We start from the raw sequence: 136,491 nt of genomic DNA, 5'->3' as shown, positions 1-136,491 counted from the left end.
TACCTCTGAGCTATACTCGCAGCCCTATTTTTTTTTAATTTATTTTGAAACAGGGTCTCACGAAGTTGTGGATGGCCTCACTAAGTAGCTGAGGCTGGCCTCGAACTTGCAATCCTTCTGTCTCAACCTCTCAAGTACTGAGATCATAGGCACACCCCACCATGCCTGGCTGTTTTTTTTTTTTAATAAAATATATTTGAAATTGTTTTGCCTTATTTTTAAAAAACTCATTCACATACTAGCTTTCTGGTCTCTGAATTATTTTTTCTGGGAAAGGAGAATAAATGACTGTTATTACTATTATTGGTTATTTTTATCTTTTCGTGGTACTGGGGATTGAACCCAGGAATATTCTACTCCTGAGCTTATCCCCAGTCCTTCCTATTTTCTCATTTTGAGAGTGTCTTGCCGAGTTGCCCAGGCTGGCCCTGCACTTGCGACCCTCCTGCCTCAGCCCCCTGACTCCCTGGGGCACAGGTGTGGCCGCCGCCTCGATTGCCTATAGTTTTTTGTTTTTGTTTTTGGTGGTACTGGAGTTCCTGGAAACCCTTCTACCTCCAGATTACACTCCCAGACCTATTTTATACTTTTTTATTTGGAAACAGAGTCTCTTAAGCCAGCACAACTGGCTTCGAACCTGCGCCATCCTCCTGTCTCCGCCTCCCAAGCATGGGGATTACAAGTGTGCACCACCACGCCTGGCTTGGCCTGTAGTTTTAAGGCAGCACAAGCTGCAAAAGCACTTCGGGCACAGACATGAAACACAACTTGAATGGCTGTTGGCAAGGACTGTCAGAAACTCAGTTCTGGAAGCCAGTGTCTTCACTTTAAATAAGTACAGCCATTATATTTCTGTTTTATTTACACAGAGACCTGGTACTGGGCATAACTAACCCCACCCTAATTTGTCATATTGCTGTCTGTGCTCAGCCTCCCTCCCATCCCAATGTCCTAGGACCACCCCCCATAATCAACTAGAAAAGGACAAAATGAACTCTCTCCCCCCAGGACTGCACCGTTCCCTGCTAGTCATTCTGTTCTTGGTGCAGAAGACAATGAGGTCCTTTCCTAGATGCAAAATAATCTACCAAAATTATGGTAGAACTGTGTCTTGGGAGTCTAGTGAGGTGGTAGAGATTTCAACTCCCCTATAAACAATTTCCACTGCTGGGATCAGTCTAATTTTCAATTCCTTTACCTTTTGCTGAAAGAGAAAGAAAGATTAAAGAAGGCAGCCAGGAAAGCTTATTATCACCGGCATGAATCTGCAACACCAGGCTGGGAAGAGTTAGCTGTATCAGCAGTGGGTGGCTGAGCGGCCAGCCCTCTGGTGGGCTGGGTCTGCACCCGCTTCCTCTCACTGAGCACTTCTCTGCATGTGCTGTGTTTATGTGTCCCACTTACAGCCTGCGTTAGGCGGCCGTGGTGGTTAGAACCAGGGCAGGGTTGTGAGGGCCAGCCAGGGTGTGGGCACTGTTTCCAGGTGGCCAGAGGCTGGACAGATGCACCCACAGCCTGTCCTGGTGATTGCTCTGAAGGAGAGACCTGCCTGAAAGGGCAACCAACATGGAGGCCTGCTCAGCTCCGGTGAGGCTGCCCTGGGAGCGTGGCGCTGGTTGGTGCAAACGTCTGCTTCTTTCTTCTTGGTGCCCGCTGGGCTTGCTGTGCCCTCCACAGTGCCTGCCTTCCTATAGGATAGGCTCCAGCCTCTAGCCGACCTCCGTACCAGGCATAGTCTGGCGGAGCACTAGAATGGTGGCCATTCTGCAGCCGATGTGCAACCGGACAGGAAAGACAGGTGAGTCTGCACCTGGCCTCCTACAGCAAAGCCCTGGGCACCGAGAGCGGTGGGCGAAGCGTGACAGCCACGGGGGCCGCGCCGATGTGACTGATGTCGGAGGTCGGCCAGAGCAGCACACCTGGAAGTCACGGAGGTGGAACCAACACCTCACCTGTCTGACCCGGGCACTCACGTTCCCACTCTCCTATGGAGAATCTACACTTTCCTAATCCTGCTTGGATCTCTGTCTTGACATCCACGTGGCAAAAACAGAGACAGTTGGGTGGGCGGGTTAACTGAGCAATGCGCTCCTTATCGATTTCCTCTGGAATCGAGTACCCGGGCTCTGGGTTTACTTTGGCCAGATACTTTTTACTGATAATATCCGTGGCCTTTTTCCAACTCATGCTTTTCTGGTTTGCAAACCTCTGGAGTCCCTCACGGTATCTGTTCTCGGGTGTTTTTCTTTCCCTCAGCTGTGCAAATACTTCGGCTCTGAGGATGCTGCGTGTAAACACGTGGAGGCACGCCGCTTGCTGTGTAGACCTGCCCCCGACCCAGCCCGTGCACTGCAGCCGCGAGCACACACCACTCCAGCAGGAGCCTCCGTCCAGGGTGCCTAGAGCCCAGCCAGGAGCTTCCTGCTCCCACCTGCCTTCCTCTGCGAGCTTATCTCTTTTACTTAAGCTTTTCCTTCTAAAATCTGGAATGAAGCCATAGGCAGGCAGCTAGTAGGGGAGAGAAGCAGAGCCGCTGGCCAGCCTGCCAGGGCAGGGCTAAGCGATGGGCCTGGGAGCTTTGGGGGAAATGAAGGTCACGCGCAGGGACACTGGGAGATGAGCTGCCAAGCACACTCACAGACAGCTCTACCTGCCGGCACAACCCCTAAAAGGACTCGGCCACCTCCCTCTGCTGGGTCCAGCCAGCCTGTACTTTTCGTCTGCAGACTCAAACACTGAAGACTGTTTTTGACAGTTTCTCACCTGTAAGAAAATCTACTCCGTCTTTTGCATATAAATTTAGCATAACCTCATTAAATAAAAGTTCATTTAAAAAACACAAGTTTTTTGTTTTTGTTTTTTTGCAGTACTATAGATGGAACCCAGGTATTCTACCTCCGAGCTACACCCCCAGCCCTATTTTTATTCTTTATTTTGAAACAGGGTTTCACTGAGTTGCAAAGGGCCTCACTAAGTAGTTGAAGATATCCTCAAACCTGTCTGTGATCCTCCTGTCTCAGCCTCCCAAATACTGGGATTATAAGCATTCGCCACCACGCCCAGCTTTTTTGTTTTGTTTTGTTTTTAATAGAAGGTATAGTCACGAGATTCAGTGACAGGCTGGACTCAGGGCCACGGGTTGCCTGGGGGTGTCTGCAGCCAGGCTAGCAGAGAGGCAAGCTCAGTAGCAGCTGCGGTGACCATGGCATCGCTCGGTGACAGCCACTGCTCCCCGTGTGCGCTGAGTGTACAGAGTGTGAACATGGTCTGTGTACCATCAGCCCTAGCGTTAGCATCAATGTGGGAAGAGATGGTATGGCAGTATGTGAAGTCACCTATCTTACAATGGCTTAAATCCCACCAAGACACAGAGAGGTGAGGCCCTGAATCGAAGGTCACTAGAGAAAAGCAGAAGGTGGGGTGCAAGCTGGGTCAGGGCGCTTACGCATTGTTCAGGAGAAGGACTGCTAGGAAAGAAAGCACTGGGGGAAACCGTGAAGGGCAGGTGTGTTGGATAAGCACTTACACGCCTGGACTGACCCACCATGGGGAAGGGCCTGGCATCCTTAACAAATCCGAGAACATCCATAACTCCATTCCAATCCGTGTTCACACTGGGCTGGAGAGGTGGCTCCTGGAGGAGTGCTTGGCTAGTGTGTGGGAGGCCCTGGGTTCCATCCCCAGCCCCACAGAAAAGCATCTCTGATTCCCTGCCCAACTTCCACAGACCTAGTGGCTGCCACGGAGTCTACGAGAATCTGAAACAACCCACTTTTTCTTGAGAAAGTATGTCACAGTCTAAAACATTCTGTACCCGGCAAATGTTTTGAATGAATGAGTGAGCTAGGGAGATACAGAAATCAGAAAAGTAACAAGAGAGCTGGGTTCAACGGCAAAGGGGACAGAGGACAGACACAGGAGACAGGTCAGTGGATTTGGCAGGAAGCAGGTCGTCGGCAGGATGCTGAAGCTTTGTAATGTGGTGGAGACAGGGTCCGCAGGGGTGGGCCACAGCGTGTGGACGGGAGGAGTGGGCAGGAAGGGAGCCATGCAGATGGTCCCTAGCCTTGAAGATCAACTCAGGACGTTTCAGGCTGAGGCTGGTGGGAAGGCGGAGCTCACCTGATAGGAACAACACGTCAGAGTTTGGGTTTGGATCTGGGGGCTAGGGATCTGCAGAAGGATGCCCTCCTGAGCTGCGGGCAGGGACACAGAGGCCCCGCAGGGCGTGCTGCAGGGCTGCGGGCTCCACAGCTGAGGACTGTTAACGGTGTTTCCACCTGTGACACATTTGACCTCTTGTCTGGACAGAGTTCGAGGGGCCTCTGGATCTGAATGGACAGCAGTGAACCGAAGGAAGGGGAGCTCAGGCCCCAGAGAGGGAAGCAAGCAGCTCACATGGGTGACTACTGTGTGCTTGGAAACTTGAACATGTCTAGAGACAGAACAGAGACAAGTACTGGGGTGTAACTGGAGATCTGGAGTAGCCCTGGCTCTGCAGGCAGCCGCACCCTCCTATTCTGCTCCCTGTGTCCGTCCCCGTCACTCTACCCCGTACACAGAGCCGCCAGGGGGAGGAGACCTGGAGGCCCACGCAGGTCAGGGCTCGGCACGCAGAAGGGCACCATGCTCAGCCCCTCCAGCAGGCGCAGCGCACCTGTCCACCTCAGTTCCCAGCACCTGAGGCTGCAACCGGATGATGTGGCCGGGGGCCTTTGTGCCTGCGCTTAGCATCCACCTCTGGAGGCTGAAACGCCGCTCAGAGCGCTTCATCACAACTAAAACACTCCAGCACAAAGCCCACCTTAGTGTCCCCCTTTTTGAAGTGTTTCTCCCTTGGTTCCAGGGAGCCGTGTGCTTTCTCTGCTGCCCCTCCTCAGTTTGCTCATACAACACGTACCTTCGGTACGCTCAGTATTACTCTAGGTGCCGAGTGGAAGGCGAGTGTTTAAAATCCCCACCCTTGTAGCGCTCGTGTTCAGACCAGTGCTGGACAAGATAAGCAAACAAAACATTCTGTAGGTCAGATAAAGATAAACCCAGAGATTCGTCTTTTAAAAATAAATCCAAAGGAGAAAGCCGAGGAGGCGGCAAGAGAGTCCGGGACTGTGATTTCACTCAGACAGCCCAGGTAGCCTCCCGGGGCAGGTGGAACATCCTGGCAGGAGGCGCATGTGCAGGGGACCTGAGAAGGAGATGCCAGTGTGACTAGAGAGAGGAGAGGCTCGGGAGGCGCTGGGCAGGGTGTTGCCAGCAGACACCATTTTGGTTTTACTCGAATGCAGATATGAAGCTGTAAAAGGGTTTTTCCAGAGAAACGAGGTGCAGCTTAGTTCAGGTGGGACCACCCCGGCTGCCCGGAGGGGAATGGACCATGGGGGAGGGGGGCAGAAGCCGGGAGACCTGTTCAAAGGCAGAGGAGGCCACAGGAGAACCTGCAGATAGCAGGCAGTGGGAGCCGCTCAGACTCTGGAGGGCAGAGCCAAGGGGATCCCGAGGGCTGGACAGGGCGAGGGGGAAGAGGCTCCAAGTCTGGGGATCTGAGTGGTGGGGCGGGGAAGTTGCCGTCCTCTGAGACTCGAAAAACCCGAGAGGACTGGATTTTCCAGGGAAGGCCAAATGCTCAAATTTGGGCGTGTTGATTTTGAGACATCTTGGAGACATCCAAACAGAGACGGGAAGTGGCCAGCAGGACACATCTCTTGAATTTCGAGGAAGAAGTCTAGGGTGGGAGTCAAAGTGTGAAGTTTTCAACACTTACACGAGTGTCTATTTAAAGCCTTTGGGCTGGGTGAGATCATCCTTGCTGGCCACTGAATGGCAGCCGGGCTTCGAAGGCTGCAGGCCTGGGTCTCCAATCTCTCTCCTGCCTGTGTTCGGGCACCTTGCCTCTTCTTAGTTCTGGCCACATCTGGTCAGCGAATCCTGGACATCTGTTCTCACTCACTAGTTCCCTGGCCTCATACTTCTGTTCTATTCCTGCTAGCCTCTTTGGCTCATTGTACAATTTTTTAAATATTCATCTAGCAATTTTAAATGAACCAAGAGAATGTGTCAATGGATTTCCCTTTTTTCTTTTTAGTTTTCTTTCCTTTTTTTTTTTTTTTTTTTTGTGGTACTGGGGATAGAACCCAGGGGCATTCTACCTCCAAGCTATACCCCCAGACCTATTTTTTATTCTTTTTTTTTTTTTTTTTTGGTGGTACTGGGGTTCCTGGAAGCCCTTCTACCTCCGGGCTACACTCCCAGACCTATTTTTACATTTTCATTTTGGAAACAGGGTCTCCTAAGCCAGCGCGCGCGGCTGGCTTCGAACCTGCGCGATCCTCCTGTCTCCGCCTCCCAAGCGCGGGGATTACAAGCATGCGCCACCACGCCCGGCTATTCTTTATTTTTGAAACAAGGTCTCGCTGAGTTGCAAAGGGCCTCCCTAAGGAGCTGAGGCTGTCCGTGAACCGCGATCCTCCTGTCTCAGCCTCCCGAATGCTGGGATGACAAGCGTGTGCCACCACGCCCAGCTCCCTTTTATTTTTTCTGAGTTGCCTTCCGACGCCATCGCATCCAGTACGACGCTTGTGGGAGGGACCAGGTTTTTGTGAAGCCATCACTGATGCTGGATGGCTCCTGAACTGCAGATCCTTAGTGAACCGCAGATCCTTTGTCAGAACCGGCCTGTTCTGAGTGGTGGTGAGGACCCGTGCCAGGTCTTCTGCTCAGCGGCCTTGCTGACTCTGTGGTGTTCAGCCAGCCTTGAGGCTGGCTGCTCATCCTCTGAGATGAGTGGGGCAGGATGCAGGTGCTTTAGATTTTCCATTTCCTCCTTCCCAGGTGCCTGAGAGCTTGAGCCCCGACGGCCACTTGTATTCTCTGGCAGACTCATGTCTTCACCCAGTGCCAAGGTACAAACAGCACCTCCCATGTGTGCCATGTTATACAGCGGAAGCAGGCTAAAAACGATGTAGGAGACCTTTTAACAGTCCTCTGTCTCTAAAGTCTTGATTCTGACAATACCCTATTAAAAATACATTTCTTCTCTGGGAGCTTATTCATTGAATGAGCGTATTGTATCCAAGAGGGAAGGGGGTGGGTTTTGCAGAGAACTGCTTTGAACTGAAACCTTCAAAAGAAGTTGTGTATATTTGTGGGGAAGATCTCAGAATTTGGTCCAAAGGGACTTGCTTGGAAGTTGTAACTGGTTCTGATGACTTGAACCAGCCAAAGCCCTTACGGCTCCCTGGGCGCGCGTGATTCCATGGCCAGCTCCGTGGGCCCGTTCTCATGAGTGAAGCCGCAGAGAGGTGCCTTAGGGTCAGTGTAAGGCACCTTACTTCCTCTCCTTTCTTTTGTTTATATCTTATCGTGTGTTTTTGTCTCGCCTTATATCTTGAACCCTTCTGTTTCCTTGCCATTTTGAAAAGCTTGAAGAAACAAAACCCAATTTCACGTCCCAAGGACCTAGATCCATGAAACCCATCAACATCTATGACTGATGTCACCACTACCTGAATAGTTTACATGTGACCTGCTTTGGTGTTTCTAGAATGCTCCCAAGCTGTGTTGTGAGGAAAAAATGCTTAGCACTCAGCAGCCTAGAATGCAGCCGTTCTCCACAAAGGTGCTGACTGGGCGGCTAGGGAGTGTGCTTTTGTGCGTGTGCGTGTGTGTGTGTGTGTGTGTTACAGGGGATGGGATCCAGGGCCATTCAACCTTGAGCAACACCCTGAGCCCTATTTTTTTATTCTTCATTTTGAAACAGGCTCTCACTAAGTTGCAGAGGGCCCCACTAAGTAGCTGAGGCTGTCCGCGAACCCAGATCCTCCTGTCTCACCCTTCCAAATACTGGGATTACAAGTGTGCACCACCATGTCCAGCTAGTGAGCTTTTTAAAAATAAAAACAAACAACCACCAAAAAACAAAAGTACAGATTCCTGTCTCCCGTCAGTCCTGGGCCTGGGTCTCTGTGAGTGGGGGTCCAGGAATCTGCAGTTTTACAATCCTTCTGGAAACTCAGGGGGGAGGGCTTGGGGAAGATTCGAGGAAGAGCTTTAAACTGTATTATTTTTTAAAACATATCCTTGAGGGGTGCGCCAAATGTTTGCCTGATGGAGAAGACTGAGCAGGATGTCTAGTCGGAAAAGTGTCCTGCACAGGGACTCCGTGGGCTGTGTTTACCATGACGAGGTTGGCGCCGGATCCAAGCTCCAGGTAGCAACTGCAGAGCCGGCTCCAAGAAGCCAAGGAGGCTAAATTAGGAGAAGTCCCGGATGCTGAGGAGCTGTGTCTTACTCACAGGCCACGAGAGCCTCTGGAGGTGGCATGACGGGATCGTGGAGACACGCGTGGAGGTGAAGCAGGTGGGGCTGGGGGTAGAGTGGGGTGTCTACTCACTGCATGGCATTTGCTGACCGCTCTGTGTGTGGTGACCCTGCGCCAGCCGCCAGGACCCTGGCGAGGGGATGGGGATGGACAAAGGATGACCCAGAGCGGGCGCTGCTTAACAGGGATGCTGGGGGCCACGGAGCGTGTGGAGACCTGACCTCCAGCACCTCTCCCAGAGGTCGGGACACTTCGTGAGGGAGGCGGCGTCTCAGCAGACACTCCCAGGGAAGGCTGTCCAGGCAAAGGAGGCAGCGGCTGAAGATTAGACTCGGTGTTCAAGAGTCTTGTGTTTTTTGCAAATGTGTTTCAAATTTATCTTAGATCCATTATTTTTAAAAATGTAATCAGGAAGAAAACCAGCAAGCATCTGTGCCACAAGGCCATTCCGGCAGCTGCTCGGAAGTTGCTGTGTTGTGGGACTGGAGGCTGGCCAGAGAAGCAGCGAACACATACTCAAAGTGTTCAGGAGACGGCCCCGGGGCTCGGAGATCTGGCTGGACAGGGCTGTGCGTACCTCTCCCCCGGGCACGTGTGTGTCACGAGGCACACTCATATTTGGTGGGTACATGTTCAAAGGGGCAGAAAGAATCCATGATGTCTGTCTGATTTCTCTTTCTCTCTCCAGTGGAGAGATAGAGGTATTATTAACCATATTAGTAAATATATGACATAGATTGGTGGAAATTATGCAGAGTTTGAGGTACATGGATACTGGAGTTTTTGCTTTTGTTTGTGGTACCAGGGATTGAACCCAGGGGCATTCTGCCTCTGAGCTACACCCCCAGCTCTTTTTATTCTTTTTTATTTTTTGAAACAGGGTTTTACTGGGTTGCTAAGAGTTTGCTGAATTGCTGAGGCTGTCCTTGAACCTGCGATCCTCTTGTCTCAGCCTTCCAAGTACTAGGATTAAAGGTGTGCCCCATCATGCCCAGTGGATAACAGACTTTAACTTCAAAGTCAGTGGGCTTAACCATGATTTTAAAAAATAAGTTTGTAAAACAGTATATCGCAATAATTAGGTCTATAGACTTATGTTAAAATGCAAATATATTTTAATGTAATATATATCCTAATAGATGCTTAACTCGATACCTTTAGTCAGGGATGCACAAAAGAGTTATGCTTTTTAAGAGCACTTTACATATATCATTAGGTATTCATGGTCACCTTACAAGTGGGAAATGTTCTTGTCCACATTTTTGCATGAGGAAATGGGGTTCACCAAGGTAGAACTGCTCACTTGGGCTGCCCAGAGAGCTGGTGGAGAATCCAGGTCTGCCCACACTTTCCCACTGGGCCCCAACCTTTATAAACAGGGACCCAAAATACTTTGAAAAGGTAGGGCAGGTGAGCCAGCATGGCCAATGGCACCTGCACTCCCTGTACTCAGGAAGCAGAGACAGGAGGATCGAAGGTTGAGGCCAGAGAGCAGTAACTTAGCAAGACCCTGTTTCAAAATAAAAATTATAAAGGGATGATGGTAGCTGGGCCTAGTGGAGCACACTTGTAATCCCAGTACTTGGCAGACTGAGACAGGAGGATCACAGGTTCGAGGACAGCCTCAGCAAGTAGTGAGACTCTCATCAACCAAGTGAGACCGTATATCCAAATAAGAAATAATATCGGGCTGGGGGTGTAGATTGAAGGTAGAATGCCTCTGGTTCAATCCCCAGCACCACCACCAACAACAAAAGGGGTGGGGTCTATCTTGATGGTAGGTATTGAATCTTGCTTCAATCTCCAGCACCAAACACACAAAAAAAAAAAGGAAGAAAAGAAAAAAGAAAAGAAAAGGTAGGACAGGCAGGGCTACACTGGCTTCTCCCTGGTGAGGTTTTACTGGACCATAGACAAGGGCAGACGGAGGTGAGGAATATTCGATACCAAGCCTGAGTTTCAGTGAAGGATTACTAGATTGTTTTATTATATTTTATTGCGGAAACAGAGATCAAGGCTTACCAGCTTAGTTTCAGAAACTCTTCATCTGCCTGTTGCTCTTTTTCTTTAAATAAAGTTCTTTTTTAATAAGTTTAAATGTGTTTCTGAGAAGAAGATAAAATTGCATTTGATATCATTTAACAGTATTTGACAATCAATCAGAGTCACTCCAGGTCAAGTGACTTTCTCCAGGGGACCGAGAGCAAGCAGGAGAGCCTGGCATTGGAGCCCACAGTCTGACTCTCCCCACCTTTCCCTTAAGGTAGTGCTGCAGACGGAGCCCAGGGCCTCTATGTGTTCAGCAAGCGCACCACCACTGATCTGCTCTCCCGGCCCTTTTTATTTTTATTTTGACACAAGGCTGGCCTAATACCCTCTGGGCCGCTGGGAGTAGAGGTTGTATAGCACGGTCCCTGGCTTCTAGCTCTTACTCCAACTGCAGCCTATTCTGTTCTTATCAAATATTTTCCCTCTAAAAGGATTGAGTTGAAATGTTGTACTCCAAGTTTTCTCATAAAAATAAAATCAGTACCACACTATTGTATATGTATAGCTAATGACCCTTTTTCTAACTGGTAATGGCAGCGACCACTAATATACTTAAACTATTGACTAGCGTTCAAGGCAAGTTCCTAATCCAACTGCGGGAGTGACAGGCCCATGCAGGAGCCATGAAGGTCAGCGAGTCATCACTTCCATCTGTACATGCCATTGTCTCTGTTGCCACCAATGCAGGCTTAAAAAAAAAAAAAAAAAAAAAAAAAGACAAAGACATGAACAGCCAAACCGCAGAGTGCAGCCAACAGACCCCGGCCTGAGTTCAGGTCACAATTCCTCCCGGTTTATGGTGCATAAGTGTGTGTTATTTGTGTTTCTTTGCCAAGTCTCCTGATCTCTTGAGTCACGGTGTGGGGAGTGTGAGGGCAGGAGGCACACCAGGGCGTGTTTGCTACCAGCACCCTTTGTTATTTTTACTGTATGTGCATACGGTGCCCTGGGATTGCAACACCTAGTTATTTATACTCTGGGGCTAAAGAAGGTTCAGATTGGTCCCTTGATGTTTTTTGTTTGTTTGTTTGTTTGTTTGTTTTATTCTAGTTTTGCCTGTAGCATTTCAGCCTTGCTAAAATGCTTGGGTTTCAAGATCTGATTTGTCAGCCAGGCGTGGTGGCGCACGCTTGTAATTCCTGCGCTTGGGAGGCTGAGGCAGGAGGATTGCACAGGTTAGAAGCCAGCCTCAGCTAGTTAGTGAAGCTCTCAGCAACTTAGTGAGACCCTGTTTCCAAATCAAGTATAAAAATAAGTCTGGGAGTACAGCCCAGAGGTAGAAAGCCCCTGGGTTCCACCCCAGTGCCACACACATACACAAAAGATATTATTTGTCAGAACAGAAATTTACATTTTTGATGTCTGATATAGAAATAATGTCTTCATTTATTGGACTCCATTATTTTCTATATATTTGGTTTGTTGGAGTCTAACATCTATATACTTACCCCATATGTTATGTTAGAATAACTGAAAATTTTAAGTTCTGTTCTTCAGATATGGTATATAACACATAGAGTGCAAGCTACCAGATTTGGTGTAGAATTTAATTTTATCCCCAAAGAGAGGCAAAACTCTGCTATGAACCTACTGGAAACTTGGTGGACTGCTGTGAAGAGAACAAGAAATCACTTCTTTCCAAAGGAGAATTTACTAAATCCTCTGAGTATCTGAAAAGCAAATGGGTAAAATTATTCTGCAGTGCTTACTGTGTTACAGAGGTCAGGCCTGCCTGGGGCCCTCATTCTCCCTAATCACTAATCAGAAATCAACCGAACGTAGGTCAGTTTTAATTAAGTAAGAAGACAGGATACAAGTTCATGAACATGCAACTTGATACAAAATTAAAGAAAAAAAATAAAAGCATCGCACAGATATTCTCAGCAAGACCCAGCCATCGTGAGCCGGAGGCGATGCCTGTCCCTGACGGCGGTCACGGTGAGCCTTTGCTTTTTGGATCTGTCCTTTTGTTCTTCCCTGCTCACTTGTCACTGGCAACTGCTGGTAAGTGAGAGATGAAATCGTCCTGTCTCCAGGATTCCTTGGCCCCGGCCATTGCTGGGGTGGGAGGAGGCTCAGGACCCAGCACGTGGAACATCAGTGGCGACTCAAGATTCCAGCAGCAAGCCATTCGCCCACTCAGGAGGAGAGCCAGCATCTGCTGGTTGAGTGAGAAGCACCCCTCGTGCCTCTGTCTGCCTCCTCTGATTCCTGCTCCTTCCGAGCCAGGGGCTCTCCGAGGCTGAACTGTGTGCCACTACTGAGCTCTGGAGAGGCAGCCCTCGATTAGGATTTGCTACAAAGGTTGGCGCACAAACCTGAGTTTTCTTTTGAGATGTTAAATCTAAAACTGAAGCTTCCCGGTCAATGCTGATTTCTTTGGACAAACTCTGCCCTAATTGTTCATTGTTCCTGAAGGGTAAGGCTTCGGACCAGATCTCAGGCTGTCTTGAGCCAGCTGTGAGTATGTGGCCCCTGGCCCTCTAGTTGCGGGACAGCCTACACGGGGAGGTGTCCACCCGGGAAGACGCAGTATTTCAGGAGACGCGCCGCGCACACTCACTCTGCCCCGGTCTCTGTTCCCGTGGCTCTGGCCGGCTTCTGCCTCCTGCACACCAGAACCCAACGTGCTTGACGCCTCTGGTTTCCTTCCGCCGCTCCCATGGGAGCTCGCCTTTGCCCTGGTCTCTAAGTTGTTTAAGCCAACTTAGAGTCGTCCTAGCATTCCACACGGAAGGGGCTGCAACCACCAGATCCCACCAACTGCGCCCCACAAGCTCTCTCCAGCCCAGCAACCCCCCATGTCCTCTCCACTCCCTGCACTGACGGTCTGGCCATTCTGAGTCCCGACGTGCTGGAGCCCTCCCCTCCTGTGCCAGCGCCTGCCTCTCCTGGCCCTCTGTGCCCTGGCTCTGTGGGGCCCAGCGCCGCTCCCGTCTTCCTCTAACCCTCCACAGGAGTTCTGAGTTCGGCTTCTGGCGTTCCGCTCACGTTTCTTCCACCTGGAATGATTCCTGGCCCGCCTCACCTTCCTGAAAGTCTGCCCCACTGCGGCCTCATCAGAAAGGCCTCTCCAAGGCCCTCCACAGCGGTGCCTTCTCCAAGGCCCGCTTTACCTCCTCCAGTGTGTTTATCCTTGCCTAAAATGACAGAACCTTAAGGATCTCCTTCCACTTAGAGCGGGGGCTGCCAAACCATGACCTTGGGCCACCGCAGCCTGCTGTCTATCTTATAAAATTTTATTGGAACACAGTCATGAGTTAGTCAACCTGGCATCTGTTGCTTTGTTTTGTTATTTTTTCCTGTGGTACTGGGGATTGAACCCACGGATATTCTACCTTCAAGCTCTAGCCCAGCCCTTTTTATTTTTTAATTTGAAATGGAGTCTTGCTTGGTTGCCGAGAGTCTTGCTAAGGTGCAAGCCTTCTATCTGCCCATCTTAGACTCTCAAGTCCTGGGATTCTGGGGTTACAGGTGTGCACTACCACACCCAGCTTGCCATCTGTTTAAATAAAGTTTTATTGGAAGACAGTCATGGCCATTGTTTGTCTTTGTGTGGAAATGTTTGCATTGCAATGGCAGTGGTAAGCACTCCTGATAGAGACTAGACGGCTCACAGAGGCTGAAATGTTTACTACCTGGCCTTTCATAGGAGACGTTGGCCAGCCTCTAGCCCAGGACATAAACCCACAAGGAAAGTGCCTTGTTTATGTCCCACTGTGTCCTCGGCGCTTAGAGAGCAGCTGGCACGGGGCAGAGCTTAATAACCGTAGGAAATTACAAAGAACCGGAGCACGGCCCGAGCCACGTCCTGTTCTAACCCTTGCTGACTTTGGTCTTCCTTTGCTCTCACTTCTCCCTCCACTTCACATGAATACTCTCCTCTGGTTTGTTTCTTCCATTAATCTTGCCCTTCATGCTCATCAAAGTTTCAGCGGTAGGAAAAGTCTTTAAAAACAAGCGAGCCGATTGTCGGATGAGGAAGTTTGATGGGGACGGTTTTCCTTGGCAAGAGTATTTAAAACGTGCCCGTGTATTTTTCGCTGACACCTATTTAGTTGTGTTTGTTTTTGGAGCAAACACTGCCAAAAGAAATGATATTTCTCTTAGTAGTTATTCTTCGCAACTAATTACCAGGCATGCTACTCGATACTCCTAATGTTCACTATTAATGGCATCGTTTTTCAGATCCTATAGAGCATGGCGTTCTGTATTTTGTTGACCAAGCACTCTTTGCTATTAATTTGTAGTGATCCTGCCCATCTCCGCTCTGCCCGTGACACTTCGTCCCAATATGAAGTGAGCGGAGCACACACAGAGTTCTGAGTTCACAACTCACCCGTGCAGGAGATACTTTCACGCTAACTTTGATCTCTTGCAGATGGGAAACAAAACCTGTACTAGATAAGCAAACTTTCTATGCCCGCAGTTAAAACAAAAGAAAACAAACAGAAATCTCTGCTGGATCTGATTAGTTTTAGGTGATTAAAAGTTCTGTGAACCCAGGGGGTCAGGAATGTACTGGCAACAAGAATCATGGGCGATCTGTTGGACTCGGATTGTGTTTTTGAAGTGGGAAGTTAAAGCTCAACTGTGTCCAAAAACAATCTCAGGAGTGGGTCATTATTGCTTTCTTAGAGGGAAATTCGTGGATGCGCAATATCCTATAAAAGTAAAACTATGTGGCTATGAATATAAAATCATTTCTGTGCTGGGAGTCACATCAGGGATGCCCCGACACCAAGCGCCATTAGCTCGAGCGTGGCCTGTTTCACTTGAACTCCTGGGACTCACTCCTCAGAGTGCCCAGCTGACACCCCGCCGGCCTCTGTAGGTTGGGGTCCTGTGATGAGTGACAGCATAGGCATAGAAGACGTCCCGATGAAGATATGTACTCCTCAACATCTAAGTAAGATTTTAAATTCATTTCAAAATGCGAAACAGCTAGACCATAGGAGGTATATCTCCAACCATAATGGCAGCCCCAAACAGCTCTGAGGTATTCTAAGTTTCTAATAACTGAGCTGCTAATGACAAGCAAGGTACCAGAAGCTGAAAGACTGACTAACCCTACATTATATAATAAAAAGACTTTTAACTTTGGTTTTTGGTTTTGTGAGTTCCAATGTATGTTTTAGCCTATTTTTCATAAATCAATACCAGTAAGTAGTCAAAATTAACTTTACCAAATTTGCCAAATGTATTAAACCTTTCATCCTTTTTTGGTGAAATGGAGCCTGCGTATTATATCCAACAGACAACATGGTTGAAAGAAATTGTTTCCAGGGAACCAGGAGAGCCTGCCCTGGAAAGATCTGTACTGTGACACTGATGGCCCTCGCTGAGGGCCAGCTTCCCCTGAGCGGCAGGGAGTCCTGGGCGAGTCCTGGGTGGGGTACCTCCCTTCAGGTATTCACATCCTCTGTTGCTGGCTCCTGGGTCCTGTGTTATGGAAACAAGTTCACAAGCTGGAAGCCAGGTATCTGTTTGACTTCCTTGTTTTGTTTTGTTATTGTTGTTTGTGTTTGGTTTTTTTTCCCACATTTCCTTTAAAAGAAGGATAGAATTAAATTTATTTAGAGAGCCAGCCGTGGAGTCAGTGAGAAAACATTCCAACCTCTGTAAACAACCAGCTTTCCCAAGGTCAAGTCCAACCAGCAGAATCCCCACCCGGGCAAGGCAAATCCCAGACCCCTACAAGGCCCCAAATTAGGATTCTTGGTGAACTTTATCTTTTTAAGTTTCTCTTTGTTCTGCCACAATGTTTTATTGCCCAAGGCAAAAGAGTGGAGGAAGAAGGAGAGAGTGTGTGCTCAATCTGCTGGAACACCTCTGGCGGGCACGGGAGTGACCAGGCCTGGAGACCAGGGTCAGCCTGAGGGGGCTGCCCGCCCTGCGCCTGTTATTAAGGCAACTTCAAATGCCAACTGGAAAGAGAACCCTGTCCCTGCGCTGGACTCCTGAGCAGCCGAGCGAAGGAGAAGGCAGGTGCCAGGAGACCGCCGTGGACGGCGCTTCCTGCTGGACCCCTTCCAGCACCAATTTGTGTATCTTTTATGGGATGGAAAACAGAGCCAAGGGTTCACCGCTGTGCCCAGCTCAACAAGAGGCGCGCCCTCTGTAAAGTCAGGACACCAGGACTACACTGGGTGGAAGGTGAGCCAGAAATAACCCTGCCTGCCAAGCACACTGCCCCTCCCTGGGTATTTAAAGGAGAACTACCTTTTTCCACCCTGCTAATAAGCAGGGCTTTAAGAAGCTGCCTGGAGCCTGACTTCTGAACCACCTGGAGAGGATGCACTTGGCATGAACAGAGTCACGTTCCTGGTCCCCAGGTCCCAGGGATTGTAACTAAGAAGCTGAGGCCTCCTGCCCCTGTGGCCTCCTGAGCTTGATAGAGGAGGCTATTCCCTCGGGCTGCCCCTGCCCAGCCCTCACGCCCCATAATCAAGGCAGCCCCAAGCCTCCCCACATGGGAGGGAGGGGGGGCAGGTGTGGACCAGCAGGCAGGCCTGGCTTGCCCTAGGTGGGCTGGGATTCAGATCCTTCCAGGTCCCACGGGCAGGCTGCGGGGAGACCACCACTCCCACCATCCCACAATTCAAACACTTTAGGACTTTTTAAATGTCATGTAGTTGATACATATACTAAAATCAGGACAAGGGCTTTGCTGGACTTTGTGGCCTTTTCACTCTGGACAAGGCTGGGGCTGTACCCTCCCCTCCCCAGCTGGCTCCACCACATCTGGCCTCTACTGAAGACCAGCCTTGGGAGGGCGCCTGCCCCTCCAGTGTCCCCCTCCTTTAGCCCCTGAGGGTCTGTTCATGACCATTCCCTCTCCTCTTCTGAACAAAGCAGCTTAAGATACTTCTGCCTCCAGCCGAGAATTGAGTGCCAGCCAGGATCTTTACCCTCTGTTGGCCCTCATCCTTGGCCTCTTTCTTTCTTCTTTCTTTCTTTCTTTCTTTCTTTCTTTCTTTCTTTCTTTCTTTCTTTCTCTCTCTCTCTCTCTCTTTCTTTCATTTCTTTCTTTCTTTCTTCTTTTTCTCTTCTTTCTTTTTCTTTTTCTTTTTTTGTACTGTGGACATTGAACGCAGGGGCATGGCACTCCTGAGCCACACCCCCAGCCCTTTCTGTTTTGACACAGGGTCTTGCTGAGTTGTGGAGGCTGGCCTCAGTCCTCCTGTCTCAGCCTCCATACTACCAGGATTATGTGTTCTTGGCTTGCCTTTCCTACCCTGGGAGGCTGTCAGGATGGAGATGACGATAGAGCATTCTGTTTGGGACACAGGGAGAGAGGGCAGCCAGCAGGGACCCTGTCTGAAGGACGCTGGCTTGGCCTCTCTCGACACCATCCTTGGGAGTGGGAACTGGACTCAGTATAATAGCTTTCACTCATCCCGCCCCTTCTGTTTGCTCTTGGGATGAGCCATCTAAGTGTGCTTTGTCTCAGTGGAGTTTCTTGCTGTGCTCATTGTTGCTGACCCCCACACACACCAGTGGTTCTGTCTCCAGATGGATTAATGCCTCAGACAAGACCTCGGAGAGCCAGTACAGACCTTCTGCCTGTGGACACCCCAGGGACGAGTCATGGGACAACACTCCCCTTTGTTTATTAACTTTTAAACCTGTTTTCCCCTCTGTCCTTGAGCTTGGGCAGAAAGCTCGGTATGCAAGACATGTCGACCAACAGGAACAGCCACCGAGGCGCACTTGGAATGCACCCCGGGGACAGCCAGGAACCCGCCTGGGTACCGCAGACTGACTCGCCTCAGTTCTGAGGGCAGACCCTGGGAAGGGCGGCTCTGGCGCACTGGAAATGCCCCTCGAGGAAGGAGCCTGGGAAAACACCTGCAGCTCAGCGGTCCATGCGGGCACTCACCTTCTAGTGGAGGGCTGCTCGGAGGCTGTGCAGAACCCGCCTCTAGCTCAGAGATGTGGATAGGCCTCTGGGGAGAGCTCCCCTTCCCCCGTGCTTTCCATGGTAACGCAGGGAAACCTCACGTGGATCTCAACCATCATGGTGGGGTGACCCTGCTTCTCAAAGCCTCTTTAGACCCGCAAGTGAAAAATACACAGGACAGGGCGCTGTAGAGGAGGAAAGCCCCTCCCCAGGGTGGTGGGGAGCAGGAGAGTGTGAGAAGTGACAGGAAAGTCAAGAGAGAGAAAGGCACAATGTCTGACCCCACTGCAGCTGGGGAGGGAGCATCGGAGCAAGACTACTGGAGTAGCCTCCCGCCTCTGCTGCCTCCATCATCTCCTCCTCCTCCTCCTCCTCCTCCTCCTCCTCCTCCTCCTCCTCCTCCTCCTCCTCCTCTTCCTTCTCCTCCTGGCCCTGGGGACTGAACACAAGAGCATTCTACCTCCAAGCTACATCCCCAGACCTATTTTTTGTTGTTGTTGTTCTAAAACAGGGTGTCTCTAGATTTCTGAGTCTCGCTAAGTGGTTGAGGCTGGCCTTGCCTTGAACCTGCAATCCTCCTGTCTCGGCCTCCTAAACACTGGGATTACAGGTGTGCACCATCACACCTGGCTTATAAATGCCCTTCTTAAAATTATTTGCTTTGTGTAAGGGGGGGACATAGAAATATTCTAGAAATATAACCTGTCCCACTCCTGGAAACTCCTGCTTTGATCAGCTGGAGGGGCTGCAGTTCTCATGCTGGGCCGACCACTTGGACCTCAAGCAGCATTGCTGTGTGGAGTCGGGAGGAGCACCATGGGACCTCAGGCATCTGCTGCGGCCCTCACAGTGAGGGGCGGGGCTCCCCTGGCCACTGGCTACCTGTTGGCACTGGTGGAATGATGCCCTCTGCCTCTTAGCATGCCTCGAAATAACACTTTACTAACACTGGGAGTTCTCAAAGACAGGGCTTTGTAGGTAGCATCAGGATGCTCTTGGCTGGGCCGAATAAGTATAATCAAAATTGCCATCCTACCAAAGACGATCTACAGATTTACGCATCTTGGAATGGTCTCAGTTCTACCCACATTTCAGGTGACTGTTTTACCTCTGAGCTATAGCCATACTACCATCTTTGAAGTCATTTACATCTTTAGAATATTTCTTTTTTTTTTTTTTTTGGTGGTACTGGGGTTCCTGGAAGCCCTTCTACCTGCGGGCTACACTCCCAGACCTATTTTTTACATTTTCATTTTTTTGGAAACAGGGTCTCCTAAACCAGCGCGCGCGGCTGGCTTCGAACCTGCGCGATCCTCCTGTCTCTGCCTCCCAAGCGCGGGGATTACAAGCGTGCGCCACCACGCCCGGCTAGAATATTTCTTATTCCTAAAGTATCTTCACATCCTGGTCCTTTAAAACATAGGTTTTATCAGAATATCCCAAATAGCCATTTTACTTAGAATTAGCAAAAAAAAAAAGTGCTTAAAGCATCAGCCAGGGAACTCATATTCTAGCTGGTAGCTTTACCATCACATGGCAGGAGACAAAGTTCTTTTTTTAAACTTTTACTTAAAATGTAGGGCTTGCAGTGTAAGTGGCTGGGTTCCAAAGCTGCCCAAAGAGGACAGAGGGCAGAAGGACTGGAATGCAAGGCAGGGTCCGAGGGAGCCCAGTGGCTCTGGAGGCTCACCCAGGATGTGGGCGCAGAGCGCTGAGCTGGCTCTGGGGACTGACCGCCAGTGTCCCCAGGAAGGAGCCCATCAAGACCTACTGGATCCCAGGCATCCTAACTTATGAGTCACGTTGGTTGTATTCTTAGGTTAGTTGTTTGTTTGTTTGTTTGTTGCGGTACTGGGGATAGAACCCAGGGGCATTCTAACTCCGAGCTACACCCCCAGCCCTATTTTTTATTTTTTATTTTGAAACAGGGTCTCACGGAGTTGCAAAGAGCTTCACTAAATAGCTGAGGCTGTCCGCGAACCGCGATCCTCTAGTCTGCCTCCCAAATGCTGGGATGACAAGCGCGCGCCACCACGCCTGGCTCTAGATTGCAAGCGTGCCCACCACGCCCAGTTCACAACCATTTTTATAAGGAAAAAGGAAAAGGCTCCTCGTCTGCATTTTCAAGTTGTTTATTGCTAATATAACTTTGATTTGAAGTATATAATCTAATTGAGAGTAGAACACAGTCTTTAAATAGAAAAGTGTGAACAGTGAAGTTAGTCCTACTTTGAGCAGAAAACGAGCGTGGAAATATACTCTTTCTTAAAAATCATCTCTCAATTCCTCTCTATTACAGCTACACCTACTTGATGCAATTTTTTTCCAAAGTTTTAAATTGTTAATACATACATACCAGTAATCTCCAATAAGTTGACCCTTTCCACTGTGTGCTGATAGTGTGGAAAAATGAGACATATTCTGCAATAAATGGACAAGAATCTGTGACCTAGAGAACTCAAAACACAAACCAGGATTTAAATCATCTTAAACAGGCCCTTTCCACACATGTAGTGATGTGATGTTGGACTAAAGATGGAGGGAAAGTGACAACCAGTGTCTTTATGGCTGGCACAGTGAGACACAACAAAACACAAATTCTTTCTGCCTGTGTGATCGCTGCCAATTGAAAAATGCCTTGTAACAAATATGTCGTGAATCTCCAGGGCAGCATCTCTCCTCTCCAGGGGCCGCTATTTGGAAGAGAGGGCCAGCTGGTTTTACACTGGCGAGGACGATAGAGCCCTCCTCACGCTTGTCCCAGGAGGAGCCAGGTCTGGGGGTGGCAGGCCTCCTGCCTCAGCCCTGGGTCGTGTGACTTTATCTTTTGACAGAGATACAGTGTCAACTTTATCGATAAAGTGTGACTTTATCGCTGTTACACAACTGGGGAGAAGTGCCCCGGCACGCGTGGTGATGCGCGACGAGGCACACGTACTTCTCTGAGTTATTATCTATGAAGTGTGACTTCTCAAAACACTGACTTCTGATGGAGACAGATGCTCATGCTTGTGAGAGGAACGGGCACCATGTATTGTCTTTTCCCGTTTGTCTAGAACCAGTTCAGATAGCGCAATACAAATGATAATTTTGATGTAGCACGGCAAAGAAGGAAATGTCTGTTTTATAATAACATTTAATTTTAAAATATCTGTTTCTATGAGTCTTGTGAGTCTTAGTAAATAATCAAGTGGGTATCAACTAATAGAAATAACACCTAGAACTTGTAAAACAAAACAAAACAAAAGAACAGAAGAGGGCCAGCCACAGAAAGTACTGTTTCTCTATTAAACCCCTCTTCTCTTATAGCATTCAAATCCAGAATGATCCAACCACTACAACAAATTCTGAGCCAGGTGAAGATTGTGTGTGGTATTCCTGAGAATTTGCTGACAAAATAACCCTTATACTAGATATTTTTTTTTCTTAAGATTCCATAAAACTGCCAGGCTTGGTGACACACACCTGTGATCCCAGTACTTGGGAGGCTGAGACAGGAGGATCGCAGGTTTGTGACCAGCATCAGCAATTTAGCAAAGCTCTCAGCAGCTTAGTGAGACTGTGTTTTCAAATAAAAATTAAAATAAGGTTGGGGGTGTAGCTTGGGGCAGAATGCTCCTGGGGCCAATCACCATTACTATACAAAAAATTCCATAAGACTCCTAGGAGCCAATGATTAGACCTTTTCCTTTGGGAGAATTAATGCGGTATCATCTTAAGATAACAATAAAATTATTAATCTTTGCTTTTCTGCATTAATGAACAAGTGAGTGTCTGGCTAGCTCTAATGTGATTTCTTTGACTTATTTTTTAGCTTCCAAGATAAGAAAAGCACTCTGGCTTAAAAAAATATGTGTATTTTTAAAGTTTTATTCTGTAAGTGGTAGCATCATAATGGTGATGAGGCCATCGTTGGGATAAGGTTAAGAGTTTTTAAATGCAGAGCACAGCTAAATTCTCACATTGAGGAATATAAGAAAGTTCTGAATACTCAACACTTCTTAAAATGTGATCATATTCTAGATGCGTGCTCACGGTGCCCACCTCCTTGAACCTCCTTCAGTTTCGTGCTGTGTGGACCTGGTGGCGAGGAGCAGGTGTTGATCTCCCGCATCATGGGAGGGGGCAGAGGCTTCTGCGGCCTCAGGGGCGACCCCTGCAGAGGCCCACGGCTGCTCCTCCACCCCTGCACCTATTCCCTCCCACCTGGGCGTGACCCACAGTCACGTACCGACAGGTGTGCCACCCACCACTTCCTCAAACCATAGCTCCCTTCACATCAGCCCTCACTCCACATAACACCTGACGCAAAGCCTGCTGCCACAGGTTCCCTGGGGCTCTTCAGTGACACGTGTGGTGACGCTAATTAGCTGAGCCCCGCCTCACCCAGGCCTGGCGTGTATACCATGAGCCACGCAGTGAACAGGACACATTGGTGTCCTGCAGGAGCGGAGCCCCGCAGGGATCCGAGCAAGTACATAATCCAGCTTTCTCGGCCCCTCTCAGCCTCTGGCTGTACATCCATCCTCTTCCCACATATTACACCATTACTTCAAAAGTCCATCTGAGTAATAATCTTACTTTAAATGTATATAACATAATATACATGACACTGAAGATTGACTGAGGATGCTCTACCACTAAGCTATACCCCTAGGCCTTTTATTTATTTATGTATTTATTTATTTATTTATTTTTATTTTTTGGTGGTACTGGGGGTGGAACCCAGAGGCTTTCTACCTCCAGACTATACTCCCAGACCTATTTTATATTTTATTTGGAAACAGGGTCTCACTAAGTTCCTAAAAGCCTCACTACGTAGCTGAGGCTGGCTTCGAACCTATGTGATCCTCCTGTCTCAGCCTCCCAAGCGCGGGGATTACAAGCGTGCGCCACCATGCCTGGAAAGGCCCTTTATTTTTTATGATAGATTCTCACAAAATTGCTAAGGCTGGCCTCAGACTTTCAGTCCTCTGTCTCAGCCTCCCAAGGATTGGGATTGCAAGCATGTGCCACCATGCCAAGCTGATTCTTACACATTTATTTCTAAGAACTTTTATATTTCAAATCTTTAAAAAAAAATCGGAGTTTTATTTACTCTACAAAGTTCCAGAGAAATACTAAGGAAATTCTTAGGATACCAAGGAAATCTGTTTTCAAATGCATAATCATTACTCATTGGCACATTCTCATTAAAAATTTCCCCAACGTGCTATTCTTTGCTATTGCGGCTAATAATAACTCTCTACCACATTCCATCAACTCCTCCCTGGACTAAAAGACACATAGAAGAACATGGTTTTAGCCAGGCGTGGTGGCGCACGCTTGTAATCCCTGTTTTGGGGAGGCAGAGACAGGAGGATCGCACAGGTTCGAAGCCAGCCTCGCTGGCTTAAGAAACCCTGCTTCCAAATAAAAAATACAAAAATAGGTCTGGGAGTGTAACCTGGAGGTAGAAGGGTTCCATCCCCAGTACCACCAAAAAAGAAAAAAACAAAAAAAGAAAAGAAAAAAGAAAAAGGTTTTACTTTGAGTGAGCAGTTGGGTTGGGTAGACCCTCTTCTGGAGGGGTGAAGACCTTGAGTTACTCGCAAGCCCAGAACACGGGTGCACACTGAGCTTTCCTCCCAAGGGGCTCTGTGTGTGCAGGGACAAGGAAGCGATTGGCACATCTGTGTGCAAACCAGAACATACACCCACACACTCAGAAACGGCCCGTGAGGACCAGCCAAGACCAGGAGAGGACCTAAATCTATTAGAAAAGTAGAAGCCCTACACACCAGCTTTCTTTAAACCATCAGTTGTTAGATGACCTGCTCGGCTACCTTTATATTTGCGGTCTCCATTGCCTTGGGCGTGGGTTATAATTACAACCAGCCACTGGAAGGGAATAGTCAGACCTGGTCTCCATGGACATTATTTCAGAATCGTTTTGGGAAGTCTGCCTGGAATACGCACATGGCGGCTGTGGGCTATACAGGGAGCTGGTGGACGCGCTATGGTTGGCTGGAGATGCAACATTATAATACTCTTGCCTTTCAGATGAGTCTATGCCAGCCACTTGGGCTCGAGGTACATAGGACAGTCTCTCATCCCAAGCCTGTGGGGGCCCCGGGAGCACCTTCCTCCTTGCTGCTGAGACCACGTTGGCCACAATGGCTTCCTGGATGTTTCTGGGTCTGAAGGCGTCATCCATGAGACCGAGAGGAGACTTTGCTGCCGCCTCCCAAGGAGTGGGCTTCTTGCTTGCTCTCTCCGGCCCATCGCTCGGTTTGCTGGAGTAACTATAAGCCGGCTGGTAGACCCAAGGAGATGCTGTAGAAATGAGGGCTGGGAATGATCTTCCAGGAAGAGAAAGGGAGCGTCCACTCTCCTGAAAAGAACAAAAACGTTACTGTATCAAGACAGTTTGTTCCTGGTTGTACTGGTTGTTCTTCAAAGCTCTGAGGCCACTTATCAGGCACTGCAAATGTTTAGTCCGAGCTGGGGCGGGCGGTCTCTGCCTTTGCTCTCAACTCCGATGAGCGAGCCGTGGCTCCTGTTCCTCACCAGCCTCCTGCACCCTCCTCTCTGATCCCAGAGCCCCAAGCATGATGGCCCCATGCAGGCTGCCGTCAGGGAACCACCCTTGCTCTGCTCTGCACAGCGTCAGCTCTGCATCCACAGCCCACCCTCATTCCAGGCCTGTTTTTCTGGTACAAAATAAACAAAATATACCGGTAACCCCAGAAACAGCTGTAAACATCTTGCTTTTCCCAAGGGACTTTTAGTCTGTTATCTCATCGCTGAGTGCAGAAGAAACAAACACGCTATTAGCTGCTGCTGGTATTGGCACAGGAGGGCCTTCCCCTCACAATCTGCTGGGTGCGGCGGTCCCTGGGCTGCCCTGCCCTGCCCTGGCCCTTCGCTCCCTTCTGTGTGCAGAGCATTCCTCACCCCGAGAGTTTGTGTCTTTGCAGTGCCCCTGTGCATACTAAATGACCGGCCTGGCTGACACTGGGCAGCGATTTGTCAGAAGGGCTCAGATCTCTCCTCTCCCCCTCTGCCTGTCGAGGGACCGATCCCTGACTCTCCATTCCGCATCCCCACTCTCTAGCACCGGGGACCCCTTAGACAACCCCCTGAAAGCAGCAAGGGCCCACCTTGGGAAATGAGTCAGCTCTGAAAGTCCCAAAGCATTGTGTGTCGTGAACAAAGGCTGTGCTGATCATGTGTTTGGGTTCCAAAACCAGTTTCCACAGCTTTCCTCTCTTAATTAAGTTCTTAACATTAAAGGGAATAGCAGCACTTGGGCAAAATGTCTCCAACTGAGATGTGCTTCAGTATCTCCATTAGGCACGCAAAGGTGTGGTTCAATCTTGCTTGTGTGAAGAATAAAGGGTCCACATCTTGGGACCCTGTAATCGCTAAACATTTCCTGCAATGGTTGGATCCTAGAAAGAAACTTGCTTTCATGGACCTTATTTTAATCCAGGACTTCTCATAACCACTGTATAGTCAGGAAGAGGGGGGGGGACTTTTAGTCACCTTTAAGGCCTTGGTTTATACTCCACATTATTTATATGTTGGATTCATAAATTATTTAACATAAATGTTACAGAGTGCCGAACACTCCAGACACTCTTCTACGAGCTGAAGGTAAAGGTGGTGACTCTCCTGCCCTCGGAAGTGCACAATCCAGACCCCTCTGAGCTCCCAGGGGCAGGCCAGCCAGGCACAGACGGCCAGTCTGGAGAAGAGACCTTTTACCTACCTTAACTTCCCCAAATACAGCATTTTTTAAACTGGGAAAAATACTAAAATTTTGCTGTGATAAACAGAAATTTAGCTGTCTTCCATCATATGCCTGTGTCTCAGGTCTTGAGTCCCCGCAGTGGTTTTCAGACTGCAGCGGTGTCTGCCATGATCTTTGGTGACAGGTGGTGCCGCCACAGGAGCCTTTTTAGCCTTTAAAACAACAGGTGGTTGAAGTGATGCCAACAGATAAAGGGATCGTTCAGAAACAGATGAAGACCCTACAGAAACACGGGGCAGGCCCTGAATATCCACACAGGTGGGTGACATCACTGGCTAGTAGCTGGAAAGACAGTGGTCATCGTTCCCAGGAGCAGTGAGCATACGGAACTGCGCACACCGCAATGGCAACGTGCGGGCCACCAGAGGGGAAAGAGAAAGTTATTTCTTTACTACATAGTTTGAAAATAGTCAGAAGCAACTCAGGAACTAGAAATTTCAAAACCCTGTTGAGTGATAGCTTAGTAACAAAGTAATCTTTTCAGCTAAGGAACAAATACTAACCCGTTGAATGTGTACAAAGAGAAGTAACCCTTTGGCGAATGATACCAAGAGTCAGCCAGGTAACAGGAAGGGAGGGGAAAAGGGTACACAGGGAGGGACACTGGCCAAGCGGTGTCTGCTGGTGTGCTCAGATTCCTGCATCTTTACCTTCAATGTATAATCGCAATGCACCGGCAAAAGTATAAAAAAATTAAAAAGAGTAAGTCAAGGCTTTCTGAAGAGAATTAAAAAGAGTATTGATGTTTAAAACAGAAACCTCATGTGGCCTCTACCAGTAGTAGTGGTTGTGAGAAAAAAAGAAAAATAATTTTGATGAGCAAGGTGGCCGCTGCCGCATTTCTCCTCCTCTTTCCTCCCAGCACAGTCATGCTCCCCCTCCTACTGCCAAACACAGGAGCATACGCCTTCAGGTACGGACAATAGGCCAACATTATAAATGACCTTAGACCGGGCTGTGCCCTACGCAAACCGCCCTTCAGGTACACGGTTGTCTCTGTTGTGCCCAAAATATTTCAGGCCTCCAGTCTCTGCTTGTACCCAAACCCCTAATTTCTACATAGGGCCTCAAGCAATTATCCTGTCTCGTTCTCTGGTGCTATTTCCTCCGGTCCGTCTCCATCCCAAGGTCCCTGCTGTTCTCTGCCAGGCTGCTGACTGAAGCCCCGTGATAAGTCCTGAGCCAGAAATGGCCCAAGGGTCTGAGAACAGGCTCGGGGCTGCTTCCGTTCTGGAGGGCGGCCCCCATGGTAGAGCCCTGGCATCCCACCACCGCTCACCAGGGGCCACGGCACCAGCAAAAGGATCCTGGTGTTTTCTATGAAAGCATTCAGCCATAACCAATATGTTGTGCTGGCTTTACCCATAAACATGCCATCCAATTGCTTCTTTCTTTTTGCATCTTATGACCCTTTACGTTCTATTACTGACAGAAACTTTTCTACTACAACTGAATTTCAGCTTAGTGGATCCTGTGATCCGGTACTTGCTTCTCTGTGGTTACCTAAGTCACCCAAACTAGTCTTACTTTGAAATGAAGGCTCGATCCTTTTATAATGAGCTCAGCCTCTGCTTAGAGTGAAATTCCTCATCCTTCCCCAGCTGGGATCCAGCCACCTGCCTCCAGAGGCACTGAGGTGGGCTCCTCCCCTCTTTTCCCACCTCCTCACTGCCCACCTTGCTAACTCTGGGGTTGGAGGGCAAGGATGGAGAAGCAGAAAGAACGAGAGTGGGCATCACGTGGGCCTCTGCTCTCGGCCCAGACAGGGCTGGAGGGCACTTTCGCTGTGTGCTGGAAGGTTCCTGTCACTGGGGCGTCCCCCTGAGGTCCGTCACTGGGGCCAACTCGTCTCTATTCTAGGGCAGTGTGTGGCCCTGCTGGCACCCTGGCTGGCGGTCTGCCCACAACTTGCAGCTGAGAAGGTCCCTTTGCCTGCTCAGCCCACTCTTGCTCCTGGCCTGGCCTGACCAGGGCTCACGCAACATTTACCTGTGGGTATTTGGCAGCAAACTCCCTGCTTCTTTCTTTGCCAGAACAGCTAGCTGGTCAGCCTGTCTCTCCCCTCCAGCTTCGCCAGGAGGGCATCCGGTCCTCTCCCATTCGGCCGCAAGCCAGTGCTGCAGACCCAGGAAGCCCTTGCAAGTCCGTCTCCCACGGGAGAAGGGACAAGCTACTTCACTGCAGATGCACACCTCAGCAGCACACCAGGATTCCTCCACAGGAAACCCTCTCTCCCCGACACGCCTGGCCAGGCCCAGGGGTTCAAGAATGGCAGAAGTTTTTCTTTGAAAGTCTTTGTAAAGATTAAAATACGTGGACTCTCACTTCAGTGCCCAGTGTCTCCTCCCTGGGGTTTCTGGAGTGAAACTTCAATGCCCTGTTATAGAAACATGTTTTCAGAAGAATAGGAAACTCTATTTTTCTTTTTTAAATGAAATGTGTGGAGGGGGGAATAGAATGCAAATTTTGCCCATGAATTAATTGCAAGATATTTTTCAAATAACTTACAATAGTGTGAATTGTGAATCCTGCCTCTCCCGGGTCCCAGACAGAAGTCTTAAACCCCAGACTGGAGTCCTTGGCTGCCACAGGTCCCAGAGTGGAAACCGCATGCCTCAGGTTCCCTGAGCAAGTTTTAGGCACCATCATGGAAGCTTTAGCCCTGCCTGGGCTGCAGAGAGAAAGTCTTAAGCCCCCATATCCTAAACCTCTAAAGTTAAAAAATTCTCTCGCCTGGAATCCTGCTCACACCATGAGCCACAAAGGAAGGGTTCTGGCTGATAAGTATCTCAACCCTGTGACTCCTGTCCCCTATAAACAAGGTTAACACTCATCACAAACATGTGCTTTGTCATAAGTGGGTATCAGGTGGTCCGAGAAAGGCAAACCAGAACAAATGCCTCTCTCTTGCCTTTTCAGTCACGAGTAGAGTTTCTGAACAGCCAAGGTCCCCCAAGTAGCTCGCGGATAGCAGAAAGCAGGCAGGAAGCGCGCGGCTATCTCTGTTTTCGCATTTGCCCTGGTCTTGGTCTTAGGAGTCTGCGCTGACCCTTTCCTATCACACCTGATATGTCAGAGACTGAAATACACCCTCCTCACCACCCACCCCCCGCGCCTCCTGGGCCCAGCCACCAAAAACTCCTGCCTGGGTTGGTGCTCCAGGCTCCCCAGCTCCACCCTGGCTTCCTGTAGTCCACTCTCGGTGTACCAGACCACGTTATCCTGCTCAAACCCAGGTCGATGGTGCCACTCAAGTCTCTGACTAAAACCTTCCAATGGCTTCTTGTTCCAAAAGAGGGAAAGCCAGACTCCTTCCACCGACCCCTCAACATCAGCGGGGCCCACCCTCGCTGCCGTCTCGGCCGTCTGCTGCCATTGTCGGCTCTTCCTTGAGCACGCCAGGCAGCGCGCCAGCCCGGCTCCAGGGTGACTTCTGCGTCTTTTCCTTCGAGCATAAAAGGGTCACGCTGGCTCCCTCTTTCCAAACCCCCTGTCTCCCTCCCTGTTTTGTTTATTCCCTGAAGCGTACACACACCTAATGTAGAAAATGTTCTTTCAGTCACTTTACTGACCTCTTCCCACATGAATCAAGATTTGTCAACGGGTAAAGGTCTTTATTTTATGGAGATATCCCTACAATGGTGTCTGGCACCAGCTTAGTAGATGCTTAGCAAGTGTTTTTGAATGAGCATTTCTTTACGTGCGACCATACTTGGGAGGCCCACTATCTTACTGAAATTTCTGGTCAGCCTGCAAGATGTAGCCCTTATTATATATAAGCTGCACACGGCAAATGACTCAGAAAAGCCCCTGCCACCCATGTATGCACCCCGGTATGTGCTCTGAGTCATGCTTAGCATGACACATAGGAATAGGCAATTTTTTACAAATAGATTGATTTTAGTGTGTAAATAAGGGATTTGCATGCAAGCAGATGGAAATTTAAGTGTGTGTGTGTGTGTGTGTGTGTGTGTGTGTGTGCATGTGTGTTACTGTGGATGGAACCCAGGAGCATTCTACCTCTTAGCTACACCAGCCCTAGTTTTTATTCTTTATTTTGAAACAGGGTCTCACTGAGTTGCAGAGGGCCTCACTAAGTAGCTGAGGCTGTCCTCAAACTGCCACCCTCCTATCTCAGCCTCCCAAATGTTGGGATTACAAGTGTGTGCCACCATGCCTGGCTCTAAAATTTTTAGAAGAGTTATAAATGGAATCCTAAGGAGATCCTAAAATACATTTGTAAGATTAGAAAAAAAAATGACACACACCTGTAATCCCAGTACCTGGAAGAACACAGGTTCACGGCCAGCCTCAGATACTTAGTGAGGCCCTCTGCAACTGAGTGAGACCCTCTTTCAAAAAAAAATAGGTCTGGAGGTATAGGTCGAAGGTAGAATGCCCCTGAGTTCAATTTACATTCCTGCAAAGGAAAAAGGAAAAAGAAAGAAAAAGAAAGAAAAAGAAATGAGACCTAAGGAGAACGAGATGACGGAGGTTGGCACTAGTTCAGCCGTAAGCAGAGGGAGCTGAGCTGGGTGTGGCTGCACCGCTGGCCGCTCACTGCGCAGGGCTGGGGAGAGGCAGCGCCGCCACCCAGCCTTTAGGTCCTCAGTCATCACTGATTTTGACAGTAGAAGCAGCTCAACATTGGAAGAAATTCATGTATAAAGATATAGGACTCCATACCGGGTGTGGTGGGCACGCGTGTCATCCCAGCACTTGGGAGCCTGAGGCAGGAGGATCACCATTCACAGGCAGCCTCAGCTACTTAGTGAGGCCCTTCACAACTTAGTGAGATCCTGTTCCAAAATAAAGAATAAAAAATAGGGCTGAGGGTGTAGCTTGTAGGTAGAATGCCCCTGAGTTCAACCCCCAGTTACACACACACACACCCCATATATATATAATCCCTGAGGCTTCTAAATACAGGCCAATGGTCTCCTTGAGGAAATTTAGATACAATCGACTCCGCGCATACGGTGACGTTTGGGGCAGCTCTTGTCCCAGACTCTTCCTGGTACTCTCTAGGACCTGGGTTAATGTCGGCCATCATAGCACACCTATCTAGAAATAGCAGATGAGAGCCGTTTCTTTCAGCAGAAGTGTGCAAAATTATCCTGCTTGCCAAGAATAGGGCAAAGAATCAGGAATAATGAGTGCTTTTGAAGAGAAAAGTAGACAAGTAACCACATGTTTTAAAATACTTCCATGACTGCCACGAACATGCTCGCATGTCCAAGTAAGACGTGTGTCTGTGTTCCGCCTCCTCTGGGCCGTCGCTGCTCAGAGGTGAGGCTAACTTTTAAAGTGAGCGTTCTGCTTTGAACAGCACTTGGAAGGCTTTCCCTTGCATTTGAACGAACACCCTGTGAGGAGGGCGGTTGTGTGTGGTGCAGCCAGCGTGCTATGCCAGAGGAATGCGAGTGAGGATGTCAGTGGGCCCGGCGCTGCCTCCTGACCACGGACTCTCCCGAGCTGTGAAATGGGGGCAATGTCGGCTACTTGGGGATGGGGTAGAGGAGAGGCTGGGTTTATAATTGAAGGCCACACAGCATGACAAGTGGCAACTATTTCTGTGACCCTGAGAGGAGACTGTGTAACTCTAAAGGTGTCTGAGATCTGGCAGGACCTTTTGTTCAAGAGGCAACTGCGTAGGCGGAGTGCCCACCAGGATAAAAATAGGCCAGAGCTCGCCTTTGAAGTGGCCTCCGCCCGAGCCTCAGACAGCACTGGCCTCGCCTTCCTCAGGACACGCGGGCTGGGCCAGCAAGCATCGGCCAAGGCCACCACCTGCCAGGGCTGAGGGCCCACACAGACTTCTTGATTCAATGCGCGCACGCGCACACACACACACACACACACACACACCATACACACACACACACACCATACACACACACACACATCTATGTATTTTTCACATATCTGTATTTCCCTATATATGTCTGTATTTTTTTCTTCACCTTTTGTTATAAAAGGATACAGATAACCACACTCCACTTAACGCCACGCAGACCAGCGTTAGGGAGCAGTCCGTGTGCAGACCTCCTGTCTAGACTGCCCTCTGTGGCCCCTTCGTTTGAGAAGCACCCTGTGGCGATCCCTGGCCCTGGCCACAGCTCTGCGCATCTAGGTCTGACCTGCCTCATTTGACCTCCCCACGCAGCCCCTGTCCTCACCACAGACAAGGGAGCTCAGGCACAGAAACCCACGATTCCCTGAGGCCACATGCCTCCTGCTGCCTGTGTTTGAATAGGGAAACTGGAAAATTAAAGCCACATCTAACAAAATTTAACTTAGACAATGTGTTTAAAGGAGCGAAACCTGTTATGTGGAATAAATAACTGTAGCAGCAATTTTCACTCTCTCTCCTTCCTTTATTCTCAAATTATAGCCTTGGAGATAATTCTATTAATATAGATTGTGTTTTATTTAAATAGCTGGGATTGCCATTTTAATTTTTATAGTTTTGGGGAGAAAGCCTTACTTAAGGCTTTTACAAACATCTACTTTAATTGATTTGAACATAAAAATAAACCTATTAACCACATTTCAAAAGTTTTATGAAAAAAATTTTCTCTCTCTTCAAAAGACTTAAACACTAAAAGTCACTACTATAGATTCCTCTGGTAGACAAAAAAAGACCTATCAAAAGTTGAGAATTCTTCAGTTTCTATGATAAAAAGTTAATTTTTAAAATAAACAAAGGAGCCAGGCATGGAGGCACAGGCTTATAATCTCAGTACTTGGGAGGCTGAGACAGGATGATCACATGATCACATGTTCCTGGACAGCCTCAGCAATTTGTGAGGCCCTCCACAACTTAGTGAGACCCTGTTTTAAAATAAAGAATAAAATAAGTCTGAGGGTATAGCCCGGAGGTAGAATGCCCCTAAGTTCCATCCTCAGTATCATAAAAAAAAAAAGGAATAAAATAAGAAATTCAGGCAGCCATCTTCTGTATCCTTCACTCACAGAGAGAAAAGCTACCCGGATGCGCTCTTACCTTGGAGAGGAGATGAGGGCCAGAGGAGGTCGGCTCATCCATGACACAGGAGCGCCAAGGTCCGCAGGCACGTGCCTTGGCCAAGGAAAACGGCTTTGGCTTCAGCACAGGAAGCTCTCACTAGTTAGGATTTTAAAAACAAGCATGCATGTTCCTATTACCCTACACCTCACTATGATGTATAATTACAGTGTACCAATAAAAGTATATTAAATAAAAAAAACAAGCACTCTCAGGAACCACACACACCATCTGATGGGGTGTGTGTGTGTTACTGGGGATGGAGCCCAGGGGCATTCTACCTCTGAGCTACACCTTCTGCCCTATTTTTTTTATTCTTAATTTGAAACAGGGTCTCACTGAGTTGCAGAGGGCCTCACTGAGTAGCTGAGGCTGGCCATGGACCGCGATGCTCCTGCCTCAGCCTCCCGATGCTGGGATGACAAGCGGGCGCACCATGCCCGGCTCAGCTGACATCACCACGTGACAACGTTCTCAAGTTGCTCTCGAGGGTGTTTCTCAGTAACCCCACGCCCTCAGCACACTGAGAGCCCAGACACAGAGAAGCCGGAGAAGCCACCATGACGCACAGCCCGGCGCTGCTTCTCACAGACGCAGGGACAGCTCACTTGGCCCGCTGCGTTCCCAAGCTGAGTAAATGGATCCTTTGATTCATATGCTGGGCCCTGGGGAAATTGCTCAACCCACTGATCTCTGAGAACTTTAAGATTTATTGCCAAATCATGCGTACCTGTCCTTCTTCCAAAACGTGGTCCTAGCGTGACCACGTTAAAATTAGGAATAATAAATCCACGATCAGGTTAAAATTAGGAGTGGCCCTGAATTAGTAGTAGTGGCCATAAAATTGAGAGTTACCAAGTTAAATTTGGGAATACTAAATCCTACTTCTCACCCGAGTAGGCATTGACAACCTGTTCCCTTAAGCACAGAGCAGAAGAAAAAAAAAAAATCGTGCTTAATCCACTCACCACGCTTCTTTAGTGTAAGTGGCAAGTTTATGTGATGCTACACCTCTTGTTTGGGGGAATCAGCACAGTAATTTCTTGTAGAGCATTCACTGTAGATGCCACAAAGTACATGGGATTTTTCAAGTGACCACTCTGTTGGAATAGACAAAAGACACCCCTCCCCAAAGAATGAGTCAAAGCACACTTTTCAAAGACAAAGAAAAAACCTGGAAAAATACCAGAAGAGTCCCAGGTCCATTTCTTCAAAATAAGAAGCATTGACTTCACTTGGATACACTAAATCTGAATGTATTTGCAGTCTGTCCTTAATGGTTCAAGAAGGTGTCTCGTGAGCTATGAGCATGCTTGTCTACCTGTCTAACTCTTAAAGTGAAAAGCAGCGTGGTAGCGCACATGTGTAGTCCCAGGACTTGGGGGAGGCTGAGACAAGAGGATTGCAGGCTCAAGACCAGCCTCAGCGATTTAGCGAGACTCGCAATAACCTAACAAGACCCTGCTTAAGGGAAGAAAAAAGGCTAGGGTGTAGCTCAGAGGTAGGATGCTCCTGGATTGAATCCCCAGGACCTCACTCCCCCACACACAGAATTACAGAACATCAATTTTTCCCTTGGCACTATTACTACAGTTGTTGTTTATTGGTGTAGCTTTTTTTTTTTAACAGACTCACAATACCACAATGCATAATTGTGTAGACATACCCAGTTTGTCTACGTGGACCATGCAAAAGGATCATATTTTATGTTATTTCTGCCCTCTCTTGTTCTCTAAGTTTGCCTTCACTTTGATATGACCTTGGGTATTTATTGACTATTTCAAGTACCAAACAATTGTTTTCATTTTACTGATATTGCAGCTACATCAGTGAACTTGCCTTGTGGATTAGCTACAAATACTACATCAGCCCTCTCAGTCATTTGGGATGTGTGGCTTTAGCCTAAGTTAAAGGACAATTTCTGAAGATTAAAAAATGTCTAGGTCTTTGTAAATACACATTTGAGAGCCACAGAAGAGAAAGAAGAAGGAGCCTCTAGTAACACGGGTCTCAAGTTCTTCTGCATCACGCTCCTTTTGAAAAACGCCGGGAGAGATTAAAAGAAAAAAGAAACGTCCAGAGTTATCCATCTGTAAAGAGACTACCACCGTTAGTCAAACAAACTTCCCTTGCAAACCCAGTTGGGTCTGCGTCTTAGAAACCCATAGGCCTCTGATGGTTGGCTGCAGTTCCCCAGTTAATAGTTGTTTTCCCAGGTTCATATTTTTTTTACTTATTTGTTTGTTTTTACAAGTAAAAGAACGCAGCTAGGTTTGATGGCTTAATCTTGTAATCCAAGTACTTAGAAGGCTGAGACAAGAGGATCACAGGTTCACAATCAGTCTTAGCAACTTAATGAGACCCTCCATAACTTAGTGAGACCCTGTTTTAAAGTAGAAAATTAAAAAGAAAAAATAGGGCTATGAGTATAGTTCAGAGGTAGAATGCTCCTGGGTCCAATCCCCAGTACAAAACACACACACACACACACACACACACACACACACACACACACACAATTTTAAGGTGTGAGAGTGTTAAACTCTTTATCTCTATCTTGCCTGTTACAGGATTGGTAAACCAAATGCTGACCAGTTCCTTTAGAAGGACACTTGGAGCTGCTATTCAATGGCTACCTGGTGTCTCAGGTGTGCAGTGAACAGGGCTAGCCTCACTCTCTCACCCTCAAATACACGGCTCTCCTTCTCTCTCTGAAAGGAATAACATATGCCTCGTTTTACAGATGGTCCAGACACATCACCATCTTTTTTGCTTAAGAATTTAACTTGAGCCGGGCATGGGGGCACATGCTTGGAATCCCAGCATTTGAGAGGCTGAGTCTGGAGTATTGTGGTTCACGGACAGCCTCAACTACTTAGGAGGCCCTCTGCAACTCAGCGAGACCCTGTCTCAAAATAAAGAATAAAAATAGGGCTCTGAGTACAGCTCAGAGGTAAAATGCCTTTGGGTTCCATCAGAAGAAGGAGGAGGAAGAGGAAGAGGAGGAGGAGGAGGAGGAGGAGGAGGAGGAGGAGGAGGAAGAGGAAGAGAGAAGAACAAGGAGAAGAAGAAAGGGAGAAGAAGAAGAAAAGAGAAGGATTGAACTTAGCGCTTTAGTGCTGGTAGGTGTGAAAACAGTGCCCTTTTGGGAGGAGAGCCGCTGCAGAGGGCGTGCCTGTCCCTGTCCCTCGGTCCATGAACTCTTCAATGGCTAACCAGACTCTCACCGGTGTTGTATTTTGTTAATCGACTACAGTATTTGCTCATATTTATGTTAAATTTAAGCAAAAATATCGAGTTCTTTCCCTGTGATTTGGAAAGCTCATGAACTTTCTTTTACTTGTGAAAAGTTCACACTCATACTTATTTTCACTTTAAAAAGCTAATTAGCATTCAAAGTGCTTGAAATTTTTTCCTTTAACCTACATCCCAAGATTAGAATGTTTTGATTACTGCCAGAGAGATGTAAGTTAGTTATTAGTAAGAACATTTTCGATTGGAGATAATAGAGTCCAGATCCCCACAGCCCAGAGAAGTCACACAATTGCCTTCCTGGTAGATAATGCTTTATCTAGATGATCCAGTTGAATCATTTGATTTTTTTTTAAATTTTTCTGCTCCTCCTTGATTAGAGCAGGAGTTAGACAATATCAAATCTAAAACCCCCCTCGTTCTTCCATTAAGCAACAACAACGCCAACAAAACATTCCAAGCAGATGGCCCATGTGCTTGGGCTGCTGCTGGGAAGCACTTTGACCAGGGAGAGTGCTGCCACCTCCCGGCAGGCGTAGGGCTGCAGGAAGAACAGGAAAACAATGTCTGCGTTTTAAAGAAAGAAGTTGACTTCGGTGTTAAGAAAAAGGGGCGGGGGGTTTCACCGCGGTGCCCAGCACACCAGCATCAGAACTGTCCAGACGCACATTTCAAAGACAATGCCTGGGTCCTACCACACCCCACGGGCTGGATCTCCATGGCAGGCCAGAGTAACCCTAACCTCCCTCCAACCCCCAAGGAAACTGTGACGACAATCCAGGAAATAGTCTGCGGCAATCAAACGTGCTGTCTGTAAGAAAAGCTTATTAGCTGGTAGGTCGAGGTGTAAAGTTAAAAGTCTCAGCGATACTTTACTCTTCGTCGCCATGGCATCGCCCTCCCGCAGGAGCTCTAATCTTTCAGGGTGTCTCATAAACACAGATCTCGCAGTCTCTGGAGCCCACACGTACTGGCCTTGCATGGGAATTGCAACTAGCACCTCTGATAAACATTAGCAAGCAGCCCAGGGGTCACATCCAACTCAGCACATGGGAGTGCGATTAAGAAACAAGGAGAGACTGTGGGCGGACAAGTACCACGGCCACGGGGACCAGCACTTCATCCTCAGACCACCCATCCTCAGTGTCTGAGCCCTGAGGATGGCCCGAGGACATCTTATAATAAGTCTGTGATAGACGAGGAGAAAAAAGAACTAGAGGGCGTTCAACACAAGAAAGAGACCTAGTTTTGTTTTTATCAAAATGTAGCTAATTGTCACAAAAAGAAAACTAAATCATTTAATTGTATTTGAAACAATATTTTGTATTCAGAGAAGATTACAGAGTCTCGGCTTGTTTTTATTTTATATTTTTCTTCAAGATCAGTCCTGATCTCGGTCTGCTATGGCTCAGAAAGTTCTAGAAGTAACAGAAACCACATGACCCCCCCTGGGTGCGTGCGGCTGCTGGAAGAAGTTCCTGCAGGCCCAGCCCCCTGCTTCTGAGAACTGTTTTCGTCTCCTGCCTGGGAGCTGTTGGCTATGCTCAGGCTGACCGCGCTTTCCATTTCTGGAAGGTGACGGTGCTCCCGAGGCAAGGGTATCGATTTCCCCAGCGGGCCAGGTTGCTGACCCTTCGTCCTGGGCGGAGCTGGAAAGCAGGGACCAGGACAGCTGTGGGCCGCACCCACAGGGTGGGCCACGCCAGGAGAGGCCAGCCGCAGCTGTGAAGCAGGGTGGTCTCCTCGGATGCATGCCAGCTGCCCCACTTTTTGTGACAGCCCTAGCTAAGCCTGACGACCCTGCCAAAGCCTCGCTCAGGATGGCAGGAATCCTGTTTTGAGGATACAGTTGATTCAGAAGCATTTCCTCCTAAGAATTATATTACACTGAGAGGCACACATTTGTCCTATGTAATATTGGGACTTTATATTGAACATCAGTCTCCAAATTGATGTTATACTTATTTTAAAAAGTATTGAGCTACTTGTTTTGCATCCTGGTCTCATCTCTGTACACCATTAAAACTATGTAGAACACCTGAACAGAAAAGAGAGAAACTAGCCCGGCGTGGTGGTGCACACTTGTCATCCCAACATTTGGGAGGCTAAGCTGGGAGGACTTTCGCGGACAGCCTCTGCTACTTACTGAGGCCCTGCAACTCAGTGAGACCCTGTTTCAAAATAAAGGATAAGAAATAGGGCTGTGGGCATAGCTCAGAGGTAGAATGCTCCTGGGTTCTATCCCCAGTACTGCAATAAATAAATAAATAAATAAATAAGCCAGAAAAACTGACAAAGAGGCTGAATGTGGAGTAGACACGAACACTTAGCAAGGGGGAAGATTAGAGAAGGAACCAGATCTCTTGGTTAAAGATTCCTAAGCACAGATTTCTGGTATGAGACGCATACAGGTACCACCTCTACTTCTTCTGTTTCTGTTATAGAAGTCCCTTCTCTGTTCATATTAAGAGAGGATCTTGTTTATTGCGATCGCCCTTCACGGAAGTTCTGAAACAGTGGCTGTTGTTCAGTGAGTGCCCATCACAGCAACTTCAGTGCCTAACGCATTTGACACTGTCTCTGGACCAGGACCCTTCTTTACCCCGATGCTATTGACTCAGAAAATTCTAGAAGTACCAGGAACTCCACAAAACTCCCCCTGGGTGTGCAAGGCTCTGGAATGAGCTGCTGTGGATGCCAGCCCCCTGCTTCTGAGAACTGTGTTCATCTCCATCTTTCATCAATGAGCTGTTTGCTGTATAGACAACTCCATCTGCTCAGCTTGTCCGATGCACCTGCCAGGGGCTCCACCCTGGAGCACAGGTGGAGAGAGCGGGGTACAGAGCGGCTATCTCCTGGATGTAGGCATTGCCCCCACCCGTTCCCCTCCAAACTGCCTCTGAATGCTGGCCTTGCCCTCGCACTGTGGGTTGGGAGGCCCACTAGCATGGGCCTCGCCATCCCAGTGGGACGCGCTCTTGGAGGGTGTGCTTTGAAAACACCGAGCACAGTGGTGCCCTCGGCGTTATTCTGTTTAGACGTATCCGTGTTGAAGTGCGTCAAGTTAAGCTTGGCTTTGTAGTAAGCCAGCTTGGTGCTGACTCACTCGGAGATAAGGGAGTCGGGTCTCACAGAATCTGGGGGGCTTGAAGCCCATAGCACTTCTTTTTGATGCAGAGACCTGGATTCTGCTGTTTCCCTAAATCACATTCATCCCCACTCCTGGCCCATGAATGTCATCTATTCATCCTGAAATAAAAAGAATCCTGGGACTCACACAAACTCATGTTGCATCTAACTATGAATATAGCAGATGCTTCTCTCTCCGAGGGAGACCGCTGCACTTCCAAAGGCCCCATGGCCTTGTCCTGTGAGCAGCTGCAGGAGGGCGAGTCCTCCCTATGTGAGGCCAGGCCGTGGGACCACCCGGAAGCCTGCACAGAGGGCTCCAGGTGGGGTGGTGGGTGCTCTGCACACTGGCCAGCATGGGCTCAAGGCTCAATGGGCCGCAGCAGGGAGCATGGCCTCCTCACCTGAGCCCATCCTGACTGCAGACAAGTTGGCCAGCCTCTCAGCTGTGAATGCTTTAAAATGGAAACATACCTTCCTCCCTGGGGTAGTTCAGGGACTTAGTGAAACCACAGCATTACAACAGGCTACACACAGGCTTAGAGGAACGCAGGCCCTTTCCTTCACGTCCTAGGACCTTGGGCAAGGTGTCCTGCCCCCTGCTTTGGAGCCCGTGGGCAGCCTTGTGTTAGTCTCATGGCCCCCTCCGTGGCCAGGAGGTGGGAGGTGTGTCTCTGCCGCAGCCCTCCCTGCCCCTCTGGCTTCGTTCAGGTTGTTGTTGGGTAACCTTGAAGACATTATCCCCCCAACTTCAAGTATCAAGGACTCTGACTAAATACATCGGAGGAAAAGCAAAAGGAAACGTGCTCATTGTCATTTACCTCCAAGAAGAACATTTTCTGTTTATTCCTAGAATGTGCATATCCTCTCAAAGCAGGGCCCATGACAATCTGGGGTTTAAAATGTTTCTCACAAGCAAACCAGTAACAGTTCCTAGGGAGCTGGGGGCGGAGAGGCTATGAGGGCAGGTCCCCGAGAACTCTGAGCTAGTCACTGTCCTGAGTGTTGCCGTGTTACCGCCATCGGGTGGAGGAGGGGAAGCCTGGAGAGCAGGGCCCTGGCACGGCTGGGGCAGGGACCCTGACTTTATATTTCACCCCTCACCAAGCACACACGGTGTAGAAGAACCTGCCAAGAACAAAGTAAACAGAGATAAACAGGAGGAGTTTAAAAAAAAATGAAATGAAAACTTGAAAATTATGTGTATCCATAATAAAAAATTGCTTAAATTCTAGACCCTTTCTCTCCTTATACTTGACGTGTACTTAATTAGCCAGCAACCCTTAAAATTAGGGGCCTAGCCAGGCGTGGTGGCGCACGCTTGTAATCTCAAGATTTGGGAGACTGAGGCAGGAGGACTGCAGTTTGCAGACAGCCTCAGGTACTTAGAAACGCCCTTTGCAGCTCAGTGAGACCCTGCTTCAAAATAAAGAATAAAAAAAATAGTGCTGGGGGTGTAGCTCAGAGGTAGAATGCCCCCTAGGTTCCATTCCCAGTACGCCCCCCCACACACACACAAATTAGGGGCTTGAGAAATACCAGAAAAGGGGTGTGTGTGTGTGTGTGTGTGTGTGTGTGTGGCTGAGGACAAACCCAGGGCCTCACACATGGTAAGCAAGCGCTCTACCAATGAGCTACATCCTAGCCCCAGATCTGATGTATTTTAAATTAGGTCTCCAATTGCCTCTGAGTGCTTCTGTGATTTCCAGGTGCCACGTGGTAGTTTGGGGCACGAATGCACCACAGAACACAGGCTCTTAGAGATGTAACCAAGTGCAGCCAGTAGCATCAAGATGTCTCTGAGTTGAGCTCCTGCAGAGCAACATCCCAGATGTTGCTGGGCCCACACTGACAGGATGACTGTAAGCTTGACCTTTTTTCTAGAGCCGTGGAAGGATAAACAAAGCCTGGCCTCTTGGGCTCTCTCCCTGGTGTGTTGGGTCTGGTGGGAATTCACCAGCCTGCGTTGCGGGCCTGACCAACCCGGGGGTCAGGTGGGGGAGTCCAGAAAAGAATTTCAAATTTGCGCTTTCCCAGAATCCTTGCTGGCTGGGTTGGCAGTTCTGAAGTGTCACTGGAGCCTATGTGCCTCCAGAGTCCAGTGACTGGGGGACGTAGACCAGGGGGGTCAGCAACTCTGGGAATGTGATGTTGGTTCTTGGCATTTACATCCTTTTCTCATGAACTTAAAAGAACTTTTACAACACATTCCGCAGCCCTGATTTGGGGGAGAGGATGAACACGCTCCAGGCCCCCCCCCCCCCGGAAGCAATTTGAACATTCAGCCTTTCTGAAAAAACAAGTGCTCTCTTTGATGGCCGAGTGCAGACAACCTGCCTGGCTGGTGGTGATAGGTCCTGGACAGCGTCTCTGGCTTTTAGGTGCTCACAGGTCCCCCATGTGTAACTATTTGAACTGATGTTCAGCAAAGGCTTTCATGGGAGAGATGAGGCAGGAAACCAACAGTCCCGTGTCTTCTGCCTTTAAGAGGATCTGCTCAAGTACCAGGGAGCCCAGGGCTGGCTGCCCATCAGTGGGGCCGCGCCCGCGGTTCTGAGCTTAGCGCTGCAGGCAGGAGGGCAGCTGGCTACCTCAGCCCCTCCCTTTAATGCAGATGTTCCTTCCCGCGTTCAGTGTGACTATTGGACCCGGTACCTGGGCTTGCAATAACACTCAACTGAACTCCAAGGAAGGGACCAGAACTGTCTAGACTGGCTAAATGACTTTGGCTTATGTACAGAAATTATTTCTAACTTGGTGCGGTTTCCTGTGGCTAAAGGGAGTCGCTTCTTTGTGAAGATTAAATGACAGTTTATGCCAAATGAGATAGCCTATACACGTTACTATTAACTCACACTAGATATACTTTGAAATACAAAGTTTCCTGCTCTGAGTGACCGCCCAGATGTGTCTTATAAAACAGAGATAAGCATGCTTCACTCTGTCTGTGGCCAGTGCGGCGAGGCTGTGAGCTTCCTCTGGCAGAGCAGGATGTGTATTAGAATAGCGCTACTGGAGTCTCTCGTGGTGGCTTGTGATCCCAGCATTCGGGAGGCTGAGACGGAAGGGTCACGGTTCACGGCCAGTCTCAGCTACTTAGTGAGACCCTGTTTCAAAATAAAGAATAAAAAATAAGACTGGGGGTGTAGCTCAGAGGTAGAACTCCCCCAGGTTCCATGCCCAGTACCTCAAAAAAAAAAAAAAAAAAGAAGTGGGCATTCTCAGATTAACGTGGCAGCCCTCAGGGCTCACTCACCAGGTCTGTGATCAGTCCCTTCTGAGACTGAAGGAAGATGCCCACACCTCCCTCCTCCCCACAAGAAGCAGAGAGACATCGCCAGGGGAGGCTCCAAGCAAGGTCCTTCAGGAGGTCCTCAGGAACAAGGAGGCGCAAGGTGCCTAAAGGGCTACCAAATCTGCCTCTGGGACCACAAGCCTCAGGGAGGCCCCAACCTGAGAGGTGGCACCTGGCGGTGGAGAGCAGGAGGGCGCTTCTTGCTCCAGGGGACCTGACCCTCCCCCTGCTTCCCGTATCCCTCAGAGATGGCAGACTCTCTGTTGAGGGTGTTCTGGAGAATGCTCATCTTCTACACAGTGGGGCCGCATGGTCCAAGGTGAGACTCACCAACAGTTCCAGGTAGAAAGTGTAGATGCTCTGACTCTATGCCTAATGTGTCTCCTAGAGGGTCTCTGGGAGCCCAGACAGCCCCTTTAGTCATCACCTCCAGATAACAGGTCTGCGAAGACTGCCGCCTGTCCACCAGGTGGTGGACTGGATACTTCTCATTCCTATATATCACAAACCACCTGACAGCCAGAAATACTTCTGGGTCATTACCCTCCCAGGATACAGCTGACTCAATGATCTCAAGTTAACTGTCCATGTTCCCCGTCTTTCCTCTTATTTCTGCCAGTCTGTAGAGCTATGTTAAGGATGCCAAGAGCCGGGCGTGGTGGCGCAATCTTGTCATGCCAGCATTCGGGAGGCTGAGACCGGAGGATCGCAGTTCCTGGACAGCCTCAGCTACCTAGTGAGGCCCTCTGCAACTCAGGGAGACCCTGTTTCAAAATAAAGAATAAAAAATAGGGCTAGGGGCGTAGCTTAGAGGTAGAATGCCCCTGGGTTCCATCCCCAGTACTGTTAAAAAAAAAAAAAAAAAAGCTAAGTTGTGAGAATGATCTCCTTTCCTTTACCTGAAGACAACTTTTGGGTTGTTCTATAAGAAAGCCATGCGGAATGCAGAGCATGCCACAGTCCCCTGCTGGGGACAATTAATATAGACAACAGTGTGAAGTAAGAGAGAGATGGTGTCTTCCTTTATCCTGCATTAATCCTCCTTCCCAAAAGGGGCAAATAACAGACCGAACTACACCCTGTGGTCAGGATGTGGTTTGTCTATTGTTCCCAAAGGCATTTCAGAGAAAAAAAAAATGCAGAAGAATCTGCCCAGTGCCCTGCAGCTGACTTGATTCTCCTCCTCCTGTGTTATGTTTTCAAAATGCCTGCGGCTTGCAGTCTTACCATGCATGAAGAAATGGATGCTTATATAAAGGAAATTCAGATGTTATGCAAGAAAGAACGACTCAGAAGAGCTCAAAGGAGGAAAGCATCTGTACAGTGTGTGCAAGGAGCAGATAAAGAGTAACATTTTAATAGAACAGTGAAAATCAGCAGGTCCACAGTGACAGTGGAGAGCAGGAATACAGATGTTTTCCAGGCCCAGAATGGCACCGTGTACCCCAAGCCAGGCAAGTTCTGTAAGCAGATTCTAAATGTCTCTCCTGCAGAGTAGGCGGCTTTCGTTGGAGCCTTCCTAAGAGCCTTGTGGGTGTCTACATTAATTCATGACGAATATTTTCCGTGCTTGGTCACACTCAGGCTTAAAATAGATATGAGAAAGGTCTTCAGGTTTACTTCCAGGAACACCATGAACTCCAGAGCCAGCAGGATGGCCACACCGGGGGCCCATCCACACTTACAAAGTGACCTCACCTGAATTACCCTGGTCCATCACATAGAAACAGTCAGGCGGAGGCACAAGAACAGACCTGCCGAGGGCAGCGGAGAAGCGCTGGTCCAAAGCAAAGGCCCCAGGAAGACGGCGGCGGGATGCCCCAGCCAAGGTGTCAAGACCCCCTTTGTACCTGCAGGCTCTCGCCCTTGGTGCCAGCGCCCACAGCCGCACCCCACCCAAGTCTGTAGGTCTCGGGGTAAAGGAGTTGTGCACCTCTCTCCCCACCTGCTTTGTACACGTATGTCACCAGGAAAAGCAAACACCCATGTCCACAGGCAACGGGGACATCTCACTCAGAGCCTGGAGGGGCTGGGCAGGGAGGGGGATCTGTCCCCACAGGTAACCGTTCTTCCTGATCTCTCCCACCCCCTTTAAACACATCTTCTGAAACGAGTCAGTCTACGTAAAAACACCTGGCAGAGAATTCAATGCCCACATAAGTGCTCGGTAAAGATGGAGAACCCTCTTCCTTGCCTGCCTCTTACTAAATGGGATGCGTTTGACACTCTGTGACACCAACAGGTGTCGGAGGCGGCCAGCCTAGAGCTGACCCCCGTCCTCCACAGACCTTGCTCCCTCACATGAGAGACAGAGAAGCGTGACCTTAAAGGGAAACCTTGGTTAAAAGTCTATTTTCATTCCATCTGAACCTTTCCTGGATGGGATACAGCCGTCATGTCACTAAGGGCTGTGGACAAGGTGCTAGCACACTGATCACTGTCTTTCTTATGACTAAAGCAAAAATCCTAAACATCCCGCTTACTTAATGTAATGGCACATATCTGCTTTGGGATTCTCCCAGGTTTTTTTTTTTTTTTAAGTGTGTAAATAAGATAAATGTGCTTTCGGTCAATCCGAGTTGGATTTTTGACTCATGAAAACCACTCTGCTCCCTGGACCCCAATCGGGAGGTGCTCGAGCTGAGGTTAAGTAAGTCGAGGGTGTGTGAGGCATTCTCAGGGACGCGACACTGCAAACAATTCATTTCAAGCAAACTGGACACCAGAGCCTCAGCTACAAGATCACTCTTCGGCGACAGAAGGTTTCCACACCTGGGCTGTGACGCCGCTCTTCTTGGCTGAGAACTTGGGTCTTGGCGCCACAAAATAAGAGGCAGTGGCTGACTCTGGCTTTGGAGAGGTGGGGACACCCTCAGGCACTGGGGACGCGCTGACCGGCGAGGCAGCCTCTGTGAAGAAGGTGGGCTGGGAGGGGTATGCTGGCACGGAGTAAACTGAGGCCGCCTGCACATTTGTGGGGGACCCCATGTTCTCGGGCCTGGGGGGAAGCGCTTGCCTCGGAGCCGGGGCAGAGCTGACCTTGGCGGCCGGCCTCTGGGGGAGGCTACCCTTCGCATCTGGAGGTTGAAACGTGAACAGAGATGCGCTAAGTTGATAGGGCTGGTGCTTCATGACATCCAGGGTGTTGAGGGGTTTCTTGCCCTTTTTCCTGCCCACCTTGGAAGCCTGTGGGGCTGATGGCTGCGACTTGAGCGCAGCCAGTGGGTACGAGGGGGAGAGGATAGGGTTGTAGGCGACTGGAGGCGGTGCGCGGACATTGGAGGAGTACTTCCAGCTGGCCGGAAGGGATGGCGTGGGCGACTGGGCCCGAGCGGTGTGGGCCTGCACCGTGTCTGAATCCACCACATACTTCTCCATCCTGGACTGCCTCTTAGCGAAGAGCTGGGCCCCCTTCCCGCTCATCCCAGGAAGCTCGCTGGCTGGTCCGGCAGCACCCGTGTGTGCAGCGTTGGCTGTGGGGGCTGCAGGCTTTGGGGTGTGGTTCAGACTGGCCACCGCTGCCTGTGAGCCTCTGAAGGGGCCTGCCGGGGTCAGCGCGCTGGCTGGCCGGGCAGGTGCGTAGGAAGGCTGGACTACTTTGATGGAGGAGACCACGGTGCCCTGTGACGGGCTTGGCACTGGGAAGGCAGGAGGTTGGGTGGGGGACGCTCCCGGAGCCCAGACTGGAGAGACTGGAGTGACGGGCTGGGAGGAGGACCTGGCAGCAGGCTTTGGGGCAACAGGAGGTGGGGTCTTCTGCTTGGCAGAGGGGCCCTGCATGAAGTTGCAGGCCTCTGCCCCCAAGCTGAGGTAGTCTTCTTCCGGTCCAGAATCGGCTCCAGCTCCGGTGCCTCGTTTGCCCTCTGAATTTTGAAGAAGCGACAGGAGTTCTGGGTTGGGGCTCACTTTGGGCTCTTTGAAGGTAAACATGGGTTTCGTGGTGCTTCTCCGCTTGGCCTCCTGCAGGATTCCGGTTCTCTTGGCTGGCACGGCGATCCTCTCATCCCGGGAGGCTATGCGCTCCGATGCGTCATAGAAGGCTGGCTGCGCCCAGGGTGTAGGCTGAGGCCAGGGCGGCGGCGGTGCTGGGCCTGTGACTGGGCTGGACAGCCCTCTGGAGAAGCCTTCTGGAGGAGGAGTGACTGCAGAGTAAGGTGGAGGAGCGGGGAAGTCTGAGAGTGGAGTGGCCAGGTTCCGGGTTGGGGAGAAGGGGGCTGCAGGCTGGGCTGTGGGCCCTGGGAAGGGCTTGGCGGTTCTGTTCAAGGGTGTCAGGCGCTGCGCCTCTGCGGCCTCCGACACGACACTGAGACCATTCTGCTGCGGCACATGGCCGAAGCCCGGGCTGGGCTGCACGTAGCTCTTGCTTACGAAGGTCTGCGCCCTCGCGGCCTCTCCTTCCTTCCTTGGGTAGGAGGCCACGGTTCCCAGGCCATCTGCCGGGGAGGCCTCGGACTCTCTGCCGGGCACCACACCCGGCCTCTCCTCTTCCTTCTGGGCTGAGATCTGGTCCATTCGTTCCCTCCTCCGGGCGAACATGAGGGCCCCCTTGCCCGCGGTGTCCGGCAGCATCTCCATCTTCTCTCCTCCACTCGGCTTCCTCTCGATGTCCACTAGCCCCGAGTCCCAGTCGAAGCTCAGAGCCTGCGCGCAGTCCTCAGAGTCCGACAGCAACTCCTCTTCCACTTCAGACTCGCTGGGGTCCAGCAGGGTGGCCTCGCCCAGGTCCTCCCCGTCTACCTCAAGCTCGAGCTCGCCCGTGCCGTAGCTGACCAGCGTGTACCTGCGCGCGCGCCGCCGGCGCTTCTGGAACATCAACACGCCCCTGGAGCTGGGGTCGGGCGCCGTCAGCAGCAGCGCAATGCTCTTGCATTTAGACTTGGCTTCCTTCACCTGCTTCTCCGAGAGGCTCTCGCTCCTCCTGAGCCCTGTGGGAAGAAAAGATTGTACTGTTGGTGAGCTGAGGACCACCCGCAGGACCCAGACCCCGCTCCGCGGGGGACATGGAGACACACACCTTCCTACAAGTGGGCTCTGAAGCTTCAAGGAACCCAACTCTTTTTGTTTCCTTTCCTTTTCTTTTCTTTTTCTTTTTCCTTTTTTTCTTTTTGGTGCAGGGATTGAACCTAGGGCCTCATATACATTAAACACACACCACTGAGCCACACCCCAGCCTCTTATCTCCTCTCAAATTGACACTTGTATAATAACATTCAATATCTATAACACTATCGATGTCCTGTGTCATCCACTTATGTAAATACGTTTTATATACGCTGATTAGAACATAAGTTTCATACACTGTATTTCTATCAATTCTTACACTTTTTTTTCTGTACTGGGGATTGATCCCAGGGGCATTCTACTGCTGAGCTCCTCCAGTCTCAGTCTCTCAAGTATTGGGAGGGTAGGCATGTGCTACCGTGTCCAGCTGAATTCTTATACTTTAACAATTAAAAAAACAGGCTAGGAAATACCAGATAATAGAACACAATTACAATTAAAATAACATAATTAAGGATATAATATTTTGCTGAAATAAGGTAATATATACTTTGTACTTCCATTTTTAAAAAATTTTTTATTGGTGCATTATATTCATACATCATATTGGGGTAAAAAACTTGTATGTATAGACATGTACACATCACCAATTTAACCCCTACCCAATTCCCACCCCATTCCCTCCCCATCCCTCCTTCCCTTGCTTGGCTTTGTGGTTGACTTCGATATGTTTAAGTACATTGTGTGTTTTAGAGATTTTCCTTCTTCCCCCCTCCTTTCTCCTCCTTTAGGTTGTCTTGTTTGCTCCTTTATAGGATTTCCTTTTTCATCTAGAGTTCCTCCTATGACCCATTTCTCCTTAGCTTTCACATATTAGGGAAAGCATCTGATTTCTTATTTTTTGTGACTGACTAATCTCACTTAGCATAATGTGTACTTCCATATTTTAAAAAGATAGCTTGTAATCCCAGTACTTAGGAGGCTGAGACAGGAGGGTCTCAGGCTCGTGGCCAGCCTCAGCTATTTACTGAGGGCCTGATTCAAAATAAAGAATAAAAAAATAGGGCTGGAATATGATTCCCAAGTAAGCGTAGCTGGGAGGTAGAAGACCCCTGGGGTCCATCCCCAGTACTGCAAAAAAGGAAACAATTAAAAAGATGTAAGTATAAAACTGTTTCTAAACCTCTTGAAAAGGAAGCGATTTCTAGAAAATTTAAAAAATTCTAAATGTTTTAATCTAATGAATTTAGATCTTTAGGCCTTCTTTTACTTTGGCAATCACCCCCTTCCTTTCACTTACAGCTAAATGTGATTCCTTTTTGAATTACTATAAATTCAAAACACTGCATTAATAATAGAAGGTACAGTGGATGTGGCGGTACACACTTGTAATCCCAGTACTTGGGAGGCTGAGATCACAGATTTGAGGCCATCCTCAGCAACTTTGTGAGGCCCTCTGCAACTTAGCAAGCCCCTATTTCCAAGTAAAAACAAAATAGGGCAGTGGGTGTAGCTTAGAGGTAGAATGCCCCTGGGTTCAATGCCTAGTACCAAAAAAAAAGTAATAGTAACAATTCAGAGTACTAGATCATTGTGAATGCATGTAATAGAATCTAGTTACACAGTTACCTAGACAAAATTTTTTTGACAAATTATTCCTATTTTTAAAATGCAATGTTGCTTTCATTACAGTAAGTATAAGTGTAAAACTTGGGAAATTTTTTAAATTATATAACTTATGATTGTTTTAACTGGCATAAAAATGAATGCAAGCTGGGCGTGGTGGTGCACGCTTGTAATTCCACCATTCGGAAGGCTGAGATGGGAAGATCTCGGTTCGCAGACAGCCTCAGCTACTTAGTGAGGCCCTTTGCAACTCAGTGAGGCCTGTTTCAAAATAAAGAATAAATAGGGCTGGAGGCGTAGTTCAGAAGTAGAATGCTGCTGGATTCCATCCCCAGTACCACAAAAAATTAAAAAAAGAAAAGAATGCAGTAATTAGGTTATTTAAAACAATAGCTTGGTAGTTATAAAATAATGAAAATTTATATTTTAAAATTTTCCATTATTATAAAGCGAATTAGTGTTAAATTATGTACAGTATCAGCTAATTACAATGATGTTTTTAATGCTAATAAATGATTCACAAGTAAATTTTTAATTCCTTAAAATAGTTAAGTGAATGTTTCAAAAACATTTTTGGGTACTTTGTGATTAAAAATTAGCTCTTTTGGTTAAAAAAAGATTTAGTGGTTAAGTTTTGAAAAAAGAACATAATCAGAGGAATACTTTTATGATAAAGTTATAGATATTCACTGGTGGCCAGATCCTGTGCAGAGAGAATAGTTAAAAATGCGGCCATCGCTAAACACGATTCCTTTCTGAGTAATGTTGCACAACTTATTGTTAAGCCGACAGTCAGTTGCTGGTAACTTCACTGCCAACACATAAAGCATATGAGCACCGCCTCTAACACCATAAATGTGGAGACGGCACACACATGCATAAAGCACCAGGACAATTAGCACCACTTGCCAGTAAAACCACAGATGGTCACATAGAAATATGCTTTGAAAAGAGTAACAGAGGGCCAGAGAGCCTAGCACGCCAAGCTCACAGCCGAGCACCGCTCACGCCGCCAGTGCCTTTACCAATCTGTCTTTACACCCTCAAATGCAATCCAAAATTTCTACGTATGTGTGCGCACTTCGTGTGTATACACATGCACACACACACGGAACATCGTACCCTCTACCTTTAGTCCTGTCCCTGCTCCTTTTCTGCCCTGGGATACACCACGGCCGCAGAAGCTCTGGGCTCCATGCACGTCAAGTCTGGGGCCTGGAGGAGAGCTGTGTCCAGCGAAGGTTACACAACAGCGCCTGCAGCAAGCTGAGCCTTACACATGTCCTTGTCTGTCAAACACGCCTGCAAGCATCATCAAGCTGCAAAGCGACATTTCTCAGAAGGAAGCTCTGCTTTTAAGATCAGGAGGGCGCCTGTGTTTTAGAGGCACCTCCCAGGGGCAGACAACTGTTCTTGACACTTGACTTCAGAGTCTACACGACTTCCAGCACTCTTAGGCTATTTTAACATGAAATTGTATATCATTATCAAAACAAAAAAAATACTTTTTAAAAAGGCACATTATTCATCTTTTCTTCAACAGTTCCTGTGTCTTTGGAGATTAAAAAGAAGCTCGTGAAAGTTTTTCGATCCCCGAGGAAGTTCCAACCCATCTGTGGCCCATTCACAAAGTGGACTTCTCCACTTTCTAATTTTGTGCATTCATTAAATCTAATTTAAGGCTAATGAACGGCTTAAGAAAAACCTTTTGAGCCGTGCACGCAGGCCAAGCAGCAGGCAAAGGCCCTCCCCGCCCGGCAGCCCCCAGCCCAGCCCCGCCAGGACCAGGACTTACTCGCATGCCTCGCCCGGTGCCGGTGTGGTCTGCCTTGCTCTGGGCCGCCGTGCTGAGCTTCTGCCGGTGGGGCGGAGGCCAGAGGGGGTGGCGCCTGCGGCCCAGCGCCGGCCCCCGGGGCCAGTGCGTCAGCGTCCACTGGGTCCGGCAGCCCCTGGCTGCAGCTGGGGATGGAGCACCTCGGGGGCGGGTCCCCAGTCCAGCTAGGGGAGTGCGCATTTCCTTGGGTGGTCCCCGCGTGTTGTAGGTTGGAGTCTGGGTCCAAAGGCCTGGGGGTTCCTGCTCCCAGCAGAGTCACCACGGGGCCACTAGTGCCCTTGGGCCCCCCTGGTGGAAGGGACAGGTGCAGCTGGACCAGGGCAGCTGGCCGCCCAGCCTCAGCCTCAGCCTCAGCCTCGGCCTCAACCTCGACCTCAGCCTCTGTGCTGAAGGTGTGCTCTCCTGGCAGGTGTGCCCCGGGGCACTCAGGCCTCTGCCCAGCATCTCCTGTGCCCCCAGCACTTCCCGAACAGCTTCTCTGGTCCTCAGCTAGGGGAAGTCCGTCCTGGACCACCGGGGTGATGAAGAGGCCCCGGGGCGGTGTCTTGGCTGGGGCAGGAATCTGCAGGGTGGTCCTTTCCACACACCCCTCACGTGTAAGATGCTCAGGGAGCTCCTTCTCCACGTCAGGGACCAAAGCCTCACCTGCTCCGCCGGAGGGTCTGCGCACAGAAAGATAGTCAAGTCAGAGAGTGAGTGCTCCCGGGAAACTCCTTGGTGTTCACGAAACCGCAACGTGGCAGGTGGGGAGACTCCCAAAGTCAGCTGCAGAGGACACTGGCAGTGTGGGACTGAGGGCTTCCGAATAAACTCACATCTGAACACAACCAGGTGGAGTGCTCTTCTAGCACGTGTAAGGCCCGGGTCCAATCCCCAGGACTGGGGTGGAGATTTACATTTCTGGGTTTTGTGGCACAGGCCTATAATCTCCAAGACTCCCCAGCCTGACGCAGGAGGATCACAAGTTCAAGGCCAACCTCAGCAACTTAGTGAGATGGTCTCAAAATAAAAAAATAAAAAGGGTGGGGATATAGCTCAAGGGCAGAGTGCCCTGGGTTCAATTCCTAGTACCACAAAAAAATGATGATAATGATAATAATGACACTAAAAATAAACACAGCAAAAATGCTTAGGAAAGGTTTTGAACTGAAATCCACTCTAAACTCAGCTTTTATTTCCCAAAAGCACAGGTTGTCTGGGGGCAGTGGTGACCGTCTGGAATCCCAGTACTTGGGAGGTTAAGATAGGAGGATGGCAGGTTTGAGGCCAGCCTCAGGAACTTAGCAAGACGATGTTTCAAAGTAAAAAATAAATAAATAAAAAGAGCCGGGCATGCTGGTGCAAATTTGTAATCCCCGCGATTGGGAGGTGGAGACAGGGGGATCGCCCAAGTTCGAAGCCAGCCACGCTGGCTTAAGAGACTCTGTTTCCAAATAAAAATATAAAAATAGGTCTGAGAGTGTAGCCTGGAGGTAGAAGGGTTTCCAGGAACCCCAGTACCACCAAATAATAAATAAATAAATAAGTAAATAAATAAATAAATAAATAAATAAAGAGCCGGCGTGGTGGTGCACGCTTGTAATCCCAGCATTTGGGAGACTGAGACAGATGGATCCGTGCAGGTTCAAAGCCAGCCTCAACTATAGTGAGGCTCTCAGAAACTTAGTGAGACCCTGTTTCGTAATAAAATATAAAATATAGGTCTGGGAGTGTAGTCTGGAGGTAGAAGCCCCTGGGCTTCATCCCCAGTACTACAATAAATAAATAAATAAATAAATAAATAAATAAATAAATAAGTAGGACTAAGGGTGCAGCTTGGAGGTTCAATGCCTCTGGGCTCAAATCCCAGTGTGGTGTGTGTGTGTGTGTGTGTGTGTGTGTGTGTGTGAGAGAGAGGGGGGGGGAGGGAGAGAGTTTATAGTTACATGAATGTAGTTACATGAGCGCCCATTACCTGAAGTTATTTGAATATTTTCAAATAGTTTGCTATAAAGTAACAAAGTGCTTCCATGTCTTATTAAGTTTTTTTTCTAGACACTATAAAGTCACATAAACATAACCGGCAGCTTCAGCTCAATCTTAAATTACAGATAATTCAAGTAATCCTTTCAGAGGCTGCGCTCCGTGAAAGGAATGAAATAGGAGCTTTTGAAGTGCCTGTGAGCAAGTGTTTGGTGAGAGGCCGCGGCCCCGTCCCTTGTGCAGCCAGGGCTCCCTTCCTTGCGACAGCGACCCACTGAGTCATGGCTATTTATAGCCCCAGATGCCTCCCCTCCCCTGAACTTGCCTCCCGCAGCAGTTTCCTTGCAGAATCTCTCAAGTCAACGTTGCCGCTCAGCAAAGAGCTCAAAGCTGAGCCACACAGCGCTGAACTATTTGTGTGTGTGTGTGTGTGTGTGTGTGTGTGTGTGTGTGTGTGTGATGCTGGGGGTGGAATCCAGGGGCTTTCTACCTCCGGGCTACACTCCCAGACCTATTTTATACTTTATTTGGAAACAGGGTCTAAGTTGCTGAGAGCCTCACTTAGTAGCTGAGGCTGGCTTTGAACCTGTGTGATCCTCCTGTCTCAGCCTCCCAAGCGCGGGGATGAGAAGCCCACCACGCCCGGCTTCGACAACTCTCTTCTAACCCTCTACCTTCATCTCCTGAGTATGTAGGTGTCTGGCTCTTCCCTCGGGGTGGCCAGCTCAAGAGGGAGCCGACCCCACCCGCTCCAAGGAACTCACCTTAGCATTTACCGGGCCAAGGAGTGCAGACCAAGGCTTGAAATATGTACTCTCAACTTTGCTTTGCACAAATCAAGACAAAAATAACCAAACAAAAGCAGTTTCCTCTATGCGAGTAATCTGAAAGATGGTGATTTTAAGAAAACATCTTAATGTGTTTCAAAGCATGACAGTATATCAGCTCATTCTTCTATAGGAAATAATTTATCTACCCTGCCAAGCTGAATTCGAGGGTCTCGCAAGGCCAGAGAGTTTTAACTTAGTTTGACTCCTCGAGGGGAGTAGGCTCAATCACTCTGAATCATGTTAGCAACTGCAAAGCCAAGACAAGAGAGTTTGCTTCATTCCAGCCTCATGGGCCAGGTAAACATTAACATATATACAGTGGGGCTTTACTCCGCCATGAAGAATGAGATGACGTCACTTATAGGAAAACAGATGGACCTGGAGAACATCACACCAAGATCAGGAAGCCCAAGGGCCACAGCTAGAGAAGGGATCTCATGGAAATGGAGGGAGACGGGAGGGCAGTGGACTGGGGGAGGAGGAGAGGGCATGGGGACGTCGGGGACGGATGGGGACAGAGGAAATAATGTGATAGGCATGATGAATGTGTCACTGGGAATCACGATCATGCATGACTCTGATGCACCAATCAGCTTTTAATTTTAAAAAGTGACAAAAAGGCTACACACCTTGGTAGCTAAGTAAAATAGATGCACGTGAGAAAATCAGGAGGCATGAGAGAGAAAGAGTTTAAACACTTGTCTCTTCACCTATGTGGGCACTCCATTTTGTAACTTATGTAACATGATTATAATCATTTTCTTCTTATTTTTATCATTTTAATAAAGCTTAAGGTGATAACAGGATTAAAAAGGTGTGTGTGTGTGTGTGTGTGTGTGTGTGTGTGTGTGTGTGTAACTGGGGATTGAACCCAGGAGCATTCTACCTCTGAGCTACATCTCCAGGCCTAGTCTATATTTTATTTTGAGACAGAGTCTCCCCAAGTTGCTAAGGCTGGCCTCTAACCTGCAATCCTCCTGTCTTAGCTTCCCAAGTACTGGAATTACAAGAATGTGCCACTATACCTGGCTAGCAGTTGTGTAGTTGTGTGTATGTGTGTGTGTGTGTGTGTGTGTGTGTGTGTTACTAGGTATTAAATCCAGAAGCATTCTACCTTGGAGCTACACCCCTCAGCACTACTTTATTTTATTATTTAATTTTGAAACAGGATCTTGCTAAGCTGCTGAGGGCCTTGATAAGTTGCTGAGACTGGCTTTGAACCTGTGATCCTCCTCTCTGTCTATACTGGCATTACAGGCCTACACCACCACACCTGGCTCCAGCTAGGACTTTATGAAAATGGTCCTTCCCAGCCATCGCTGGCCATAATCCAGGAAGGGTTAGCACGCATCCTCCAGAGACGGGTGGCTGTGATGTGAGAGAAACACCTGACTGCGGAGACGACGCTCAGGGACCCAGAGAGGTGGTGGCGACGGTGGTGGCGGTGCTTACCCTCAGGCTGACTTTAATTGGGAATTCCATCTTGCATCCCTTCAATTAATTAATTAATTAATTAATTATTGGTGGTACTGGGGTTCCTGGAAGCCCTTCTACCTCCGGGCTACACTCCCAGACCTATTTTTTACATTTTTATTTGGAAATAGGGTCTCCTAAGCCAGCGTGCACGGCTGGCTTCGAACCTGTGTGATCCTCCTGTCTCTGCCTCCCAAGTGCGGGGATTACAAGCGTGCGCCACCATGCCCGGCTTAATTATTTATTTTGTAAAAAGTCAAAATATGTAGGAGAAAAACAATAATAACCTCAATTCCAGTTGGTCTGCTTTTTTCTGAAACTAAATCTGCACCCAAGAGCAGCTTAAAGCCCAGGGACAGGCATCGTGTCAGGAGCCAGGAGAGGTCCCACACAAGAGAAGCTGTCCTCGCTGTGACCAAAAAGGGAACAATAGAAAGTGTTCCCCGAGGTTTACCCGGGAAGGGCAGGGCGGCATTCCCGCGGAGTGTTCAGAGCCATCACGGCTCTCTGAGTAAGTGGGGTCCCACAGCTGAGCTCCTGAGTAAATGTGTAGACAGAGATTCTGGAATGTGCTGGGCTTCCTTTACCATCACAGATTTTGGCCATGCCCAGCTCAAAATAGAAATGGTTCAAAGCGTGCTGAACCATGGTCCAAGGGGACAGCCCTCTCCGCAGAGTTTCCTCGGAGCTGAGGCAAAGCCCCAGGGCTGCAAGCTTCCTCTCTGAAGGCCGCGCCCAGGAGCAGAGCTGTCGTTTATGGACTTGTCCTCATGCAAGAGCCGGCCTCCCACTGCAAAATCAGTACGGACTGTACTGGGACTCGTATCCTGGAAGATGTCTGCCCTGTAGTACTGTGATTACTCTCAGTGTTGCTTTCTTTTGCTCTTATGTTTAAGGTAATCCTGCGCATTTTCAAACAATAATGGTATTTGAGGATATTGAATTCATGAATCCGTTGCTTTTGATAAGGGGCGATCTTTATTCTAATTATCTGTTTTTGCCTGTGCCCAAATACTGGTTTTTCCAGAGGCTCTGCCAAACAGAAATCTGGTTGCTTTTGAGCTTTCTGTTTGTATTTCTTTCCTTCTCCTAGGTATCCTCTTTCTATGAAAAGTTTATAGTTCATGGTTTAACACTTAAACATTTTTAATTCATCTGTGAGTCAATGATATTGATCCATCACCTTGGAAACAAGTATTAAATTATGTTCATTATACTGAGCTTTCTAAGGAAGCCATTTGAAATACCTAAGATTTTCAATGAAGTGCTTGAACCAAAGTTTTTCAAAGTAACTCTCTAACCAGAAAGCTAAGTTGAACAGAACTGCCCATTCTCCAAGCACTGTGGTACTTCTGTGTAATGACACTGCCCTACAAAGCACCCCGCTGCCTCCCGGATCACAAGATGCAGGTGTATAGAGGCTGTGACTGTCCTGTCAAGTCTCAGGGGAAACGCGTATTCCAGAAACCTTCTGTACCTTTTGATGAGCATCTGCAGGGAGTCTGTGATGCTCTCCATGAGCTGGATAACTTCCGGGTAGGTGAGGTCGGCACAGGGGTTGCCGTTGATGGACACCACTTCATCACCCTCACACAGCCCAGACCCCGAGGCTTTGCTCTGGCTTCGAATCTGAGTGGAGTGAAGCGGAGGCAGAGTAGAGTTAGAACCACCTGGCTTGAAGAAATTGTGCCACCATCTCAGAGAAAGATGCAAAATAAGCCCTGGCTTTTCATTTACTCGTTAGCTCTAAAATCCCAACACCTCCCAAACACACATGTGCGCATGTGAGCGCACATACGCAGTTATGTACCACAGAGCCAACATTTAATTCATAGCACTGCAAGTAAACATGAAAAACAGGAAAGTCAATCAATACAGTAGAACCAGATTAAAAGAAATAAAGAGCCAGGTGTGGTGGCGCACGCTTGTAATCCCAGCATTCGGGAGGCTGAGACCGGAGGACCGTGGTTCGCAGACAGCCTTGGCTACTTAGTGAGGCCCTCTGCAACTCAATGAGACCCTGTTTCAAATAAAGAATTAAAAAAATAGGGCAGAGCCAGGCGTGGTGGCGCACACTTGTGATCCCCGCGCTTGGGAGGCAGAGACAGGAAGATCGCGCAGGTTCGAAGCCAGCCGCGCCTACTGGCTTAGGAGACCCTGTTTCCAAATAAAAATGTAAAAATAGGTCTGGGAGTGTAGCCCGGAGGTAGAAGGGCTTCCAGGAACCCCAGTACCACCAAAAAAAAAAAAAAAATAGGGCAGGGGATGTAGCTCGGAGGTCAAATGCCCCTGGGTTCCACCCCAAGACCCGCAGAAAGAAAGAAAGAAAGAAAGAAAGAAAGAAAGAAAGAAAGAAAGAAAGGGGATTAGAGTAAGACTGACCACTCCTTAAAAATTATTCCATACTGTGAGGTTTTGCCCCAGTCCAAATGAGACTACTCTCATCAAAATACAGTTTAAAAGCCTCCAGTGGCCACCGAGGGCGTGGGATACTCCTGAGACAGCAATGCAGGACGAGGCTTCCAGTTTGAGGAGAGCTGCATACCCCAGGGCCTGACGCAAACCACCGCCATGCTGGGAGAGCAACCAGTGGTCAGGACGTCATGGAGATGGCATCCTTTCTCTTCATCGCGTCAAAGAGAAACCCTTGGTTGAAACCAACTGTTTGGGACATGGTATGCAGCAACTTTAACAAAGGAAAAGGAAGGACAAGAAAGAGGTTACTTTGCAAACAACAAACAGCCCTGCTGCAATGCCTGCAGGGTCCGAGCAGAGCACACAGAGGGCTCCATCAACTCCTCCCAGGGAGGAACCAGGGGCTGAGAGCCTTGCGATGGCGGTGGAGGGAAATGTTTGGCTGGTGATTCTCCGTCTGCCCTTCCCGGGGGCTGCGGAGAGCACATTGGCTGAGTGCCTCGCTTCCTGGCTGCCATGGGGCGGTGGGACAGCAGGGGATTGAGCCGGGGACCTGGGCCCTTGGGGGTCTACTCTTGGCTGCAGTCAGAACCCTCCGCCTTCCGCATCTGCTTTGACTCAGTGTTCCAGCAACACACGCCACCCACCCGCATCTCCAGGTTTAGGGGAGCGGGAGCCCTGGCTCTCTGTCTCTGGGTGTCCGGGCAGGTCGCGAGCATTCTCCGTCCCCTAGTCTGCCTGCAGTCCCTGCTGGACACCACCTCCAGTTACCGCCCATTTCCTGCTGGGACCCCCAGTGATACCAATGTGCTTCAAGCTCATATACAAGTTTAACTGTCCTCAGTGAACATGAGTCACGCTCGTAGGACCTCAACTTCACAAACGCACTAAGATGCGCTCTAGATGTTCTCTGCCCAGGTGAGCCCTGTCTCTGAAAGTCAAGATTCTGAGCCCGGAGAGGCCAACACCAAGCAAGCAGTACTTCCTGAAGAATGTTTTCCTAGTCAGACTCATGGCTGTCACTGGCCTTTGTCTGAACAACAGGGAATACTATTCCCTCAACAACCAAGTCCAGCATGATGGTACTTTCCCTGCTACAAAAATATTTCCAAAGAACCAATCTTTCTGCATTTGTCACAGAACTACTAGCCAAGTAAAGATGGCATAATGGTGTCTCTTATAGCCCCAAATAACCTTAGTAATCACCAACCTTGTCAACACAGCCCTGTGCCTAGGTGGATTGTAAAGGATAAACATATGTTAGTGTGCATAAGAGCCTGACCTTATAATGCATATAACTATGTTTATTTATATTTTTTAATTGTGCTTTCTTACATATGTGAGTAAAAATTCTAATTCTTAAAAATGTTATTTGTGAAAATAAAACACACTGCCAGTCTTAAGAGTAGGTTTGGATACTCAAATCCTTTAGTATCGATGTTGACTTGCCATCAGAGAACTAAATAGTCTTCTTGGACCACTAGTCCTGGATTCAGTAAATACATGCTGGGAAAGAGATTCAACTCTGAAGGGTCAGATCTGAGTTTCAGTCATGGAGCTGCAGAGCTTACTAACCATCTGAACTTAGGAGCTTCATTGCTGTCAAGCTCTGGAGATCAGAAATATTATCTGTCCTGAGGATTAATATCCAAATATATAAAGAACTTGAAAACCTTAACACCAAAAAGCCCAAATAACCCAATTTAAAATGGGCAGAATTGAATACAGTGCACCAATTAAAAATAAATATAAAAAAAAATAAATAAAAAATAAAAAATAAAATGGGCAGAATTGCCGGGCGTGGTGGCACACGCTTGTAATCCTTGCGCTTGGGAGGCGGAGACAGGAGGATCGCGCAGGTTCGAAGCCAGCCACGCTGGCTTAGGAGACCCTGTTTCCAAATAAAAATATAAAAAGTAGGTCTTGGAGTGTAGCCCAGAAGTAGAAGGGTTTCCAGGAACCTTGGTACCACCAAAAAAAAAAAAAAATGGGCAAAACAGCTGGATGTGGTGGTGCACACCTGTAATCCTAGTACTTGGGAAGCTGAGACAGGAGAATCGCAGTTCGCAGACAGCCTCAGCTACTTAGTGAAGCTCTCCACAACTTAGTGAGATGCTGTCTCAAAATAAAGAATAAAAACGAAGGCTAGGGGTACAGCTTGGAGGTAGAATGCCCCTGAGTTCTATTCCTAGTAGCCAAAAAAAAAAGGGCAATTGAACTGAACAGGCACTTGCAGAAATACAGCTAGGTACAGTGGGACATATCTGTAATCCTAGTGCTTGTGAGGTTGAGAAGGGAGGACCGCAGCTTCAAGGAAAGTCTCAGCAATGTAGTGAGACTCTCAGCAACCTAGTGAGACCCTGTTTCAAAATAAAACATAAAATATGCTCTATCTCAGAGGTAGAGCACTCCTGAGTTCAATCCCCAGTACGAGGAGGAGGAGGCGGCGGCGGCGGCGGCGGCATGGCCAACAAATATAAAAAAAAGTTCAACATTCTTGGCAATGAGGGAAATGCAAATCAAAACTACACTGGGGTCCCATCTCACTGCAGTTAAAATGCAATCAAGAACACAAGCAGCGATCAGTGTTGGTATTGAGATGGGCAGCGGCACACTTACACACTGTTGGTAAGATTATAAATTGGTACCACGCCACGGGAATACATATGACGGTCCCTCAAAAGTCTAAGAATGGAACCACCGTGTGACCCAGCCACACCAATGCTTGGCGTCTTTGCAGAAGAATTAAAGTTCAGCAGTGCTTGCTGGATCCCACGGTATACATGCATCAAATACATGCATATGAACGCTACGTGCATTTCTGTGCATTCTGTGTCTTCCTTATGCCTGTGACTAGGATCTGATGAGCATCCCCTCACCCAGTTCACCCTTAACCAACCCTGAGTAGGTCTGTGGTCCTCAGCTGACACCGACAAAGGGCCAGAACGGTTGCTGGGAGCACAGCAGGGCCAGGATGGGGTGGCAAAGCCTCAGCGATGAGCGGTTCTCCTAGGAAGGGGGAGCCTGGCTCCAGCCTTTGTCCTTGACGGCCAGTTTCCTCAGCCAACACTGACTTCACACGCTGTTGGAATTCATGTTTGCAGTGAACAATATTTCTGGATGCCAACAGCAAATCTCAATATAACACTTTTGGGATGTGAAGGCAAAAGAAAGCAGGGATCAGAGTGCAGTGGAATAAAAAACAGTGAGAATCCAGTAGAACTCTCAGAGTCAGAAGCAAGAGGCCTCCTAGGTAGTGCAAAAATCCACGCAGCAAAATGGAAAGGAAGACTTACACAAATGTCTGAACTGTGGGTAAATAAGTAAGAAATAAAACTAATAACTGAGTAAATCTGCTGTTGGTGGAGAAGGTCGACAAAGCATCCATGGGCCTCTTGGCTTCGGTTCCAGCCTCCTGACGTGTGCGTGTGTGTGTGTGTGTGTGTGTGTGTGTGTGTGTGTGTGTGTGCACGCACCTGACATGCTACACACACAGCAGAAGCTGAGAAGACAAAGCCACGCCATGGGCTGGTCTCAGCACGGGCTGCAGGTTGTGGGTGACGGGTGCCAGCCTGCAGGCAAACCAAGGAAACTTGAGCTGGGATGAGATGCATTGGCTGGGAGGTGTCTGTCCTATTGCTGGGACCAACCTGGCCCTGACATCCTGGAGTCAGCGGTTAGGACGGTGTTCCTCCCTCCCAGGTCATGACCCTGGCCCAGCCATGGCCTAGTGGCCTTGCGTCTCCCTGACTCCCCATTTGGCAAATATGCCTGGCCCCTGGGCACCCAGCACTGGTGTTGTTTGGGGTCCCTCCCTGAGGACCTTCCCACACTCTGCCTCTCCTGCTCCTTCAGCAGTTTTATAAGCACTTACAATATTCTTCCTGATTAAATGAACTTGAGAGGTTTCTTACTTCTACAAATTACCCCTGGACTGATACAGGATGATGGGGTTTAGGGCAAACACAGCAGACAAAGGAGGGCGAGGAGGAGGAGCAGCTCTTTCTCCAGCACAGAGAAGAGGGGACAGAGGCTGGAACTGTCAGACTGGGGAGACCGTGAGGGGCTTAGATCTGATGAGTGTCCCAAAACTGGGTGAGGGATTCGCTCCTCCCAATCATTTGTCTTAATAGTGAGCATACATCTTAAACTGGGTGTTCAGGTCAGGCCACAGGTGCAAGCGCCGATGGACACCAGGGTGCTGGGTCCGTACACAAGCGGTGCCTCAGCTCAAGCTCAAAGCCTGCTCTTGTTTTGGGGCTTTGGCTTGAAGACCACGAGTTCTTACTCTTGTCACTAGTTCATGTCCAGAGCCTGGACCAACTTCTCCCTTTGGCTGGTTGTCTGCACCCTTAGGGGCCAAGTCACCATCAAGATAAAAAGCATTCCTGGTAGCACCTTTGAGAACTCTCCTGGAGCAACGGCCCCCGGGACGGGAGGGAGGCCCGATGCAGGGGCCACGCACTTAGCAACCTAGTCGCCACTGTGATTCCACGGCAGAAACAGCCGCAGCACGACCACTATGAGCTGTCACGACCCTGGAAGACAAACGAGTACAAATATGGAATGGAATTCTCTGTTTTCTCTTCTAAGAATGTAAACATCCAGTTCTTTCAGGAAAACAATGGGCTAGCGCCTATGTAGCGCACATCTCTACTTTTGTGTTGGATTAAATTTATGAAAGAATGCACAGAAGTTTCTGAGCTAGAAACAGATCCTTTTTATAAACATTTGCACAGAATATGAGAAAAATGCTTTTTAAAGTATATGTGAAATCTACAAGATTTATTTAATAAGCAGTCGATTCAGTCAGAAATGGTTAGAAAAGAGGGGCTTGGGGGTTTTCCAAATCTCAATTTATATTTGTTAACTAGATATATAACATATAACTAGATAATTATTATGCCAATAAGAAATCAGATAGGCTGGGCATTGTGGCACATGCCTACAATCCTAGTACTTGGAAGGTTTAGACAGGAAGATAATGGGCTTGAGGCCACCTTCAGTGACTTAGCGAGGCCCTATTTTAAAATAAAAACTAAAATAGAACTGGATGCGTACCTCAGAGGTAGACTACCCAGGAATTAAACCTGGGTGGGTTTAATTCCTCTCTCTCTCTCTCTCTCTCTCTCTCTCTCTCTCTCTCTCTCTCTCTCTCACACACACACACACACACACACACACACACAAGAAATTAGCTCTCTAAAACTTTTGTACATTATTAGAATGTACATTACTGGGCCCTTCTCTCAGTCCATGTAATCTCTTTTATGTAATACTAATAATGCTTGTTATTTGATTTACAGATTATAGTGAGTTAGAAATGAGGACTCAAATACGAATTCTACATCTGGAAAGATCTTAAGAGTTAATACTAATACCAAAGCCATTTACAACACATGAAATCTTAACAACCACAAAGACTTGGAAGACTGCTTTGAAACTCTCCTGTGCCCGATAGGACCAATGTCTGTTCTGTCCTCAAAGAAAAGAATGGATACTAAAAATAGTGACCTCAAGTCATTTAAGATGTTTAAATCTTGAGCAGACAGAGTAGAGGTGCAAACGCTTATGATACCTTTTAGAAAGACTATGTTATGCTGTGAACAAGTGTTATGGGACCAAAGACCTTCCCATGTTCTTCAAACAAAGACACCGGCTTAGACTCTGTAATCACAAGTGCCCAGTGCTTGGTTTACACTGGCGTTTTTACCACAACAAAGCAGTTGTGACTCTGAGCGTTTCATGGAGCCCCGAATCTAACTCTTCAACGCCCTACTTCCATAGTCCTGACACCTGATGTTTCCTTTATTTGGCTAAACAAAATGAAGCAGATTATTCTTCTATTTTTCTCATAAATAAAACTATAGATAAAGAAAATATATGCGATATGAAAAAGATCTTCCAAATCACAAGAGCACAGACGTTTAAGAACGTGTACATTCTATTGTTCTGCTCAGAAGGGTATCAGTGCCTTGAGGGTATCAGTAAACTGGAAGTGTTTTCTAATTCTGTCTCAGCTCTGGGACCCAGAGCAAGGCTTGCAAACTCTCAGGGAATTCTGTGCTTACCTAAAGAATGAAGGAATTCCCTCCAGATTCTGAACCCTATGGCTCATTGAGCAATAATTCATGCACACACACACACACACACACACACACACACACACACACAACACACCATGGTACTTCCACTTGGGAAAGAATCACATAAAAGTGCTATTGAGGTTTTAATTTTTTTTTTCTTTTGGTGGTACTAGGGTTCCTGGAAACCCTTCTACCTCCAGGCTACACTCCCAGACCTATTTTATACATTTTATTTGGAAAAAGGGTCTCTTAAGCCAGTGAGGCTGACTTCAAACCTGCACGATCCTCCTGTCTCTGCCTCCCAAGCTGGGGGATTACAAGCGTGCGCCACCACGCCCCCGGCCTGAGGTTTTAATTTAATTAGCCAACAATAAAAATGTATGAGCACTTTGCATAGCTTTACTGCCTGGTCCCAGGCAGTTCTAGAGAATGGGTGGGAGGGGTATGGCAAACTGTCCATCACACAGTGGGATGGCCGCCCCACCCCATCAGGTGTGCCGCAGGAATTAGGGAGACCTGGAGGTCTGGATTCCTACTCCAATGTTCTTTGCTCCTTAAGACGTGAGTTTTGAACCCGACACTGAAATACTGACCAAAGCACATTTAAAACAGGATCCCAACTTTGGCTGGGGCAGAGTGGCTGGGTAGAGAAAGAGTACTGTTATGTTTGGATTTTGAAAGTCTCCCCAGTAGCTCATGTGTTGAAGGTTGGTCCCAACACAGCACTGTTCAGAGGGGGCTTCGGTGACTGGCTCAAGAGGGTCCTGGCCTTGGGGGGGGAACTAGTGTATTTGTGTGTTCATAGATCAGTGGGTTTGGGGAGGAGTTTGCTTCCCGGCCGCCACAAGGTGAGTGGCTTTGATCACCATGTGCGCCACAGTGATACACTGCATCTCCTTGGGCCCAAAGTGATGGATGGACGCATCTGAAACTGTGAGCCGAAATAAACTGTCTCTCCTTTAAAAAAAGAAAGGAACAGAGCAGAATCACAACTAGTAGGCGCATAAAGGTGTTTGTTCATGCAAACTTTTGTTTACTAAAATCCCCGGACTCTTAAGAAGCAGAAACACACATTCTAAAAGTTTTCTTCCTTTTTTTTTTTGGTGGGTCTGGAGATGAAACCCAGGGGCATTTGACCTCCGAGCTATACGCACTGCCCTGTTTTTTATTCTTTATTTGGAAACAAGTTCTCACTAAGTTAGGGCGGGCCTCACGAAGTAGCTGAGGCTGTCCGCGAACCGTGATCCTCCGGTCTCAGCCTCCCAAATGCGGGGATTACAAGCGTGCGCCACCACGCCCGGCTTCTAAAAGTTTTCTTGATGAGTTTTCTCACCCTTAAACGCATAGGATAATTATCTAAAACATACAAGATAATGGAATTCTCTTTTGTTCACCAAAAAGGAAACTTTGCCTTTAAAAATGTGATTTACTATGCCTACAGTGAAAATTATAGAATACTGAAGAAGTTAAGAAGACCTAAGAAGATGGAAAGACCTCCCCTGTTCTTAGAGAGGCAGAATAAGTATTGTCAAAAATGACCATACCACCAAAAGTGATATACAGATGCAATGCAGTCCCTATCAAAATACCTAGGTCAGCTAGGCATGGTGGTATATGCCTATAATCCCTATATTAGAGAGGCTGAGATTAGTGGATTGCGGGTTTGAAGACAGCATCAGCAATGTAGCAAGATTCTCAGCAACCTGATGAGAACCTGTTTCAAAACAAAAAATAAATAAAGGGCTGGGGTTATAGCTCGGAGGTAGAATGCCCCTGGGTTCAATCACCAGTACCACAAAAGCAAGCAAAAGATGATGTCATTCTTCACAGAACTAGAAAAAAACAGTCCTGAAATTCAAATGGAAGAACAAAAGACCCAGAATAACCAAAGCAATTCTGAGTGATAGAAACTATGATGGCGGCATCACAATACTGGATTTTAAATTGTACCAGAGCTATAGTAACAGGAACAGCATGTTATTGCTATAAAAACAGACACATAAATCAACAGCATAGAATAGAAGATGCAGAGACAAGTTCTCATGCTTAGAGCCAGGTCATGTTTGATAAAGGAGCCAGAAACAGGCTAGAGAAAGACAGCTTCTTCAACAGATGGTGCTGGGAAAACTGGAGAGCCATATGCAGAAGACTGAAATTAGACCCCTATCTTACCCTGCACAGGAATCATCTAAGTCAGACAGTTTAGTCTAGAAACTTTGTGATTACCGGTATAAAACATAGGGCCAACTCTTCAAAATATAGGCGCTGGTAGAGACTTCCTCAATAAGACCACCACAGCTCAGGAAATGAAGCCAAGAATTAATAAATGGGATGACATCAAACTAAAAATTTGTGCAGCAAAGGAAACAAGTATCTGAAAGAGACTCTACAGAATGGAAGAATTGCAAGCTGCCCTCTGATAAAAGACTAATAGCCAGAACATATAACAGATTTAACATCAAAGAAATAAACAACTTAATAAAAACAATGGGCAAATGAACTAAGAGACACTGCTCAAAAAAATAAATATGCCAGGCATGGTGGCACACATTTGTCATCCCAGTATCTGGGAGGCTGAGACAGGAGGATCGCAGGTTCCCATGGCCAGCCTCAGCTACTTAGTGAGGCCCTCCACAACTTAGTGAGACCCTGTTTCAAAATAAAGAATAAAAAAATAGGGCTGGGGTTGTAGCTCGGAGGTAGAATGTCCCTGGACTTAATCCTCACTACTACAAAAAAATAAATAAATAAAAATAAAAAGAAGAAATGGGCAAAAGTAGATGAAAAACTGTACAACATCACTCGCAATCAGGGAAATACAAATTTACACTGAAATTTCATCAAACTCCAGTTATAATAACAATAAAAATAAATAAATACTGGCAAGAATGTGAGGAAATAGGAACTCTTGTACATTGTTGGTGGGACTGTAAACAGGCACAATCACTGTGGAGATTGGCAGGCTCCTCAAAGGATGAGGAATGGAAGCACCACATACCCAGTTCCACCGCTCCATGGAATCTTTCCCAAGGAACTAATGCCGGAATACTAAATGGTACAATCACGCCCATAGTCATAGCAATACAATTCATAACAGCCAGGTTACGGAATCAGCTGAGGTGTCTGTCAAGAGGTGAATGGATTAAAAATGTAAGACGTACGCACAATGGAACTCTACTCAGCCATAAAGGAAAACAAAATATGTCCTTGCAGGAACATGAGGCACAGAGAGCATTGTGCTGAGTGAGATCAGTCTCAAAGAGTGCAGGGCCGTTTGTCTTCTCTTATGTGGAAGGCAGAGAGAAAATAGAAGTAAGAGGGATAAGCAAGGAGAGAACAGTAGAAGAGAGGACAGGGTTGGAGGAGGAGACGGGAGCAGGATTGAGGAAGGAGAAGGCTCAAATGTCCTGTCCACGTGCGAAGGTCTCACAACCAATCTCACCAGTGCACAGGGGCGGGGACGGGGTCAGAGGGGAGCGCCAAGTGCGGTGTGCACGCGTGTCTCTGTCACTGTGAACTTCACTATTGTGTAACTACAATGCACCAACAAAAGTATAAAAAGGAGAAACAACCATATATATAAAGTGCCGAGCCCTCCTCCTGTGCCTCGGCTCCCCAGGCCGTGCACCCCGGCAGGAGCCAGGGACATGAGACCCTGGCAACAAGGGGAAGGGTTTGCCCGCTGAGGGGTAGCTCTGAAGTCAACAAGTGACACATGAGAAGAGAAATGTTCAAAGTGACCTCATGTGTGTGGCTCGAGCTGGGGCCAGGCAGCCTGGTGGGAGGTTCTAACATATCTCAAGAAGAATGTGCCTTCTGAATGGGCTTCCTTCCAGAAATAGAAGTGAGAAGAGTCAGAGGCAAGCAGTGCCCATAAAAGTACTGCCCAGAGAGCAGGCCCGCAGCCCGCGGCCCTGGTGTGGTGCGCAGGCAGGCACAGGTGCGTTCCCGGAGCTGAGTCGACGGCCGCAGTGGGCCTCGGCGCTGGACCCGCACCCCAGGCAGCCCCGCAGACAGACGCACATGTGTCCAGTCTCTGCCTCTGCGTGGCTCTTCCTTTCTATGTTCCCTCTCTCTCAGGGCCTGCTTGACACTGCTGCCCTCCACCCCTCTGCCTCTGGCCTCAGCTCCCCTCAAGACACTGACAAGTCCTGCGGCCAGTTAGCGCTCTTGGACGCTGGGCCACCGTCTCAAACGTGGAAGCTGGATTAGTGAACATCCTCTTTTCTTCCTGTCCCCACCTTCCAGTTCCGGTCTATACCGTGGCCTCATTCCTCACAGTCACACCTGTTCTCTTAGTCACTCAGACTTGAAGCCACCGAGTTGCTTGCCAGCCCTGCACCCTAAACCCAAAGCCCTAAGCACACCCAAGGGGAGACCAGGCCTTGGCCCACAGCTTCAGAAAGCTGATCTCTGAGCCTTGCAATGACCTGGTCCAGTCCAATGTCCTCTTAACGTCCTCCGGATAAGAGTGTCTACTGACCTGGGGGCTTCGGGCCACGCCAGATAACTCAGCGGTGTGACTTATGATGGAGGCCCTGGGTCAAACGCTATCAGCTCAACCCTCAGCAGGCCAGAGACAGCTGCAGGTGCCATGCTGGAGTCATCCTTCAAAGATGACCCCAGCAACGCTACAGCAGATGCGTGACAGTGGTGTTTATAGCCGTGGTGGTCAGCACGCCGGCTGTTGCTAAGATCAGTGTTTTCTGACTAACTGGTGCATCACTGGCTCTCTGCCATATCCCCAGGCAGGATGGACATCGTCAGCAGGGCCCAGTGGTCTAAGAGAAACACGTCAGAGACAGACATTCGTTTCTCCACAAAGCCGCTTCTCTGAGGGTACCCTAATAAGGCGGCCATGGCTGGCCAGAAGTCTCCAGGAGAACCTCACATTCAGTACGTGTAGGACCAGGTGCGGTGGCACACGGCTGTAATCCCAGGACTTGGGAGGCTGAGACAGAAGGATCACAGTTTGGAGGTCAGCCCCAGCACTTAGACCCTGCTTCAAAGTAAAAAAATAAAATAGAGCTGGGGTGTAGCTCATAGGTAGAATGCCCCTGGGTTCAATCCCCAGCACCACAAAAATCATGCATGAAGGAAGGAAGGAAGGAAGAAAAGAAGGAAGGAAGGAAGGAAGGGTCATGGTAATCAGCTCCAAGAAAGTGCAGGGAACTGGGGTGCAGTGGACATTCCTGTCTCTTCCAGCCTGCTGAGTGAGTCTAGCTGAAGCTCTAAGACTAAAGATGGACACATTGCCACCATCGCAAGACCAGGGACTGAGTTTGTTAGTGGAGTGCGTGTGTGTGTGTGTGTGTGTGTGTGTGTGTGTGTGTGTGTGTGTGTATGCATGCGTGTGCATGTGTGTGTACATATGTGTGCGTGTGTGTGTGTGTGTGTGTGTGTGTGTGTGTGTGTGTTACTGGTGATGGAACCTAGGAGCATTCTACCTCTGAGCTACACCCCTGGCCTTATTTTTTATTCTTTATTTTGAAACAGGGTCTCAGTAAGTTGCTGAGGCTGGCAGTGAATGTGCAATCCTCCTAAGTACCAGGATTACAAGTGTACACTGTCATGCCCGGCTCAATGAAGTACATTTTTGACCCATCAGAACATAACTGAATATTCATCTGAAACTCTTTCAACATTTAGAAAATCCTAGAAAAAAATATTTCAAGTGCATATAAAAAATTGGGGAGAAAACACAGAGAGTGAGAAGACTCTGAAGCCAGGGGATGGACTCTCAGCACCTTCTAGAAACGCGTCCCTGAGGTGCGGGATGCCGGGGGGGGGGGGCAGCATCCTAAGGACCTACAGGTGGAGATGCTCTCACTTGGGGACCACAGCAAGGGAGCGGTGTGCTGTTCACACTCGGTGGTCAGCCAGGGATGGGCCCAGGACCTGAGTGGACAGGTGTTGGGAGATGTCTGAACTGCATGCAGACAAGTCCACCAGCCTCTGCAGAAGAACAACTGGACTGTGTTTTTCCTTTGAGTTTTAAACCAAAAGAAATCAAAGAGAGTCTGCAAATGAGGCATCTTCATTTAAAGGAAACTTTCCAAATACATTTCAATTCCCTAAAGCCATATTGGACCACAGTGGCCGCCCTACACTCTGCTGCGCCGTGTCTTTATTTCCAACTAGTAAAGATTCTTTCAGAGTGCGCCCCTGCAAGGGCGGCTTTGTCTTCCCAGCATCTGCCACGTGTATAATGTGCACGCACGCACACACACAAGTGTACACAGGCTCACATACATGGTTTTTGCCTTCGATCTCTTCCTTCTTTAACAATCCTACAAAGCAGTGTTCCGGTGGGCTGACGAGATCTATACCACGTTGCGTACTGTTCTCACTAACCTCATCGCTACTGCTATTGCCACAGAGCTGGAGCCCACACTCTGTCTGCTCTCAGGCAGTTCTCTAGCTTACTAAGTGGCCTAGTGTTGCTTACGCAACCCCCTGGTCTGCGGGAAGGATGCTTCCTCCAGTGGCAGAGTCAGGGCAGAACGTCCTTCTAGAGAAAGAAGATGCCCAGTATCTCAGGAACAAGAAGAGGTGAGTCCCTACAGAAGAACCAGGCCCCCCAACGTGGTGGGCAGTTAAAAAGACACCCGTGTGGGGCTCAGGGACAGGCCTGGGCGGGTAGCAAGGCTGGCGGAACGGGTCTGGAGCCCCACACCTGTGAGGCGGGAGGGTCCACAGACAGATGCTTCTACATCAGAGCCCTAGGAGGTGGTTGCTGCTGGCCCGGCCAGGGCAGCTGTGCTACAGCACTCTTCCTTCACCCTCATTCTGAGGTCCTGGCCAGCCTCTCCTCACATAGCGGGCTCCTCCAAGCTCCACCCAAAACCTCTCCAGGTCACCTCCATGAACCCCTGCTCCTTCCTTCTCCTTCCTCTCAGTCCACTGCAGTCTTAAGCATCTCTGCACTTTGACAGAGGCTCAGCTCGGGAGAGAACTCCTCCAAAGGTGCCCAGCACCTATTTGTGACTAGCAGCGGGTCTTGCAGCGCCCTTCCTCAGTTCAAAAGATGAACAAGGCGGCCACACAGGCAGTCATCGAATGAGCCAGACTGGCTCTGGACACTGAACTGAGTCCTGGAGCCGCGCTCCTCCTGGTACGTGCTAGTGCAGCTGCTTCCCGAGCCTGGCGCTGCAGGGGTTCCTGACGCACTTGAGAGTCAGGCCCGCAGCCTCGCTGCCCACCACCATGGATCCATCGGGCTCCAGGCTCTCTCCAAGAGGTCCCTGGCTCAGCATCCCCTCCTGGCCCGTCACGGCAGCCTTCTCAATAATCCACTGAACAAGGGTCCCAGGTGAAGTCCGCCCTTGGGTGCCCTGCGCACGCGCCTCCCTCTGTTGCAGAGGAAGACTCAGGCCAAGCCCCTCACAGCGTGGGCCGCCAGTTGTGCATGCTTGTCATCTCGCTCTTTCAAAAATCCCTCAGGATTTACAGATGAGGAAACGGGCTTAAAATATCTCTGTTGTCACACAACCAGGGCCAGGGCGCCACCCGCCTTCACGGCCAGCTCCCAGAACCCTCTGCGGGGGCCACAGCCGTTACACAGGGACCACAGCACGCACAGCTCTCTGTTCACAGGCTTGTCTGCCCTTGAAGACACACTTCACTGTATGGTTCATCTTTGCATTCAAAGCACTGAGCACGGTGCCTACAGTACCCAGAGAATACATGAGTGACTGAGGATCAGTACCCTGCCGGTCAGGGAGCTCTGCAGGCTGGCTCAGTGCTCTTGGCTGTGACCACATTCTCCCCGGAGGCCCCTGCCTGAGTTCTTGCTTGGACGCCACTGGCCCTCCACCAGGTTCCTGACTCAATCCATCCTCGTTCCAGTCTCTGCCGCAGATTCCCAGGTCCTGAGAACATCTGGCCTGTGTCCACCTCACGGAACATCTCTGTCTTAGTCAACTGATGTCATTCCAGGAATACACGGCTTATGACACTCGCCTTCCTCACCTGGAACATGAACTATTTTCTTTATTTGCAGCTGAAGTCACCCCTGGCAGTGTCTGCCACTCAGTCAACATGGTGAGCCATGACCCTGGCAGATTCTGCTGGGAAATCAAAAATAGCCAGTGCTGTTTTCAGATGTCCTCGGGCTTGCCGGGGAGACAGGACTGTGTGTGGGGCACTCAGAGGATGGTGCCAATGAGCTCAGAGCCACACACCAGCTGAGGGGCCGTCGCAGGTCCAGATCCCCGTCCTCTTCTGGCCAAAGCCCTGCCAGCCCCGTGTGCTCTGCGGAAGTCTGCACGTGCCGTCCCTGTCCCAGGGCTGACATGCTCCTCTCCGGTCATGGGGACGGGTCTCCACGGCAGTCTTGATCCAGGCCTGGCGTTCCTGCATGTATTCAGGGGCCGTCAAGGCCTGAGTCACAGTTGGAGCCAGGCTGTGGCGCCTTCCCGTGTCCACGAGACGTGCACAAGAATGAGCCCCAGCTGCAGAGTCCATGGCTCCAGAGCCAGCTCTGGAGAGCCACAGGCGCCTTCCGTGTGGCCACCATGTTTGTTCTGCTTATAATCCAGGTAGCAAATGCTAAGACCCAACACTGCTCACCACCACCAATGGAGCCCTCCTGCAGGGCATTCCGTCAAAGCTGAGCCTCTAGAGGAACGGAGGCTCTCGGGACGCCAAGGCCAGGCATCTCTGGAGGGGCGCGGGGGCAACCTGGCCGCAGCTCCCCAGCCTGGTCCTCACAGAGGTGCCTGGACAGGCCAGTGTGAGGCTCCCGCAGCTCCCACACTTGCTCGAAGGAAAGAACGCACAGGTGCCTGGACTTTAGACCCTTCACCCTGGTGGAAGCCGAACCCCTTCCTTCTCCCAGGTGAAAGATGGGGCCATGTCCTAACTTGCAAATAAATGTTCAATTCCTCACAGATTCTCTACAAAATCACTCACTGATAGAGAGAGTGTCTCAGAGCTCTTCTAAAGGAAATGCCAGGGCACTCTCCAAACTTCAACTAGAGATAAAGCAGAATCCTAACCCTTGTTCTGTAGCCCAGAGCAAGCCGCATGTTTAGGGCAAAGCTCTGCTCAACCCGCTGTATAAGGCTGTGCTGGGACTTCTGCTTTTAGGGAAGTTTCTTGCCTGTGTCCAAAGCAGGACTGTTCTAGCTCAGATTTATTTTCCTCACCGTTAACACCTTCTTCCCAACCCCAACCAGAGGGCAAGAAAACTCAACTGTTAGCCTGAAGGTTTTCCTAAAACACGGCAGTGTACAACATAACAGCCTAAACTAAAAGAAACGCAGATCAGATACACACCAACACACACAGGGGACGGCCACATACATCAGTGTTAGAGAGCTGGGCGTGGTGGTGCACGCCTGCAACCCCAGTGCCTGGGAGGCTGAGACAGGAGGATCGCAGGTTCAGAGTCAGCCTCAGCAACTTAGTGAGACTCTGTTTCCAAATAAAACATAAAACTGGACTGGGGGTGTAGCTTGGTGGTAGAATGCCCCTGGTTCCAACCCCAGCACACACACACACACACACACACACACACACATGCACACGCACACGCACACGCACACACACACAGTGCTAGCGATAAAGTGTGGCAAATAAAGCAGTTGATGTAGTATTTGTTCTTGCTGTTCCAATAAACAGGATCAAAATCAATTTTCTGGTCATGAAATCAAGTATGAAAACTGAGGAAATGTACAGTACCAAATGTGAGTTTGAAGTCAAATTTGCCCTTTGAATGAAAGATGATCGTTTCAGCGAATACTTACTGAGAAGCTGTCACAGTGGACACTGAGCTAAGCACTTCATGTCACATAGCTTTTCTGGGTCTCTTTCCTGTTCAGTAGGTTATGTATAGTATCATTCAACTTCTTATTGTGAAGAACACAGGAAAGTCATGTTAAAGTCCCACACATGGAGTTGATTATTATAGAGATGGATATTTATATAATTTGTACTGAGGACTGAGCCCAGAGGCATCCTACCTCCAAGCTACACCACTAGCCCTATTTTATTTTTATTTTTATTTTGAAACCAGGATTCAGTAGGATGATGAGAGTTTCAGTACTTGCTGAGGCTATCCTCAAACCTACCATCCTCCTGTCTTAGCCTCCAAAGTACTGGGATTACAAGCATGTGTCACCACGCCCAGCAGAAATGGATATTTTAAAAATTAAAATGGAGCTGGGCATGGTGATACATACCAGCAATCCCAGGACCTGGGGGGCTAACACAGGAGGCTCGCAGGTTCGAGGCCAAGCCTCAGCGATGTAGCGAGACTCAGCAACCTAGCAAGACTCGCCTTCAAAACAAAAAATAAAAAGTTCTGAGGGTGTAGCTTGGAGGTAGACTGTCCCTGGATTCAACAGAGAAAAACAAACTAAAACAAAACACAGTAGTGACGGCACCGTCGATATATTTAACTTGTGGCAGAGCCTCTCCTGCTCCAGATGTTCATCAGCATAAAGGAAAGAAAAGCGTCTGGGAGCAGTAAGGCAGGTCCGTCTCAGCAAGCGAAGAAAGTAGCGTCGAAAATAACTAAGGCAGCACCCCTAGCGCCGGAGGACTCCCCAGCACGTAAGGAGTGTCTTCCTCCTCCTGCTCGGGGGCATCCGGTGAGCAGTCGATGTTAGGAGGGAAAATACGCTTTCATCCTTATTCCAGAAGACTGCGGCCTCAGTCCCTTCGTTCTACCTTTATGAGCTCATTCTGCGAGCCTGATCCGTGCACCGACTTTCTCCCATGTCCCTTCAGAGACCCAGGCATGACCTTGCAGGCAGCATTTATTTGCAATTTCACCTCCAGCAGCGGCGAGAGGACTTGGCGCTGTGCGGCGACGTGGCGTTGGTGTTGTGGAGACACAACACATCTCCATGCAGCAAGCAAAGCCCTGGGGTCTTCGGCCCCGAGAGATGTTGATGGGTTGTTCAGAGCTTTTGAGAACAATACAACAGCGCACAGAATAATGTCCCGTGTCCTGGTTCCTCTGATCCTGCCTTGACAGACATTTAGTGGTGAGATGAGATGGGAAAGGGAGAACACAAACTCCCTCCAGCCTGAAATACAGCTCGAAACAGTGTGCAGGTACAACTGCCAGCCCGCTTCTCTCAGGACAGGCCTGCGCTCTGTACCACCGCGGTGCCCTGAGCTGTGGGTGAAGTCAGACTGGGTGGCAGCTGGAATGGATGCAGGTCTTCTCCCCAGCTAGGGTGGCCAAGGACGTTTCTCTTGGACGCCGTGGTGCCACCAATGCCCACCAAGGGAGGTCAGGGTCAAGTTTGGGGCCTACCTTTTAAACAACATGAAATTTAAGAAAGAAGTCAGACCACATGTGTTCAGACCGTCTGCAGTCTGTTCAGAGCTGAGTCCTACTGGGATGGATGCGACTTGGATTCCGGTGGGGTTCCCTGAATGAGCCAGAGGAACGGGTGCAGCTCATGGGCTCTCGGCTCAGAGAGGCCAGTTCGAGTTGACGTTTTAAAACACACTGAGCTTGTTTTATGAGATCTGGCTCACAAAAGAGTAAGTTGACAGGAAAAAACAACAGAAGCCCTAACTGGACTTCTGAGTTGTGCATTTATGGTCACACTTTACAATGTGATTGCTGGTCTAGAAACTCTCCCACGGGGCATGAGGACTGCGTGGGCTGACTAGTGCTAAGGAAGGTGTAGGCCATGGACCAGGTTAGATCTGTGAACAGACTCCAGATCTTGAGACCTGAAGGTCACATACAGAGGATCGGGCTTTTGAGTGTGCATGGAGTGGTGGAGGGAAGGTTTCTTTCACAGAGCTACGTACGTCTCTGTAGAATTTCTCATTTTAATTCAATGGAAGTCCAAGGAAAACCCAACAGAGTCAAAGGTATGACATTGAACCGAGACTGCGGAATAGTCGGATGCTCTGGAAGGCTAGCCAGTGGCCTCCCCTGCCTGTAACCTGACTACAGAGCTGTACCGTCAGTGGTGATGTTCAGATAAGACAGAGCCCGCAAGTCTGGTGGGACCTCAAAGGCAGCCGCTGTGGAGGACACAGTGGGGATTTAGATCCTGGATCAGGGACAGGTGAGAACACTGAACCAGCTCTCAACAGGACACAGCCCAGCCAGCAGACGCTGAGCAAGACCTCCAGATGCCGGCTGGCCGGCAGTAAATGCGCGCTGATTGATGGACTGCCTTACTGATTGACAAAGTGGTCCCTGGGCACGCCAGGCTGGAGGCAGGCCCTTGACATTAATTCAATTACTATGTTGGCCGCCTGGGCAGAACTCAATAGTTTCCTGCTAAGGGATCCTCACATCTAAAGCGCAGAGAGAGAACAGTCACTTGCCCACAGCAAAGAAGAAAAGACTGAAAAATGACCAGGTCGTCTTTGAAGTCTGAGCCTCCCCTTCTGTTCAAAGGTGGCAGGGCCAGCTTCTACAGCGGTCAGCTGACAACCCACTATCAGTCCCCTGCAAGGAGAGGCCAGGGCAGGCCCCATCCAGCCCAGGGACCGACCTGGGCAGCAGGGTCGAGGAACACCAAGGCTGAACGATCCCCGGGCTGCTCTGCCTCCAAATCCTCCCTGGGCCCAAGAACACCCTACTAGATCAGTGCTTCCCAAAGACGTGAGCATGTGAACCACTTAAACCACTCAGCGCAAAACCCCACCCCAGAGCACGGAATCGCACATCTCAACAGCAGGGCATCTATGCCGGTCAGCAAGGCCACACTCCAAGGCCCCAGGGGCAAGGAGGGACTTGCACCCAGGCAGGGCTGACTAGGGGTCTCCGTGTCCCCAGGGCCAGTGGCATGCTGGAACCTTCCATCAGCTTTGAATGAAGGTGAGGAAGGTCCTGGTCTAGGAATTCACGGAGAGGACCTGCCTGGTCTAGGAATCATCAGTGGGGATGTGCCTGGCCGTGAGCATGCCCAGTGCACGTAGAAAGGTGGGTGAGGAGAAGACTAGAAAGTGGGTGGCAGCTATGGCTTCCAGGTTTTGAAGGATACAGTGATGTTCGATTTTGTCCTGAAGGCAACAGTGTATGTACGATTTTCAGCAAAAGAGTAACCGGAGAAGGATATTTTTAAATGTAATAGGTAATACTCAGTGTTTAACTAAAACTTCAGTCTCAGAAGCCAATATATGCATAGGGCACAGAACTTTACAGGGACAAGACAAGAAGCAACAAGATGAAGAACAACTAAACACTCCCTCTCTCCTCCGCCTGGCCTCCTCCAGGCACTTGTGTAAGAAGCAACTCGTGTTACCAGTCTCTCTAAAATAGGAGGGAGCTGTGGGGAAGAGGAGAGCCCCCAGGGAGCCTGGAGGCAGTCCCTGGCCCCAGGGTGGGATGCGCCGGGGCAGGAGGGAGCCATGTGGCCCTGTCCTCCCAGCCCCTGGTGCACAGAGCAAGCGTGGCCAGGAAGGGGGAAGCCGAGGGCACGTCCCCAAGCTAGGGAAGAATTGAAGGGAACAGGACAGGGTCAGGGAGATGTCCACAGGAGGAAGGTCCTGGGAGAGCCAGGGAAGGAATGGAAAGGCCAAGGCACAGTCGGGGTGGAAGGGAGGCGGCCAGGATGGGCTGCTGGTCGCCTGGGCCTCTCCGCAAAGCCGCTGAGTCATCTGCACTACCCGAGGAATGACTTTGTATTGGGAGGTTTGCCAAAAATTCAGAAAATGACTTTGATAGGATACTGCTTAGGATGAAACGGGCTTCCAAGAGGTAGTGAACATCCGGCTGACTAGAGCAAGAACTAAGTCAGCTCCCAGCAGCTCCCAGGTCCCCCTGCTTCTCCCTTAAGCCACAATCTCAGCTCCACTGAAGGTTGCGAGGCCAGCCTCTTGGGCCGAGCTGGGGGCTGCACGCAAGAGCCAGCATGTCCTGGAAGCAGGAAGGAATGCAGAAAGCCTCCCTGAGGGCCTGAGAACAGCTCTCGGTCTTTGACATTGACATGGAGCTTACACCGTGGCGTTGGAAAGAGGACTTAAAGATCTCCATCAAGTTTGATCAAGGTGATTTGCTCACCAGCACCCTCTGAAAATGACCTCTGAAAGCATGTGGCGGGAGCCTGAGCCGAGGAGCTGAGGGGCCCAGGCCTGGCACACCCCGAGTCCCCACCGTCCCTTAGCCCATCCCAGATCGACCGGAACTACCCGAGAAGCAAGGAGGCTCAGTGCTCCTCCTAAGGAGCGGACTTGTCAGGTTCAAGGAGCTTTGAGCTTCTCGGAGTCTGAACACATTCGCTCACTGTCATGGAGTCATAAAGCACCTACTGTGCACAGGACCACTTCTGGGGCCCCCTGCATATCAAACGCTTCCAAGATGGCTGGGTGTGGTGATGCACGCTTGTAATCCCAGCATTTGAGAGGCTGAGACAGGAGGATTGCGGTTCATGGTCAGCCTCAGCTACTACATAGTGAGGCCCTTTGCAACTCAGTGAGACCCTGTTTCAAAATAAAGAATAAAAACAGGGCTGGGGGTGTCGCTTGGAGGTAGAATGCCCCTGGATTCCATCCCCAGTACTGAAAAAAAAAAAAGTTTCCAAGATGGAGGAAAATTTAGAAAGTAGCCATGGATCAAACACGCTCATGATCCCCCTTGCCCTAATGCTGGGATACAGCATAGTTGTTTTTCTATTGCTATACTATCCCAGACCTATTTTTTAAAATAGCACTCCAATTCCTCTCTGTATACATGGTTTAACTCATGCCTGCCTTGAGCAATTATGTTACGTAAGAAAACTATGTAAGCGCATTTAAAATTAGACAGTTGCCCCTTCACCCCTAGGTTTCAGCCGGCTCCCCCGAGCGTCCTCACTATTTGTGGTTTATTCCCAGGGACACTCAATGCGCCTGCGCAGCGGCTCCCCCAGCCACGAGGCCTAGGGCGCTCTGCGCTGATGCTGCACCGCCCTCCAGTGGCTGCTTCTGGAATTGCCAAGTGTTCTCAGGACACACTGGACCCTACCCAGCCCTGCTGTAGGCATTGGCTCCTGAGCCAAGAGCCCGATTGCCCGTGGAGTCAAGGCACCCGAACATGAGGGGCATAGAGAACGGGAGGCTTTATTTCCCAAAGGTTCAGGCGTGAAATGTCGACAGCAATAACCACCTTCTTGTGTTGGTTAAGCTAAGCAGTCCTCAGCTCCCTGTATGGCCGTGAGGACCAGAAGTGGGAGTGGGACATGAGCTGGCCCCTCTGCTTTCGGGTGGTCCTCAGCCCCCCGGGGAATATGTGCAGGGCACAGCCCGCGAGCCATGAGCCAATACTTTTAGAGTCCCTTCCCCACTGCCTTCGAAGGCCACTGTCCTTGCTCAAGCCAGACTTCTGTTCCCAGGCCAGCTTCCCGGTCTGTGAATAAACAGGAATTCCAGTAAGGAAGGCCACCTTGGCCTTCAGTCCAAGGCACATTGTCCAGTCTGCCTCCATTGTGAGTAACAGTGGTAATTTGGAGTTATAACCTAAACGGAGAATGGCTGATTGGGTACCACTCTATGCCATCGTAGAGTGGTACACAGCATAGAGTGCCCAGCATGGGGACCCTGGGATGTCACCTCGGCCCTCTGCTGTCCTGACCTCGTCAGCGAAACAAGCCATCCGCAGGGTCTGGCTCCTTGCTCCTCACACTCAGGGGTTTACTCTGATTTTTTCTTTGCTTTTGGCTTAAAAGACACACAATAGATATCTGTTGATTAATTAGAGTGAGCTACTAAACAGCACCTGATGTTCACGTTAACCCCGTTTGAGCTGAAATGGCTGGCTTGAGGCACTGAGTAAATCTCAGGATCCAAACATACCCATCTTCAGGTGAACAAACAAGCCATCCCATTTAAGGTGAGGGGAGAGAAGGAGGAGGAGGTGGTGCTCAGAGCCCCACAGTGGGGCTGGAGCGTCTCCATGGCAAAACCACCCAGCTCTCTACCACCCCAACAGCCCTACCAATGGCCCCACCACCAGGACCCAGCAGGTGGGAAGATACCATGTGCTCCGGGACTTACGCCCCAGCTTCTCTGGAGAAACAAAGTGATTTGGGTTGATCATTCATTCACTTATTGTCAAGGCGTTAGGTGTGCCTACTGTGTGCCGAAACACTTCTGGGTCTTCTCTGCATATCATGCTTCCAATATGGAGGGAGATTTTAAAAAGTCATCATGGATCAAATCGTGTTCTCAAACCAGCTTTACCAATAATAAAGTTTAATTATTTCAAACTTTATGTATCTAACACTGGCCTATTTGCCAACTGGTTTGGAAAGAAAGAACAAAGGATGCTTAGCTATTTCCTCCTAAAATCTCACAATGCTTATTGTATATGGAGCAGTTACTTTTATAGAACTCCCTTTTAAAATATTCCTTAGTATAAACCAATTTTTATCAACCCAATTTTGGTAAGCACTGATGGACAGTGTTACATGTTCTGGCCACTTCAGGCTCCCGTTACATAACAGCCAAAGCCTCTTGCAGGCTGCAGGATGGAGACTGAAAGCAGTTGCTCCCAGGGGAAGTGCAGACACAGGGAGCCACTGTGCAAGGCAACCAAAGCCCCCGTTGCATGACACACAGTAGGACTTCAGCCGAACCCTGGATTGTTTGAAACAATTGGCAGATATAACTAACGAATGCCTTGGCCATGACAAAATTAAAAACTTGACCCAAACGTCCAACAAGCGGTAATCCCCCTGTGAATCACTTGCGTGGACTGTGGAGACTTTGCTCAACCCCCTGGGTGTTCCCTGTGTTTTCAAAATAGACCCTTGGCAACCAGATTCTTAAATAGGATTATTATCCTCCTGCTAGCTGAAGGTCAGAATCATCCACCACAGACACCCTTCCGGGTGAGTCCAGTAGTGTGTGGCCATAATGGGACATGGCAGGACCACTTTTCCATTAGCATCCCTTCAGATTTATAATAACCCACAAAGTCAGGTCACCTCTACCTTTATACTATATAAAGCATATCTGTGGCGGGAGAATAGGCAGGGTGCTTGCATCTAATCCAGGGGAGACACTGCGTTAGTAAAATGCAGACAGAGGAAGAAAGAGCAATAAAAAACCCATTTCTGCCTTATTAGTGAACACAGAGACAGGACTATCCGCTTGTTGACTGTGCCCTGGATCCTGATTGGAAACAAACCTTGACCGCTCTTGATCTGCACACTCGGCCAACAGGCCTTAGGAAATGTCTCAGTAAAACATTTATTGATCTACACTCTGCTCTGCCCAAACTGTGAGTACTTCGGGGGAGTTGACTCATCTGAGCATTGTGCCTGGTAGAGAGAGCGTTTGACAGGTGTTAAGAAAATGAAATCTGCAGACTGTTCTTAATTCAAGAGCAAACGAATTCCAGGAAACGCTTCTGCTAGACGGATGGGCGCACATCACAAGCCCATCTAACTCCAGGAAGGTCCTAAGCACGCCCTGTGAAACATTTTGACAGGACAGGCCCTGGAGAATGAGGAGAATTGGCATTCAAAGCCCTTAATGAACACCAGGTGACCGTAAACCAGGAACGCACTCCATCCTCTTAGGCTAAGCACCTGGCATTAAATCAAACGGCAGAGCGTCCACACAGGCTCTGCTTTGCATCACCCCACCCTCCACGGAAGCAGGGGTGCTCCTCTAAGGTAATTTCTATTGGCACTTCTACTAATCTTTCATGCTTTTTAAAAATAATTTATGTTTTAAAAAAAACCCTTAAACTGCCAAATAAACATTTTCTTACACTAGTAATTATGTAGAAAGAACACCAGCACTTAAAAACCTCCAGAAGGCCCTCGCTTGGAGAACATGGTGTGCGCTGGGTTTGGGACCGCACTCCTTCACTGCTGGGATCATCCAAATTGGACCATGTAGCCCTGAAATACACCCGCAGCCTTCAGAGGACCTCGGTACTCGAGAAGCGCCTTCCCCAGTCAGATGTGAAAGAATAAAGATGCCAATGTTCTCCTTGGACCAGCAGGTGGCAGTGAGGCGCTGTTCGCGGATACTAAACCCATGGGCAAGGGAGTGCAGCTCCTTACAACTGCGTAGTCCATCTTTAAACAGTACCATGTTGGCGAGAGGCTGGGGATACCACACAATACAGTTTTAGTCTAAGGTGCAGTGTGGGGGTGTGGGCAGTGGGGATTGAACACGAGGCCACTGTGGCTCCAAGCTACATCCCAACCCTTTTGTTTTGTTGTGTTTTTGTTTTGTTTTGGGTCATGCTATGCTCTGAGGGCCTCCCTCCTTTGCTGAGGCTGTCCTTGATTTGGGAATCTTCTTGTCTCGGCCTCCCAAGCTCCGGGCCTAAAGGTGTACACCACCATACCTAGCTTCTCAGGCGCACTTTTGGAGCCGTAACGAATTTTCACAAAGTGCAAACCAGTTGGTTGAATTTAAGAAATCAGAAAAAATGCTTTAGAGAATAATGCAGGCATGAGCTTGCTTTAAAGTATATCTAATGGTACAGAAAATACTAACTCAGTGGCAATCCCCAGAGATAGAATATTATGTGTGTGATGACTGAGGAGCGCGAGCTGTAAGGGCCCCTGAGGCTGACCAGTGCTGATGGCCTCTTTACGGGCCTGGGCGTGTCCCCAGTTCTGCAAAGCCACTAAGGTGTGGTGTCCTCAGAGCTCTGGCCACACACCTCTCCAGCTGCCCTGACACCAGCACACAGGCTTCTGACTCTGGAGTCCCTGTCGGGTCTCAAAGGCCAGAGTTCTCACCTAGAAAGTGCACAGTTCAAGGTCACTGTGACCTTGCCTCTGCACAAGTTTGTTTACAATTTTAGAAGGAGAGGCCTCCAAAGAAGGGGAGGAGAAATAAGCTCAATTATGCTATTCATTTGAAGTTTCAAAAAATTCTCTGTATGTCTGTACAATCTCCAAGTTCTTCCAAGGTGAGAACCCAGCACCCTCTCTGCTGACCCCCCAACCAGATCAGAGACTGTTTTCTGCCCGCTACACAGCTATCCCTTCCTTCTCAGATGCCCCGCCTGTCTCCCGGTCAGAATCCCCCTAGATGGGACTGGACCCTGCGTGGAGTTTCCTCGCCTGGTTTCGGCTTGGGGGATCAGTGTCCTTCCCCACTGCGTGACGTGTGTGTGATGTCCGGGTGTAGACCTGAGGGTGCTCCGTGAGGCAGAGCCGACTGAAGCCAGGACCCTGCTCCAGCAGTACTGCGGTCTTCACCTCGGCCCTGCGGATCTGTCCACGGGCAGCTGCAAGTTTGAGGCCCCCAGCAACATCCCAACCAATGCCTCCTCCTCCTGCAGAGCCCTGAGTCAGGCCCAGCTGGCGGCCTCTTTCCTGGCTGGTCGCTCAGCCAACCACTTTGTTCTGTCTGACGTCCCCAGCAAGCTGAGGCCAGGCTGCCATCCCAGAGCGAACTCAAGGCCAAACAAGGGAGTGCTCGGACGCTGGAAACTGATAGTCAGGGGCACAAAGTCATCTCAGCTGTGAGTTCACTCACTGGGTGTTAAGCATTTCTCACCAAAATTAGATATTTTGTGGATTAGCCGTAGCTTCATCATACAGTATCCTACACTCTCTAAGCCAGCACAGAGGTGCCCGGATAAGTCAGTGTTTTATGTAGACCCACTTTTTATGTTTAAGCAGAGGGGTTTTCCAGCCGAGTCCCTGGAGACCTTCTGCAGGGGCTCTGCTGCCCAGATTTTAATTGAAATGCGAAGCATTTGTGATTTCTAAGAAGACGGACAATCCCTAAGGGAATTATCCAGCAGAGTGCCAAGACGAGAAGAAACACGTGGCACCTCTTTGTACAGAAACCACCACGCAAACAGCTTCCTGGGAGCAACCACGCCTGGGGCCCCACTGCCTTTCCTCCCCAGCCAGGGAAGCCAGGCCTCCTGGGGCAGGACTAGGGGCTCCGTCTTCCTGTGTGATGAGCTGAGTGGCCACCAGCAAGGATTAGGGACTTGAAGCAGAGACTCCTGCTGGCTGGGAGGCTTGCAGCAGACTCATCCCAAGTCCAATGAGTGCCACATGCATAGGGCCTCTGCACAGGGTCTATGTCCCCTGGGGGAGAGAGAGGACAGGAGGAGGCAGGCAGGCAGGAAGCAAGAGTTAGGAGGGCTGAGTGGAAACTTGCTTTGCTTTGCTTTGCTTTGTTTTGTAGTACTGGTACTGGGGATGGAATGCAGAAGCATTCTACCTCTGAGCTACATACCCAGCACTTTTTATTTTAATTTTGAAACAGGATCTTGCTAAATTGCCGAGGGTCTCAATAAGTTGTGGAGGCTGGCCTTGAACATGGGATCCTCTGTCTCAGCCTCCTAGGTACTGGGAGTACAGGCATGTGCCACTGTGCCCGGCTGCTGTACCTCGATTCTACCTAAAGGTGCTCGTGAGCACTGGGGCACGGGAGCCAGAGGGAAAGACGATGGGTGAGTTTTCAATGAACCATGTTTTCTGTTTCTCACCCCTGCAGTGCATGTGAATGCTGGAGAGCTTCTCACCACTCTGGTGTTGAGTTCCTCTGTGGAAACCAACCGCTGCCCTGGGCCAACTTAGACGAATCCCGCCTGTCCCGCCCCACGCAGCTTTCCTTGTTCTGCGATAGCCTCCCGTCCCTCTATCTTTTCTTGGGTTCTCCTATGTGCCTTCTGGAATGCAGTTTTATTTCCAGCATCTGACACATAACAGATATCCACTGCATGCTGGTGAATGAATGAAGAGACAAATTCTAGTGGGTCAGGGGGGAAATTACTGTGGACCACCCCCGCCTCTGGGGAACAGGGTGGGTCTTGGAACAGAAAGGAGTCTTTGCCAAGCGCCGGATGGATTCAGGCATGAACCAGAAAGGGCCCAGATTTGAGCGTTGAGGACGCATGAAAGGAAAAAATTCACTCTGCACAGAGGTCGACTCAGGACAGGAGCTAGGGTGGTGCCAACAGGGACAGGCCTTAGCAGGGTCCAGCGGGCCCAGGACAGGAACTCTGCCTTTTGAGGTTACCACCATGTCCCCCTGACCCAGCTCCCAGCCATTTTGCAAGATATTATCAGTCTTGTTTTCAAAAGTGCTTGTGTGGGAGGCTGAGGGCCCATGTGGGGGTGGAAAGGGACAGAAGAGAAGGCAGCTGTCCCAAGTTCGGGCATAGGCTAGGAAAGAGGTGAGAGCAGCCATGAGATGCAGAGGATGTCAGAAAGAAGCAAAGATGTCCTAGCGGAGCCGGCTGCATGCACCAAGGGACCTGGGACCGGCTGCAGGCCGCGGACAACATGAGGGCGTTCTGTGCATCTCGAAGCTTTCAAGGGCCAGGAGGCCTGGCTGCCACAGGGACCTGCTGTGCACACTACAGGATGGCTAATCCATCGAGTCCCAAGAGCTCGGTTCTGCAAATATTTCAACAAAATTGACACAGGTGCATTAAGATGGGCTGGAAATTATAATCAAGAGCTAAAGTGCTTTATTATATCATTATTATATAATTATGTGCTATATACTATATCTAAGTTTTTGAAGGTGTTCCACATCTAGGTCGCTTCTTGTTTGTTAGATTAACAAGAAAATAATCAAGTGAAAGAAAAGAAGAAAAGGGAAGAGAGAGAAATTATGAAAACCTGATATGTAAAATCTGAAGATTCCCTCAGACAACACTTTCCTTGTCTCGTTTCTTATCGATCACCCCCCCCCCCGGTATATCCCCTGGTCCTTCTCCTCCTGCTCTCGGACTGAGTGCAGCCAGAGCCTATGACGGGCTGACGGTGGTCCTCCATCCAGGCAGTCATGGCCTCCATGAGAGCCCGCACCCCTGGTCAGCCCACGAGAAGAAGCACCAGATTCCATGGACAGATGTGTCCAGGACAGCTCTGGCCTGTACAAGACTTGGAGTTTGCCTAAGAGAGGGGCTGAAGATGAGCCAGGGGTTTCCCAGAGCATCCCGCAGCAAGCTTAGTGCACAGCACATTGCTAGGCAGGGGTCTGAGGGGGTGAGCCCTGCTGTAAAGGCTTTACAGACTATGAAAGGAGTTGTAATACTTATAATCATCATCATCAAGAAACCTCCTTTCCCCATGTCCTCGATCAACTCATAGAATAAGTAAAGTCTGATTTTTTAAAAAAAGTTAAAGATACAAAACTTAGAAATATATTTGGGGCCAGGTCTAAATACACAGTCAGTGTAGCTCTCAGGTAGGATACCCCTGGGTTTTATACCCAGCACACACACACACACACACACACACACACACACACACACACACACAAAACCTACCATCCTACATTTCCTTCCTGCTACAAATTCACCCACCCAGCACTGAAATATGACAACATTGATCAGAAGATCAGAAAAAGGATTCCTTGGCCTGCTGTTCTGTATGACTAGCCCTTTAGTCAATCCATCTTTGAAACTAGAGAGGATGAGAGTTCATGCTAGATGAAAACACGTTTGGCCAGGACAGCAGGCAGGGCGCCTGCGGAAGTGCCTGGCTCCAGCATGAAAGCTCACTCTGATGCTGAGCGCTCCAGAGCTGCTGAGAGCCAGGTGGACCGTGAACAGCTGAGCTCACCCCAGACACGCAGGACCCTCACTCTGGCCTCTCAGAGCAGATCTGGCTGGGTGAGGCCCACTGGACGCAGGTAGGGCCCGCACAGTGGCTACACACACATTAACCTGATCTGGGCCTCCTGGCACTGACTCTGGATGTTACAGACACAGGGTCGTGGCTGCAGGGAGAAATGTGACCCTCATTCTCCAAAGATACTGCTGCAGATCAGCTCAAACAGCCATTTCCAAACATGGTAGCAGCCCCAGCCAGCTTGGGCAGACGGGAGCCTTTGCCAGTTCTCAGCTATGCCAACCTCACTCACAGATCTCCCAGCCATTCCACGTGGGATGAAAGAGGACAGAATGCCTATTTCCAACACTGTAGCTTTTAGATATGACCACAGTTTTCTTATAAGTCAAAGGCATATCATAAAAATTGAGAATCTGAGGATTATTCTGGAACCCTTTATAATCAGGAAAATTTCATAGCAGGTTAAAATTTTTAGCAGGTAAGAACTGAAGAGTCTTATTATTATCACATCATTCCGAGTGTACCCAACTTTGCCCTGCTCTTTGTCCTCTGTATACTTTTCTGGGTAAATTTATACCTAGATTTATTTTTGCTTTGCCTGAAATTCTCTAGTATTCATTGGTAAATAAAAAGAGAATCCACCCCTAACACTATGGCACAAAATAGCAAAGATGGATTAACAACACTTCCCTATCAGGAGGTAATCTTCTACCCCCAGACGTGGGGCTTTAAACTTGGTTTGGGTTTATCTTCAGATCCCTTCTGTAGCCATGTTCCTGTATCTCCTTTAGTGAGTCCTCGTTCTCCTCGAACTCCTGACAACAGATCCTTGGCCTTGGCGTTTCTCTTCGAAAGAATTCATCTGGACATTCTGCCTCTGAACTATACCCCCAGCCCTTTTTATTCTTTATTTTGAACAGGGTCTCCCTAAGTTGCTGAGGCTGGTTTCAAACCTGCGATCCTCCTGTCTCAGCTTCCCAAGTCCTGGGATTATAGGCGTGCACCACACCCGGCTCCATCTGTTGGTTTTATACAGATGCTTTAAGATCTACAACCACATAGAGGACCAGTTTGCTGCCAGCTGCCACCTGGAACTCGGTCTGTCTCCCAGCCACAGGCTCAGGCCAAATCACACCTTTTCTACAAACAAGAAGGGCTGCACATCCCAGCTGCTCACTCTGCCAGGAGAGCCAATCCTTTAACGAAGGCAGCACCCCAGAGCCACATACCAGAAACCACCAAGGGCAAGAGAAAGAGCTGCCTTCCTGGTGTTGAGCTGCAGAGCTGTGCTGCAAACAACCGTTTAGTTATCCTCAGTTGCTTTGTGTTTACAAGCCAGGGATTCGATGGACTTTTTTTTTTTTTTTTTTTTTTTTTTGGTGGTGGTGATACTGGGGTTCCTGGAAGCCCTTCTACCTCCGGGCTACACTCCCACGGGCTACACTCCCAGACCTATATATATATATATATATATATATTTTTTTTTTTTTTTTTTTTTACTTTTTTATGTGGAAACAGGGTCTCTTAAGCCAGCAAGGCTGTCTCCAAACCAGTGCGATCCTGTCTCCGCCTCCCAAGCCCGGGGATTACAAGTATGCGCCACCACACCCGGAGTTCGATGGACTCTTGACTGCACCTGTTCTGGTCTAGCGGCAGGCAGCAGCAGAGAACAAGAGAGACCTCAGAGAGGGGCAGTTTGCAGAGGGGAAGACGCTAACAATAAACACATAAAAAATAAGATAAATTAAAACACCAGCAATAGCCAAGATGTCTTTTCTCAAAACAGAAGGCATTCACAGATTCTGGGGGTTGGAAGGAGGGCCACATTCAGCCCACCACACCAAGGGAGAGAGAGAGATAAGACAGAACCAGGATGAGGTCTGAGAGTCTCCCGCAGACAGAAGCTGGCAGAGGAGCAGGGACAGGAAGAATACAGAGGACCAGAGAGAGAGGACAGCGGTCACAGTCAGGACAGTGGTCCCCGATGGTCTCTCTAACCCCCAGGCCTCTCCTGTTCTGGGCCCACCCCACAGTTTGAGTGACAGAAGCACGAAGCACACGCTACACAGGTGAGGCTGCGGAGCGCCAGGATAATCACCCACACACTTGCCCTAGGTGAGCACATGAAAAAGAGACAAATAAAACCCGCTTTTATTTTGTGCCAAGTTTTTAACATAACCCCAACAACCATCCTTCTTTTAATTCCTCGTTCTCAAAGGGCTAACATTTTGAACCCTAGTTAGCAAATACTCTGGGACTTGAGGCAAACTTCCAAAGTTAAATTTAGGATTTAAACTGCCATTGCTGTCAGTGAAGTGAAAGCCTGGAGGAGCCAGGGCGGGAGGGACCGCTTTCTGCGCGGAGACAAGCGGACCTGTATACTCCTCGTCTTTCACCGTCCAGGGTGCCCATAACTTTGCAGTCAAGACATTTCGGCTTTTCTTACCGAGGAATAAACCAACCCCCAAATCCTCCAAATAGAAATACATCATGTAGGGCCAAAATGTCATCTGACAATATAAAAAACTGATACCTTGACAAAACACATTTTAAGTCAAAATAAAGTTGAATTTGTGGCCTCCGACTGCAGACGCACTGGGCTCCCCATCCTGAAGAGCCAGGAAGGCCATTGTGGCTGGAGGAGCAGGACCTCACCCCAAAGCCTAGAGGAGCCATCGGAGGAATTTTGACTTTTCTCCTAATCATGTCACCTCATTTCTAGGTGGATGACCACGGCGAGACGTCTGGGTCAGTGCCCCAGGGCCTCCCTTCTCACTTCCAGCGCATCTGTTTCTCACCTGGACTCCATCTTACGCCACGATGTAGGCTTAAGACCTTTGGAAGGACCTTGGAGGGCTTCCTTTAGGGGCCATTTCTTCTCATTTCCCCTTGGTGGTACTTGGCCCGCCTCTGTAGACCTGTTTTGAGGGGCACCTGGGCTCCGAGCGAGGCTCCACTGCTTTCTTGTGGTCCCTTCGCTTTCTTGCCCTCAGTCGATAGATTGGTTCTGCACAAACTTTACGAGGTGTTACAGAGCACGGAGTCTAGAGGTGGACTATCTGGGTGCAAATCACTTGTTACTACCCGTGGGCAATGTATTTAATGATACCTCTGTTTCCCTGTATGTAAAAATGGGGATATTATATTACTGTGCCTCCTTATATACTCATGATGATGGCTGAGTTAGTATGTGTGCAGTGCTTAGAACAGTGTCGGCACACTGTAGGTGCTCCGTAAATGTTAACAACTGTTGTTCCTTATATATTCCTCAGGGTGTAGCTACATCTTAGAATGGCTTTCAGGTGGATCAGTATCTACAGAAGGATGGCCAACCAGTCGGTTGATTTGGAGACTATGAGAATATCTTCTCTTTCAGCAGTGTGTGTCTCCCCTGGAGCCCAGCGTAGTGTCTGAATATCGCCTGGGCTTGCTTCTCCTCCTGTTCTTTGAGACAGAGTGATGGATGGTACGTTATTGTCAGTCAAGACTTTGACCAGAATAGAAATGGCCATTTTTCAGTGGAGTACTTTCCACATTTGAGACGTACATATTCCCTAGACGGCAATGAGAGACGCACAAGAGTGTGCGTAGTATTACATGTGTGCAGTTTGGAAACAGCCTCTTCAGACTTTTCTCATGACTAATCTTCCTAGAGTTAGAAAGTAAAAAGGGAGGGAAACTAAGAGGAGAAATGCCCGTTGTCAAATCAGGAAAACACTTCAGCTTTGCCTGCAGATAACTACCAGTTTTTGAAATACAGTTTTTGTTGTTCTGGAGAAAGGTATAGATTGCAAACTACGGCACATGAAAACCTATCTAGTTTGACTTTTTTAAAGCTGAAATGGAGATGTGACTTTATAACAGCATAGTAAAACCTGCAGTGAAGAACAGGAGCAAGGTCAGGAGCAGGCTCAGCACAAGGAGCGCAGCAGGAGCCAAGGTTGGAGCCAGACCATGGCCTCTGCAGGCAGGCAGCAAGGGACTGCCTCCTCCCACTGCACGCTGCTCTGCCCCTTGAAAGGCCTTGCGCTGTTAGGGACGAATTCATGAAAGGACCAAAGGAGACCCATGTCTCTGGCTTTCCACAGACCTCGTCAGTACCCAGTGTCAGGCAGGCTTAGGGGCTTCACGCTGGTGACCCTTGGCCATCCACATGAGTTCCAAGGAGTCTCTAGTATGCAAGTAGATGTCATAATTTTCCATGTGAATTATGGAAATATGACGATGTTCTATAAGGTTCGAAGCCTCAGAGTCTCACAATTCTGGGTGGTTTTTAATGACCAGAAGGGGAGTTTTAGTTGGAGAAGGATCAGGTCTGACAGCATACCACATTGTCTTGCCTGAAGTTTTATTTACCTTATCTGTGAATTGACTATTCTTTCACACAGCAATAAAAACTTGTATACCTGTAGGATTTCCCATTCATGGCTAGGAGATGGGTATGATGCAGAAAGTATTTCTGGAATAAAAAGAAAACATGGGCAAAGACTATGACTTAGAGGACATGATATTTGAAGAATAAAGGCTCCGCTTTGTTCCGAGATCCTTCCACAAGAAGATGTACTGAGGCCAAGCATGCTGGCCAGAGTCCTCACTCTGACCCCAGGGCATGTGTTGGTGCAACAGTCCTCCCCGGTGCTCCAGACCCCTCCGCTGGAAGAGACAGAACTCGCCGCTCCTCGCCGCTCCTCGCCGCTCCTTGCCCTGGACCTGCTGAGTCAGGAACATGGGGCCAGGCAGCCTCCGCACACCCCAGCCTAAGGTCTCTGTGGTCCACAAGGACTCTGAGCATCTCATGGCCCCGCTGCTTATTTTCTTCCTTAAAATGTACTGTTGATGTTTTGGCTGGTACTTGGTTAGTTTGCTTTTTGTTCTGTTCCTATGAACCAAAACACTTACCATCTGGATCTTATTAGTGTAATCAACTAACTTTAAAGATTCCATTTTTGTAAACCACCACTGGAAATATTAATTGTGACCGAGTTCAACACCATCTGCTTTAAACCTCTCGTCACACAAATTCTGAAGAGGGAAAAGCAGAAGATTTTTTGTTGTTACTATTATTTTGTTTTTGTGTTTTAATTTTGCTTGCAGAGTTAATAAGCAAAAGAAGTTTCCTTTTGGATCACAAACATTTAAAATTCTCTACGTTTTGCTGGAAATATCAGATACTTGTCAGAGCCCCAAAACTAGTGTGGTGTTAAATCAAGAGTTCCTTGAACTGTAGCATCGGTATCCCATCCACACATCTAAGTAATGTCAATTCCTGAGCTACAGCGTCCTTTTAAGTTACGCACACATGCACGCACACACGCACATGTGCACACACACACAGTGCCGTGACAACACCTCCCCTCAGGACGTCACACATATCACACCTGCCAGGATTAAACAGCTCTATTCCCCTAAATTGTTTCAATTTTCCATTTGGCTCAAAGCTGCCTCATGACGAAGAGATGAACTCTAGAGCAGAAGTGTGGGGCTCCTCTCTGAGCTGGGGGCAGCAACGTGATTCCAATCCCACCCAGATCAGGAGGGAGCACTGAAGGAGAGGAGGAGGAAGAGCAGTTCTGGGAAATGCGCCTATCTCAGCCGCCTGCAGCAGGCTTCTAGGCGGGGACTGAAGGTCACCCTGCCCTTCTGCACCCCAGGAGGAAATGCAGCTTCAAGGAGGGCCGGGCTGTCAGCAGGAACACGCTTAGGAATAATTCTTTGTGGGAAGCCAGGCACACAGAGAGCTGAGTCCCATTAGCTGGGCCGTGATACATGTCTCACAGCCCATAAAAGGTAACAGGGCTCTGCTGGTGACCTTATTGCTCAAGTATACATTGTGCCTGATATAAACCATCTTCCCATCTGGCTATAAAAAGATAACTCAGAGATGACAGAGAATTTTATCATTAGGCACTCTGAAGTTCACAGAATTCAATCCACTTAAAGATGAACTACACTGACTTGCAGCCAAGTCTCAAAACACCAGGGAAATAGTCATCTTGATAGAACAGGGAAATGGGGAAGACTATTTGGCTCAAAACTGTTATCTGTTACTTCAGAAAGCAACCGAAGTCATCAGTTCAATGAAACAACTGATTAGTTCCAGTGCAGGGCCCCAAATCCACATACTGATTTATACAGAAAAATAGAAAGCCTGTTTTAAACTATTATTATTAATCCCACTCCTCTCAAATAATTTTTACAAGACATTTAGAAAATAGAACATGCTAAAATTTTTATGTCTTGAATTTGACATGTTAAAATTATAAGGAAACTAACACATTACTGTAACTTTCTAGGGTTTTTATACAACCTCAGATAACATTCATAAAGACATAAAAGGTTCCAATCCTAAGAAGGTTTGAAGGCTCTAAGAAGGCTAGCCAATGCCGCTGTCCTGCTGTGGTCGGAGACAGCGGCAAATGCGCAGATCTCCAGGTCCCGCAGGAAGGCAGCCATGTTCTCTTTCCAGCGCTGGACCCGATGCTGAGCCAGAGTGTGAAAGGCCAGAGGCCTCACATAAAGTGACAGCAAGTGAAAACACACTTTAACTAACTCACCCAGCAAATCTGTGGTTAGAAAAGCTGGTGTGCTTCCCAAGTACAGCACTAGCCACATGCAGGGGCCGGGGAGACGAGGTCCCTCCGTCCTTCGTCAGGGTGACTGAGGCGGCTCCCAGGAGGCCTACAGCCCACGAGGGATGAGCAGTGTGCTGCGCCCCACGTGCAGGGCGCTGTCTCAACAGGCTTTCTAGTCTCTATGTTTTACGTTTGACACCGTGGCCGTGGGTGGGGAGGGAGAGCCCCTCCTGGTGCTGATTAATCCCTAGATGGTCGGCAATTTGCCTCCAGCCAGAGCCCACATCCCCAAGCCCTTCCTCTCTCTAACCTACACTGTCTGCCTCCTCTCCAACCCAGGCGACTGAGAGTGGCCCCGGCCCTAGAACACTGAAACCAGCCGAGCCTAAGCTGGTCCCTAACTCTGCACCTGTCCCTGTCCATGCAACAGACCATGAAGGTGTGGAGCCTCACCACCTGGCTCACATCACGACAGCCCCTCCTCTCAGGAAAGGGAAGCAGCAAAGGAAAGTGCTTCTTGCCATCCCTCAGCCTAAAACCCTGTGGGCACAACTGCAGAGACTGAGCCCTGGCCCACTTGAGACGGCAGAGGTCACTCGAGTCAGAGTAAACACCCGGGCAGCAGCTCCTCCATCCGGGAGAGAGGAGGCAGGAGCAGCTCAGGAGGGCGCGTGGGGGCCATCTAAATGACCTAAAAGCCGAGTGTGGTGGCGCACGCTTGTAATCCCCACGCTTGGGAGGCGGAGACAGGAGGATTGCGCAGGTTTGAAGCTACTCTCGCTGGCTTAAGAGACCCTGTTTCCAAATAAAAATAAATATAAAAATAAGTCTGGGAGTATAGCCTGGAGGTAGAAGGGCTTCCAGGAACCCCAGTACCACCAAAAAAAAAAAAAAAAGACCTAAAAGTCACGTGCAAGCAAAGGTGACGGCCCTCAGGGATGGATGGCCCTCAGGGATGGATGGTCCTCAGGGACGGACGGCCCTGGAGCATGAGCCCAGGGCGAGCCCAGGTCAGAATCCAGAGGAATGTCAAACTGGTCATTGGAGGAGCCCTCGAAGGGACACGGTGCCAGGAGAGGCCCCTGGAGCCTCTCTCCACCCTCCGTCTCCCAGCGTTACCTCCCTCGCCTGAGAAACTCTTTGGGGACTCGGCCTCCAGCACAGCCTCTCCGAGGTGCAGGTGCGTCTCCGACGCCCACACCTCTCCCTCGCGCGCAGCCCGGCTTCCCACTCCCTGGCCAGGGGACAGCGCTGTGGTGTTCCATGCACGCTGCATTTGCTACATGAACAAACAGCAAAAGCTCCGGCGCTGAAGTTCCAGGACAGTCTTCAGGTCATCGCCTGAAGCTAGTTTACTCTTCTTCTAGCAGCGTCTCACCCATGGGTGGCTAAAGGCAGAACAGGAGACGGAGGGCGATGAACTCGAGGGAAAGCGCATCTGGCTGACAGGGCTCTGGAGGCAAAACGTGCAAGGGAAGCGGCTCGGATGCCCCGTGGCAGTCTACTGTTCTCTAGCGCAAAGCCCGCGTGCTCACAAATCTTAGCATGGCTCAGGGCTCAGAATGCGAAGTTCATGTGCAAAAACTGAGTCTCTCAGCAGACTTAGGTCTTGACCGGTGAAACTATTAAGTCCAAAGTCTGAGTGTACACTTCGTAGATTTCTCATGCAACAACAATTACTTTTCGTTTTTTAAAGCAGAGATTATATAAATTTTATAGTCAAAAGGTGCAATGATACGCATTTTAGCTTAGCTTCCAGTTATCCAGAACCTGAGCCGTGTGGCCAGGCTTGTGTTTTGGTTGTGTTTTGGTGTCGGGAGTGCTGCAAAAGCCAGCTACCGCCAGACCTGGCCCCAACAGTCTCTTGCCTTTCGACTTTTCATAAAAGCACGCGGAGCCTTACACAGCACTGCCCGCCTGTGGCCCCTCCTTGCTAACAAAGCATACAAGATCATAGGACACGGCCCCTCTGTCCTCGGGAAAGCACACACATGTTCTCAGCGTGAGCCTCAATGCCACCCGTGTACGACCCGGCTCGTGGACATCGAAAGCTCCCTCAAGAAATATTCCTTAATAGGGCACGGTGGTGAGACTGGCTAAAAATACTACAGGACCAAAGCGTATTTCGTCTTTCTTTTTCTGTGTCAGACGCTGCTAACCCAACTGAGAGTCCACAGAAGTTGTTGTGTTGTTGTCAAGGGGCGTGAGCCACTCCGTTAGGGCTATTTTCAATTCTGCATCTCGTTTCACGTAAATATTTATTCAGAGGAAGGTGTCTGAGAGTGAAGATGTCTACACTGTTGTAACCCTCGCACACAAAGTTGGGTTTGTGCTGGGCAGCCACTGCGAAGGCATAAGAAGCCCCCTGTGGGAATCCCACTCTGAGGAGAAAACGCTCAGGGGAGAAAGCAAAGGTCATTAGCTCCTCCAGTCCAAGTTTATAAAAACAGAACACATTGTCCTGAGGCCCAACCAGTGCCCCATGTCTGAAGTACACGCGACTCCGCCATCTCAGTGGAAAAATAGAATGTAATGCTGAGTTATTTTACAAAGCATCTGAAACAAGTACTCATATATCTTGTATAAATTTTAAAAACTCAAATATTTTAAGACAACTCCTGAAGCAGAGACCCAATCATATTCACATGGCTAAATATCTGACAATTTAAGAAAAATGTTTTGGAAGAAAAAGCATTTGACAAAATCTATTCATGATTTAAAAAAAAAAAAAACACTGAAGAAATTAGGAGCTGGGCATGATGGCCCACATCTATAACCTCAGTACTTGGGAGGCTGAGACAGGAAGATCGCAGATTCAAGTACAACCACAGCAAGTAATAAGATTCTCATCAACCTAGTGAGACACTGTTTCAAAAATCAAAATAAAATAGGGCTGGATGTGTAGGTTGGAGGTGGAATGCCCCTGGGTTTAATCCCCAGTGAGACACACACACACACACACACACACACACACACACACACAATGAAATTAGGGATAGAAGGAATCTACTTCAACATGAAAAAGACTATATATAATAGCCCTAAAGCAAGCATAATAAAGAATGGGGAAAACTGGCAGACTCCCCTGAAGACAAAGATGCCCACCGTTAGCACTCCTCTTTAACGCAGTACTTGATGCCCTAGCCACAAACAAACAGAAAGAGTCCCCTGGAAAGTGGCCATGGCTTGTTGTCACCGTGGCACCCGTGGAGAGCCACGGGCTATTTTGCATGAGTCGTGAAGTCTGATCAGCTGGAAGGCGTTTGGCTGAACCTGCGAAGTCTCGGTCTCTTCCTGAGATCCCTCTTGCAGCTTCGATGGCAGAATCCAGCTCTTCACTGACAGCCACAGACCTATTCCCCCATGGGGTTGGCCGGTTCATCCCCTCACTCTGGGCTCGGGAGGGTCTGAAGCCAGACTAAGCCGCCACACAGCACAGACTGCCTTTAAGTCAAGGATGGACCCCGCACGCAGCAGTGATCCCATAAGGCCTGTCGCCTGATGGGGTTGTGGCTGTCTCCATCTGGGTGAGCTCAGAGCATCACCTGAAACAAGGAAACCACCTCCCACGCCCTTCTCAGAGCACGTCCGCACTAGTACACGTGGTGCCTGCGATGTCCTGCATCCCCCCAACAATGATGGGGTCCAGGTCAGCACTGACTTGACCCAGGTCTGATTCCTTGGGGATTCTGGGACAAACTGCCTCCTTCCCACCAGCTGTGGGGAGAGAAGCGCTCGCTTCTACCACACCTGACAGTCATCTTGGGACACGAGAGAGTCTTCCTAGAATAAAGAAGGAAGCCAAGCCGCGCTCAAGACACAAGGCCCAGCCACGTCATGGACCCCACGTGGGCTGCCCGAGCCCATTCCCCCTCTGACTTCTCACGTCTCCTGTGCGTTAAGCACATCGAGCATATGTTGACACGTGCAAACAAATGGTTTCTCTCTGATTCTTTTCCAAATAAGTATAAATTAATATCTCATTCTCAGAAAGGGTGAAAAGGAGACCATCCAAGGGTGCACTTAGCAACCCCGAGACTGTCACCGATCTCAAATCACATAAATCTCAATTCATGTTTAAAAAAAGACCATCAGTTTCTGTCTCAAGACAAACCATGGTAACCAACATTTCAACTACAGATTTAACAAGGCTTTGAAGCAAATCTAGAGTTCTACTGAAAACCATTCCTTCTCCTTGCACAAGCTAATCTTTTGTCCTCTGCAGAGATACTGTCCATGAGAAAAGCAGCTACTTGCAACTAGAAATTCCACAATGCCAGTGACCTTGTCAGCTGCTTATACTAAGTTAAACAATGTTTGATTCGCTTAAGGTTTGGGCAACTTCTCCACATGAGAACTGTAAGAAACAGCTACTGTTTTGCATGCTGTCTCCTAGTATTCATAAAACTCTACCATAAAGTTCTATAAAATTTGGCTTTTGACCCACATTATCTTCAGTAGGTCTTACTATATTTTTAATTGTGCTTAAATATACACTTAAAAATATAAATGGCAGCCACAGACCTACACTGAGCCTAGGTGTCCACCATGACCTCACCTCTGGGACAGACCCTCCCCAGCCGCACCTGTGGCCACTGCTGTGGGTTCACCTCAGACGTCAGGGCAGCTGGGCAGGGCCCCAGGCAGCAGCAGCCTCTGTTCACAGAATCCTCATCTATTCCCCAAAATGCTACAGAAATAATTCCCTTTCCTCCTATGACATTGTGATAAAAGTCCAGTGTGTACCACCTACAATAGCACTAACATTCCAACTTACTCCTTTTTTGTTGAACTGGATATATTACAACTTTGGAGTCCTATAATAAATAGTGTTTGACCAGAGAATTAATAAAGGAAAGTAAAGCTTTCCTTGGAATTTTAATTCAAGGAATTCAAAGAAACCCAAAACTTATTTTCTTTTTTCAGCTTTGATATAAAGCATCTTCACTCATCTCTTTCTCTTGAAAGTTATTTTAGTGTACTTTTACTCAGTGTTCCTGTTTTTAAAATGGGTTTTAGCAAGTTCTAGTTTTAAAATGGTGCTGTGGATGTTCAGGGTGGAGCATGCCGCGTCCTGTCTCATACATCATCAGTCTTCAGGAACAGGCACCAACGGCCAAGAAGAGCAGAGACGTGCTGGGGACAGGCAAGGTCCTTGGAAAGGCAGAGAGGCAACCCTTGAATATGGCTCTTGTTCCAACATGGCTGACTACCCCAGCCCTCCATCTACTGTTTCCTCAACAGTGGACATTTACCACATCCAGCTTCAAATGGCAGAACAGAATTCTTACTCAAGTTGGTCTAGTCAGTGAATTCTAGAGTAAGAAGAATCTGATTTGGGGGCTCATAGAAGTCTACATTAGGCCGGCTTCCACACAGGAGCTGAGACTGCAGGTCCCTAGGGCATCCTGGTGGAGAGGAGAAGGGAGGGGAGGGGAAGGGAGAGGAGGGGAGGAGTCACACAAGCTGCAGCAGCCCAACCCAGGAAAATACTGTCCTCGACCACACCCCAGGGGCTCACCTCTAGCCATGGCCCACCTCCAAACATGGCTGCAGAGCTTAATCTATGAGCTCTGGAGGACCCTTTCTCTCTATTCTCTTTCTCTCTCTCTCTTTCTTTCTTTTTGTACTGGAGGTTGAACCCAGGCACATTCTACCTCTGAGCTACACCCCCCAGACCCATTTTATTTATTTATTTTGAGACAGGGTCTTGCTAAGTTGCTTCTGGTTTCATAAATTGCTGAGGCTGGCCTTGAAACTGTGATCCTCCTCCCAAGTACTCAGATTACAGGTGTGTGCCACCATGCCCAGCTTCTGGGGAAAATTTTAAATCCCCTCCACAACACAGATGTTTTTACATTTAAGCTTAATGTTGACATTTTTATGATAAACACTAACCCTATATTTAGCCTATGCCCAGTTCCCATGAAGGTTTCTTATTTAACCGGAATAAAAGAATTGCCTCTAAAGCATTAAATTTAGGCATTTCTTGGCTAAAGTAAGCAAAAAACAGTCTAAAATTTTAAGGGTTATAATTGGCAGATAAATTACATTAAGCTGCCCACTGTCATAAAATATATTGCTTTATTAATAACCAGATACAAAGAAACCCATGTTTATGAGCTCAAAGTGCTGCTACAGTTCTGCAGGCAGGTTTGTTGAGCTTCTTAGAACAAGCTTCTCCCTGAAGCCAGAACCTCTGGATCCAGCCTCAGTGGTGCCTCCTCATTCCTAGTGAGCTCAGAGCCTCCGATCTTAGAACACAGGTAGGACAGAGAAAATGTTCTCTCTACTTCTGAATATCCTGGAATCTTTGAAGTGAAACCCCTTAGAAATAATTGGAAGCATAATATTAGAAATCTGCTTGGAAACTACTATTTGGGTTAGAAGACAAGAGGCCCATGGAGAGAAGGGAAGGGTATCCAGGGGTGTGAGCTGGAACCCCCTGCCCTTCACTGCCCAGAGGTACAGCTTCCTGGTGAGTTTGAATCAAGCAGAAAATGAAGGCATAAAAAGTATTTATCTTAGAAAAAAACCCTGTTGAATCCAAATTAACAACTGATGTGGTAGAGAGTTCCACCTGAGAAACAAACATTCATTGATGTTTTGTGTTACATGTAAGGCCCTACTCTAGACAATCCACAGGAGCCCGAGGCATTCACTGGTGATCCCAACTGCTCTTGGTTCAACAGGGAGAGGAATGGGCAGAGGCTGGCTGCATGTGTGGTCAGCATCGATGCTGAGGGGTGCTGGGGACCTGCGGTGCTGTTGACCCGCTGCCATAACCCCACGCCAGCCTTCCTCCAGCCACCTCTGAGCTACGCCATGGAAATGGGCTCTTCACACTGCTTAGAAGAGAGAGAAAGGTGTGTTGAGGTTCACTTCAATACTGGGGTCTCTTTCCTTCTAGAAGTCAAGCCTTAGGGAGTGTGTCACATGTATACACACATTTTCACAGTGGAGCCTGCCATTTTAGAATTGCTCAGTAACTATGAAAAGAAACAGTGAGAGCCCAATGACCCTGAGTGCTTGGGAAATGAAGTGTTCTCATAAATCGAAATGCCAAGTGTGTGACAGTTTAGCCATCATCACAAAGACCCAGACTTGCAAGAACTGTATCCTCGTCTGAGCTCTGCCCCTGACGGCCAGTGGACAGGTCACAACAAACGATTCAGGGACCAATTTAGTACTTACAAATTCTTCATTTCTCAGGTTTTTTGTGAGAACCCAACACACCATGTTCTTTCTTAATAGAAAACCCCTGTAAGATGTCATCATCATGTCTATCTATATTGAACATGTGCCTAAGATATGACAGTATTTCATATCTTCATTAACACAACATAATAGATAAAATTCAATATCCCTCTTAGTAATAAAGTTCTTACTGTCCATAGCACTCATCCCACCCCTAATTCAATCTAGGAAATATTATTCTGAGCCACCACCATGGGTAAAGCATTCAGCTCAGACACAGCCGCTCACCGATCCCATGAGCATTGATTGAATTCTGCTAAGTGACAGGACTGAGCTGGGCATTGGGTTAGAATCAGGGAAGTCTGTTCCTCGGCTTCTTGGGGCTGTGTTCTAATAAGAAAGGCAAAACCATGAGCTTTCAATGCTGCAAACTGCTCTCCTAGCATGCCCAAGTGCCTTGTGGAAGTGTGCACAAGACACAGTGAGGCCAGGGAAAGACTCACGGGGAGACATGACCCTAAAGGACACAGCCAGGACCGGCACAAAGCCCAGGATCGAGTCGGGCAGAGTTCTGACCACGTGACCTTTCCTAGGTCTTGCTTTCTCCATTAGTGCCCTCATCTGTAAAGTGTGAAATCAACTTCTTCCTCATAGATGTGTGAGTATCCAAGGAGACATGAGCAATCTAAACACACCTAAACTTGAAAAGGTCCAGGCCACTGGTCAGTTTATTTTCACTTGGAATAAGAACTGCTCGACTGGCTTTATTTTGGTCTTTGCTTTTGCTTTTGTTCTTCCTCCTCTTCTGTCCTCTGTTCTCCATCTTCCCCTCTTCCCCTCCGTCCCTCCACCCTCCTCTCTTCCTTCTTTCTCTTTCTCTAGCTCCTTTCTTCTTTCTCCTTTTGTAGCCAAGGTCCAGGCATGTGGGCAAAGAAAGAGTTAACTAGACAGGCAGCACTCCCTCCTCACTGAGCTTATGATCTTCTGTCACTGATGAAGTCTTTATTATGACAAAACCAGGCAACAGGACAAGCACATCCTGCGAAGGAATGTGGCTTAGTTCATGAAGCCCCAGTGCTGCCCGAGGGTTTGGAAGTGGCTTTCCATCTTGCTGTGCTTTTTTTTTATAATTTTCTATGTTATTTAAAATTAAGTAGAGCCAGGCATGGTGTTGCACGCTTGTAATCCCAGCATTTGAGGGGCTGAGACAGGAGGATCACGGTTCATGGCCAGCCTCAGCTACCTAGTGAGGCCCTCTGCAACTCAGTAAAACCCTGTTTCAAAAATAAAGAATAAAAAAATAGGGCTGGGGGAGTAGTATGGAGGTAGAATGCTGCTGGGTTCCATCCCCAGTACCGCAAAAAGTGTGTGTGTGTGTGTGTGTGTGTGTGTGTGTGTGTGTGTGTAGAAAATATAAAAACACAAACTTTGCCTCACAGGATCCCAAGATAACTAGTTTTAAGCACCTAATAAGTAGGTTCACTCTAATCAACAGGTAAATCGTCTTTGCCAGACATTTATAAATTAAAATAACAAAGAAATAAAGGTTAAGGTTAAAGAAGAAGCATCTTTTGTGTCTGTGTAGGGATGACCTGAGGCTTTCTGAGCAATGTCTGATCTTTCTACATGGATGTTCCTGCAAACATTTGGGTGCCGTTAGAACTGGTTTGGAATTTCAAGTCTTGAAGTCTTAAAGTCAGGTCCTAATGAGAACTGTGACAATAGTGTTTTCTTGCTTGGAAGTTATTTAAGTTTGGCATAAAAGGCCCTACTTAAAATATATTCCTTCCCACACAAATTTGCATGTGGTTGGCAAGCTTTCTCTAGGATCAACACTTCTGACTTCACCGAGAGGGTTTTTTCCTACGTGTAATCAACAAATGAATGCTTTCCAAGAGCTTTTTAAAAGTTTGATCCTGACCAATTAGTGAATATAGCCCTACACGGAATAATTAGCTCTGCAGAAACAACCTCCTGCCTAGGGGTAACACTGGGCCTCTGCCGCCCAGGTCGGAGCTGTGGACTTGCTGCTTCTCAGGCAAGTGAGGGGCCAGGCCGCCTCCCACTGCGGGAAGCTCCCCTGAGCTGCTCTGCAAACCTCCTTCCAGGAGTCAAGCCGCCACATCAGATCCTGGGCACCCCGCAGGACACCCTCTTCCTCCTGGGAAAACTCCCGACAGTATATTCACAAATGGACATATTTAATACAGTGCATTGGAAAGTCGAACACTGAACATTTAAAACTTCTAGATCAATGTAGTTTCCTGGCTAATCTCTGTACAATGCCACTATAGTATATACAAATGGAAACCTCTTATCCAAAGTCAATAGCAAGCCAAATCTTCTAAAATTTAAAGTTCTATCTATCCATCTCTATTTACCTATCTATCTACCTACCTATCTCTCATCCATCGCCAATAACAGACGTATCCTGTAGCAGTACCAGCTTTGGCAAACCCGGCCGACATCCAGAAGACATTAAACACCCTCCACTCACCAAAGTCCTGGTGTGGTTGTAACTTTCCAGTGGGTTTTAGAAAGACACACGGGTTTCCCATTTCAACCTATGCAGATCTCATAGGCCTGAGCCCTTGGAGTGATGGCCAACCTGGGCGGGATGGACAACAGCATCCTGTACTCTCTGGGGAGCCCGTCTGACTACAGGAATCGTAATTCACACTTAATGCATTTCATAGCAGCATTTTATGGTTTATTATACCACTTAACAATGTGCGTCTTCTAACGGGTCCTTATTTTCTCTTTGCTTTGACCGCTAGAAACATCTTGAGCAAGCCACACGCTGCCTGACAGGCTGCCATGTGTGGTGCAAACTTGGTACCCTCCCACTGCCGGGAGCACTGGGTTCCTCCATGGTGCAGGCCATCGCTGGAAGAGATGGCTCCCTCAGCCACCCGTGACTGACTCCTTCCCACCTCCTCCTGCTCCGTGTGTTGCCTGGCATCTCATAACCAAGCCTGACCTCAGCCTGCAGCAGCCACACGGCTCACGTGCTCCCAGGTTCTATGGCTCAGAGGACTTTGGCAACTCAACACACACCCAAGAGCAAAAGCTTTCTTTCCTTCCCCATCCTGACATGCCCCACCCACCTCCCCACTTCACCACCGCCAGAACCACCACCTGAGACAGCAACTCCCAAGAGCAAAGGTGGCTTTGGCTTGCAGTGTGGGAGGTTCCTGCCCATGGCTGGTTGACCCCGCTGCTTTGGGGCCGCTGGCAAGGCACCAGAGCACGGTGGAACAGAGTCACTAGCTGGAGACCAGGAGGCCAAGGAGGAAAAGGAGCCGGGGTCCTCCTGTCCCTTTCAAGGTACACCCTGGTTACTAAAGCCCTCCTGCTAGGCCCCACCTCTAAAAGGCTCCACCTCCCAGCACCATGGGAAATGAGCCAAGACCCAAGCCCCGGCACCCCCAATCTCCACTCCGTTGTACACCCACATAGGCACGCCGCGTCGACCCTGCCTCTTAGCAGGTCCCACCTGCTGTCCTTGCCACTGCTGGGCTGTGCACTTAGAGGCAGAGCCCCTGGCCAGTTTAACTTTATTTTCCCAGTAACACTTTTAGATGCCTGTGGATCCCGAAAGGCCAAGGCTGGGGAGCTGTGATCGTGAGATCTCAGGACACCAACAGGTGGGAGGCTGATGACTCGGCCGGCCTACGTTTATGGGAGAGGCACGTGTCTCTTCCACTGACGATCCTCACATCTCCCTTCCTTCTGAACACACACAGGGCAGACTGGGCTGACACACTGGCTTAACAACGCTCAGTATGACTGCGTCCAGGTGCCCCATTAGGGTTAGGTTTTACGAACTTGAAATAATAAATGTCACTGTGAGGAAGGTGTATAGTTCATGATACTTAGCCCTCTGTCCTCACAAAGAGCAAAGTAAGAACAACAAATCCTGAATTATAACAAGGTAAAAAGCCTGAGACAAATGTGATTATAATAAATTATGACTAGAAAAAATTCAACAACTGGAGTGGGACTTGAGGATAGAAAAAAATCAATGTTCTTTCCAAGTAAGCTGAGCTTTTAAGGCCAAGAGCCATCTGGGTTTACATCAGCCTACCTCCAGCCTGCCAGTCCGAGGAGGGAGGGAATCACAGCGGAAGGCTGAGAGGCCGCTGAGCCCAGGGGGTTGAGGGTTAGAGTTAGGGTTAGGGTTAGGGTTAGGCTGAGAGGCCGCTGAGTCCAGGGGGTTGAGCTGCGTTGGCTGCTGCCGTTCCCTTGCTATGTCAGGAGTATTTTCCAGCCTAATTCCTCCCTAACAGTTTGTAAATTGCACAGATATGACTATATTCTTACAACTTTGGTACCCTCTTCCCAAATAATTACATTGAAAACACAGATTCTAGAGAAGCACTGTGCCTCCTGGCACAAAGAAATTACCCATACAGCCTTGTCCATACACCTATCCAAGGAAAAGGAGGGTCACCTCACCCCAGAAGAATTCAGGGTAGCTAAGATGATTGTGTATTGGTCTTTCTTTCTTTCTTTCTTTCTTTCTCTCTTTCTTTCTTTTGTGGTACTGGGGGTAGAACCCAGGGGCATTCTACCTCCAAGCTACACCCCCAGCCCTATATTTTATTCTTTATTTTGAAATGAAGTCTCACTGAGTTGCAAAGGGCCTCACTAAGTAGCTGAGGCTGTCCATGAGCCACAATCCTTCTGTCTCAGCCTCCCAAATGCTGGGATTACAAGCAAGCGCCACCACGCCCAGCTATGTATTAGGTTTTACGTGCCTAAGACAGCAATTTACAAAATGGGTTTTCAAAAGTCAGCAATTTATGTTAGGGACTTGACTCAACTGCACAATATTCAGGCTGTTTCTGTCAATCTCTCCCTTGAGATTGACAGAGATATTCTGTTTTATTGCCTGAGGATGGCATAAAGAAAAATACTCCAGTAGAACAGCAGATGGCCAGCAGGACACTGTGTCCCGCTTCCAAACACGAAGCTCTGTGTGGCTGGAGAAGACCTTCTCTAAAGAACGTTTCTCCACATCGTTTGTAGACTCCTCGGCCTTTCTCAGTGTCCTGTAGGGAGTACACCACGCATCTCAGCCAGAACTAGTGGCCTCGTGAAGTACCCACAACAGGCCACAGGTGGACAGAGGAAGGGGAGCAGATGCAGGTGCACCAGGCCACCCTGTGGCCGCGAGCTCAGCACGGGCCCTCTTTGCTCTGAATCCCAAGCTAGCTTCTACGTTGCCAAGGCAGAAGGTGCATCACGTCAGGGAAAGGGTTCTGCCCTCCTGAGAGTTCCAAGTTACTACAGAATTGACTGTCGACGCTCAAGGTTTTGCCTCATCCCAATGGCCACACCTCGGGGCCCGGCCAATTGAAAAGTTTCTGTGTTTCTCATTAGTTTTGCCATGTGGCCCTCTGCTGCCAACTCTAGAGCTCTACATTCAGGAAAATGGGTGAGGGCCTCCTGTTGACTTGCACAGTCCGGAAAGAGGCCCGTCCCAAGCTCAGCCTTTTGATGTGCCTGCGATGCTGCCTTCATCACTGGGGGTGCCACACTCCCACACAGAGCCCCTGGGTACTGCCCTGCAGTCCACGCCCCAGCTTTACTGACAGATGAGTGGGATCAGATGCATCTAGACAGCTCCCGGGAGCTACGTATGTGGTGGAACACAAATTACACAGAAGTGCAGATCACTCCGGCTGAAGTCAGCATTAATTGAAGCTTAGAACAACAATCCCCTCAGGACTTTCCCGAGCGCCTGCTGCCACTTGACTTGGTTTATTGCACAGAGACTGTGGGTGCCTGGCCTCGTGAATGTCGGCCTGTTCTATGAGGGGCTGGGGGGCCGAGGAGAAGGGGCTGCGGACAGGAGCGCAGGCAGCAGGCACGTGACAGTGACGTGAAGCCCGGGTCCACAGTCCACAGCAGTCCTTCCCCAGCTGACCCAATGCCACATGCCCTCCCGCGGCCAGCTGAGCACCTCCTCTGCACCCAGAGCAGGACGGAGCTCAAATCTCAAGACCGGGTCCTAAGACTGGACGCTGAGCTTGTAACTCACCCATTTGCTAAAGCTGCCACCATACCATATCTATGGCAAACAAGACCCCCCAATATATATATTTATCCAAGGCCTTCTACGCCACAGTTCCTTTATTTATTATATATCCATGAAATTTATTTTATTAAAAGATTTTATGCTGTGCTTTTAGCACAGACATTTAAAGATATAATTATAGGGAAAGCCAGCCAGTCCAAACATGGCTCAGTTGTATCATGTGATGATATTTCTATAAAAATCTTACTTCATTTCAATAGAATGGGTCTGTTAGTTGCCTGGGATTCTGACACATAATCTGCTTCATACAGGACACTCTCACTGTGCCTCCCGGTCCTTTTACAGTAGCCTTATATCATAACTACCAGCAATCAGAAGGGGCCAGGAGCTGGCCCAGGGAATACCTGCCCTCCTAGTTCTCATTAGCAAAGAGGATTGTGACTCTTGTACACACATGTGTGCAGAAGATACATAGGTCTCATGACTATGCAGATAGAAAAGAGTTTTAAAAAAGAAGAGTTAGAGCCCGGCATGCTGGCGCACACTTGTAATCCTAGCATTTGGGACAGGAGACAATCCTCAGGAGGACAATCCTCCTGAGACAGGAGGATCGCAGTTCAAGGCCAGCCTCAGCTACTACTTAGTGAGACCCTTTGCAACTCAGTGAGACCCTGTTTCAAAATAAAAATTTAAAAAATAGAACTGGGCTGTAGCTCTGAGGTAGAATGCCCCTGGGTTCCATCCCTAGTACCGCAAAAAAAAAAAAAAAAGGAGGAGGAAGAGGAGGAGGAGGAGGAGGAGGAGGGGAAGGGGAAGGGGAAGAAGAAGAGGAGGAGTTATGAGCCGACCCCACTTGACCACCACCAGGCCGGGAGAAGCTGACCTCACTTGACCACCACCAGGCTGGGCGTGAACTGCCAAGCCCTTCTTCACAATTTCCTAGGCGGATTAAGCGAGGAGGACCGTGCACACAGTACCCTGTGTTTCCAGAGGGATCACCCACCCAAGCCTGGGACAGGAAGCCTACCCCTTTTGCGTCCTCTAAAGCTTAACGACTCAGAGGGGAAAGCAGCAGCCCTGCTCACCCGCAGAAGTGGGTCTGCTCGGGATGAGCAGCAGAACGGCCAAGGCAGCATCCACCAGGGAAAGGTGACCGCAGGACCGCACACAGTCCAGCTGCGGCACAGACCTCCTCCTGAGCAGCCTGGGGACCCTGCTCACCTCCGCCAGCTAGCCCTTCACCAAGCACACGCTACATGGGGTTCGGAAGCCCCACCTGGGGCTCCAGGCAACGAGGGAAGCTGCCATCAAGCAGACTGGACTGCAGAAGTCGTCAGGAGGCACTGGGCATGCTCACTAACGCAGGGCCAAGCACAACAGGCCATCTGGGAGGCTGCGGACAGCCCGGCAACGAGCGGGAGCACACATGTGAGGGGAGTTCCCTGAAGATGTGGCCAGCAAAAAGGCCTGTCTTGTCCCTCTGTCCATCCATCCATCCACTCCACAGAGCAAGAGCTACTGAGCAACTTGGAGTTGCTGGGAGCAAAGGTCATGGAGTAAACAGAGGCCGGGCTGAAAGTCCAAGGCGCCACTGACAACAGATCTGCTTTCCCGAACCGGAGAGCTCCCTCTCTGGAAGGCTGCTCAAGGGAGGGCCTGGCAGACATGCGCTCAGGTCAGCCTGGCATCATGTGGAGAGAGATGGGAAGGTAGGCACCACACTAACTCATCCCTGAGTGAGCTCGGTGACAGGGCCACTGCTGCGGACAACGGTCCCCAAGGGCGTGGGGGCACAGAAACCCTGCAGGACACAGCACTCAGGCAGCCCAAGGACTTGGGCGCAGCTCGGCTTTCCCTGGCAGAGGACACTCTTGACTGGGTGACTGTGCAGTGAAAACAGGGCAGTGTGGCGGGGTACCTGCAGAGACTTGGCGGCACCTCCGCTGTGCCAGTCCCTGTGGCGGTAGGGCAAGGAAGGGTGGCAGCCCACCGGTACTTTCTGCCACGTTTAGCGTCCCACCTGTTCTCACCACGTAGTGTAAGTTCAGTGAGCAGCGATGAGCTCTTTTAAGACCACGTCTGTGCAATCGAGCGACTCAGTACTACTCTCGAAGAGTATTACAAGAGTGTCCAGGAGGAAGCTCCGTGCTGACAGAGTAGGTTTCTGTTTAGTGCTGCTACAGAGTCTAAAATGTATGTTTAGTTTTATAATAGCCCTAATACTAGCCCATGCATTCTGGTTGGCAATATGTAAGTTGACGAGCTTGGAACCTAAAAGCACTCATTACCTTTTTATGATATTACAGGTGGAACCCAGGGTCATTCTACCTCCGAGCCACACCCCAGTTCCCCTTCTTTATTTTGAAACAAGGTCTCACTGAGCTGCAGAGGGCCTCACTAAGCAGTTTAGGCTGTCTACAAACCCATGGTCTCAGCCTCCCAAGTACTAGGCTTACAAGTGTGCGCCACCGCACCCAGCTTATTACATTACCTTTGGAATGCTTGAATAAGAACTAAATTATCACTAACATAACTACATACATCATACCTTTTGGAAAATACAAAACCAAATATATTGAGTTAAAGTTTTATATTCATTAAAGGCAAATGAAAATCATATTCCAATGTTTGGATTATCTCTTCTTTTTCAAGGACCAATTTATTTTATCTACAAAATAGATTCAAGGAAATACAATCCATAAAATTTCCTTTCTAAAGTCACTCCCTCGTTTCACATGGTCCAATTAAGGTCTATTTCTTCTTAATTTTATCTGAACTCTATATGCTGTTCCACTATTCTGCAAGTGAGTCATGGGAAAAGTATTCCCAGTCTGTAGCCAATTCTCCAAAGAAGCAAAGGAAAAGAGAAACAACTGCCTTTTAAGGGAATCAGACCTGCTGCTGGCGACAAATCTCTGTCCATTTCCACTTGAAGTAGACTTAATAAGCAAAGAGCAGAAAACTACAAGATGATGTGTAACCACATTACCTACAGGGTGAGCCACCCTGCCATATACATCTGCAGGTCTGTTTAATGTTCCCTGTACTATAATCTGCCCCATATAAACAAATTCTATTAGATGTGCACCTGGGCGGTGGGACGGACTTTCTTTTTCTGCAAACATTAAGGCATCTGGCTGCAGTCTGGAATTTTATGTTGGTACTGTATTAAAGAAATTTATTTTTAGAAGTTTAAAAAGGAACATTCGATTTCTAGGATATTTGTATACCAAGGAAGTTACACTGCACAGAATTTGTAGAAAGGCCAGAGGTAGAAGACAGCTGGAGCCCTCCCCCACTTGACTCAACTGGGTGGGGAATTGCCATTTCAGTTTCTACTTCTCTCTAACGCTTCTCCTTCTCAGAAAGTTATAAAAGCTCAGTATAGAATGGCAGGATATTTAACTACTATTTTGCATATTTTGTAATTGTTTTCTGTTCTCACATTGTTCCAGCATATTTTGCCTATCTTATTTTCCCTTTTTGGTCAGCTCCTCCTACGGCAGTGTGGTGTGGAAGCTTGACACTGTGGTCTGCCCAGAGTGCTCCTTTGACTCTGACATGAAGACTTCTCACAGATACGGAGAACAAGTGCAGAGACCGAGCGTCCTCCTAGAACATGCCAATAAACTACCACACATGCTCAGAGGGCAAACACACACCAAAGAGCAGACACCTTGAATTCTGTCTCACTGATTCCTGCCTTATGCAAAACCCACTACGATTCACCACGATACGTATGGAGCAGTCACCATAGCACCAGAACGGAACATCTCTCAGAAGACCCTATTCTCCACAGACCTCCCTGTCTTTGCCCACGCAGTTCTGTAGGTCCTGATGTTTCTGTCCTACTTGCACAGTGGGTGCTAGTTTGAATGCTAGCTCTCTGCTGGCCCCTGGGGCTACTGTGCTGAAGTAATTTCCTCATGATTTTTTTTTTTTTTTTTTTTGCGGTAATGATGATGGAACCCAGGGACATTCTACCTCTGAGCTATACCCTCAGCCCCATTTTTTATTCTTTATTTGGAAACAGGGTCCCACTAAGTTGTGGAGGACCTCACTAAGTAACTGAGGCTGCCACAAACCTGCAATCCTCCTGTCTCAATCTCCCAAGTATTGGGATTACAAGCATGCGTGGCCATGTCCTGCATGATTTTTACTTTATAACATAATGTATATTCCTTTCTTTAAAGCTTTTTCACCTTGTATAATAGTTGTAAATCTGCCTCTTTTGTAGAAGTTTTTGTTTTTGTTTTTGTTTTTAGTACTGGGGGTTGAACCCAGGGGCATTCTACCACCAAGCTACACCCCTAGTCCTATTTTTATTATTTATTTTGAAATAGGGTCTCATTAGGTTGCAGAGGGCCTCACTAAGTTGCTGAGGCTGGCTGCAAACCTGCGATCCTCCTGTTTCAGCCTCCCGAGTACTGGGATTACAAGTGTGCGCCACCACACCCAGCTGGAGGTTTTTTTCTTAAGAGCAAGAACAATCTCTTACTCACCCCCAGAAAATAGCATCACACTTTTCACAAAGCCAGTGGTGAATATATTCATGCAGAATTTTTTTAAATGTCAAAAACTTATGGTAAAAATTAGAAGTCATAAATCTATGAATTATGGTTGATTTTGCTCGGAAATAGCTCTTCTAATAATTACGGGCCCAATATGTAAAGTTACATGAAAAAATTACAATAAAGAAATTATAAACAAAAATGGTATTCATGTGTTTAGAGAAACATTTTCTCTATTAATGACACCTGAAATTGCTTCATAACTGCTGATTTTATTCAGCTTGTAGACAGTGAGTGGGATCGGCACCATTTTAGAGGCCTTTGTTCAGCCATTTGTGAGGCTGTAAAAAGAAGTCCTGCCTCTCTTGGGGAAGATTATGTCAAAAGAGGTGACCTAAACTCTCAGTGTTTTATAATCTCATTAATGCTTTCCAAACTTCTCAGTTGGTGCCATTTTGCAGCCAATCTCATTTTGTACCTAGACTTATCCCTGCCCAGTTGGCTTAACCTGTTAATTCATGTCTGCACTTGAGGGGTTCCTCTTTATTAAATATGTGTGTGCTCACTGTACGTAGATATAGAGGAAGAGACAAGAGTCCTGGATAAACATGGACTTTGTAAACAAAATAACGTTCGACTCACGTCTCATCTCAGCTCTCAGAGACGATGGTCTGAGGAGCTTCTTCCTGTTAGTATCTCTTAGCTCTCCCCACGAGGGGAGATGCCAGGCTTCCCCACTCTCTGCAGGCACAGTTTCCCTTGATTCAGGCACATCTCGTGAAAACTACAGAGTGTAGAGCTAAAAGTCATCTTGGCTACATGACAAGAAACTTTTATGCATCCTCCAAGGAAATAAAACAATAAAAGAAAGAACAGAAAGATCAGTGACCAGAGAAGAACATGCCGGAATTTCCACTCTAGCTTTTTGGAAGGAAGGAGACTAGATTCCATAGAAAAATAAACGGTGCAAGGAGAAAACAGTGGTTGAATTAATCTCAGACACATGTCTAAAGTTCCTAAGAGACAAGCGGAGAAAAGCTTTGAAAGGCCATATAGATAAATAGCCAAGAGAGTTCATGCAGTTCGAAGCAGCTACCCATGATGGATCCCCGGCTGTATTCCCACTTACCCACAATGGGGGACCCAGGCACCGCACAAAATGATCTGACGTCACAGGTATCAAAAAGACAACTTTGCTTCAGAATTTTACTCTCACACTCATCAGGTTTCCTTAAAACAAATATTTTCCTAGCTTTCCTTTACCCATATCTAGAGAAGCTGCTACAAAAATCTAAAGGATAGAAAATAAATAGGAAAATCTAGTATAGATCTCATGATATTTATTGAGAGTCCTTTATGTCCAAAAAAGTGATCAGATAAAAGAAGCATAAACATATTTTCCAACCTTAAGGGACTAGCTATTTGCTTTGGGAGAAAACAACATAAATGTGTAAAATCAAATAAATTAACCCTATATGATCAGGTACCAAATGTGTGCACACTGACAAACAAAGCACTGACAATTTTATAAAATAAAGCACTAAGGCCAGGCGTGGTGGCACACACTTGTAATTCCAAACTTGAGAGGCTGAGACAGGAGGATCACAGGTTCACAGCTAGCCTCAGCAACTTAGTGAGGCTCTCTACAATGTATTAAGACCCTGTTTAAAATTTTAAAAAATAGCCGGGCGTGATGGCGCACACTTGTAATCCCAGCATTTGGGAGGCTGAGACCAGAGGGTCACGGTTCGCAGACAGCCTCAGCTACTTAGTGAGGCCCTCTGCAACTAAGTGAGACTCGGTTTCAAATTAAAAATAAAAAATAGGGCAGGGGGTGTAGCTCGGAGGTCGAATGCCCCTGGGTTCCATTCCCAGACCCGCAAAAATAAATAAATAAATAAATAAATAAATAAATAAATAAAATAAATAAGGTTGGGGTATAGCTCAGGATGAAAAATGCCCTTGGTTAATCCTCAGTACCACAAGAAAAGAAAGAAAGAAAGAAAGAAAGAAAGAAAGAAAGAAAGAAAGAAAGAAAGAAAGAAAGACAAGAAAGCACTGATCTTTGTATTAGGGGAAGGATTCATGAGAACAGCTGGGCTTGAACTAAACTAAAGGACGATAAGAAAAAATTAGCTACATAAGAAAAAAAGCCAAAAAAAGAAAGATTTATATAGATGCTATGTTCCTTTAACCTAGCTGAAAGGGAACTAATGAACTGAGGGCTACGCGTGCACACAAAACCACCCAATCTGGAGTTTAACAGGAAGGCAACAAGAGTGTAATTCTTTTCCCGTAGCATGGACTGGAAGAGCGGCTGAGCTGGGCACTCACGAGCTTCCAAAACGCTGCTCACCAGTGAGTAATGTGCTCTTGGTGGCGGGTACAGTTTTTATTTTATTTTAGCCCTATCTTTAAAGTTTGAATTATTTTTATAAAGGCAATAGGTCATTTTTTAAACCCAAAACTAAAGCCATTTTCATTTCTAGCTATTTTTAATACAGGTCTTGAAGAATCCATTGTTAGATACGCCATGCTTTGAATCAAAACACTTTTGATGAATTGTGGAGTTAACCTAATCAAGTCCAGTACACCACACCATTGACTCTCTCCTTTTTGTCCTTGACACATTTTAGATATATATCTCACTCTTCTAAATGACTTTTAAGTAGAAGCCGGGCGTGGTGGGCACGCTTGTCATCCCGGCATTCGGGAGGCTGAGACAGAAGGATCGCAGTTCATGGCCAGCCTCAGCTACTTAGTGAGGCCCTCTGCGACTCAGTGAGTCCCTGTTTCAAAATAAAGAACAAAAAATAGAGCTGGGGGTGTCGCTTGGAGGTAGAATGCTCCTGGGTTCCATCCCTAGTACGCAAAAAAATGTCTTTTAAGTATATTTAAATGGTTTAAGAAATAGGTGAACAACTTCAAACATATTCCTTCTTCCCCTGCCCCCATCAAATTAAGATGCTTCAAATGAGTGAACAGCTAGATCAAAATATTGTGAATTTTTGTTAATTCTTTTATTTTGTTTTTTTTTGTTTTTAGTACTGGAGGTTGAACCCAGAGACATTCTGCCTCCAAGCTATTTTCTCAGCCCTTTTTCTTTTTTATTTTGGAACAAGGTCTCACTAAGTTGCTGAGACTGGCCTCGAACCTGCAATCCTCCTGTCTCAGCCTTCTAAGTGCATGGGCAGTGTAATCACACCCAGCTATATTGTGGTATTTTTAACAAGGGAAATAGATTTACTCTCTGAGATGGTCTGAATTTCTTGTCTCTCTGGGATTTTTAGTAGAGAAAGGAGAATAAAATAGCTATAAATCATATTCCATCCAGAATTTGAAAAATTAATATTTGTGAATATATCAGTTACATTAAATGCATGATTATAAATCATTTTTAGTACAGACTATGGGAACAGAGAAAGGCAGCAGGTTTAGGTTGCTCCAAGACTTGGAACTCAACCAGCAGGAAGACTGCTTCTTGGCAAGAGAAAAAAAGCAGTCAGAATTCAAGAGAAAAATAGTCAGAATGTAGTTGAATCAGAAGCAGTGCAGAGAACAGAGGAGTAGAAAGAGTGAAGAGCAGAGGTGGGAGGTGTTTCCCACATGGGAGCTGGCAGCTGCTGGCCTGCGTTCTCAGAGACCTCAAGCTAAACATTGCCAAGCCAGTGAATGCAGAGACCCCACACGCAAAAAAGCAATCACATTCTCCTCTCCACCTCCAGACCACCCATCCAAACCACCAGGGAACTCATGTGCCTGCATGAACTCACTGGGACCAAGAAACGACAGACACTCCAGGGATCCAAGTGGCTGCAAGTTGGCTCACCAAGACTGAGTGTACAAGCTGTCCCAGCGCAAGCCTGTATGGCTACAGGAACTCATATGACAATACCCAAAACCACGGAGTCTATGAGTTTCCAAACCATCCCAGTGGAGCAGGGACAGGGTTATACCTGGACACAGTGGAGACATGAATTAGACAGTTTCTAGGGACTCTCGGGAGGGACCTAGAGTCGGCAGCTCACCATGCCCCTGTGAGGTTTCCAGTGATCACTGGCAGGTTTCACCAGCAGTGGTATCGTTGGGGCAAAATAACTCAGCCAACGGTGCTGCCAGCTCATGAGGCTCTAAACCCTCACAGGGTAGAGTCTAGACACAAAGAGTACCTAGGCCAAGTGGCTGGCAAGGTGTCACATGATCACCGCCCCCAGAGTGGCAGTGGTGTCCCTGAGGCCAAATAACTCAGCCACCCAAGCTCCAGGCTGGGGACAGTACGATCTCTACCATAGCAGGGTTTGGGCTATGCGAGCAGGGAGGGCAGAGGCCTTCAGGGTTTGACATGATTGCAGCTGTTAGAGTAGTAGCAGTTTTCCTGGAGCAATTTAACTCACAGCCATGCCACAGGCTGGGAGTACTACAGTCTCACAGCCAGCAGCGTTTGTGCCTGGTGGTCATGCAGGCCAGTGGCTGATAGGGTTTCAGGTGATTACAACAAGCAGAGCAACAGTTGTGTCTCTGGGGCATTACAACTCAGCCATCCAAGCTTCAGGTCCAGAATGTCATAATCTCTGGCCCTGCTGAGTTTGGGGGCAAAGAGCATGAAGGTCTGCAGTCAGAGACTGCTGCTTGCCTGCACTGGCTAAGTACTATATCTTGTTAAAGAGGTTCGGGGGGCTAACTCAAAATTCTGATTAGATGAGACAGATTTGTTGAGGCAAATATATACCCCGAATACAGTTTATAAATTATCCAAAGGGATAAATTATCCAAAGGGATAATTTATAAACATCGGACTCCCACACCAAGAGGAAGAGGATGCCAACGCATCAGAGATAAAAATGTAAAAATCCTGAAAACATGAGAGTGAAGACCAACAAGGTAACGATGCTTTCCTGAAGCTCCACAACAATGGAGATCATCAATACAAACCTGCAGAAAATGCCAGGAGGAGAAATCAGAATTTTTATTTTAATATGATCAGAGATTATAGAAATGAAATCAGAGGAAGGGTACAGAATATGAAAGAACATATAAATAAAGAATTTGAAGGCTTCAATAAGAATCAAAAAGAAGTCTTAAGTGAAATGAAAAAGACAATAAGTGAAATAACGTCCTCAATAGAAACTATCACTGACAGACTAGGCCACATGAAAAATGGAGTCTCACTCTTAGAAGAGAGCTCATTCAAAACTGACCACATAGCCGGGCGTGGTGGCGCACGCTTGTAATCCCCGCGCTTGGGAGGCAGAGACAGGAGGATCGCACAGGTTCGAAGCCAGCCTTGCTGGCTTAAGAGACCCTGTTTCCAAATTTTAAAAAATGTAAAAAAATAGGTCTGGGAGTGTAGCCTGGAGGTAGAAGGGTTTCTAGGAACCCCAGTACCAAAAAAAAAAAAAAAAAAAAAAAACCTGACCACATAGTCAACAATATGGAGAAAATAATATGGCAAAATGGCCAGAATATTCAAGAAATCAGGATAATAAGAGACAACTTAACTTACAAAAGAGTAGGAATAGAAGGTCTCAGCCAGGTGGTGGCTCATGCTTGTACTCCCCGCGCTTGGAAGGCTGAGACAGGAGGATTGCAGGTTCACGCCAGCCTTAGCTACTTAGTTAGACCTTCTGCAACTTAGTGAGACCCTGTTTCAAAATAAAAATAAAAAGCCGGGCATGGTGGCCCATGCTTGTAATCCCCGCGCTTGGGAGGCTGAGACAGGAGGATCACACAGGTTCAAAGCCAGCCTCAGCTACTGAGTGAGGCTCTCAGCTACTTAGTGAGACCCTGTTTCCAAGTAAAGTATAAAATAGGTCTGGGAGTATAGCCTGGAGGTAGAAAAGCCCCTGGGTTCCACCCCCAGTACAGAAAGAAAGAAAGAAAGAAAGAAAGAAAGAAAGAAAGAAGAAAAGATAGGGCTGACTGAGTACCTCAGAGGTAGAATTCCAAGTTCCATCCCCAGTATTGCAAAAAGAAGAAGAAAGAGGAGGAGGAAGAGGAGAAGGAGGAGGTGGAGGTGGAAGAGAAAAAGGAGAAGGAGGAGGAAAGGAAGGAGGACTAGAAGCATAAACCAGAGCATTAGAAACCTCTTCAGAGGAGCTGGGCTTGGTGGTGCACGCTTGTAATCTTAGCATTTGAGAGACTGAAACAGGAGAATAGCAGTTTTTGAACAGCCTCAGCTACTTAGTGAGGCCCTTTGCAATTCAGTAGGACCCTGTTTCGAAATAAAGAATAAAAAATAGGGCTGGGGGTATCACTTGGAGGTAGAATGCCCCTGGGCTCCAGTACCACAAAAGAAAAAGAAACCTCTTCAGAGAAATAAGATCAGAGAATTACCCAAAAGTAGGAAAGAAGATGGACATTCACCTACAGGAGACATTCAGAACCCTAATAAGACAATATCAAAGAAGAACTTCTCTGAGCCACATAATAATAAAAATAACTATCATCGAGGCAGGAAAAGAATTTTTAATGTATTGAGAACAAAAGGACAGGTAAAATCCAGGGGTGAAACAATAAGAATCACTTCAGACTTATCAATCCAAATAATGAAAGCCAGGTGGGCTGGGCATGAAATACTTCAAACTCTAAAAGAAAAGATAGTCCAACAAAGTGTACTATATTCAGCAAAAATATCTTGCAAATTTGAGGAGAAATAAAAACCTTTGAAAGAATTCATGACTACCAAGCCAGCACTAGGGAAAATACTTAAATAAAACACAAAGAAAAAATAAGATTCTTTGTTTATTTGTTTATTTCTTTCAGGCTTTCTCTAAATAATATCTAGAATATACAAAGAACTCAAGAAACTCACAGTTAAGAAAACAAACAATCCAATCAAAAATGGGCAAGTGAACTAAATAGACACTTTACAAAAGAAAAAAATCAATTGGCCAAAAAATGTATGAAAAAAATGCTCAACAGCATTAGCAATAAGAGAAATTAAAATCAAAACTACCCTGTGATTTCACCTAATTCCAACTAGAATGACAGTCATTAAAAACAAACAACAAATACTGGCAACAATATAGAGAAGCGGGAACTCTAATCCATTGTTGGTGGGATTGCAAATTAGTGCGACCACTGGAAAACAGTATGAAGGATCTCCAGAAGAATGGGAACGAACTTACCATATGATCCAGCAATTCTGGGTATCTACCCAAAAGAATGGAAACCAAACTACCAAACCAACACATGCATATCTATGTTCATAGCTGCACAATTGCCAAACTATTAAACCAGCCAAGATGTCCATCAACAGATGAATGGATTACAAAATTATGGAATATGTACACAATGGAATTTCTTACTGATAAAAGGAAAAATTCCAACAAGAAGATATGAGGATAGTAAATATTTATGCTTCAAACATGAGCACACTACACTCACTTTTCTAAAATAAACTCTTCAGGACATCAGAACATTAAGACTTAGACCCCAACACAATAATATTGGGAGACTTAAACACACTTCTCATACCCCTACACAAAAAATCAGGAAAGACTCTTCAGGCCTAAAGAATACTATAAACCAAATAGACATATGCAGATATTTCATCCAATGACAGCTGAATACACATTCTTCTCAGCTGCCCATGAAAGCTTTTCCAAAATAGACCATGTTCTTGGATAGGCAGAATGAATAGCATCCAAATGGTCTTACTACCTAAAGTGATCTAGAGGTTCAATACTATTTCTATTAAAATACTAATGTCATTCTTTACAGTGCTAGAAAAATCAGTCCTAAATTTCATATGGAGAAATAAAAGACCCAGAATAGCTAAAGCAATTCTCAGCAATAAGAATCATGCCAGAGGCATCGCAATACCTGACTTCAAATTATACTATAGAGCTATCGTAATAAAAACAGCATGGTATTGGCACAAAAACACACATAGACCAATGGAACAAAATAGAAGAAATAGAACCAAATCCACATACTTATAGCCAATTGATTTTCAATAAAGGTGACAAAAAACAGATGCTGGAGAAAAGACAGCTTTATCAATAAATGTTATTAGGAAAACTGGTTATCCATTTGTAGAGAAAATGGAATCAAACCCCAAAGTCTCATCCTGCACAAGTGACAACTCAAGATGGATCAAAAACCTGAAAATTTGACCAGAGATTTTGAAAGTATTAGAGAAGAGCATAGGACCCAACTCCAACATACAAACACTGGCAGAAATTTACTCAAAAAATACACCAAAGCTCAGGACATTTAAACAAGAATTAATAAATGGGATGGCATTATATTAAAAAGTTTCTGTTCAGCAAAGGGAACCACCAAGAGTCTAAAGAGAGAGCCTACAGAATGGGAGAAGACTTTGCCAGCTACTCACTCCTCTGATGGAGGACTAATACCCAATATAAAAAGAAATTAAAAGACTTGACACTTTAAAAAAATAACCCAGAACTAAAGAAGGGGAAGGCATCTTCCTTCTTAGATAAAAACAACAGCAGAGGCTCCTAGCAGAGGGAGAAAGAGAGGCCGCAGGGAACCAACGCCACGACTGGGGACCGCGGCAGCCCAGTCTACACGGAGCTCCAAGCTCAGGGTCGCCTTGGCAGGAGGTGGGGCGCAGGATGGAGTCCTGAGACTCCTCTCCCCACTTCCCCATCTGGCAGGCAGCCTGAGAGGGGACCACTGTTCCTGACCTCCTGCAGCCGCCAACCAATGTGATATAATATTTACACAACTCAGCCTGTGGAAGTCACGCTGAGCACCATCCAGGGGGAAATGTTATGTTTTTGGTGAAAGAAAAAATATGGTGACTTCTATGGTGTTACCGCTCTCCTTTCCTAGGTTCTGTTTTTCATTTTAGTCTGATCTTGAGTGATGAAAATAACTCACATTGTTTGAAGAGATAAAAACACCAAGGAGTTTAGCGTATTATCATTTAACTGGAAAAAGCAGTCTTAGATAGTAGGAATGTCTTCTAATGCAGAAGACTCCACATGGTGGGGGCCCATATGCCCAAAGGCCCCGATATGGCGCTTTAATGACTATTTAGAGGTCAGGTCCTAGGTCCCATACTCACCCACAGAGGCAGTTTGCTTTCTTTCATAGTTCCTAGGCATTTGAAGTGGGTTTTTTCTCCCCATGATGGTTTCCATATGTGGTTTCCAATGAAAGGGTGAATGTATATTTCATAAGGCAGAAGTGACCTTTTGAACCCATTAACGCCACCTCACAGGGCCCCAAGGAGGACAGATGCCTTCCAAAGACACCAGGACCCAAAATCCTGGACTGCACAGAATTTGGTTAATAAAACCAGAATGACCACAAACATGGGAGTAGGAAGTTTTGGCCTGAACGTGTCCTCTGTGCTGAGTAATGTGCATGTATCATTTCTAAGCCTAAGACAATTCTCATAAATAAGAAATCTCACACAGTCTCTGTGCCACGTTGAACCATGGCACAGAGACCATATAATTGAAACCAGAAAAAGTCCACTCACTCTAAATAGGGCTCAGCAGTTACATCAATTAATTCTTTATAGCTTGAGGTTTTCCCTTTTACAAATTGGTACTATTTTTAAGCTGGACAATTGTTTGATTTTACTTGGCCTTGGAAAATACATTATTTGGGACCCATTTCTTTAAATCTATTAAGCTGTATCACATCGCAATCTTGATTGCTGTTTGATATGGTATTTTGTGAAATGTATTTATCAAAAGTGAAGGCTGCTGCTGTATGTTCTATCAGGGTTTGTGTTCTTGGTTTCCAAGTGTTTATCTAGAGTTATCCAGCCAGCATCTTCCTTTTCTTAATTTTTTTTTTTTTTTTTTTTTTTTTTTTTGTGTGTGTGTGGTACTGGGGGTGGAACCCAGGGGCATTCTACCTCCGAGTTACACCCGCGGCCCTATTTTTTATTCTTTAGTTTGAAACAGGGTCTCACTAAGCTGCAAAGGGCCCCACTAAGTAACTGAGGCTGGCAGCAGACCTTTGATCCTTCTGTCTCGGCCTCCCAAATGCTGAGATTACAAGCATGCACCACCACACCTGGCTTCCTTTTCTTAATTTCTGAAGAAAATGAAACATAGGCAGAAGACAGCTCTGTGCTCCTCCAGCTGGAGTAAAGAGGTGCTGATGAAGACACAGACAAGGAAAGCCAGGGAACCACCTGGACTCAGAACCCAGCAAGCCTCACAGAGCAGACCATTAATTGGTTATCTGGGTCTCAGACTCCTCATCTGTGCAACAGAGCAATATTCCAATATTTTTGATGTACAAAACCAGCAAATTGACTGCAGGGGACCCCATTTTACAGATGGGGAAACTGAGGCCCAGAAAAATGTGTTAAGAGCCACAGGGGTATGTGGCAGCCAGCACGGATGCTTTTAGTGAAACAGTATCTAAATAAGACCACCTGATTTTTGAAGGTGAATTGAAATTAAGACAGACTAGAGAATATAATAATATCCTCCCCTGCTCTCAGTGTTAAACCGAGGTCAAAGTAAACAGGATCCACGTACCACATTCTTCTCAACGCTCCTTGAATTCTTCTTTTCTCTCTGGGAGAATCCATTTCAGAGGTAGCAGAAAGATTACTTAAGTATTATTTTTAACCAAACACCCGCATAAGAAGCAGGAGTGTTTGTTTAAGCAGTGTTCTAGGCTGCCACATTAGGAAAACCCAAAACAGATTAAGAGAAAATACAAAAACCACGGTTCAACATTCTTCTCCTAGAACCAGTATGCTAATCACTTGGTGATAGCCAGGGTTCCCAGGAGAGAGGGTTTAGTTTTTATCACTGTGAAAGATGACATTATAGCTGTTTCTCGTGGGAAGACATGCCCGCTACACTCTGGCCCTGGGCCCGGAAGCGTCCTCCTCCAGGTCCACTACGCCAGGCTGGCTTTACATGCTTGTATTTCCTACATAGTAAGACGGAAAAGAGCACTGACTAGTCATCTACGTGACACGGGCCTGGCAGGCCACCCTGGGCCCTGGTCTGTGGGTCCAACAGTCCCGTTTCAGACAGTACCTAAGTGTCCTCACAAAGGGGACTCTCTGGGGGAGGGAAAGAGACTTTCTCTGGCCTCGTTCTCTTCCGGCATTTCACAACACAGATCTTGGGCTGTGCTTGATTATCTACTTTCAAATAAGTCAACCCTTCACAAAACGACTCAAGTGGATTTACAGCCACTCCTGTGTCAGAGGAACTCTCCTACACGCCACCAGATTAGCTGGTGTCCGTGTGAAGTGGACAGGGCTGTGGAGACACTGAGGAACTGCCCACCCATGCCGCCCCTGGACTGCATGTCTCGATGACGGTCGAAGTCAGGCAATAATCCCCATGTAAAACTTACAGGTTCTAAACTAAGTGATAAGGCTGAGAAAGAGTTTTGTGGCTACAGTTAATGACTGGAATAATACCATATGACAATATTTTTCAGCAAATTCTGTCAAAGATGAATAAAAACAGGAAACTGGTATAAATAATAATAGAATAAACTGCATATTGGAGGAGGTTTGCTGTATAATTGGATAAAGGACTATATGTTTCTGCTATGTCTCAGCCTATGGTGTATTTTACATTCTATTATAATACAGAAGTAGATGAAGAACTACATTTGGGAGGTCCAACAGATACTGGAGAAAAATTCTCAAAAGTGAATGAATTCTTTAAGAAAAATCAACACTTTATAGAAAAATGTGTAACTAAAATTAGTGATTAAGTGCCTGCTTTCACAGGAATTAGCAAAACAACAACAAGGAGACAACCCTAGGGTGGAGTTATCCAAAGTCTTTGGAGCATTATTTGTAGGCAAGGTCACGGGCACAATGAAGGCCGAGGCTCACAAGTGCACAGGATGTCATTAACATGTTACACTCCTAGAAGTTCACACTTAAACCATGCTGGGACCCTTAGAGCATGCTACAGTGGCACAGGAAGTGACCGATCATATAGGAATGTGATCCAGTGAAGCTCAGTGTTCACTCTTCAAATGTTAGAATAGCTGCGGAGCTGAAGGGTGCTTCAAGGTCTGTAACAGAAAGATGAATCTCCAGATCTGTGCTCCATTTCTCAGGTGACAATGGCTCTTAGTCATCAGTAACCTGGCATATATTTTAGGTTAATAAACACATTGTGCCCCTAACAATGAAATGCTTTGAGAACAGCTTTTAAAAAATAAATAAATGAAACAGAGAGGATGTTTTGGAAAAAGTTACTGAAAGTGTTTCTATAATCAGGTGAATTTTTGCCTAAAATTATACAAGTGTATTTTCTTTAACATGTCATCTCTACTGGAAAAGTAATCTAATCTGTTTTCATCTATTCTAATATAAAATACACTGAGACTTTTAAGACTAAAAATGTAGCCTATTCTAGTTTTTAAGAGCAAAGGGAAATACTTGGGAGCCTGAGACAGGAAGAATGCAGGTTTGTGGCCAGTCCCAGCAACTTAGTGAGGCCCTCCACAACTTATTAAGACTGTTTCTTTTTCTTTCTTTCTTTCTTTTTTTTTTTTTTTTTTTTTTTTTTTTGGTGGTACTGGGGTTTCTGGAAACCCTTCTACCTCCAGGCTACACTCCCAGACCCATTTTTATATTTTTATTTGGAAACAGGGTCTCTTAAGCCAACAAGGCTGGCTCCGAACCAGCGCGATCCTCCTGTCTCTGCCTCCCAAGCGCGGGGATTACAAGTGTGCCCCACCACACCTGGCCCAAGATTCTGTTTCTAAATGAAAAGTAAAATAGGACTGGGGTGTAGCTCAGAGGTGGCATGTCCCTGGCTTCAATGCCCAGTAACACACACACATACACACTCACACAGCAAAGTTTTGAGAAGGAAACTGTCACCCCTACAGACCAGCTTCAACGGGGTCTCCAGGGTGAACGCATCTTCCCAGGCTTCTGGGTAGGTGCTGAGAGGAGGCCCAGTATTCTAGCCAAGGACTTAGGAGGCCGGGGTAGCAGGAAGAACAGTGTCCTGTGCACGCTGGGGTTTCCCGATGTCTGCCTGCACCTCAGGGAGAGCATCCGGGCAGGCTGCACAGCTCGCAGACCCTCCTGCACCTCAGCAGGGCCATCGCCCAGGGAGAAGCCACACCACTCGTGGAGGTTAAGAGTCTGGACTTGGCAGCATACCTGCCTCTACCCTGGTCTTGCCATTCACTGATGATGTGAACTTAAACTACCCACTCAACTTCCTTGACCCTAACAAAGAACAACAGAGATGCTGTAAAGGAAACCATTCCTAAAGGGTCCAACCAACTGTCTGCACTTAGAAAGATAAAAAGCAGTGTTTTGCCTTTGTGAAGGCAGTGATCCTGGGAAGTGTCGTAAAGTGTCGTAAACAGAGATACAGCAGGTGACTTGGAAAAATCTCCCTGCAGACCTCTGGAACACAAACCTGAGGCTGTTTGTTCAGCAACTTTGTGAGACCCTGTTTCCAAATAAAAAATAGGTCTTGAAATATAGCCCAGAGGTAGAAAGCCCCTGGGTTCCATTTCCAGTACCACACAGAAAAAAAAAAAAGCAATGGAGCCACGCATGGTGGCACACATTTCTAATCCCAATACTTGGAAAGCTGAGACAGGAGGATCACAGGTTCGTGGCCAGCTCCAGCTACTTAGTGAGGAACTTACTACTTAGTGAGACCCTTTTTCGAAATAAATAGTAAAAAAAAAAAAAAAAAAAAAATTAGGGTTGAGGGTGTAGCTAAGAGACAGAATCTCCCTGGGTTCCATCCCCAGTACCAAAAAAAAAAAAAAAAAAAAAAAGCAGCAGCAATGGAGATAGAGCCCAGAGGAAACAGCCAGAACAAGATGGCGGGTGACCGTCTCCAGTGGTCATACCCCATGAAACATCCATCTGAACACTGTCTCCTCACACAACAATGCTTTCAGAAAAGCTCAAGAGGCCAAAAACAGAACCAAGTACAAGAGTCTAGCATAATACTAAAAAAGGGCACCTCATGTGCAGGGAGGTCACCCTCCCCACCCAGGCCATGAGAGAAGCCGTCTGCTTGGGGGAACGAGGGAGGCATGTGTTGGGCTTGGCTTTAGACCCCAGTATTGGCCCAGATGGTAAAACTCAACGCAGGGCAGAGGCCACCTCCTGACTCCAGGCCGAGACCTGGCAGAACCCACTTGACCCTGCAAGATACACGTGAGTCTCCCCTCACAACACCCCGCTCCCGCTGATAGCGCGGCCTTGGGCTCTGAATAGACACAGTGGCAGACAGACCCCCCCCCCCCCGTGGCGGAGCTCTGAATAAGAGCCCCCGTGGGGGAGCTCAGGAGCACCCAGCAGGCGTGCCCCTCTGCAGTATTTGTACACAAATACAAGTACCCAGCACTGACCTTCAAGAGATGAAGGTGTATAAACTGCCTAACAAACATTCAAAGTAGTGGTTTTAACGAAGCTCAGTGTACTTCAAGACAATAGAGAAGTAGTCCAGTAAAAAGAGGGGGAAAAGTGACCCTAAAAAGAAATTTCACTGAGAGGTTACAATAATAAAGATCATGAACTTCCGGGAAGATGGTGACGGAGAAAAGTGGGGCTTACGAGCCCCGCTAACAACCAATCTCTATTACCACAAAATCAGCGCCTTTCATAGCCAGAAAACATCATCAGCAGAGAAACAAAAAAATGTAATTACAAGGGACAGAGAAAGAGAGGGCTGGAAAAACGAGACACCATAAAGAAACCAGACTGCAGTGCTGCAGCCGAAGCCATGGCGCGAAGCGGCGGGTGCCATTTTCCCTTGCAGCACCAGGCTCCAGAGAGGAGGGGAACTCAGAACAGAGCTCAGAGCCACAAAGGAGATACGCCGGCCTCAAGCCCGAGGACGTGGCAGCAGCGCCTTACTGCCGGCGGCAGCGGCGAACTCACTGGACGGCACCAGACCAATGCACTCAACAGCCCACCAGGCTCCAGAAAGGAATGGCGGACAGCGAGGCGAGGTGAGCTGCTGCGAATCAGCTGGGAGGAATTCAGCAGATTTTTCGGCACAGGGAGCATCTAAAGCTCCCAGAGGATAGGCTCAGCACACCCTGCAGGGACTCAGAGCAGAGCTCAAAAACAGAAAAGAAATATGCCAGCCTCATGGCCGAGGGCGTGGCAGCGGCGCCATATTGCCACCGGCAGCAGCAGCAGCGAATTCACCGAGTTCACTACAGCTCCATCTGCGTACTCAACAACGGTGACTCAAATTGTGGCCCCTAGAGGAGAAATCCCAGTACTGTACTCCCAGGGACTTGACCCAGTGGGGAAGTGGCGGTGGCAGAGATATCACACCATAGGAGAATGCCCAACCTGGTACCCACCATAGTCTAAAGAGCCTCGATTGACTCCCTGGGTCTGAGACTCTGCGATACAACCCAGTAAAGGAGTAGTGGGGACTGAGATACCACAGACTCGAGATCCAGAGCACCTTAAGTGTAGTCGTAGTGACCCAAGGGAAGAACCCAGAGAAGGCACAAACTTTCGAAATCATGGGAAAGAGGAATAACAATGGAGCAATGAATGCCCACAACCCCACAACATCAGAACCTGATAAAACAGAAATTCAGAGATTTCTAGAAGATCAAATCAGGAAAATAACTGTAGAAATAATCGAGGTGTTTCAAAAAGAATTCAGAGAGCCAAAAAGAGATAAAGGATGCAATTAATGAAGTAAAGGCCTCAATTCAAAGTACAAACAACCGATTAGACCACATGGAGAATAGAATCTCGCTCTTAGAAAATGATCATTCAAAAAATGAACGAATGGTTTCTAATTTAGAAAAAATAATCCGACAGCAGGAATCTGACATTGAAGAAATATGGGCCCATTTTAAGAGAGCTAACCTAAGAATAATTGGAATAGAGGAGGGAAAAGAAGGTGAAACCAAAGGGATCAACAATCTCTTCAAGGAAGTAATAGCAGAAAATTTTCCAAACATAGAGCAAGAGGTCGATACACAGGTCCAGGAAACTTATAGAACTCCCTTTAGACAGGATCAGAAAAGAGGATCCCCACGCCACATAATTGTCAAAATGACCAATGTGGAAGCCAAGCAGAGAATCTTAAAGGCAACAAAAACAAAGGGCCAAGTGACATTCAGAGGCAAACCAATTAGAATCACTCCAGACTTCCCAAACCAAGTCATGAGAGCCAGAAGGGCTTGGAGTAACATATTCCAAACTCTGAAAGAAAACAACTTCCAGCCAAAAATTTCCTACCCAGCAAAACTTTCTATCAAATTAGATGGGGAAATAAGAAGCTTCCACGACAAACAGAAACTGAAGGAACTTATGTCTTCAAAACCAGCGCTAGAGAAAATACTCGAAGAGATTAACTACAAAGAAGAAATAGGTAACACACACCAGAACCAGAGAAACAAGATTTTCCATCCAACAGACAACTAAGATTGGTTATCTGTGGAGATTCATTATTTATGTTAGTCTTTTGCCTATTTCTAAATTGTATTGTTTGCTTTGATTGTTGCTAATTTTTAGGATTTCTAGTTGGAATATTAATATACCTTCAGATATAGCATTTGGAAATATTTTATCCCATTCTATCAGTAACTTTTAACTCTGTTTATATTGTCTTTGGATATACAATTATTTTTATTTTTTAGGGAATTTGTTTACCCTTCTGTTGCCTGTGCCATTGAAATCATATCCAAGAAATCACTGCCAATTTCAATGTTGTGAGGTTTTAATGACCCAGATGTTCTTCTAAAGTTTATAGTCTTAAGATTTATATTTAGGTGTTTTATCTATTTTGAGTTAATATTTGTATATGGTGTTAGGTAAGGGTCCAATTTTATTCTTTTTCATGTAATTATTATTTTTCAACAATATTTAGTTAAAAGATTATTATTTCTTCCACCAAATGTTCGTGGAAACCTTGTCAAAAATAACTTGACAATATAGGGAAGAATTTAGCTCTAGGCTTTTATTAACTCCAATGGTTTATATATCTGCCTTTAGAACAGTACTACACTGTTTCAATTATTGTAGCTTTATATGGTTTGAAATCAGAAAATATACATCTTCTAGCTTTGTTCTTCTTCGAGATCATTTTGGGTATCTAGAGTCCATATTCCATATCAGGATAGATTTTTTCTGAAAAATAAATACATAAATGTATGATAGTTTCACCTAAAAAAAAGAAAAAAATATTCTCTGGTAAGAAAGAAAGCAAAAAGAAATATTGAAATGTTATCGTTAAGTCATCAAAAGCTTGGTATCAGACAAATGAAATTGTTATGTGAAATTATCATTTTTAATTTTGGATAAATTGCTATAATACTAGATGTCAACCACTAAGCCAAGCATGGGAAGGAGGGATGGGGAGAGAATGGGGTGGGGATCGGGTGGGGGCTGACTGGGCAATGTGTGCATGTATGTCTACAAAAGTATTTTCTTTATACCATTATGATGTATGAATACAGTGCACCAATAAAAAAAAATTCATCGGTAAAAAAAAAGATCATGATAAGTCTTCAATCTGGAGCTGAAAAGCACAATGCATGCATGCATGCATGCATGAATGAATGAATGAATGAATGAATGCCATGGCAAAGGTCAACAGAGAGAATCACAGGTTTGAGGCCAGGGCATGATAACTTAGTGAGACCATGTTTCAGAATAAATAAATAAATAAAAAGGGCTAGGGGTGTAGAACACAGGGTAGAATGCCCCCTGTGTTCAATCCCCAGTACCACACATAAAAGTTAATTAGTTAGCTAATTAATTAAATAGTGCTAGGAAAATTGGATATACACACACACAAATAGACTCCCTACTTCTCACCAGTTAACAAAAATCAGCTCAATGTAGATTAAAGATTTAAATTTAAGACCAGCAATTACTAGAAGAAAACACAGAAAGAAAGCCCCACAACATTGATCTGGACAGTATTTCTTTGGATATAACATATACAAAAGTATAGGCAACAACCACTGCCAACTGTAGTATTACCTAGATATGAATATTAGAACTCTATATAGAACAGAAAATTAGCTTCTGGTCATAATAACAAAGTGAATGCAACAGAGAGACCCACACAATTCTTGAAATGATTACATTTTTAGTCAAAATAACAGTGTGAAGATAAATCACAAACTCTTCTCAGTCATTTGATGGAATTGAAAGAGAGTAAAAAGAAAAAACAAAAATATGGAAAAAAAAAGTATAGGCAACAAAAAGAAAATTGGCAAACAGTATTACATTCAACAAAAGGCTTTTCACAGCAAAGAGAATGATCAGCAGGAGAGGTAGTCTGCAGAATGGGAGAAATGTTTGCAACCCATACATAGCAATCCTCAGCAACCTAGCAACACCCTGCTTTAAAATAAAAAGTAGCCGGGCGCGGTGGGCACGCTTGTCATCCCCGCGCTGGGGAGGCGGAGACAGGAGGAGCGCACAGGTTCGAAGCCAGCCTCGGCTACTTAGTGACACCCTGTTTCCAAATACAATGTAAAATAGGTCTAGAAGTATAGCCCAGGCATAGAAACCCCCTGGGTTCCACCCCCAGTACCAACAAATAAAAAAATAAAGTAAAAAGTAAAAAGCTGGGCATGGTGGTGCACACCTGTAATCCCAGTACTTGAGAGGCTGAGACAGGAGGATCACAGGTTCAAACAGCCTTGGCAACACAGTGTGACTCAACAACCTAGTGAGACCCTGTTCCAAAATAAAAATTAGAATAGGGCTGGGAGGTAGCTCAGAGGTAGAATGACCCTAGGTGCAATCCCTAGTACAAAAAAAAAAAAAAAAAAAAAAGGAGACCAGCAATGGTGGAATGGTGGCACATGCTTGTAATCCCAGCATTCAGGAGGAGACCGGAGGATCATAGTTTGCAGACAGCCTCAGCTACTTAGCAAGGCCCTTCGCAACTCAGTAAGACCCTGTTTCAAAAAAATAAAATAATACTAAAAAAATACTAAAAACTAAAACTAGGGCTGGGAGTGTAGCTCAGAGGTACAATGTCTCTGGGTTCCATCCCCAGTTCAGCAAGAGAGAGAGAGAGAGAGAGAGAGAGAGAGAGAGAGAGAGAGAGAGAGAGAGAGAGAGAAGAAGAAGAAGAAGAAGAAGAAGAAGAAGAAGAAGAAGAAGAAGAAGAGGAGGAGGAGGAGGAGGAGGAGGAGGAGGAGGAGGAGGAGGAGGAGGAGGAGGAGGAGAATGGGTAAAGAGGTCAAGGATGTACTCAGAGGTAGAAGACCCTGGAGTCAATCAATCCCCAACACCCCTACCCTACCCCACCCCCCAAAAAAAAGATAACCTCAGAGTTCTCCTTATACTTAAAAGACAGTTCAAGGGCTGGGACGTAGCTCAGTGGTGCAGCACTTGCTTGCATGCATGAGGCCCTGGTTCCATCCCCAGCACTGAGAAAGAAAAGTAAAAAATACAATCAAATAAATAAATAAATACAAGGGATGCTCTAGACATGCCTGCCGTTCAGTGAACACCACACACAAGTTCCTCACCTGAACTTACCTCCAGAAGGTACGGTTAAAGGCAGTCAGAGGTTTGGGGGAGGAAATGAACCCATTATTTTAATTACAGATTTCCTAGGGAGAAAAAATAGTCTGTCCTAGCAAGGTAAAATTCAAGCCAGGTGAATATTGACAAAGAGAGATGGGGGTAGGTGAAAGAAGCGGTATTGTCTAAGTAGAACCCAGAAAACATGAGTCAATAGTTCTGTTTTAGAAACTTAACCCAGGTCTTATCAGTCATGCACCCAAGGGCTTCAGAGAGCAGTTATGGGGGAGCGAGGTTCTCAGAACCTAAGAACCATGGGGGAAGGGGGCAAGGGTCCGTTACATCATTTAGAGATGTGGTTTTTCATTCACAAGGTCTCAAATTCACCATTTTTAATCCACCTATCTAAAACACACTGGATTTACATGCTAGTTAGGAAAACTATGTCCAAGATCCTGCCCCATGATCAAGGGTTTCACAACTTTCTGCTTCCTGCTTCTCAAAAATAAGAAAAGGATGGTAGAGGAGTCAAGAGACACACATCTGAAGGACCCAACCCTGCAAGTACATTCTCAGCGTGAGGCCACACGACAGACAAACTGCTGTCACTCTTTGTGAGGATAATCTTCAATTTGGTGAGATGCTGTTCTGTACAAATCCTATGTTGAAATCTTTGTGGTTTCTAGTAGCACTAACCCATCGCCCACTCTATCTTTACCCAGGCTTGTCAGGAGTGGGCCCTGATACCACTTCTAGAAGGAAAGAAATTCACTTTGGACTACTTTATAGAACTGTTTTGACAAATTAATTTTTTAGGATCAGCTTCTCTTTTTTATCATCTGTAACCTGATAGTAATACAGTTTTGTCAACACTTGGAAAATTATAAGATACATACGTGGAAAGTGTTTTTAGCCACTATGTGAACTAACAAATAGAGGAGAGTTATATTATTTTGGAAGCTATGTTTATCCTTTGAAACCATCACCATGAAAACATGGAATACCATCCAGTTAAGTGTCCTCCCGACCCTGTGTGTGTCAGGAGGACACTGTCCTGGCTGGCCAGGTAGCCTCTGCGCTTCCTGTGGACGAGGGACCACGACAGCTGGGGGTGGATTTGAGCCATCTTGCTAGTGCTCAGAGAGGCCAGCGCTCAGCCAGGAGCTGCAGGAGCCTCTTAGTGGGCCACTGGGCTTGCACAGAGCACAGAACAGACAGGGCATGAGCCCCCTTCCAGGTGAGCACACTGGCCCCCAGGAGCTCCCCTAAGAAACCACAAGGGCCCAACCTCGAGAAACCAGCCCAGGACTCCAGGGGGCTCTGCACACACAGAACAGGACGTGGAGAAAGAGAAGACACCACCACTCAGGTACAAACCCTTCCTCTCCCTCCTCCTGCCCCTCCCTCACCCTGGGGCCCGGAGAGAGGTGGACACACTGGAGTCACAGCCCAGCCTGGAGCCTGGGGACAATCTAGTCAGATGTTAAACTGAGGCTCTCCTTGGACTGTTTTAATAACCAAAAGCCACCAGAAATGTGGAGATCTACCCAGCGTGTTATCAAGGAGTGGGGAGATCTGTCCTTATCATGGTGGAAAACTGTGATGGGAAGAAGTAAATGGCTTGATCTTTATGGCCACTCATCTACAGAGTAAATCAGCCTCATCACAGGCTCACATTATCAGTATCCACGGCTGGATGTCCTTCCATTGGCCGATGCTCCTGGAAGCAACTCCTGTGAAGCTCATGTTTCTGGATAGAATGAGCAACACTTTGACTTTGGATTTAACAGGAAATCTAAACTACTATTTTGTCTGAATGTAAATCAACACATTAGTAACATAAGATGCTTTCTGCTCAGTAGGCCTGATGCACACTTTATTTCTTGACGCTACTCTGGAGTCTAGAGCTCACAAATTAGTAAGTATTCAATCAAGGAGACTGTTGTTTTTAAAGTTCCCTCACCCCACTAGCCTCCTTGGGCAGGCCAGGACAAGCTAAAGGGAATCCCGTCTCCCCTTTTGTAGGCAACCTTTACAATGTCATCCTGGAGCGTCCCAAGCGTTCCCCGTCATTAAATCCATTTCTGCCTCATGAAATAAATGATTGCAATCTCAACTTTAGTAGTTATTTGAAATGTTTAATTAAAATTCAATAGGAGAATACCAACTATAGAGGTAGCTGGGCACGGTGGCACATGCCTATAGTCACAGACTAGGAAGGCTGAGACAAGAGGATTGAAGGTTCAAGACTAGCCTCAGCATCTTGATAACACCTTGTTTCAAAATAAAAATAAAAAAATAAAAATGGCTGACAGTATATTTTGGAGGTAGAATGACCCTGGGTTCAATCCTCAGTAACACACACACACACACACACACACACACACACACACACACACTGTAGAGGTTTATAAGTTTGAGAAGGAATGTCTAACCATATTAGATACATAAAAGATAAGTAGTCTGAACATTTCTTTGTACATTATTTTCAAAATGTGAGTTATTTTTTAATTGAAAGATTTGTTTGCAAGACAAAAATTTCCCCCACCTTTCCAAAGTGATTTGCTAAAAGTATGTTCAGAATACATAGCCATGTAAGAACATGTCCCAGAAGAGAGTTTTGTGAAGCAGAAATGTTACATCCTTTTGTAAGGACGTGTGCCCACAATGGGGCTCTGTCTGGATGAACGTATTCACGGGGTGACCTCATGAAACAGACTTTGCAGCAGTGTTAGCCTATGGCTCAGTATTAGAAATGTTTGCTTTCCATTATGTATGTGTAGAATATAAATTAAAAGACCTATAAACATTCAAATATCAGACTAATGTTGCTGATTATTTGAGCCTTTTATTATTGTTGTTATTTATTTATTGGTACTGGAGATTGAACCCAGGGTCTGAGCTACACCTCCAGTCCTACCTATTTTATTATTATTATTATTATTATTATTATTATTATTATTGGTGGTACTGGGGTTCTTGGAAGCCCTTCTACCTCCAGGCTACACTCCCAGACCTATTTTTTATATTTTTATTTGGAAACAGGGTCTCTTAAGCCAGCATGGCTGGCTTCGAACCTGCGTGATCCTCCGGTCTCCGCCTCCCAAGCGCAGGGATTACAAGCATGCACCACCACGCCCAGCTTCTATTTTATTATTTTGAAACCGGGTCTTGCTAAGTTACGAAAGCTGGTCTTGAACTTGTAATCTTTCTGTCTCAGCCTCCCAAGTACAGATATTATAGGCATGTGCTGCCACAATCAGTTTACTTAGGCCTTTAAAAAAAAAATGCAGCTTATTTTTTTAAAAAAACAAAACAGAATTTTATGGCATTGAGCTTCGCATCAATGAAAAGTCAAATTGACATTCCTATGGATGATCTTTAAAACTGAGGATTTGGCCAGGTAGGGTGGCACACCTGTAATCTCAATACTTGGGAGGCTGAGATAGAAGGATCACAGGTTCAAGGCCAGCCTCAGCTACTCAGTGAGGTGCTCCACAACTTAGTGAGACCCTGTTTCAAAATAAAGAATAAAAATATAGGGCTGGGGGTATAGCTTAGAGGTAGAATTCTCCTAGGTTCAATTCTCAGAACTAAAAAAAAAAAAAAAACACAGAAATTTATATACAGTTCAGTCAGCCAGATACCAAAAATGACCAATTCTTCAAAGTGATAAAAATGTGCCACAAGAAATATATTTGCCAGGAATTATAAAGCCATTCCGTTTCTTATCTAACGTTCTATCCTACATAGAAAAATAAAAAAAATTTAAACACATAACTATTTCACAAGCCAAATTTTGTTATTTTCTATAGAACTGCTTTGGAACAATCTCATTTTAAGGGTCATGCTTCCGCACTAGTTGAATTTTTTTCTCTGGAAATCATTTTTTTCAGTGCCCAAATTAATTTTTTTGCATGTTCCTCAAAACAGTTTTCTTCACAGCACACCCTCTTCTACCTGGCCTTCTTGGCCCTTCTGCCTGCCAGGAGTGTAGAAAGTCCACACACACGCAGCTCCTCACCCTGAACTTGAGGAGTGGTTGCAGGAGTTTGACTCACTGTGGACTTGGCGTTTTAAGTAAAAGGAGCAATCCTAGTGAGGCATTGTCTAGGGGACAGAAATGAGAAGCACCCAGCTCTAGAGCGTCCCCCAAATAATGCGAGTGCAGGAAATCCACAGAACACGCTGGAACTGAAGGTGAACACATCCCTAGAGCCCGGGCCTGAGCCTGCCATTTAGAACTCCCTCCTCCTGGAAACCCGTGAGTCTCTAGCACGTGGGACCCCTGTCCACCCTCCCTCCTACACACACACACACACACACACACACACACACACACACACACGGCTAGACATTTGCCTAAGGCCATGCTGCAAGTTCAGTCAGAGCTGGAATTAGACCACGAATCTGCTGGCCAACACTCCTCCAGACTCAGAGCAAATCCCCTGGCTCCCCACAGGCTGAACCGGCTTCCCACAACTTCCACCAGGTGGCAGGATTCTACTGCCACATGCTGAAAGACACCTCAGAGCAGATCAAAGAAACTCTTCACAAAGCACACTTTTTAGAATAGGAACGAAAGGGAAACGGTAACTACAAGCAACACTCGTGAACACCAAGGCACAGTTTTAATGTAAGCTTTAAACAGAAAATGAATCTACCCCATATACTCTTTCATAAATAAATACTACGATTTAGTATTGAAATCAAGTAAAATTTGCTTTCATGCATTTTTAAACTGATTTTAGCCAGGCATTGTGGCACATGCCTGTAATCCTAGCACTTGGGAGGCTGAGATGAGAGGATTGCAGGTTCCACAACAGCTTCAGCAACCTAGCGAAACCCTGTTTCAAAACAAAAATAAAATAGGACTGGGAGTGGGGGTATAGCTTGGAGGTGGAATGCTCCTGGGTTCAGTCCTCAGTAACTAACACATACGGGCGCGTGCGCACACACACGCAGCTGTGTGTGTGTGTGTGTGTGTGTGTGTGTGTGTGTGAGAGAGAGAGAGAGAGAGAGAGAGAGAGAGAGAGAGAGTGTCAGAGTCGGAGACGGGATTGAACCCAGGGGCATTCTACCTCTGAGCTACACCCCCAGCCCTATTTTTAAGTCTTTATTTTGAAACAGGGTCTCGACTCAGTTGCTAAGGGCCTCACCTGTGAGCCTCCTGTCTTGGCCTCCCAGGTACTGGGATTACCACCACACCAGGCTACACAGCTGATTTTAGTTGCATGTCAACTGGAAACCAGCTGATCCGAGAGAGCATACTGGAGATGCGCCCATCTAGAAACCAGCGGTCTAGAGACAAAAGCAGCTCAGGATGGTTCACAACTATCAGATGCGTTGCAGAGTTAGCCTCAGCGACTGCGTCCCTCAACCCGACGAGGGCACACCATGGAATACAGTACTTGGATTTCTGCATTAAGCAAGCCCTTAAAAGGATATTCTTTTAAATAGGCTTTATGACATTTCAGCATACTTTAAAAATCATTGCCCAAAATTGGCCTTTTCATGCATGTCAGTGCCAACACTTTCTTGGAGTCCCAAATTATCCCAGCCAAGGGGTTATGTGAAACAGCGTTTCTGCTCCGCTGGAGCCAAGGAAAGCGACCAGGAGCCAGCACTCTGCATTCTAATGCCCCCTCAGGAGAGTCCTAGCCCGGCCTTCCGCCGGCACACACAGGCCACCGCTTTAATTGCTTGCTAATTACACAATGCGTGGCATTTACTGCGCTGCAAAGTTTCTTTGCAACACAAGCCAGCCGCACCCGAGATAAGCTCACCCCGAGCTGTGAGCCCGCGGCTGGGAGGACCTCACCTTGGCCACCTGCAGGGGCCGGCTCTGCTCGCGGCCGCCCCGCAGCCTGAAGCCCCAGGGCGCGCCCCCGGTCATGGAGATGCAGACCTCGTCGCCGGCGCCCATGTCGCTGGCTGCGCAGAGCGATGCGGACGGCGAGGAGCGGGAGAGGACCAGGCTGCGCGGCCACCGCGCGCGACTGGACTGGACCGAGCGAGCCAGAGCCAGAGAGCCCAGCCGCGTCAGCGAGCCCGGCCCCCGGGGGCGCGGCCGGCGGAGGGAGGGCAGAGCGCAGGCTGACACCAGATCCCAAAGAAAGAAGGAGGGGTGGGAAACTTGGGTCTGATAACGCCATAAATAGCAAGGGCCACAGGCAGGCTCAGTGGGCAGGACACCAGAGGCTCCCAAACCCGGAGGACTGGCCCCAAACACACGCTCCCAGCTCTGTCACACTGCTGCGTGGC

The 136,491-nt window shown here is 47.7% G+C and overlaps 1 protein-coding gene across 1 annotated transcript; it reads right to left on the bottom strand.

Annotated features, from left to right (window-relative positions):
• Window positions 1-45,509: 45,509 nt before the first annotated feature.
• On the bottom strand, window positions 45,510-136,153 carry SYNPO2 (synaptopodin 2; the record flags this gene model as incomplete). Its single annotated transcript, XM_080697817.1, has 4 exons — window positions 45,510-47,692; window positions 51,190-51,890; window positions 56,971-57,122; window positions 136,049-136,153. The coding sequence occupies 4 exons, from the start codon at window positions 136,151-136,153 to the stop codon at window positions 45,510-45,512; spliced, it is 3,141 nt and encodes a 1,046-aa protein (XP_080553943.1).
• Window positions 136,154-136,491: the final 338 nt, after the last annotated feature.

The sequence above is a fragment of the Muscardinus avellanarius genome (genome assembly GCF_963383645.1).
Source record: "Muscardinus avellanarius genome assembly, chromosome: 6".
Taxonomy (NCBI): Eukaryota; Metazoa; Chordata; class Mammalia; order Rodentia; family Gliridae; genus Muscardinus; species Muscardinus avellanarius.
Note: the sequence above shows the minus strand (reverse complement) of the source record. Positions and strands in the feature narration are given on the sequence as shown.